Raw genomic sequence first — 143,957 nt, 5'->3', positions numbered from 1 at the left:
AAAAAGCGAAACTTTATTATATTATTCATTAATCCAAACAAGCAATTCAAAATCTAAAACGATCTAATCACTTCTAAAGAAGCTATTCTAAAAGCTAGAGATCTCATAATTCTAGCTTCCACTCTCTCTCAATCATGTAACGAATAATCTAAGCTATTAGATCTTTTAGAAATCTTTAGAGAATACACTGAAAAAGGAAATCTCACTATAGCTTCCAAAATCATTATATCCCAAATCAATCATTTGGAAACAGCTACACAGAAAATCGAATCTCAAACTAAAGTTTTAATCAAATCGGCTTCTATCAGTATTATAATATCAATATCAAAACCTTTTTACGCTAATATTACAAAAGAAGGGGAATGGAATCTAGTTACTAAAGGAAAAAGTAATAAATCTATTTTAATAGAGAAAAAGACTAGTATTATCCAAAAACGATTACTCTTAATCAAATCAGAAATCCCTAACTCCAAAACCTTCTTGTCCTTAACAATTCAAAACAAGATTAATGAAGTCTTCCAGGAAATTGGAATCAAAGGACTAGTAGTTGCTACAGTAATACTCTCTTTCAATAACAATATCATTATTATTATTAATGATCTCTTTACAATACAATTCCTAATTGAAAAAAAAGTCATCTGGAAAAATGTTATTAAATTCGAAAGGATTCAAAAAGATTAAGAATGATATAGGGTTATTATTCACAATATCCCTATAAAAGAGTTCTCTGGGCCCAAAGGAATGGATTTGATTATAATTGAAATCAAAACCTTCAATACAGATTTCAAGTCAATAGGAACTCCCTTCTGGCTCACTCCAATAGCCAAAAGAGTTTATCAAAAAGACGGCGTTATCGTTATAGCTTTTACCTCAAAATCAGAAGTTGAACTAGTTATTCGAAAGCGGTTGTATATTGTAAGCACTAATGTCAGAGTAAAACAATTCTACGAATCCAAACCTACTATACAATACTAAAAATGCTAGGGCTTTGGGCATCAAAGCTTGTATTGCAAAAAAGACTCTTTTTGCGGATTGTGTGGAGGCAAATATATTATAGCAATACATCTTTGTATAGTCTGCAACTTAAAAGGAAAACTCTATTTTCATATTATCACCAAATGCTCTAATTGTCAAGGAAATCATACAGCTAGCTCTAAAAACTATGAAATCTTCAAAGCTATTCAACAAAAAAGCCAACAGCACTAATCAATGTATTACAATAATATTAGATTTCTTCAAATAAACCTTAACAAAAGCTCCCAAGCCACAGAGAACGTTTTATAGCTTGTTCTTAAGCTCAATATTGATTTGATTTTAATTTAGGAACCTTAGATTCAAAAAAATGGAATTAATTTCTCTAATTGCAGATCGACTATACACTCCAATTTTATACAAATTCTCCCCAACTTCAACCCCGATCTCAAACCCCGAACCCTTCTATATATTTCCAAAGACCTCCGAGCTACAGTTAATCTAGCCCCTCATTCGCCAATAGACCCGGATATACAGATAATAAACTGCCAAAATGAAAGCGAAACCTTCCAAATTATCAATATATATAACGAAGCAGATCAAGCACAGGAAAAAGGATATACAATTGATCGGTCCCTTTACAATCTATTGATTAATCAACAAACAATAATATTAGGCGACTTCAACTCCCATCATCCATTATGGAATCCCTTTTCAAACAAAAGCGCTAATGCCGATCAACTAGCAGAGTGGATTGAAGATCAAAATCTAAGTCTATTGAATGAGCCTGGAGCTACTACTTTCTTTCGAACTAATCTGACAAATCCAAGTATACTCGACCTCACACTAGCTTCTCAAAGCATCTCTTCAAGGATACAAGATTGGCAAACACTTTCTAATATTGGATCCGATCATTCAGGGATTCTATTTGAATTAAAAGGAAAAGAGATTTCAAATACCCCTCTTCAAGAGCCAATAATCAGATATCATACAAAGCTAGCCAATTGGGAGCTATTCGAATCTATTCTACAATTCAAAGCCAAACATTTGCTCACTTTAGCCGAACTAAGTATATTTACAATAACTATACAAGATTCGATTGATTTCCTTTAAGAAAACGATATATATCATTCCAAATTGGATCAAGCTGTTAGCGAACTTACAAGGATTATTTAAAAGGCAATGGAAAGCTGTACTCCGAAGGTTATAACAAATAAAAGAGCTAAGCTATGGTGGTCTTCTGAATTGAAAGCCCTTTGAAAAGAATTAGGAAAAGCAAAACAACAAGTTGAATCCAATCTCGAAAATATTAGTTCAAAAGAAGCTTATCGAATTATCAGAAACAAATACTTTCAAGCTATTAAAACAGCAAAGAAGAATCATTGGAACGATTTCCTAGAAAAAGAGAACACTCAAACTATTTTCAAAGCAATGGCCTATACAAAGGATTATCAAAATCAAAGGATCCCTGATATTACTTCAGAAACCTCTTTTGAAGGAAAATGCTCTGCTTTTCGAACTACTCTGTTCCCTCAACCTCCTATTACAGCCGAACCTGAATGGGAAGGATATCAACAATCCAACGAATGGGAATGGCCTGATCTCTCTAAAAATGAACTAAAGAACGCCTGTTCGGCTAAAATTCAAGGGAAAACTCCTGGTCCAGATGGTATTACTCAAGAAATCATTACAAGAGCGTATAAAGCTATTCCACAAACCTTCTTTATTTTATATAGCAAGCTTCTCAATATTGGATACCACCCACAATGCTGGAAACAAGCCACTGGAGCAATCCTAAAAAAAGCTTCGAAACCAGATTATTCGATACCAAAAGCGTATAGGATTATTGCACTTCTCAATTGCTTAGGAAAAGTAAGCGAAAGGATTCTAGCTCAACGATTAGGATATCTAGCGGAAACTACCCATCTCTTACATTATAGCTAAATGGAAGGACGATAAAAGAAATCGGTAATCGATACAGCTCTCCTTTTGAATACAGAGATTGAAAGCAACAAGCGAGCTAATAGTAAGACTTCGGTTTTATTTATGGATATAAAAGGAGCATTCGATTATGTTTCAAAAAATCGATTATTGGATATTTGCAAGAAGCTGAGATTACCAACCAATCTTATCTTTTGGATAGCTTCATTTCTTCAATAAAGACAACTAAAACTATCTTTTAATAATCAAATCGAATCTTTTAAGCCAATTTCGACTGGAATATCACAAGGCAGCCCTATCTCGCCAATCCTCTTCTTGATTTATATTAGAGATCTTTTCCAAAACAATTCAATCAAATTCCTTTCATATATTGACGATATCGCTTTTATCACTAAGTCATCTACTTGGAGAAAGAATGTTAATTCGTTAGAAAGAGCTACAAAACAATTATACGAACTCAGTTTAAAGAATGTAATCCAATTCGATTTAGCTAAAACAGAGCTAATGTATTTTTCCTTTTCCAAATTAATAGCTCAATATTCTATTACTTTATTTAATTCGGAAACAGTAATACCCTAATCTCTAATTAGATGGCTTGGTATCTGGTTTGATCCGAATCTCAAATTCGATCAATACGTCAATATCAGAGCAGCACAAGCGAAAAGAGCCTTTCAACGAATGGCTCGCTTAGCTAATACAGAAAAAGGCCTTAGTCCTAAGGCTATGAGATAACTATATATAGCTTATATAACTAGTATTACTGACTACAGATCGGAAGTTTAGTGGAAAGGCTAGATCAAATTCAAGGACACGCTTTAATCACTTCAAAATCTAGCTCTTCGAAAGATACTTGGAATCTTCAAAACCGTTTCAATCCTTCTAATGGAAATCGAAGCAAAACTAAAGCCAGCAAAAATCTGTTTAGATTCAAATATAAAACGATATGCCTTTCGATTAGTGAAACTATTATCAAATCATCTAATCAATATCGAAAAAGAAGTGCTATCTCAATACAAATCGGATCTAGAAGCAATGGCTACCCCTCGAAGGAAACGTTACAAGCCACTTCAATTAGATAAAATAAGAGAATTTATAGAACAAGATTTCAATCCATTTACTTTCGAAAAGATTACCCATTTCAACTTCCTTTCCTGGAAAAGAGATACACTTTATAAAGTCAATATTAGTAAAGCCTCGAAAGAAGATACAGCTACTCTTCACAATATTATATTTAAACACAGAGATCAAAATACAATTTATATATATACTGATGCATTTTCTATTAAAAAAGGAATTGGAATAGGAATAGGGATAGTTGTAATACAATCAAATGGATCAATCTCTTATCGAAAACGTTCGAATATTAGTATCAATCAATTAGTATACAATAGAGAATTATTGGGAATTACAAAAGCTATCGAATATACTAGCACTGTAGCATATGAAGGACAGAAATTCAAGATCTATTCGAACAACCAAGCTGGACTCTATCGTCTAAAAACCCCCTCCGATCACCCCAGGCAAGCCTACCAAATACAAGCAATCAAGACAGCAAAGGATATTAGAGCAAAAGGAGCTGAAGTTTCTTTAAATTGGATTCCAAGTCACACTTCGATACAAGGAAATAAAATGGCTGATAAATTAGCGAAAGAAGCAACTTCAATACGGGCCACTTCAAGCGAAACCAGTATAGGACTATTTGGTATAATAGTAAAAAAACACAACTCCAATCAATGGCTAAAGACTCTCAATCAATACAAATCCAGATCAAATCAATCAAATACAACCTATTCGAAACTCTTCCCATAGAAAATCAGCTCCAAAATCAAGCTACCAGAAGGTACTAAGCGAAATACTGCTAGCACCTTCTTTCAACTCAAAATCGGCCACAGTTATATTAAGTCTTATTTACATCGATTCAAACTTTCAAACAATAAGTATATCTGCAACAATATCGAAACAACTGCACACCTCCTTATTGGTTGCCCAATATATAAAAAAGAAAGAAAGGAAATCTTCAAAGAAATACCAATCTCGAAAATCAATCTACAATTTCTGCTACATACAAAAATAGATATCGAACTAGCAATCAAATTCATCAATACTACCAAAATCGCTACTCGAACTTGGCACCTATCAAAAGCCAAGATACAAAACGAAATTGTGGAAGAAGAAAAAACAATAAGAGAAGGAGAAAGAGCCATTTTGGAAATGAAAAAAGAAAAAGGAGAATAAAAGAAAAGATAGAAAAGAAAGAATTTAACCCTCTCTACTCTATATCTTACTATACACACTTCGTATAATAAGCGGGAACGAGTCCCCAATATTAGTTTTCACTTACCCTATTATTAAAATTCCTAATTTTGTACTTTAAAAGTTATCCGCTAGACCATTTGGCCTAGCCGTCCTATATAGTCATAGACTGAAGGTGGACGTTAATTAAATCAATCAATCAATCAATCCCTAACTTCAACCCCGATCTCAAACCCCGAACCTTCCTATATATTTCCAAAGACCTCCGAGCTACAGTTAATCTAGCTCCTTATTTGCTAATAGACCCGGATATACAGATAATAAACTGCTAAAATGAAAGCGAAACCTTTCAAATTATCAATATATATAACGAAGCAGATTAAGCACAGGAAAAAGGATATATAATTAATTGGTTTCTTTATAATCTATTGATTAATCAACAAACAATAATATTAGGCGACTTCAACTCCCATCATCTATTATAGAATCCCTTTTCAAATAAAAGCGCTAATACCGATTAACTAGCAGAGTGGATTGAAGATCAAAATTTAAGTCTATTGAATGAGCCTGGAGCTATTACTTTCTTTTGAATTAATCTGACAAATCCAAGTATACTCGATCTCATACTAGCTTTTCAAAGCATCTCTTCAAGGATACAAGATTGGCAAACACTTTCTAATATTGGATTCGATCATTCAGGGATTCTATTTGAATTAAAAGGAAAAGAGATTTCAAATATCCCTTTTCAAGAGCCAATAATCAGATATCATATAAAGCTAGCCAATTGGGAGCTATTCGAATCTATTCTACAATTCAAAGCCAAACACTTGTTCACTTTAGTCGAACTAAGTATGTTTACAATAACTATACAAGATTCGATTGATTTTCTTTAAGAAAACGATATATATTGTTTCAAATTGGATTAAGCTGCTAGCGAACTTATTAAGGATTATTCAAAAGGTAATGGAAAGTTATACTCCGAAGATTATAACAAACAAAAGAGCTAAGCTATAGTAATCTCCTGAATTGAAAGCCTTTCGAAAAGAATTAGGAAAAGCAAAACAACAAGTTGAATCCAATCTCGAAAATATTAGTTCAAAAGAAACTTATTGAATTATTAGAAACAAATACTTTCAAATTATTAAAATAGTAAAGAAGAATTATTGAAACGATTTTTTAGAAAAGAAAATACTCAAATTATTTTTAAAGTAATAGTCTATATAAAGAATTATCAAAATCAAAGGATTCCTGATATTGCTTCAGAAACCTTTTTTGAAGGAAAATGCTTTGCTTTTCGAATTATTCTATTCCCTCAACCTCCTATTACAGCCGAACCTGAATGGAAAGGATATCAATAATCCAACGAATGGGAATGGTCTGATCTCTTTAAAAATGAACTAAAGAATGCTTGTTCGGCTAAAATTCAAGGGAAAACTCCTAGTCCAGATAGTATTATTCAAGAAATCATTATAAGAGTGTATAAAGCTATTCCACAAACCTTCTTTATTTTATATAGCAAGCTTCTCAATATTGGATATCACTTACAATGCTGGAAACAAGTCACTGGAGCAATCCTAAAAAAAGCTTCGAAATTAGATTATTCGATACCAAAAGCGTATAGGGTTATTGTACTTCTCAATTGTTTAGGAAAAGTAAGCGAAAGGATTCTAGTTCAACAATTAGGATATCTAGCGGAAAACTATTTATTTCTTATATTATAGTTAAATGGGAGGACGATAAAAGAAATCAGCAATCGATACAGCTTTCCTTTTGAATATAGAGATTGAAAGCAATAAGCAAGCTAATAGTAAAACTTCGGTTTTATTTATAGATATAAAAGGAGTATTCGATTATGTTTCAAAAAATCGATTATTGGATATCTGTAAGAAGCTGAGATTATTAATTAATCTTATCTCCTGGATAGCTTTATTTCTTTAACAAAAACAATTAAAACTATCTTTTAATAATCAAATCGAATCTTTCAAGTCAATTTCGACTGGAATATCACAAGGCAGCCCTATCTCGCCAATCCTTTTCTTGATTTATATTAGAGATCTTTTCCAAAACAATTCAATCAAATTCCTTTATATATTGACGATATCGCTTTTATCACTAATCATCTACTTGGAAAAAGAATGTTAATTCGTTAGAAAGAGTTACAAAACAATTATATAAACTCAGCTTAAAGAATGCAATCCAATTCGATTTAGCTAAAACAAAACTAATACATTTTTCCTCTTCCAAATTAATAGTTCAATATCCTATTACTTTTACCCAATTCGGAAATAATAATACCCCAATCTCTAATTAGATGGCTTGGTATCTGTTTCGATCCGAATCTCAAATTCGATTAATACGTCAATATTAGAGCAGCACAAGCGAAAAAAGCCTTTTAACGAATGGCTTGCTTAGCTAATACAGAAAAAGGCCTTAGTTCTAAAGCTATAAGACAACTATACATAGCTTGTATAACTAGTATGCTGACTACGGATCAGAAGTTTGATAAAAAGGCCAGATCAAATTCAAGGATACACTTCAATCATTTCAAAATCTAGCTTTTCGAAAAATACTTGGAGTTTTCAAAACCGCTTTAATCCTTCTAATAGAAATCGAAGTAGAACTAAAGCCAGCAAAAATCTGTTTAGACTCAAACATAAAACAATATACCTTTTGATTAATAAAACTATCACCAAATCATTTAATCAATATCGAAAAAGAAGTACTATCTCAACACAAATCGGATCTAGAAACAATAACTACCCCTCGAAGGAAATGTTACAAGCTATTTCAATTAGATAAAATAAGAGAATCTATAGAACAAGATTTCAATCCATTTACTCTCGAAAAGATTACCCATTTCAACTTTCCTTTTTGGAAAAGAGATACACCTTACAAAGTCAATATTAGTAAAGCTCGAAAGAAGATACAGCTACTCTTTACAATATTATATTTAAACACAAAGATCAAAATACAGTTTATATATATACTGATACATCTTCTACCAAAAAAGGAATTGGAATAGGAATAGGGATAGTTGCAATACAATCAAATGGATCAATTTCTTATCGAAAACGTTCGAATATTGGTATTAATCAATTAGTATATAATGGAGAATTATTGGGAGTTACAAAAGCTATCGAATATGCTATCACTATAGCATATAAAGGATAGAAATTCAAGATTTATTCGGATAATCAAGCTAGACTTTATTGTCTAAAAACCCCCTCCGATCACCCCGGGCAAGTCTATTAAATACGAGCAATCAAGGCAGTAGAGGATATTAGAATAAAAGAAGCTAAAGTCTTTTTAAATTGGATTCCAGGTTACACTTCGATATAAGGAAATGAAATGGCTGATAAATTAGTGAAAGAAGCAACTTCAATACGGGTTATTTTAAGCGAAACCAGTATAGGGCTACTTAGTATGATAGTAAAGAAACACGACTCCGATTAATAGCTAGAGATTCTCAATCAATACGAATCCAGATCAAATCAATCAGATACAACCTATTCGAAACTCTTCTTATGGAAAATCAGCTCCAAAATCAAGTTACCAAAAGGTATTAAGCGAAATATTGCTAGCACCTTTTTTCAATTCAAATCGGTTATGGTTATATTAAGTTTTATTTATATCGATTCAAACTTTCAAACAATAAGTGTATTTGTAACAATATCGAAATAGTTGTACATCTTCTTATTGGTTACCCAATATATAAAAAAGAAAAAAAGGAAATCTTCAAAGAAATATCAATCTCGAAAATCAATCTACAATTTCTACTATATACAAAAATAGATATCGAATTAGCAATCAAATTCATCAATACTATCAAAATCACTATTCGAATTTGGTATTTATTAAGAGTCGAGATATAAAACGAAATTGTAAAAGAAAAAGAGATAATAAGAAAAGGAGAAAGAGTTATTTCGGAAATGGAAAGAGAAAGAGAAGGATAAAAGAAAAGATAGAAAAGAAAGGGTTTAATCTTCTTTATTTTATATCTTATTATATGCACTTTGTATAATAAACGGGAACAAATCCCTAGTATTAGTTTTCACTTATCTTATTATTAAAATTCCTAATTTTGTACTTTAAAAGTTATCCGCTAGATCATTTGGCCTAGCCGTCCTATATAGTCATAGACTGAAGGTGGACGTTAATTAAATCAATCAATCAATCAACCCTGGTTAAGCCTATCAAATTCAAGCAATCAAAGCAGCCAAAGCTATTATAACTAAAGGAGCGGAAATATCCTTGAATTAAATATCAGGACATACTTTAGTAAAAGGAAATGAACTAGCAGATAAGCTAGTAAAGGAAGCAACTACAATACAATCTACTTCGAATAAAAACTAGTTTCGGATTATTAGGAATAATAATCAAAGAATCCTCCTTTAATCAATAAAGCTCGACTTTCAATCAATATAAACTTAGATCAAATTAAACAGTATTAATCTATTCGAAACTATTTCCATGAAAAATTGGATCGAAAATCAAGCTATCAATTGAAACAAGGCGAAATACAGCTAGCACTTTCTTTTAATTGAAACTAGGTTATGATTATATTAAATCATACTTATATTGTTTAATTATTTCAATAATAGATGTATATATAGTAATATTGAGGTACCTCAATACCTTTTGATTAGTTGCTCAGTATACAAAGCGGAAAGAAAAGAGATATTCCAGAATATACCACTTTCTAAAATCACTCTACAATTCCTACTTTATATGAAAATAGGAATCGAATTAACTATCAAATTCATTAATATAACTAAAATTGCTATAAGAGCCTGGCATTTATTAAGGGCTCAAATGGAAGAAGAAAGAGAAAAAGAGAAAGAGATTGAAGAAAGAGGAAGAGAGGAAGAATACTCTATAGAATAGATTTCCTTATTGTCTTACTATATGTTATACGTATAGTAAGTGGGCTTAGGTCCCTAATGTTCGTTTGCACTTCCCCAAATTGTTTATTCCTATTATTGTAAATAAAAAGTTATCTACTAGGCCCTTAAGGCCTAGTCGTCCTATATAGTCTTAGACTGAAGGTGGACGTAAATTCAATCAATCAATCAATCAATCAATCAACACTACAAAACCCCCAAATAAATAGATCATCATATTTCACATCCACGACATGAACTACAGTCTCAAATTCAATTCTTCCTTTCTTCATTCTTCGCAACTCACAATATATCCATCTAACACAACAAATATAACATCATCATTCCTTCCAATATCCTACTATATCGGATATCCATCACCTTCTCGCCTATTAATAAAAAACATATCATTGAATAAGCTACCCGGAGTGGTAAAAATACTATTAGGGTGTGCATTACTAAGAAAGAAATATAACGTATAAACCGCTCAAACATCTATGAAAGCATATCCCATCCATCCATCTCCTTCCAAATCCAATCCAAATCCAAATTCAAAATCCCAATATCAAGAAATGAACTCAATACGCGGGAATTTTATCTTTTTGTTTTATCCTCGCACTGGCTGGCTGGCTACCTTCTCTTCTCACATTCATCATCTTCTCTCACAATTACCCTATTCATGATACTACCTAGTACTCACCCACTCACCCCCTCCATCCAACAAGCGAAAAGAACCCCTCGCGAAAAGGAATATAGAAATTATATCTCTACCCATTCTATCCCGATCTCATAATCTCACCATCTCCTGCTGCACTTCCATCCCCTCATCCTCATCTCCCTCCTCCTCTTTACCGTGATCTTCAACTTTCCGTTTCAACCTTCCGTTTCAACCTTCCGTTTCAACCTTCCGCTTCATCTAAACTCATCTGACATCTGATATCTTACTAACCCCCCCTCCCCTTCCTCCCCTCCCTCGTCTCCCCTCCCCCTCCCCTCCCAAACCAATCACATCTTCCCACAAACCCATTTCCTGTAAATAAATTGTTCGCCTAAATATATCAATTAACATATTTATACCAACACCTATCTCTATAAAAAACGTTTTCAGAAATTCCTCACACACACACACACACACAATCACACAAATACTCTCTCTCTCTCTCTCTCTCTACGTGTACAAATCCATTTCAATAGTTTACATCCATCATCTATTAAAAATCAATATCAACACCACTAACACATTATTTATTCAAAGTCTCTCCTCTCCCTCTCCCTCTCCCGCCCCTAAATCACACTTCCCACTTCCCTCCAGCCCTCTACTCCCCCAATCCAACAAATTCAACTGACCAATCTCACAATCTCCCAATCTCTCAATCTCCCAATCTGATACATACATACATACATACATACATACATACATACCCATCCATCTACCCATCCATCGACCCATCCACCACCAACTCCTCATTAATCAACCAATCCTTCTTCCACCACCAACTCCAACTCCCCACTAACTCCTCACTAATCAACCAATCAACCATTCCAATCCATTTACCACTACCACTACCACCACCACTACCACTACCACCACCGCCACCAACAAATAGCCAATCAACTCAAAAACAATCATACCCTATCGCGAAAATCGCCAGTGTAAAACAGGCAAGAAATAAAGCCCACCATTTACTCTTACTAACAGGTCAGGAAACACACACGATCTTTGATCTGAATATGAAACAGATTATTATGCTGAACAGTATTTACTTATCTAGGCTAGGTACCTACTATATACCTTGCACCTGCATTCGTATTCGCAATTACGAAAGCGAAAGCGAAAGCGATAATTTCATACATCTCACATCTCACACACCACACATCACACATCACACAAAGCCAAATGCCTAACAAAATTTCCAAATTATCTCTCGTATTTACTTCCCAGAAATGATTGACTGCCTACACACTGACTCTGCTCTGCCAAATCACTCACGCCCATCTTTCATCTTCCACCACCCCTCCTTATATAGACTGTAACCTTCATTCCCTCCCAATAGCGCGCCTCTTATACTCTCAGGCCATCAATTCACCATGATGAAAACCCGCCCAAGCCTAACTATCCGCCCATTCATCCATTTGTCTATACAACACCGTCAAATCCATCCTATTCCATCCCAGCCCATCCGTCTAGCAACCAACCAACAAAATAGATATCCCATAGCCATCACCTCTACTTCCCATTCTCCTTTCCATTTAACCTTGGATGAGGTTAGAACTTTTCCTACTTCCTCATCAATTTCACCATTTTAGAATTTGTCTGACACATGGCGCCAAGCAGAGTTCCTCCCACCATAACTAGCCGGTAAGTGAAGTAGTGAAACAAGAAAGGAAAATCCTTTGTCTGTCATATACCAAAGATCCCTATCCGTTGCTCCCACCAATAAATAGTCCACTTATGAAGAAGGATAGACGAGATAAAATACTGTTCAGTCACTCACTCGCATGAGCTGTCCCAGAGCAACTGTGGAAAAATGGAGTATAGAAATTATATGCAGACATCAAGACGCCACCCCAAATGCAATATTACCAGAAAAGAAAAACAAAACTTGTGCGCGATGCATCTCGCCATGCACATGTGTATGTACCCGTTCCTCCTCAAGTGGAGGACGTAAAAAACGACAATGCTTCCTCATTCAAGCCCCACCAAAATCTAATTGTGTATTTCATCATTATTTCCCCCACGAGAGAGGCGTTCCCGAATTTTCAAGACGTACGGAAGTGGTCGAAGCCATTAAAGCGAAGTTCGAAGAAAAGTATAAGGTGTATATGCAGATGAAGGAGGCAAAGGCCATCGATCAGAAAAAATTCGTCGCCGAAAAAGTAAATCGAAATGCGTACCATTATCATCAAGAGACGAATGTGACAAATATCGAGAAACGTTTAGCTGTATCTTTGAACCTACCTCACCCCCATGGGGGGACGCGGCCCGAGACTACTTTGACTGCTGTTTGCAGATGGCTCTGAGTCGAGGTTGGCGCTTGCGCCGCTGTCACCACTACCTGCGCTAGCGCTAGCACTGCCGGTCAGACTTCGCACGTTCATAGGACCTTTTGGTGGATGGAGGGCGCTCACCCCAGCATATTGCTCAACCTGTTGCGGTGCAACCATATTCTCCTGTCCCGGCGGGTGCCGAGGTGCAGGCTGTCCCATACCCCCTGGAGGCGACGGTCTGCCATTCATAGACCCTGCCATATACCCATTCGGTGGCGAAGGTCTTCCATTTGCTCTCTGTGCTTGTGGACTATACGGATTTCCTGGCGATTGACTTGCTCTCCTTGCAGTTGGATATGGACCACCTTGCCCATGAAGTGGTGGACCGGATGACCCATACTGTAACTCGTCCAGCCGAGCGGCTGTCAAAGAACTCGTCCTCGATTCCATACCCATTGCTCGTCTATCCACAGTACCATATCGATCGGATGAATAACCCATCAAGGGATCATCCATCAAATTGTCGTGTAAGCCGGGAACTTGACTTATTAATCTGGCGCTGGATCGATTTCGGGGAATGTTGCCACGCATAAATCCACCGCCTCGACGAGGAGGAGGGGGGCCGTTATCGAATTCTGGATTAGCACGCATTTGTTGTTTGGTTGGCCCCGGCTTTGCACGGTTTCGACGTGATGTCACGCTCATCATATCAAAGTTGTCGGGGTCGATCAGAGGAACAGGTGGTGCATCTGCAGGATCAACATAGAAGTCATCGTCGTCATCGTCATCGTCAAAGCCGCCCCCGTTTCGCACTGAAGGTGTAGATGGACCTCGACGAGATCTAGGAGGGGGACCTGCACCTTGACGCATGCGCATCTCCTGCTCCCGAAGAGCAATTTCACGTTGCCTGAGCATTAATTCTCGCTCTCTTAGGGCAATCTCACCACCACTACCACCCCCACCACCGCCAGCTGCAGCAGGATAGGGTGCTTCTCCACCTTCAGGAATATCATCATACAAAACCAAGTGACTGAACTCTTCGAGATCATTACCTTCCAAAGAACCCCGCCTCGACTGATTTCGCGATTGGGGAGCTCCGTTTGATGGAGGTCGGCCAAAACCGTTCGGTGGCCCACCTGGTCCGCGCCGCATACCCGGTGGAGGACCCATAGGCGGTCCACGCCCTCTACCTCTCCCAGGTGGTCCTCCATTCATCATAGGTCTAGTAGGGGGTGCAGATGACATTCTCATGGGGGGAGCCATAGGAGACGGTATTGGTGCGAGGTTGGTCTCTTTTCTTTGCTGGTTGACAATGTTGAGATTATGGAGGATTGGGTAGAGAGTCTCTATCCGAGGCACCTTAACGCCAACAAGCTGAGCAAGCTTTATAGGGGATCCAAGATAAGTCTCAACCTCCATCGGTCGCTTGGCGGCATAGTCTTGATACATAATGCTATTGACGTCGGAAGGCTTTGTCATATCCTCCATGATCTTTTCTTTGAAGTTTGCGGGAAATTCACAATGTTGTGCTTGGGCAAGGTTGACTAATTCGTCAAATAATTCAGATATCATTGACTTTACGCCAACTTTCTCCAGTAACGCAGCGTGCGACGGTGTTTCGAAGATTACACTCAGTGGATGAAATGCTATGGGTCTGGAAATAAGGATTAGCAAGCAACTCAACCTGGAAGACACTTTAATGATAGTTTACCCAATCATCCTCTCAAACTGCTGTTGCATTATGTTTGGGGAAACATGACACTCAACTTGCCCACCACTCAAAGTCATCGCCAATGCCTCAGCCATATCTCCTTGTATAGTGCTAGGCATCGAAGGGTTCTTTGTCGCCGGTCCAACCCATATCTCGGTGGAACCTTTGTGCTCAAATTCGCTTGCTCCCAATTGCACTATCTCAGCACCCGAGACGAGTGATAACACGACATTGCTTGGAAACCTCGATTCCAGGTGGGCCTCGACGCCGAGTGTATTTGTAGTGTTGACTAATATGCATGTGTGTTGTGGTGTGACGACCGACTCGATTACTGCCGCGAGATCGTATACATCTGGTAGGGCTTTTACGCAAAGCAGGACGTAATCGAAGGGGCCCTCTTTGTTACTTGCAGCTTCTTCTGGTGTGCGGACGACTAGAGATCATACATCAGTATTCGCTTGTTTTTCTCAGCTGGAATTCGACCATGAAAATCATACCATGTCGTGGTTTGAATCGTTCGTTGCCAAAAGATGTAGATCTGTGGAAGGGTCAGTCGATTGCTGCAGGTATATTTGCCGTCTGCACATACTTGAATGATATCCCGTATTGGTGTACAGCGTCAAACCCAGATTTCCACACCAATGTCACATCGCAAGCGTTGGTGGCTTGAAGCCTCCATGACAGGAAAGCAGAGACAGCATTTCCACCAACTGTACACACACTGATTAGTTCATTGCCTCCCATTTTGACGACGACGACGATATGAACAAATCTACGAAATCGCACACGGTGAACCACAACAACATAAGAAAAATGAAGATATTGGCGGGAGATGGGTGTTCAGCTAGCGTGGTATAAAAGTGGAGTGGGAAATAAAGGACATTTGCATTAGACAAACCTGATAGAATTCTTAATCGGGGAGGAGTGGGTGCCATCTTGAGTCTTGACCAATGCTGGTCTAGTATTTGACCAAGTTTGAGATTAAGCAGCTCACTCTGCCGTCCCTCGTTCGATTTGAGGTACCGAGTCAAACTGGGTAGGCAAAACTAGTCGTAAAATTGGATTTGCTTTTTGCAGCTGTATTATTGTATTTCCCCTGTCTTGGTGCCAAAACCGAGGCGGCCTGGGTGGGGATGCGAGGAACTTCTAGTTCTGATCGTCCTAATTTTGTTTGGTAAAACGAGCGTGAAGGCCTGAAGAGACCCTTTGTCTTTCTTTAGGTTACGGGACGAGTCTTTTTTTATTGTTCGATGGACCTGGATTGGGTGGTGGAATGAATTCAGGACCGTGAATAATTGGACCTGTCTGCTCCAACCGCAGAGGGAAAAAAGAGTGTGGATTTTATTGATTGATTATGGTGGATGCAGATGTGGATTGTTCAGGAATCCGAAATCCAGATGGGGTTTGAACTTTCTTCGGAGGTTGCGAATTTGCGAGGAATTAAACAAAAAACAGGGCGTAGCAGAAAAGGCGTTGGCGTTGTTTGTGATTTATCTGCGGAGAGTAATCAATATGAATTAGAGGTCTAACTTTAATAATAAACTTCATGTGCTAGGTATATAACAGACGTGTCGGATTGGTCAACAGCTTACGGAACGTACGCAGTAGGTATTTGGGGTGGATGCGTTCAATGGCTTCCTTGACTTCCTTGACTTCCTTGACCGAATAATCCTTGGAATACGTACGTGGATCATGGAGCATTAAGAAAAAGAGACGCACGCACAATGGATATATGTACTGCGAGAGTCTGTCTGTCTCTGATAGAGAACGTACCGGCAGAACCGTAGGAGAGCGAGGTAGTGAGAGACAGCGAGAGAGACAGAGAGGCAGAAAATCAGAGAGAGAGAGAGAGAGAGAGAGAGAGAGAGAGAGAGAGAGACAGAGAGACACGGAGAGAGAGGCTGTTGACAAGAATGAAGGAAAATCCAAGGATTAAAAATTCAATAAATGAAATGGAAAGTTTCCGACGCTGGTTTTGATTGCGCTGACAGAGGAGAATGACTTGAACGAATGCGGTTGAAAATTGTTTGGTTTGTGTATTTATTTTTTTCCCTTTCCCTTCCCTTGCTGAAACCTTGAAGAAGGACTTTCGTTCCTGCTGGATTGTTGTTCCCTTTTTCTATCCTTCTGGCCTGTTTCTCTCCCTTGATAAAAAAAAGATGAATGTGCTGATGCCAAGATGTGTGGTGGATGAACTTGTGTGAGAGGTAGATGGAAGGCTGTTTATTTTCGCAACGCCATGGAGATATGGTTCTCCGTGTTATCCAGGTGGCTGATGAACTTATATCACGGCAATTTATTGATCACTGCAGTCAACTACGAGGGAGGCAGGGAGGGGGAGAGAGAGAGGTATTTACACGGTAAGAAAAGCTAGAGAAGCAAAAGCAAGTTTTAAGTTCTAAATTCTAATCAGTTGTAATTATACCTTTTATTGCAATATTTGAGAGTTATCTAGGTAGTATCTATCGAGCTGCCTCCTAGGTACGTTTATTGGTACAGTGCACGATGCAGACAGGTACCCGGACAATATCAAGTAGATCAACCATATATATACACTTTTCCCAAGGCAAATGTCAAAGATTGCTTTGACAATATAATACAAAATGAAAAATCATAATAAAAAGGAGGTGTTATGCTTCAACAGGTACAGAGTAGGCAAATTATCTCGTATCCTGTACCGAGTTATCTCAGAGTTTAATATCAAAGTTGTGAATGTTTCAGTGAAGAAAGTCGATGAGACGGTGATGATGGCGGCAATGGTCAAGACTTGGGTAGTAGATGGTGGGTGACCTGTCCACTGCATGTATATATATATATTATATATATACACATATACACATATACACATATACACATATTTACACTTTGAGAAGTTCTCGAGATACTTACAGGTACCTACCCACCAGTACCAGATATGTTACAATGAATACCACCTGAGAAGTTGATACAACAGGATCCTTCCCGCCGCTACTCTTTTGCTAGGAAGTAACAATTTTGGCGGATGCGGAGAGAAAGACCCTGAGAAGGTCGGTCGGTACCTACCTAAGTATCAACCACCTAGTACTGATGATAGTTGTGATTGTACTATTGTGCTCTTGTGCTATTGAAAAAGGAAAGAACGACTGCATGCGAACCAAAGGATCAATCGATCTATTTGCGATTTGCATTGATAATCATTGATATCTACCAAAGTAATTCAAGATTTCCTTTTCGATATCAACTAAGTACGGGAGCCGGCGTGAAAGAAACCACCAGAATTGGCTCTACCTGACTCTACTTTACTACTTTACTCTATTGGGTATCCCTCGAACCGTCCCTCCTACCATCTTGTCCAGGTCAGAGCTACCCGCAAACTATGAATATAGCCGGCACTTCAAGCCGACTTTATGATAATTATCTATCTAGGGATCCAGTAGTAGTACACGTTAGTTTATCTCCTCCAGCCGCGAAAATGAGTAACATAGCTGATGGTCGGCTCTTCCAATGGCCGACTAGTTGAAGAGCCGGCCATTATTAGACGAATGGAATCAAATGCGTTGGAAGTATGAGCCCTTCTAGAACTGGAACCGGAACCTTATATCACACAAACCTCAGGTACCGACCGACCTAGTACTAGATGTATCTCAAAGTTGTCTCTCCAAAACTCAAAGTACCTACGTACAGCAAGGTTGGTAGAATCTAGATAGATTATCGTGTAAGCGCCCATAACAAATGCAGTAGAGCCCCTAACTCGAAACATAGGCGGTGCTTGGGTTCTGAAGAGGCGCAATATCAGGAAGAAATACTTTATAGGCTGAGAGTAAAGCATACATCTTCTGGAGGCTGGATGAGATGACAATTGTCAGACTTATTACCTAGGTAGGGGAAGACGCTCCACGTCCGAAAGGCTGTGCAAATAGATACCAAATTGCGATTGCAGGGGGGGCACTCAACTACGACGTCGAATAGCAACAGCCCAAATCCTCCCAAAGAGTTGGTCTCTCATGATCAATCTCATCCATTCACACAAAGTCCAAAAGGGAAATCGCATACGGAATACGGAATACGGAATACGCACCCTATAGGACGAGAGGACCGAGGTATTCACTCTCCCAAGATTTAACAACACCCCACGATAATCAAAAATTGATGTCACAAAAACAATCTTCAATACCCGCAATATATGGCCCGCCCGCCTGCTCGCACACGTTCACGTTCCTTGTCAAATCCTTCCTTCGTAAGGCCGCCAGACCAAATCGTCTATCATGCGTTGGCTCCCCTCACCACTCACGTACTATATCTCAACAAGAGACTGACCACGATATTTCGCGTGGACATCCGAATATATAATGACCAGTTGTACCGAAGATCAGAAATCCTTCAAAGTTCACTCTCAATCTCTCGATATTGCTTTCTACCTTGCAACCAACAATGACAGCATTTGTCTCAGGCCCTACAAGGCTCACAGCAATTTATCAAAAGTTGGAATCTCTGGGTCAATAATTTATATATTGATGGTAGGGGGGCATTGATGATGATTGATGATGAGATGATTGTCTGTGCGATGAAAAGAGCTACGAGGATACTAATAGAGAGCACAGTGGGAAAAAAAAATCTATCGCAATCCTGGTCAACCTGAACATGCAGGTATAATGAATGCAGCACGACAAGGTTCCATGGAAAGCCGGTATTCTCGTTGATAACAAGTCCGCATTGGTTTGACACGCGTATTTTCTATCGACTATCATAGAGGAGCGAAAACTTCGGATGTCCTGGATAGTTGGTCAAATTTCTGCACCATGCACAATTCAGTGTTGTATCTTGATACCTACCCAATCGTACTATAACGATACCACAGATATGTATACAGAGTCGGCTGTAAAACTAATGTCTCGTCTTAGCAGAAGCAATCGAATGGTCCCCACAGGCTCCACGACAACAATCTTCCAAAAAAAGAATCATATCTCAGTACGAGACTGTGTTTAATGCAGCCAGCTCGAAATGATCGGTTCATAGAAAAAAAGGAGGCTCCATAATACCCATAGTTCAGGAGAAGGGACTTTGAGGGAGAAGAAGATCAGAACTTAGAAGCATGTGTATCTCTACTCTAGAACCTTTATTCTCCATATATTTGACGCGTTCCGAAGCTATCACCAAGTCAAAGTTCGACTCAAGCCACTATAAACAAGCTTTCGAGATAAAAAGTGGAATGATTCCTTCGGCAACCCAGGAAGACTGCCCATCCACGCTCCCACCATGTATCGTTCTCCTTTTTATTTCTACGGATACGCATGGATTATTGTGGATAGATGTGTCGATCTGACTGACAGTCAGTCACTGATTGCTCGTCTAGGGCTGCCACAATTTTGATGTCAACAGTTATGGGATTTTTATTCCTAAGCTAACCCAATCTTGCTGTCGCTTTACATGCACCTCTGAGGCTCGAAGTCAATATAAGATATCGAAACCATGGTTGACAAAATAGGCAACAAGAAACAAATCAGCACAGGTCTTGCCTATTGGTCTCATACTAGGCATTTTCGTCTCAATTGGGTTCCAATTCATGTGCCAGTCTTTAATTTTGCAGATGTATATCCCATCACCTAATTCTAGGGTCAGAAAATCTTGAATGCCTCGAGTCTTTTAAATACACCCGGCCAATAAAACCCTTCAATATACGATCAATCTGACATGAACAGCCATCAGTTTCAAGGTCCATACGAGATGGAATTTTAAATAAAGTCACTGATATTCCATCAAAGTAACTTTCTTGTGCGGAATGTTCTTTACAAATCAACTCGAAAGAAACGAAATGAGGCACATGTTCTAGCTTCCCAGGTACAACGGAAGGTTATCATGGAATAAAATAATATCCTATTTATCTGGCCAAGGCAATGTTGCCAAGATTATTCCAAAGCGGAGGCAATTTCATGTCGAAGTTTTCCATTGGAGATCAAGAACAAACCCTCCGAAATTACCGTTACCTCGGACTCAGACTCGGATTTGGACTTATAATGTGTTTTGGGTAGGTCTGCATAGTGAGAAATAAGGTACCATCATGTTTTCGTTGGCTTATATTGAAAATTGCTATGCTGCTCGCAATCTTATACTTATCTTATCTTGACGCTGATATCACTCACTGAAATGTCATTCATACTGTAGTACAGTATTTACTAGGAATTATGGAAGCAAGGTTCCTCACTCTGACGGAGGATTTTCAATCTCAATGTGAGATTCGGATCCCGTTCGTTCTCATAATGCTTGCAAGGCAGGAATACTACATCGCGGAAATCTTTCTTACCCGGAAGAATGACAGAGCATTGATACAATGGTGCATTTCACGTGCGTGCGTGCATGCAAATTCACCGTATATATGTAGTATCTTGTCGTTTTAGCGTTTTAGCGTTTCGAAATACCCGCCCTGTCTCAGCTGTCTCAGCCAGTCGATTCAATGGTAGTATCCCGCCAGTCCACGAAAACAAAATGCTTTGTCAGGTACAAATTACAAGATCCTTTGAAAAAAAACAGGAAATTTCGATCTATCTGTTTTCCCTGCCCACGAGCGAATTAAATCTCCGAGCGGATAATCTATCGTGCTGTAAGATAACTACCCATTGCCACAGCAGTCAGAACGTTAGACGATGAAGGATGCGGAACGTATGGCTGTCGGTGGTTTTGACGGGTTGCTTCAATGTAACGCTGAGTAGTGTAGGCGGGGGCGCTTGAAAGGTAGGCAAGCCACCTCCTCTTTGTTTATGCTGTGGCGCGCTTGAGGAAATGATTTTATTGGTTGTGCGACGACATGGTATATTTTTTTTACATTTCTGGGTTGGGGTTTTCGGTCGTTACTGTAACGATTTCATTTCTCGAAGCGAGACTTGGATGGAAGTCTATGGGATATTGTGTGGAAAATAAGCATTCAAGATCAAAGAGTAAGATTGGATTGTCTAATACTTTCTCCTTCACAATCAATACGTACCTTGGACTCAGCTTTTCCGATAGCTCGGACTGTAGCCCGACACTTAGAAGCTTTCACTTTCTCGATCGGATTAGAATATTCAATCGATTTGAGGTACCAATTTCAACTATCAATTCGCATATAGATCTGTTCTTCGGATAGTGAAAGCTCACATCTACTCTAACTCTCTGGACTCACCGGCATCCTGCTTTGAATTCTTGAACTCAAGGTCTTCAATGTTAGGTGGAGAGAGATGCAGTCTTGTTTTATTGAAAAATTAATTGTTTCGGCCTACAGATATTGACCTGCATCATTTCCCCTTTCTCTTCAATCTTTGAGCGTCTGCTTCCAGGTGACATGTACCAGTAGTTACTTTGTTCGCTTGAGGGATAGATAAAGAAGTGAACGTCGATGTAGAGGAGAGAAGAAGAAAAAGAAGGAGAAGGAGACGCAATAAAGGGATGAGAGGGAAAGTGTGTAAATTCATCAAGTATAGGGTAAAGATGAAGTAAAGAGAGAAGACATAACGACGTAAACACAACGTGTACGAACAGACGAGAGAAATTAAATATGAGGGAAAAATCAACAGAAGAAGGGATTGGAAAGAATAGAATATAAACGAGAAAGCTTTCGAATATCTACAGTCACAGAGGTGAAAAGAATACATGTAGATTTCAGATGAGAATATTGAGGGAGAGGTTATCATTCATATAGGTACTCTCCGGTGTTAAGAATCATATAGTTTTGGAGCTAGGTTACTCCTTATATATATCACCAGTACTGTCTTTTAACTTTAAAATCTATCCTTTAAGTACCCTTACATACATATATATCACCCTCACACTCCCCTCAACCCAACCCAACCCATCCCCCATCCTACCACCAAGCACCTATCCAAACAACACGAGTAATTCAAATCCACACATGTAACTTACCTCCCAAACCTCTCCTCAGATATCAAGTATCAAATCACACGTCGTATAATCGATAGATAGTAATATCATATAATATAATATAACATTAACATTAACATTAACACGCCTCTCTCTCTCTCCTGCTCTGCGAAATTACGAAATTACTCTACTCTACTCTACTCTGCTTGTTTTTATTGAATCTAAATTATCTAATATGGTGGTTTGGAGGAAGAGTGGGTGGGGTGGGGTGGAGTGGGATGGTATGATTACTTGAGTGCAGCTTGGACTTGGAAAATTACCTATCTACAGAGTCAGTCGATGTATATCGGATCATGCGATGGGTTGGGTTGGGTATTGAGTAGCCTGTTTGTTTGTGAGGTTTGTGGAGGGTTGTGAAGGGTTGGTAGGTTTGATGATGTATGTAGTTTGTTGTTTGTGTGTGTGTGTGTGTGTGTGTTTGTTGCAGGGAATTTGAAGTTGAAGTTGAAGTTGAAGTTGAAGTTGAATTTGAATTTGAATTTGAATTTGAATTTGAATTTGAATTTGAATTTGAATTTGTACTTCTTCTTCTTCTTCTTTCGGTTTAGGTGGTGTGTGTATGGATGTATGTGTGTATCAGTATCGGCTTGGAGATAGGAGTTTTTTCTGAATAGATAGCTAGCTGGTAGTTTTATATTTGTATGAGATTCATACATATATGTATGTAGTTTCCTGTGATGAAATGGGGTTGTGTAGGCGAATGATAAGAGATGTATCTTGGTTGAGGAGGGAGATTATGGGGGTTTAGTGGTCGTTTCTTGTTTTGGTTGTTGTTTTAGAAGGTGGATGGTTGATGGGGATAGTGCTGGGATATCAATTTGGTACCAAGGCATATATAGTCGGGATGCGCTGATGAAGCGGTTTGTAAAGGATAGGAGGGATGGGAGGGATGTTGAAGCTGGTGATGGTAGTGGTGATGGTACCTATATAGAGTAGGTAAGTTGAGGAGCGTCAGGACAATGCTATTCTTTCCACTCTCCATGAACCGGTTACTGCGACTGATTCTTCAGATTTTACAAAATGGAATATTGGTGATTACGCGTCTAATATTGAGCTCTGAGCTATGTGGAGAGGAAATGTTCTGGAATTTGATTTCGGCATGACTCCTTTTTTATCATTTCCACTAGGTATATTCTTCATAAATGACCACAGTTGAGCCACGGCTCATAGTAAAATCTCAAGTAGTCTACTCTGTAATAGAATACTTCAGATCAGCTTGTAGATAGATACACCACAGATCAAAGCCACACCCAATCCGCCTCGCAACGAGGGGTTAAAGACAAGCAGAGTGATACTAACTAGCTCACTAACGTTCGCAGTAGCAAATGTGTTCAGGATAACCACGAACTAGCGCTAAAATATATACATGTATGTATGTGATAAAACGAATTTTGGGATTGGTGCAGTATCTCATATGTCTACGAAGTAATGGATCTTGATAATCCTGGGCGAATGCGCTCGACGCGAGCAGCTGGCTTGGTAATTGTGGGAAATAGAAGCGTTTTGGCGTCCGGGTCTGGGACTTGGTGTTTTTGGGATGTGCTGTGTGGGTGATGAATAGCTCTGGAAGATCTAGGGAACCCCAGAGAGAATTAGATAGAGATGACCGTGTAATATAATCAGAGATGAGATCCACGTATTGAATGACGGTGATGGTTGTACTGATGAGTGCCCTGAAGACGCAACGTGGTTGTTTGATGCGAAGAGTGTTGTATCCTGGCTAAATTTCTTAAGCAGTGTAAACCCGAGAGAAAAGTTAGTGTGCTCGAGAAGATAGCATTGAGAAATACCTTGTGGATTATATTGGCAATCTTGGGGATAATGATAATCTGCCATAGCAAACCAGAAGGGGAAAGTGGAAAAAGTGTACAAAGATGCCGATGAGCAGGGGAATAGGTAACAGTTTATTCATCGGGCTTATTGGTATTCAGATCAGATCCCGGAGCTCATTCCAGCTGCATAGGACTTGCAAGGTGATGGTAGATAATGCGCCTACGACTGCGCCTAAGAGATATGCTGGACCTTTTCTGGAAGCTAGTCTGTAGAGACTTTTATCAATGGCTAATATTGTGTCGATTTCTCTTCGACAACGTCACTCTCATTATCAAGTTGAGGTTCAGAACTGCTTCTTCAAAACTTCTTGGTCCTTGTCTCGGTTTGATGAATTCAGCACTGCTGTTCGGATAACGGCCGAGAGAAAACGAGTATAGTCGTCGATTGATCGAGAGTGGTTAAAATACCGTCGGAGATTAGAATCGGTGTTCGGGAATAGATGGCGCGAGTCAAGGCATGGATTCTGAGAGTTCATTAGCATTGGAATTAAGTTTCGTTGTAAGATTTCAGTTACTCACAACTCTCTGCTTCTGGTCGCCACTCAGTAAGCCCCCGTTATCATTGCCCGGCTTCGCCCAATCGGTTATCTTGCCAATGTCTATATTGAAAGCAGACGCTTTAAGAACCTCTTTATGTCATTCGTGACTATACTCGTTGGTGCCAATAACCGCTTGTCGAATGGTGTAGTTGGGAATTCAAGCATTCTGGTGATAGAAAGCCATATTGTATATTTTTATATAGATGGTTCCACTAGAGAAAATAGTTTCGCCTAACAGTATAAAGCAAAGTAGACTTGTCGCAACCGACCGGGCTGATGATGATGTTGAGTGACGCAGTAGTGATGTTACAGCTGACATTATCTAAGACGCTTACTTGGTTTTTGATTGCTAGTGCTAATACTGATAGATATTGACCCATATTTGAACGCTCTCAGTTGTCGACAGCTTCTTCTCCAATAGTTCTGAAGAACTCCTAGCGGTTTCTCTTTCTTCTATATCAAGGGAAATTGTACCAATGCGATTGAAAAGTTGAAGAGGTTCCTTGCGCTCGCTGTGCAGGAGAAATTCTTGAATATGAAGGAATTTGAAGAACCCAACGCTCAATATTGGTGAGTTGAGAATGAGAGCCATTAGCCGCCTTCGAAACAAAACAGCTAGCAATAAATACGTATAAAGTGATGAAGCGTCGAGGCCGCTTTTTCAAGTGGTCCAGAAGACCCCTCCAACAGAATTTACTCTCATTGTCCACATCGTTTCGATGCTGTGATTTGGTTGAGAGATCATTCGAATTCATCCAATTTGAGGGGAAAATCGACTGAATTCCAAGGTTGTTACGACCAGGACCGAGTTTGCGGCCAGAGTGAACATAATTTTGTGGAATTTTGCATAAAATGTGTAGGCAGCGGGTTCTTCCAGCTAATTAGAAGTGTGCAGCTGAGGCTCGTGAGGAGGAACATCAAAGACAACAAGAGCGAAAGAACTGTAGACTGCGGTTGATTAAGATTAAGACAATTAGGTGTTGGTACTAGAAACCCGGGAATATCAGCCAGCATTAGTCGAGTTGGAAGAGGGGCAAATGCGGCTGATTGGGAGGCACGTTGATTGGTCTTGATGCTGCAATCGAAAGTTTGTAGCAAAAGACTCTGGTTAGTTGGAACGAGGTTATAAGACACCGACATCGTAAGACTATGTACTGACTAGGTGCCTCGTAGTGTCTTCTTCTAGTACCGATGAGCGTAATAAACATATCTTAAGCATAATAATCTATAACGTCTATTACGAACATACGTGTGTATTGTAGCAGGAAATCTTTCAGATCACTAAAGATTTGAGATAGCTAGCTGGGAGAAAAACAAACACGTCTAAGCAATATGAGTGAATATAGAGATGATCATGGTGATGCTAGCTCTACAGAGCATATTGAAGACCGTTCAAGTGATGGGATTTTCTCAAAGTTTGATTGAGATGATGTGAGTGCTCTGATCCTTCTGAGCTATTTGAAGGCCGTTATTTGCATGTCCATTGCTCAATTTTTGAAATTGAGGAAGTGTAACTATTGGATTGCGCGCGTCGAACAGAGCATTAGGCTCTTTCATAGTATCATAGTGAATTAGACTGCAGCCTACGATACCCAAGTCATCGGGCCCACACCTAGTTTCCTTTCTTGTAGCCATTTTATCATATTGATTTGAAATCCTGTTCGTAGAATGAAAACGACTCAATGATACTGAGCAATTGTGATTATAGAGCTTGGAAATTGGAGCTACTAGATGATGGATTTAATCTATTTTATTTACGGGATACTTCAAGAGATTTACAGGATTTTGGGACAGTGTGGAAGGGCGAGGATGGAAAGAGAGTCAGAAAGTTTAGAGTGAATTATTTGAGAGTGATGAAAACTGAGATGGAAGCTAAATGTTAGAGGCTTTCGAGGATGATAGAGCGGGGAAGTAGACGATGTAGAGAAATAGAGATTCAGAATCGAGAGCCGAGAGTCATAACAGAAGTATTTTGATGTTGTGACTGGGGTTTGTACTGGTAAATGTGAGCTTTAGTAAAGATTTGGGGGTTGATAATTGGAAGATGGAAATTGAGATATTAGGATGGCTAGTCTGAGAAGCAAGGAAGGATTTAAAAGATAATATTTTGGGTAGAGAATCCAAGGGTTCAAATTAAGGCGTATCTAAAAAGCAAATTATTTCAATGAAAATCCAGATGTTGTGTAAATATACCTAATATGCGAATTTCAGATACAAAACCTATTCTTGGAAAGTGTAGGCAACTAGTGTGATTTAGGTAATTTTACACTTTACCAAGTAATTTTACATGATCATCATAGTAAGAATAGTTTTCCTATGAACAAGTTTTGAGAAAAAATCTTTATACTATTTCTCTTTCTAAGTTTTTTGTGCACTTGTCATCACCAGGAATTCGAATTGATTGGATATTTCAACAATCAAATTCTCAACTTGCTCTCCTGAAAATTACGCGAAGACACTAAAACAAATCGCAAATCGACACAGCAACCAACTTGCAACCAAATTTTTCTCCCAGAATCTTGAATCCCAGAATAAACAATACAACAGATACAGTTTGTGTGTTATCAGTTACAACAACATTTATAACAATGGATGCCAAGCTTAACATCACAAGCATTTCACAAACACCATCAGCTATTGTTGAAGCCAGCACAATGGAGAACAATAACATGACAAGCACACCACAAGAATCATCAGCCATTACAACTGTAGCAATGGAGAACGAAGATCAAACTGCGACTACATCTTGCAACTACCACACTCCCCCCACAAGCACAACGATGAGCAACATCACTCTTACAACTTCTACCACTGCAAACATCGCACCACCAACTCCCTCCGCAATTACAATGATGAGCAACATCACTCCTGTAGTTGCCGTCGCTGCAACTTTCCCATCACCAGGTCTCATGGCCACATTCCCACTTGAGCTTCGGATTTCAATTTACAAGATATGCCTCTGCATGACCGTTGCCGGCCTCCTTCCGCCCATTCTTCTCGCGTTTCACGGTACTTCTGATTATCCCCTCCTCCAATACCTATACAAAACCATCAACTTTGTCCTCTCCGATGCCACATTGCCTCTTTTCTCAACCATTAAGAAGCTTGGAAACAAATTGAAGAAGCTTTTCTATTTACACATACGCTCTGACAACTTCGCGTTCGTATAATTATTTCCTACACTTCTCAAATTCACAGCCAGTACATTACTGATATTATGATAAAAACAGATTCTACAGACTCGACTCTACTACCCGCAATCTTCTCGTCCACCACAACTGTAAACTTGAAAACTGGTTCCGTAAGATAACTTTTACTGCCATCCAGCCGACTCGCACCCCACAAACCACCGACTCAGAATTGTCCGAAGCCAACGGTAACATTGATTCTATTATATATCAACTTTGCTACATTGTGGGCGCAAGCGTTGAAGCGCCTGAATTTCGTGTCAAGTTTCTGGGTTATAATAATGGAAATTTGACCGACCAGAGGAAATTGGATGGATATGTTGATTTCGTAAGTCATCAACTGACATTTTCAGGTCGACGTTGGACTCCGACAAGACAGCTGGTCGGGGACGATGGTTTGGTTCATAATGGAATTGTTTGGATTTGGAAGCTCGTCTAGGGAATAGAGAGGGAGGGGCTACGGATGAATTTCTTGATAACTAACAAGGTCGATGCAGAGGAATATCATAGATTTGGGTGGGCACTTATGCCAGCTCAGGCATTCACAGAGGTTCAGATATCCAGAGAGACTCAGAAGATTGGATAGGCTCAAGCATTCAACCTAGCCTAGAGACGGATATGATTCCAAGTGCTAATACTTCAGATCTATGTGACAGTCGGGGCGGTTGGAAAAAGAAGCTTCTCAAGGATATCATCAAGACTACCTCTTTCAATAATACTAGTTTTATGTCACTTAAGGGAACATAGCCACAGATCACAAATACATATCAAAGAAAAAAACTTTTCGGTTGCACCTAATATCTTTGCTAACTTGCTTTCCTTCCCACAGTGTGAGATTTAACCACAACCATCATTCCATTGCTACCCTCTAGCCACAAACATCCAGGCACAATTTATCTCATAATCCCAATGATCAGGGGACAACCCCCCAAATAAACAAATGGCGAAGGAAAATTTTTCCATGAAAACAATCATAATTTTCTTGCATCGCGATGATTTCTCAAAATGACACAACTTAGATGAACAATCGGTGCCGTGATCGCCGAAATGTGAAAAAGAGAGATTTCGTTTGATCAGCATAAAAGGTATCGAGCATTTAGTCAGTCTTGGTGTAGGCGGCGGAATCGACACCTCCCTCGGGGTACTCTCTGTTATAGATTGTTAGTATTGGAAACGAAACGCGAAGTGAGATTTGGGGGCTGCTACGGAAGTGCAACTTCGAATCTCTTTTCAACAGCCTTCAAAACCTCTTGATCTGCCTCATTGCTAACGAATGAGATAGCAAGACCCTTGGTTCCGAAACGACCAGCACGTCCAACACGATGAAGGTATGAGTCTGCATCAGGTGGGAGATCGTAGTTGATGGCCAAGTTAATCTTGTTGACATCAATACCACGACCGAATACGTCCGTAGCAACACAGATACGCTTGTTAAAATCCTTGAAGTCGTTGAAACGTTTGATACTATTCACGTGTCAGTAATGCAGAAAAACCGGTGAAGCTATAAGACGTACCGTTCCTCTTGGCTGACACCAGAGTGGATTGCAACTGATGGGAAGTTACACTCGCGCAAGAGCTTGTCAAGTTCAGTGGCTCTGACTGTGCTCTTGACGAAAATGATGACTTGATTGAATGAAAGCTCATCTAGCAATTCATTGAGACGTCTATTCTTTTCTCTCTCCTCTAATTTGATGTAATATTGTTGAAGACCATAGAGGGTGAGCTTTGTCTCATTATCAATATAAATTTCAAGAGGGTTCTGCATGAACTTCTTGCAGATAGGTCGAACCTCTTGAGAAAGAGTAGCACTGAACATCATGACTTGCTTTTGTGGTGGTGTGGCTCTGAAAATTTCCTGAACATCGCGACGCATATCTAAAACAATATCAACAGTGTGCACCTAGAAGGACTGCAATTAAACTTACCAATTTGATCCAACATCTTGTCACACTCGTCAAGAACAAAAACCTTAACGCTGTTGAGGCGCAAGTATTTGTCTCTAACAAGGGCGTTCAATCGACCTGGGGTACCGACGATGATGTGTGGGTGGGTCTCAGGATTCTTCAATACCTCACATCCTTGCTATAGGAACTCCACCGTAGAAAACACCAATTTTGACATCTGGCATGAAGTGACAGAAGCGTTGATACTCATTTCGAATTTGGTAAGCCAGTTCACGAGTGTGGCACATCACAAGTACGGATGTTTCACCGGCGACTACCTCGACTTGTTGTAGAGTTGTGAGGACGAAAACGGCGGTTTTACCGAGACCAGATTTGGCCTGGCATAGGACATCTGTACCAAGGATCGCTTGGGGAATACAGACTTGCTGAACTGTAGTGATCGGACCGAAGTTAGATTAAGTGTCCAAATTTATAATCAGGTGCAAGAGATCGCAAGTCCGCCCATCTACGCAAAATACATCCACAACACAACACCCAGAATGCACAGATCGAAGTAGAGGCCCGATATTTGCCTTGGAAGGCGCAAATCGTCAACTTTACACAAACGCAACAAAGGCGTCGGTTGGAGTCGATCCTGGAAGTCTCTAGGCATGCACTTTAAACGTATCTCCTACAATTTTGCCAGCAATTATATCGCCGCTTTCTTTCGAGATTCTCGCCTAACGCATATGTTTGCCATCCCTCCGAATCTTGTATCGGACCGGTAGAGACATTCCAGGATCGCTCGTAACTTGCTGAAGTTTTGACCAGAGAGTATTCATTTTTTGCTTGCGAGATGGACGGACGCGCTGCGAGAAGGACAATGATGGAGTTTAGGGATGAAAGTTATGACTAACCCTCCGAAGGATGTTCGAATCCGCACCAGGAAATGGCTCGTAGAAGCTCCGGCTTCAATAAAAATTCGCGGAAACCAGTCGAATGGATACCAACATAACTGCCCTTCTTGGCCGCAGCTGCATTTCCAGACACGGTCAAATTTCCTGAATCACCCTTGACTCCTCCGTTTGCGCCAGCAGCTGGTGCTGGTGCCTCTGTTGTTGCGAGCTCCTCATCAGAGTAATCGATCAAATCTTCTTCGGCGGCAGACATTTTGATGATATTTGTTTAGTTAAAAGGTTAGGTTCGTTGTTGTTGAAAGGTAAAGTCGATCGCAAAGGTCAATCTTAGTAGTCGTTATTCTTGCTGAAAATTGTTAGGAGTAAATGAGGAATGACAAGAAGAAACGAATCAATTAAGAGATAGATCGTGATGATCGAAGTCGGGGAAGAAGTACTGAGATGGATGGAGGTAGAGGTGGTGAAAGAAAGATGGGTGAGCGCGACTAAGGGATGCTTTGTCGGCGCGGCTTCAATTCGCCGCTAAGCATTGTATCACGTGTAATCTTGGCTCAGCTTACGGAGTACATAGTAGGGTTTGTTCTGCGCCAATTATGTTGAAGGAGAAAAAGCTTTGACTGATTATTACTTGGCATCATTTACATTAGTCAGCATCTAAAAGTTGCAATCATCATAGTTGAAACGTAAATTCAACTACCACTCCTCATCTCATACGTATTATTGAATTTCAAAACTCTGATATATGATTCCACAAACTTTTTTACTTTACTGCATACCTAGTTACATCAAGGTCAACAACCTCTTAAGCTCCAGAAAACTTGCCAAAGCAGCTTTGAGCTTTTCAGCATTCCTCTTGGCAACGTATCCGATATCAAATCTGGATTCCTAAGCACAATGGCAAAGTCACAGGCTACTAAAGGAGTATCCAAAGTACCGAACAAAGTCTTGTACAGTAGAATGTCATATCTATATCAAGCAGCAACCTATCTGGCTGTACAAGACAAGCAAAGTCAAGAACAGTCGGGCAAGGGAATCGCCCTAGACTCATCAATGGAGGACGTCATGAAGGATGAGCCAAAGGCTGTAGCAAATGCCATAGAGGGATCATATCAAGCGCTCTCCCGTAGATTAATCACGGACCTACGCTCAGTCTCATTGAAAGGAATGATGCGAATGTCTCCTGAGATGAAGCATTCTATCTGTAAGAATTGTCAAACCTTGTTGCTGGAAGGGACCACATGTACTGCTAAAGTTGAAAACCAAAGCAAGGGGGGAAAGAAACCCTGGGCTGATGTCTTGGTTCGAAAGTGTGATACTTGTGGGCTGGAAAAAAGGTTCCCGCTGGCAACAGACAGGCAACCAAGGAGACCAAGAAGATCCACCAAAGAATCTAAAACCAGCGCAGCTTAAACATGAACGCACGGATTTAGTGGCGATCGAGAACCCATCACCCAAAAAAATTCTTGCGTTCGAAAGCTTCATTGTTTGTAAAATTTTGGATGCTATGTTGAACGATAACTTCACCATCATTCAGCCCCTATGACTCGGCGCCTTACAAGCTTGCCTTATACCACAGAGTCATAAAAATCATCCATTTCGACGCGATGATTATAGCAATTGCGGTGAAGAGTTTGTTTAAGACTTCGGCACTGGAGTATATATCGGTATTCGACAAGCGAGACTATTGTAAGCAGATGATATACTCCTCATTCGCATCATTCAACTCTAACATGGTAATATGTAGCCATTCTAGAATTAGCTGGTGACATAACGGAGCTGAAACTCCGTGTAAAAAGCTTATGATGTTCGGGTTCTTCTCTTTGAGGGGTGAAATACCTTTGCCCACACACCAAAATGAAAGATACTCTACCTTCTTCAGATCTTCTTCTATCTAAGCTCGAGTATACGACGCGAGATCCTTATTCACAAATGGTATTTCAAATCTTCGCCGTGCGTTATTACGGAATCCAGCAATTACTATTCAAGAGGGCACTCTTCCAATTGCACCGCAATCTGGAAACTCGGAATGTCACTTCTTTCTTTCCAGCATTCTTCATCAAATCCGGTGCTGTTCAATCACTCTGTGAACTCTATCAGGCTAGGTTTGAATACTAGTGTTAAGTGAATCGGAGGAAAAGTTTCTCAATGCTACTTTACATCAAACATCGACTTTCGTGAACTAAGAGCAAATCCCTATCGTTGGCTCTGTTCTTCCGCGTTCATTGTTGATATGAGTAAATATACCTAGGTAGCGGAGGAATAGACCTTTGGCTGGCTACTTCAACTTCGATGCATGAATATCTGGACCAGAATTGCGTGGCAATCAACACGGCCGTACGTTTCGAAGAGGTGATTGTTTGAGATTGAAGTAGTCAACAAGGTACGATTTTTGGAATTGAGTTGGCCAATGAAGTACGATTGCTTGAGGTTGGGTCGAAGAATGGAGGATGGCGGTTTGGCATTAGGTTGAGCAATAGGGGCCGAACTGAGAAAGCGGAGAGATGGTATCACTTTAAAGGCCCACGTAAGCTTGGGAAGCTTGGGAAGCTTGGGAACTCGGTGGATCAAGTAGTGAGAATTCAATCGAGAGCATGAAATTCCATCTAGATACAATACTCTATGGTTACCAATTCGTTCCATTGTCTGGTGACCTGCGTAAACATTTCAACTAGAGCCTACACACAAATCTCGCAGGAGACCTACCCTTTAGTTTATCTGTCCAATCGAATCTGAGTCCACATTTCAGCTGACAAGTACATGGTAGTATTGCTACCCGTGGACCTTAACAGTTTAAGATAATCCAGCATTTCGGCCAACAATGCCTCCCAGCTGCCCAGCCACTACCACTTAACTTTCATATTGATAACACCATAATGACACCAAAGAAACTTCCAGTGAATATCACAACACGACTCCTAATCCAAAATACAACATTGGAAACTCTACATTTCGAAATCACCAGTCTCAGAAATATATCAGCATATTTTCTGGAGATCGAGATCGAACGGTCATTCGCATCAAAAATATACTCTTTATGTCCGCATTTTCATGAAAGTCTACTGATGAATTTATAGGGACCATAGAAAACACTTCAAAGTTCTATCAATTTGTTCTTATATCTTGACTCCTGGACACTCACTTTGAATTAATCGCTCCAATCCTCCACATTCCCGCTTTACACTCTTAGCGCACATTTTACACGCGAAATATGATCTTTCATATAAACCATCATGTAAATTCTATGGTACACAAACTTCAACTCTCTACAAGACCAAAACACATGCGTACTCGCGTGCCACGAGTCCCCACCGGCTCGATAACCATAGCTCGACATCTAGAACAAAATCATATAAGCTATCTTCTTCGTCTTAGTTTCTAGACGTCATATTTCTGCAGTCCGTAGTACTCACGTGCAATTTGTTGAAGGATCTTCGAGCTTGGTAGAATCTCGAGTTGTAGAATATCATTGGGATAACTAAGCGATTGGAAGCTACCTGTCTTGTTACATGCCTCATCTTCATTATCTTTGATTTGCTAGGATTTCTGTGAAAATTCACACAGATTTTAGTCTTTTACATGTTATCTGCAGGTGGAGTGATTGAAATAACATTTGATAGACATCCTGGAAGAGAGTGATTTTCGAAATTCCGTTTGGCTTTTAAGAAATTCGAAAGGGGGGAAATGGTGGAAGGAAGTTTCAAAGGACTGAATTAAATTTATGAATTCATATGTAATCATTAACAGCTTGCATCTCAACCATCAATACCCTCTATATGATAGGAACATTTTTAGCTCTGTAATCATACCACAACGGACTCGTTCTCTTTTGTTGAAAGCCCACTAAACTTTGCTGTAGATCCTCAATCGCACTCGCATACTTAACCAAACTTGCCTCGCTCCAAGCTGTCCCCATTAATGCCAACCCAAATGGCATTCCGTCCACTGGGCTCACGCCTGCTGGTAAAGTAACCATTGGATACCCTGCTTGGGCCGCAATTTGATAAGTTTGACCCACATCGGGCGGTACCAATAATGCGGTGAGTTGAGTACCATTGTTGTGAAGGGCTGCGTCTATTCCATCTTCACGGGTAGTACGATGACAGAAATTGAGGGCTTCCCAATACGTTTCGTTCATGATACCGCCAGTAGCGAGAGAAGCTAGGAACCCATCTTGTCCTGATTTAAAGGCAGGATGAACGCCTGGAAGACCACCTTCGGATCCAACATTGTCGATATTGTACTGGACAATATTTTCAACGGTGCGAATATCTGTATTATTGAGATCTGCGAGATATTTTACAATGTCGTTGTAAAAGTCAACTGCTACATATGTGTACTCGGATTCGTTGGGATATCCACGAGTAGTACCATAGTCCCAGTCCCAGCCATCTTGAGAAATAATGGTCTGCCAGTAAGGTAATTCAGTGCCATTAATGATCGTAGCACCGGCGGCTTCTATCTCGGAAACAAGATTGAGAAGTTGGGACTGTTGATCCGAATCAGCAAATTTCCAAAAGCTGAGCCAGGGCAGCCCAAAAACAGCGCCCTGGAGAGCGGTCTTGTTGCTGAGATATTGAGAGTAGCCACCGGCTGGCGCATCTTGCACAAGCGTGTAGTTGTCACGGACGTCGGGGCCGTAAATTCCGTCAAGGCAGTAGGTAGCATCTCGGACAGATTTAGCAAAGCATCCGACGGTGTCTTGATTATGAGATTCAGGAATGACACTAAGAAAGCTGTCAGTATGATACATGGCTATGAAAATAGTGTACTAAGAGTCTTTGATAGTCGGAACTGCAGTCTGGCTCAAGGACGATCTTGTCATTTGCACATGTTGGATGTTCAAAACATGCTTTCAGATCAAGAAACTCTCATTGTCGGACTGCAGAACTATCAAACAACGCTGACAGCAAAGAAAACTTACCCGTCACGTGAAGTAAGGCCAACAGTTGGTTTGAAACCGACGACACCATTTCGCTCGGCGGGATTGATTACGCTTCCATCGGTCTCAGTACCAAGTGCAAATGTAATAAGATTTGCGCCAACAGCCGAAGCACTGCCCGACGAGCTTCCTCCAGGAGTAGTAGTTAGATTGTATGGTGATCGACACTGACCACCCCGGGCCGAATAACCTTCGGAATATGAGTTCGAGCGCATGTCGGCCCATTCACTGAGAGTGCTATGTCCCATTAGAATGGCCCCAGATTCGCGAAGCCGTTTCACGACATGAGCATCACGAGGAACGATGGAACCAAGCAACATCCAAGAACCAGCAGTAGTTTCTAATTTGTCCTTGGTAGCAATATTCTGGCACCCGTCAGTAGGGGCTATGAAAGGATCCACTGCTTGCAACTCACATCTTTCACTAGAAATGGTATGCCATGTAATGGTCCGCGAATTTTACCCAATTTACGTTCATGGTCGAGCGCAGAAGCTATCTGGATGAATTCAGGATTGATTTGCATTACAGTTCTATCTACAATGTCAACCATTGGTGCATGGAGCATGACGCTGGAAATTGATGCATATGTTACTCACCTGATATATTCGTCTGTTTGATAAATCCTCTCCAAATAACACATGACGATTTGCACTGACGTCAATGTCCCATTTGACAAGGCCGATTGCAATTGGTCAATAGAAGCTTCCTCTAACTTAAATCCATTGCATAACGGCATAGGAAATTGACCACTTTCCGCTAGACTGCCGTTTTGGAGAATAGGAAAGTCATATGGTGAAGGGTCCTCCAATAGCTGGGTTTCAACAAAGTCGGTGATATTAGAGACAGGCTTCGGGTACTTCGAACTTGGACTGCCAATTGTCGAGGCAATCAATGTAGTCGCTGTGACCAATGCTTTGATGAGCGCCATGGTGCAGACAAAATTTAGAGAGCTTGAAGAAATGCAAGAAAAGAGAAAGTAAGACTTAGAGAATGAAAAACATTATGTACTGACGACTATCAGCTATACCGATAAGGGATGCGTATGCTCTCCCATTAAGAGGGGAAATATCACCCACCTTTGGAGTTGCAGATACACCTGCATATCTCCATCTCAGCACTCATGCAAGCCAAGACATGGGTAGCAGATCATTTCTGCTGGGTATAACCATCAAATATTCATCATATACCAGTATCATCCACTCCATTACCGGTGAAGTGGTCGGACGTTGCCGATTCACTTTAGATAAAGAACGTCGGTGTAAGTTCGTTGTTTATACTTTGAAAGCAAGAGTGGGAAGAAGATAAGAAAATGCGAAAGAGATTCGTCTGTAGAGAGCTTATTATGCGATTGACAAATGGAAACTTGCAACTGGTCTGGTCTGGCCTGGCCACCGGGAGACGAAAGTCACGTGTCACGGAGAAACCTTTTAAGGTTACCGATCCCGTGTCTATTCGTAGGAGAAAAAAGAGGCGGAATTTGATTATTTCTATAATATTTTTATAAGTCGATTATTTTTCTTTAATATTATATAAAATAATTTTTTTAGATATCGTTTGAATAATAATAAGTTAATATCTCTTTTACTTTAATTGAATCTATATAAAACATTTGTGATTGATTTTTAATTCAATTAATTCAGAAAATTTCAATGAGGATTTGAATAATCAAATCCCACCTGTTTTTTCTTCTATGAATAGCGTGTGTCGAGTCCCATAATGTGTCTACATCGTGTTGAACGAGTATGGATTCAACAAATTTGTTGTTCTTGTATGAAGAATGAACGTGGACAAGAAAGGGAAAAGGGTTCGTATATCAAAATAGGACAATTGCAAATCTATCTACAATTGAATCTTATATCGATGCTGTTCTTACTGATTAGTAAATCGTGTTGTCTGGAAATGTGTCAGCCAACTTGATACTGATATCGGAGGTTCTTTATCATACGAGCCATGATGACATTGTTGATTGGCTCCCCACGAACAGCCACAATATCAACATCGGACTCATTGTTCTTCACAATTTTGACATTCGACATTTCAAAGCAGCATCTTCCTGCCTACCACTCACTCAAGTTCTTCCAATAGTCTTCAACAGGAATTGATATATAGTTTGAGTCACTATGAAGGCGGCAATCGCTATTCCGGTCACTCTGGCTATGGTATATAGAGCTGGATCGCACAAAAGTTTAACTCCAGCAGGTATTGTTGCAGCTGTCCTCACAGCTGCCGCACACGCTTTACATCCATGGAATTTACCTTTTGCGCTTTTGATCATATTCTATCTCATTGGCACAAGAGTTACCAAGGTTCGTTACTTCTTTGTAACCTCATCCATCTGCCGTTCTGATGAATATAGGTCAAACACGATGTCAAGGCTAAGCTAACGGTGCAATCTACCGGGTCTGCCGGTGGTGAAGGAGCTCGTACTCATATGCAAGGTACGAAATTGCCTCTTCCATTTCAATGTAAAACTAACACGTATAGTTATTTCGAATTCTGCCGTGGCCTCCGTTCTCACTCTTATGCACGCATATCAACTACACAAACGAGGAATCGAGCCAGAATCGTCTAACGACGCATGTTACACATGGGGTGGTGATCTTCTTGTTGTGGGAATAATAGCAAATTACGCAGTTGTTGCGGCGGATACCTTTAGCTCGGAACTTGGAATCCTATCTTCAGCCCATCCACGACTTATTACATCCCCGACTCTGCGGAAAGTACCACCAGGAACAAACGGAGGCGTTACAGTTTGGGGTCTCGTGGCAGGCCTGCTAGGTTCTCTCATTATAGTTACTGTTTCGATGGCTCTGGTTCCATTCTGTAGCCCTCAGGAATTTGCGGAAAATGGATGGTCCTTCTTACAGCGACAACGATTTACCTATGCGTTAACCATATGGGGAGCTCTTGGCAGTGTTGTGGATAGCTTCTTAGGCGGTTGGTTCCAAATGAGTGTTGTGGACACAAGGACTGGACGTATCGTCGAGGGACAAGGTGGAAAACGCGTACTAGTCGTTGCGAGTGATCCTATCGGTCTGCACCAGGAAAAGACCACCCAGTCCGATGCTTCCAATACTCCACTTAAGTCCAGTCTCAAGCCTGGCCATCCAAGTCGAATCATCGAGAACGGATATTTAAACATTCTTGATAACAATGAGGTCAATTTTCTTATGGCATTGACTATGAGCTTGGGAGCTATGGGTATTGCAAGTTGGGTATGGAATGTCCCATTTTCAAGCATTTATACTTTTTAAAGGGCGGTGTGCCCACGGTTTATGATCATACCCAGCTGTTGTAATAATGTACGCATAGATTCTAGATAAATGATATTTATACATAATTTTTTCAATGCTTCATAGCAAGTTGTGGCAATAGAGGTATCCACAAGTGTGGTTAAAGTATGAGCGTGCTCTAAGTTAACTATATAACAATTAAATGTACAGAACAATTACGATCCACCGTTTCCATTGAGGTATACCTACTCCTTGGAAAGAAAAGAAAACTAGAGATATATCAACCCCCCCCCCCCCCCCCCCCCCCCGGTACGATCCTGTACCGACACTATTGAGCATCACCTTTCAACGTTAAATTTTCAGCAATTACCTGCTCGCAAAAGAGTTTTAGGTCTTCGATCTGTTTATCTCTCCTTTCCACTCGACCTGTCAAACTTGCTACAATAGCGCCTGCAGGTTCGAGTTCTCTGACACGTCTTCCACTTTCAGCCAGTTGAGCAACAAGGTACTGGATATGCAGAGCTGCATCTGTAGTAGGCCGACTCATGCGACTGGGTGGCCCTTCTGGAACACCTTGGGCGGCTGGAACAGAGGCGGCAGAGGAAGCGCCGCTTGAAGCTGGCCTTTGAGGTTTTCCTGGTGGCCTTTGAGAACCAGGAGGTGGACCAGGAGGTGGAGGAGGTGCTTCTGCACCAGAATCAGAACCACCAGGTGGTAATGGTGGGAGTCCGAAGTGTGGACGAGGAGTTGGCAGGGGTGAAAGCTCACTGGAAGGTCCGGCTGCTCGATCAACTACTGGTCGGCGAGCTGGGAGGAATGAAGCCTCACTAGAAGGTCCGGCTGCTCGGTGGACTACTGGTCGTCGAGGGCTTTCAGGCTCAGAGTCTATTGGGAAAAATGAAAATAATTTTTGCTGCTCGGTATTTAGATGATTGTAATCGAAATCACTAAAATCAATAGTATCCCAAATTTGTTGTTGTCTCGGCGATAAGATACCGACGTATAAATCGGGCCTGTGTATACCACGACGTTTAGGCACTGAAGCTCTTCTTGGTTTCGTCCCTGTCTTGGATTTTTTCGCTGCCCTCTTCTCTGCCTTCTTCGCTTTCTTTGCTTCCTTCTTTGCTTTCTTAGCTTCCTTCTTGGCTTTCTTGGCTTCTTCGTCTTTGGGAAGTTTCGGAGGAACCCGAAGAGATAGTGGCACAGGTCCGAGTCCTAGAGCTTCTCTATACCCGCTCCTTCCCTCTGGGCAATCAGTCCCCTTCTCACATTGCGCAATCCATTGTTTCACGAGATCTTTCTTCGAATCATACCAATCCTTGGAATCCTTGATGGCATTGAAACTTGCGAGAGCTTTAGGTGTATCACCGTCATAGTATACAGCAATAGCGGCCAAGTACGATACTTCTACAATCAACTTCTCATCACCAACTGCTTCCGCCTGAAGTCTAGCTTGATCCACTGCTGCCAACACTCTTTCCATATCACCATTGACCTTACCGTTCAAGGCTCGTTGAAGAATCATGAAACCCATCAACATATGAATTGTTTGAACACTGGCATGTGCTTGTTGTTGGTTGAGTTGATGCTTTTCCTTTTCTGCATCCGTGTGGGTTCCAGCAAGGCTCTTTCGTATCTTCTCAATTTCTTTCTTGAGATCAACAACTTGTTTGGAGAGTGCGCTGTTTTGGTCCGTAAGTTCTTTGATTTTCTCAGCATGAATCCGCTCACGTTCAGCAGCATCGGCAGGTGCTTCACCCCCACCCGCAGTATCAATTGGCTTCGTGGTTGCGGCTGCCAGTTCGGCCTTAATTTTATCCAAGGCTACCTGAAGATCCTCTTGCTCCACTGTCATATCATCGATTATAGCATCACTCTGTTCCGTCATTTCTGTCAACTCCTTAACTTTAGCCTCGAGTTCTTCTTTTTCAAGGTGCCATTGGTGTTCCTGCTCTTGGTAATGAATAACCTTCATTCTATTAAATTCCAATGCTTTCTGGTCTGGGTGAACTTGTACTTGTGGTCTCAGGCTCCTCAAACGACCGATTTCGAACTGGTGTGCTTCATTTTCCTCATTTAGATGACGAATCATTTCGGTATCTTCCTTTTTCTCATCTTTTAAGCGACTGATCTCGCTCGTGGCTTTTTTCAACTCTTCCTTAATAGTTTGAATCGATTTGGTACCAGCCGTGTTATCTGTCTGCAGTCGAGTGATTTCATCTTCGGCCTTCCTTTTATCTTGCGTCAACTCTTGAATATCTTCCTTAGCCTTCTTTAACTCTTGCTTTAGACGTTCAATCTCGCTCGCATTTGCTCCGTCACCGAGTTTTGTCTTTCGGACCTCTTCGAGCTCCTGCAATAACTTCTCTACTCGTTCTTGAACAACAGCGTATTCTTTTTGACTAGCTTCTAACTGTCTTTGACTAGCTTCCAATTGCTTCTTGAGTTCTTCTGTGTCCTCTGCACCTAGATTCTTTTGCATGTCTTCCAGCTGTTTCTTGAGCTCCGTATTCTCCTTAAATATGGCCTGATTCTGCATGGCCAATTCTCCATGGCTTGCACCCGGCGTCCCAATCCTAATTTTCAATGCCTGCTCTCCAATTGTCTTTTTCTGGGCTCCAATTTCTGACTCTTGTTGAGAAATTTTGACGTCTCGTTCTTTCAATTGGCTTTTTAGTATCTCAACTTGCTCTTCAGCGCCTGCAATATCCCGGCGCAGTGTTTCAGCCGAGCCATCTATTACTTTGTGTAAGGCCTCTATTTTAACCTGATCCGCAGTGATTTTCTCCTTAGATTGATTGAGTTCCTCATTCAATTGATTAATTTTGGTTTTTTGCTGAACAGCTTGAGCACCAAGAGTTTGTATGTCGAGATTCAAAAGGGACTCTCTTTCGATTTGTGATTTTTCTTCTTTCTCATATTGCTCGACCCGTTTTTTTAACGCGACAACATCAATACTCAGATTGTCCCTCTCTTTTACTGCCCGCTCTTCACCTTCTATAGCGTCATCTAGGAGTTTCAAATTTGAGACCTCCAATCTCCGATATTTTTCTTGCAAGTCATTGATCACATCTCCCAATTTCGCTGCTTCCTCCTTGAGTTGGTTTTTCTCGTGCTCTAGACGCTTGATTGTGGCTTTAAGTTCATCATCCCCGTGATATCCGGCCTCTTCCAAGTCATTTTTATGTTTCTCCTCTTCCAAGTCTTTCTCCAACTTCTTGATTTTCTCGTCCTTCTCGAGAGCCTGTTTTTTGCAGAAGTTCGGCCCTCTTATCTTGTCTTTGTCTTTGGCGGCAGCCTTTTCTCTTTCTTTTTTCTCGGCCTCTGCACGTTTAGACAAGGCGTCGAGGTTTTGTTCGAATACCCGAATCTTGTCGTCTTTTTCACGCAAGGCCTTTGCATGTTTTTCGGCTTCTGCTTTCCTCTTCTCGTCCTCCTTTCTTTTGTCTTCCTGATCCTGTTTGGCGCGCTTTTCTCGTGCGGCCTCTATGCCTTGAGACAAAGCATCGACTTGCAATTTAAGTGCCCGATATCTGTCATCTTTCTCACGCAAGGCCTTTTCATGCTTTACAGCTTCTGCTTTCCTCTTCTCATCCTCTTTTCCTTTTTCCTCCTGATCCTTTTTGTCGCGCTTTTCTTGTGCGGCTTTATCAACTTTAGCCATAGCCTCTTTCCTTTCTTTCTCGAGTTTTGCATTGCGGGTTTCCATCTCCAGATTTGCGACCTCCGACCGCCTTAATTGGTCTTGGAGCGCCATCAATTGAGCCACGTACTTGTCGCCTTCTGCTCCCTTGTTCTTTAGTTCAGCCTCGAGTTTTGCGGCCTTCTCTTCCCATTGCGCTATGGTCATTTCTCCGGGTGCTTTTTTATATGGTAATTTCATTTTTATAGCCTATTGATATAATCAGTACTGGTCTTCCATTCATATTCTACCGGGGCGCTCAGAAATTGCATGAAATAGAAATAGCACTTGAACTTACACCGGCCTCCATCAATTTTCTAATTTCATCAACTTGTTCAGCTGTGAATTTCCCCCTTTCCAAATCAGCTCTCATCATCCTCTCCGCCTCGGCCCAGCTCGCAAAGTATTCGGCCGTGGTTTCTTGTTCAGGTCTCTCAGCCAAGTTTGGCCCAGGTTGATTGACAGTGGCCGTACCTCGTATGGTCTCTGCTTTCTTCGAGGGCACTGTTTTATCGTCATCTTTGGATTCGGTCGTTTTTTTATCTTCTCCTTCTGCGGACTGGATAGGTAACTCAAACCCCGGAGCCCACCGATCATCCTAAATCAATCAATTAGATGGGTCTTTGGAAGTTGTGGATATGGGTATGGGTAATACTTACGTCGCCTGGTGGTGGCACCGCTGCCATTGTGACTGAGTTCAATAGTAGCTACTTTCTTGAATGGGTACAGTAAGGTCAGCTAGGGTTTTCACAGACCAGTATATCTAAACTTGTGGTTGATGTCGAGTATAGAAACACATCATGAATCTAAATCATGGATCAATACATAAAATGCTCTTTATGGAAAACTCGGTTCATTGTTTTTTGACGCATCCGGCAAAATAACTATTTTTTGTAGTCCCAATCACAAAGAGATGTCGCTAGTCTGTCAATTCAATTGGTGTCTTATTGAAAGAAAACATGCTGTAGCTTCTGAAGAAACAGAACAATAGGCGTAGAGTTCTTAACACACTTCCGCTTCGAGCCTCGCTTGAGGTCTTGCACTATTACATTCTCAGATCTCAATGTCAAATGAATCTCAGCAATGCCCAGTAAGCTGTGCACAATGAATCTAGATCATAGGAGAAAGATTTACTATGTAACAGTGGTATCATGATTCCGCCCTAGCCACAAACTCACAAGCTCGCAACAAAAATCACCCCTGTCCATTCTCAAGCACCCACCTTCTCCCCTACTTCCTCTTCCTCTCCTCATCAATCCTCATCTGAGCCTCCCTCATCAACCCCTCCACCTTTCCACCCCATCCCCTAACATTAACCCACCTCACCAACGCAACCCTCGCCTCCTTCCACCTTTGCATCCCCATAAAACACAATCCTCGATACAAATAACATTTACTAATCTCATAGAAAAATTCTGTTCCTCTGCAAGAAATGAAGCATTTTCCACGTGACCTAAAGCTCGTTCGTACTCGGAGGTTGTGAGGAGTGCACAACATCGGATGAGTTCGGTATTGATGTATCCTTTGAAGATTCGGTTGTTTATTTTGAGTGATTCTCTGGCACGTTGAGCTGCTGCGGATTCTTGTTGGTGGCGAGAAGGTATGGAGCCGTGAGTTGTTCCTGGAGGTTGGGGATAGGGTATTCTTTGCTGGGAAGCTTTGATTCTGCGTTTAGTGGCTCCATTTGATTTCTGGAAGAGTTAGAGAGAAAAGTGAATAGCAAGAATGACTGTGGGATTCATGTAGGCTTTGATCAACCTGCATGAGGCTCATATCAACCATTTTGATGATACAAACCACTCAGCGCATGGAAGTATAACGTACCTAAACCGTCGATCTATCCACGAAAGCCTCGCACACCAATTATCTTCCACTCCTACTCAAAATCCTTCTTGCGCCCTCAAGCTCTAACAACGGAGCCGGCGAAGAGTACAAAGGCCCCGCAATTTCGAACTAGCCAGCTAAAATCTCCGTCTTTGACTTTTCCCAATCAATCGTCGCGCGCATGATCTTCTAGCACAGTTTCCTGTCCCAAAACAGTTTTGAAAAAACTTTAGTTTGATAATGAAAAGTGTTGTCTTGTCGTATTTTGCTGGGAATCTATCACATGTGTAGTCAAAGAAGAGATAATCCTGGCTGAGACAAGTAATCGCGAACAAAGAAAAGCGAAATGAAGTGCTACCGCCAGAAATGCATTGGTGTAACTGGGATAAAGAGCTGAAGGCGAGTTGCTTCGATCTTGTCTGAGATGAAAGAAGTTCATAGAAGGATTTTGGAATATTGTAGATAGCTGATTTGGAAAGGTGAACTTCTCTTGGTGGTAGGTACACTGATTCAGTTTAAGCATTGGAACCGAATCGATGTACCAACTTCTTTGTCATCAAATTTAATTGATACACTGAATTTTTATACCATTTGCCTATTCATATTCGAGATGCCCTAAAACGAATGAGACTCATTGGACCAAGAAATGATAATAAAGTCCTTGTTCAGTTGTATCAATGGGCTACCTGGGTAATGTACCTAGTTGGTCTCTATGCATTCAATAAGTTCCATTTTGCAACGACTCACTTCAACATTGCTACAGATATTAAGATGGAGTCACCAGTGATATATTGCTGACACCCAGCGAGAATTTTGCGAAGAGTTTTGTTCCGTGAGTAATGATCTGTCATAGATATCAATTTGAGACACAGAGCCCACAAGACCTCTTTGCCTACGAGACATAGGCAGTCATAATATGTAAGTCCTTAGTCACGAGCATAAATTGACAAGAAAATTTCCATTTCGATTACCATATACACTTAACCTTCCTCAGGGTCGACTGCTCCAGCCTGAATAAGCATTTCCAGCATCTTCTGGTTTCCCTTCTTTACAGCCTCCCGAACTGCAATTTCCGGATTACGATTACCCCGAGAATAAATTGTCGATGAATCCACAGCCGAAGCATTGACATCAACACCGAGGTCGATCAACTGTTTGACCATATACTCATTACCATTTCTTACAGCTTCCTGTAAAGGCGTGCCACAATTTTTGCTAGCTGGGACTTTGACATTAGCTCCAGCTAGTAGCAATATATCCACAATCGTTTGATTTCGTCTTTTCACAGCTTCTTGAATTGCAACACCAGGATTAGGGAGCCAATCTGGTCCTGGGGTTCCTGGAGCGTTGACATCAGCACCAAGTTGGATCAACTGTGTGATAATCCATTCATTCCCTCTCTTAACAGCCTCTTGAAGTGCTGTACCAGAACGATCATTAGCGGGAGCGTTAATCTCAGCTCCCTTTTCGATCAACAAGTGAACTATTGCTTCATCTCCTTTCTTAACAGCCTCTTGAAGTGCTGTCCCAGAATAATAACTACCAGGAGTATTGATCTTCGCTCCATTTTCGATCAACAATTCAATTATTTCCTTATCTCCCTTCTTAACAGCCTCTTGAAGTGCTGTACCAGAACGATCATTGGCGGAAGCGTTGACTTCCGCTCCCTTTTCGATCAACAATTCAATTATTTCTTTATCTCCTTTCTTAGCAGCCTCTTGAAGAGCTGTGCCAGAATAACTATTAGCAGAGGCATTGATCTCCGCTCCCTTTTCGATCAACAATTCAATTATTTCCTTATCTCCTTTCTTAGCAGCCTCTTGAAGTACTGTACATCGATACTTGACGGAAACATTGACGTTAGCTCCAGCTTCAACCAATAAAGCGACAACTTCTTTATTTCCTCGGCTGCTTATGGCCATGGAAAGCGCTGTACCCTTGGAACTCAGGAGATCCACGTGAGCCCCCGCTTCAAGTAGCGCAGTAACGATTGTCAATTTGCCACGGCTAGAAGCTGTGCATAGAGGTGTCATTCGGTATCTACTAGATTGGTAATTTATATTCGCCCCTTTTCCAATGAGAAATCGAACTAGATCATCATTGTCACTAGTAGCTACCCGCAGAAGCAGGTAATTGAGTACTCCCATGTCAGCTCCGAATGCCTCCTCAACCAATGTGTCCATGATGGGGATATCTCTGTGTGTAGCAGCAAGCTTAAGTGCGCGGAAACAGACCCCCAGAGGCAATCGATCTTTTTGCTGGAGGATTGAGAAAACAAGCTGACAGTCACCCATAATTGTAGCTTTCTGAAGAGCATATGCCAGATATTCCTGGTTGCTGTCTGAATGTTGGAACAGAATAACCTCGGTTATAGCACGGTGTCCATTTTCAATCGCCAGTTTAAGGCATTTTCGCAGACCGACGGATTTAACCCAATTAAGGTACTTGTGGGATGTTGATTGTGTGACTGACGGAGTAGAAGTCAATGGCGAGTCATATCTTGACCTGAGCTGCGTTTGCATTTCGAGTATTTCTTGCACGAGATATCGATGCCCGTTGCGGCACGCTTCACACAGTGGATCTTCATCATTGTTGTTTCTATCAAATAGATTCAATCCCGCATCAATGAGCTCTCGGAAGATTTGAGAGTGTCCGCCTCTAGCAGCATCATGAAGTGCAGATCTTCCAGTCGAGTCCTTCGCGCTGTGCTCAATATTCGTGTTGAGAAGGAGTTTGACAATTTTCAAATGGCCATTAAAGGCAGCTACGTGCAGTGCGGTTTTTCCTGTGTCAGTGGTCTCCATAACATTTCCTCCTTCGCGCAGCAGCAACTCGAGCGAAGTAATATTACCACCTTGCACGAGCTTCAGGATAGTGAGGCTTTTCTCAGAATCCTTCTGATTTTGAACGGCGTCATCGTAAGCATCCCGTAAGATAGTGGCATTGCAAGTGTCTTTTTCGCTAGTGGTAACTACTTCTGAGTGCACATTTCTCATATGCCTCAGCAAATTGTCTTTCCGCGCGGATCCTCTGAAGTCACATTTAGGCCACTTGCACATGTATTGTGGATCCACACTTCCATGCTTGCCTTCGTGGCGTCGTAAATCGCTGCGCAAAGCAAAACCACTTTGGCATATATCACACTTGTATGGTCGTATGTGAGTGTTCCGATGACGACTAGAACCAATAATTAGCTACATTAAGCTCTTACTATAGAGAAGATAGAGAGCATGGCCTCACTTCAAAGACCCTTTAGTAGGCAGGGCTTTTGGACAGAATTCGCACCTAAACATGCCTGGAGCCCGAAAACTGGCGGTGCTAGATGCCATCGTAACGTCGCTGAACATGCAAAAGAGGAAGGACCTGATTTCTAGTTCGACAATCACAGATCATAGAAAGAATAATGAAAGAGGCGCAAAGGCTAAGAGCATGTACTCGGGGTGAATGTATCAAATTTGAGATTTGAAAATTACCGGGATTGTATGCACGAACTCGGTGGGTGGAAGTTGAATCTGTAGTGTGGGTAAGATCTTACTTTCCTACCGACGAAATACTTATAGAGCGTTGTTCCCCTCTCTGAATTTTTGAATTTCGTCAAGAATCCGACCAATCAAGTCTCAGAATTCTAGTGCAGCGTGTTTTGCTCGCCTCATCATACCGCCCTACATCGCCCTATCATTCTATTGGCCGCCCGAAGCCTACCTGCAGTACTACGCAAATATGTCGACCAAGCCCAACATGAAGCGGTAAGTTTTTTTTTTCAAACTAACGCAAGTATGCCTCCTCCAGTGTCGTGTCAGGGATGGATGGAAAGTTCGGATCGCAATTCGAACCCAGCCCCAGCGATGTCTCCATTGGTGATTTTGGCACTTCTTTGGATTATTCCGCTGCAAGTCATCTTCCCTTCGCACATCCTACCGAAAATGTACCTTACGACAATGTCGAAACTCCCGACATTTTTAATTGGAACAACAATGTGAGAGCCGATCAGACAACGTTACTTCCTACTGAGTTCAACCACGCAAATGATCCGAATTGGAATTACAACCCAACAGGCAATATAGCAACCGCTTCCTTGGATCCGTTCATGAACTTTCAGAATTTTACGTCATTTGAGCCAAACACGATTTCAAGTGATGATAGGTATCTTCAGGGTCTCTGGGATGGAATCCATGCGGCCATCAATTTACACGGCCAGGAAACGGATTTCTTCGTGTCAGCACCGAACACAACTACGGAACAAGGATTGATTTCCGGAGAGGTTGATACCAACACTGCTCTTATTGGGCAACAAGCTACGCCTCCAGCTCCCCTCATTGGATCCTTCGCGAATCATGTCGCCCCCGCCCCTCGTTTTGCTTGCAACTCCATTGGTTGTGGTAAGACTTTTGGACGCCAAAGTGACTGCAATCGTCACATGAAGAAGCATGAAGCTCCAGAGTATTCTTGCCCCGAACCCGGATGTGGCAGGGAATTTTATCGTCGTGACAAAGTGAAGGATCATGCTCAACGAATTCATCGATTGCAGTTGTGACTCAGCAGGAATCTTTTCCATGGAGTCAAAGCCACAGATATGATCCGCGTAGCGGGATACTGGAGGGTTTCAATCTATTGCTTGTTCATTTCGATTGATTTGGTATTGTGTTCAGTCTGGATTAATGTTGTCGAAAAGGTTGAATTTTCTGGAGAGAGCGACTGACGGGGGTCGCAACGTTCGTTTACTTTATTTTGTTCCTTTTATACTTTTTTGATTCAAGGAGGATATTTCGCATAGTCAGTCGTTATCGCAACTGTTTTTAATTTCCTTGATCTCCCCTTAGGCAGTTAGACATATCAAAATTCGTGGACTTGGAAACAATCTTTGCTAATCACGTGACATATTTCTGTCTTTTTATGGCGTTTGCCTAGTGTTGTAGCTACCTGGTAAGGTTGAAATTGAAGCTGAGCATATCGCAAACTTGATAGTAGACATGTTCTAATGAGGTTCTTGAATTTTCCACGTTAGCACGTGATTCTCGGACCTGAAGATTATTTCCAACCGAGCTTCTGCACGACCACCAAGAATCCGAGCAAGCTACCGAAGTTTCGTGTAATATGAGCCCAAATTTTTGATCTTTCCACCAACGTCGAGTGACCAATCACAGATTGACGATACATTCTGTGGCTGAGAGGGTTTCCAGCATGGCATGATATACATAAGTGAGTGTGTTGGTAGTGAGCAGGGCAGGTAGGGCAAGGAGGGCAAGTACCTAGGGCGAGTTAGGGCGTCAAATCACGAGCAGTATGTGAACCAATATTATTGATGGCTTGTGCAGGCATCACAGTTATCACAAACATCGCTGGCAATTCAATTGCCTCTCCGGAACCAGAGAAGATAAATGGTTCCTTTTGCTAAAAATAACTCAAAGGTTCGTCTCATAGGTACATTTCATCTCTTCTTCATGTTGGTAGGGCGGTAGGTATTCGAGATCAAGAGCGTCAAAAGCATCCCAAACATTCGTCCAATCAGCACGACACACCAAAGGCGCGTACCATTCTTAGGATGAATTTCCACTTCCACACCCTGCACTTCCTGTTGAATAGTCGCGGACAGTAGAAATTCTCCACTATCCCAGAAATCAGGGGCAACAGGGTGGCTTCATATCAAGCAAGTAATTCCGAGATCATTTCTACTAATCGATATTCAATGTTTTTCGATAAAGACACTGGGGCAAGGTCTTCAAAGCTCCACATTTCTAATATATTCACACAATTTTCATCTCCACGTAACCAATTCATCCAGAACACCCGGCGTTATGTCCAGATCTGCTCAGAAAGAGGGACTCTACCCTTGATCCGTCCTTAGAATCTTAGATAAAGTGATCTCGAATCTTCAACCCCAGTCATTTTGGCTTGTTTCATCATTATCATATCGGGTTTAGGGACTATTGACCTCCACTTTAGAACAGGCCCTCATATAAGGAAAATGGCTTCAACGTCTCGAAATGTCTTTTTGAGCCCCTCAGTTATCAAAGTTGGTACTGGATAGGTTGTGACTTTGCGAAAAAGGAACTCGTAGTACCTTGTTCAAAAGGTTGTTGTCGCCCACAACAATACATTCTTTTCTCATTTATTGCTTAAGACATACTCTCATCATTCTTTCTGAGAGAAAGTCATTCATCTTCTTTTCAATTCCTCGACGTTATTACGTCCAGTCACTCATTATTTTTCTTCTTCATTTAATTTCTTAATTATGATTCAGCGAATCGTTTCCACTGCCACTTTGGCGCTTGCTTTCATTGGTGAAGTTTCCGCGACGAACAAGTATACGTTGGTCGATGATTATGCAGGAACCAATTTTTTTGATATGTTCGATTTTTATACGGTACGTACAGTATCCTGTCGATAATTAGATGGAAGTAAAGAGACGGGGCGACAATTGGAACGGCTTGTCATCGGACGAATTATACATGTTGAACGGAAGTATTGGGAAACGAATTTGTCTGATATATTGATCATAGGGAGCCGACCCAACAACCGGATTCGTTTCATATACCTCTAAAGAAGTAGCCGGAAATGCCAACAGCGAGCTTGGTGTAGCCTTGACAAAGGTCGAGAATGGACAAGCTTATATGGGTGTCGACTACGTTAATGTGGTCACCACTGGCCGGCCCAGTGTTAGGATACAAAGTAAAGAGACCTATACTCATGGCTTGATTATTGCCGACCTTGCGCATATGCCGGCTAGTGTTTGTGGTACCTGGCCAGCATTCTGGACAGTCAATACTACTAATTACCCACAATACGGAGAGATAGGTATTCTTGAAAATTTCAACGAGAGGACTGTCAGCTTGCAAACACTTCATACCGAAGAAGGATGCTATATTTCCGGTAACCAATATTCAACTCAATTAAAAGATAACGTCACAACATACAACTGTGATGATTCTGCTACGTCAAGCATATTTGGGGCCCAAGATGCTTGCTCTGCATGCTCTGGTACCAACTCCGACCCGAATTCATACGGAACGACATTCAACAACAACGGGGGTGGTGTATATGCTATGCAATGGACTAGTGATGTCATCAGAATGTGGAACTTTGGACCTGATGCGATTCCAGCCGATATAACTGCTGGTACACCAGATCCATCCACCTGGGATCTTCCTGCCTTTACTACTGAAGGAGGCGTTTGCAACATTGATGGATTGTTCGCTAACCACAAGATTATTTTCGATACAACATTTTGTGGAGTATATGCTGGAAAAACTGGATTCTGGCAAGAGACAACTTGTTATGACGCAGAAAAATATCCTACTTGTGATAGCTATGTTGGAGCAAACCCAGAAGCATACAAGGAAGCTTATTGGCTCATCAACAGTGTTAAAGTTTACCAAAATGATACCTTGGCCGCTACTAGCGCTGCTGCGTAAGTATTCAGAGACCTGGAGAAGTATTGGTATACTAATCATGAATAGTTGCTTCATCTACATCAGCCGCTATCGTTGCTTCTTCAACCAAAATCTCAACTACTGCTAGCCCAGTAATTAGCTCGACTGCTCGAGCCGAATCTCTTTTGGGTGTCGCCACATCCGAAGCCGCATCGATCGTCTCCGTTGTCGCCTCTAGTTCATTATCCTCTGCAGCATGTGTCTCCACGGGTGCCCTCCTTTCTGGCCAAACCGCTTGCCCGGAATCTCCTGTAAAGGCATCTTCTACCGCAAGCATCATTGCTTCAGTATCATCTGTTGCTACAATCATTCCACAACAGCTCCAGTAGAGGCATCTTCCACATCAATAGTATTGCCTCGGTATCTCCTGTTCAGAGTTCCTCCGCTGCTACCATTTTAACCTTCAGCATCTTCTATTGAGCAAATCCTCAGTCGACGGCGTTCTTACCACTACTTCAGTTCCATACCCCAACAACCACCTCTACATTTACGGAACAAATACACGCACTGACGAGCTTGGATCTGTTGTAACCGAAACTGTTATTCTTTCGACTACTATTTGCCCAATCACTGCTGCCGAAGGAGAAGCCACCCCTTCACCATCCAACGCAAATGTCGATTCGACCACAACCATTCAAAGTACTATCACAAGTGTTAAATCCGCCGCTACAATCTACAGCACTGTTACACTTCCAGGTGAAGTTTCCTCTGCTATTATTGTAGCCTCTAGCGAAATTGCACAAATAACTGTCCCAGCTGCTCAACCTTCATCTACCGAGATCGCTGTGGCCAGCAGTCCTATTATTAGTTCGACTTCCGTTTCGGGAGTTGCCTTTAGCAGTCCGATTGTAGAAAACACCAGCAGTGCTGTTGTTGTTCTCCAAACAGCTACCGTCATCCCAGAAGCTTACACAACTCAAGTATCTGAGGCCGCATATGCTTGGAGCACTGTCACTACCGAGGGAACCAGCACTGTCGTTCCTGTTGGTTCAAGCCCAAGTATTCCAGCATCTGCTGAGAGTGATAGTTCTGTACCAACTGCTTCAGCTGGAGCTAGCTCGGGTGAGACCACCAGCGTATCCTCCCCAGCATGCGTACCCGCTGGTGGTGCTCTTTTATCTGGTCAAACAGCTTGCCCAGAGACACCCGCCGCCTCCACTAGTGCTCTCTCAGGTGAGATCACCAGCATTGTTTCTTCGGTCGCTATCCCTACCCCAGCCATATCTTCTGCAGCATGTGTCGCTTCCGGAGCTCTTCTTTCCGGTGAAACAGCTTGCCCAGAAACTCCAGTCAAGGCTGTAAGCTCGAGCGTGGCCACTTCAACTCAACCATCCACTACATCAGTAAACAACACTCCAATTCCAAGTGACGCCTCGGTAGTCCTCTCCACCGCAACCGTGGTCCCCATGCAATCTGCCCCTGCTCCAGCCGCCACATCTGCCGAAGGCATCGCCGTCCCTCAATCATCCAGCGTAGTCGCCCAAGCTGGAACCACCAGCCCAATAATCTTTACCCCAACCTACGCAACCACCTCCTTCATCACAAAACCTACATCTGCATCCGCCAACGCTAACTCTACCCAAACCATTACCTCAAGTAGCGTATCGATAACCGGTACTGGTATCCTTATCGACACCTCTACACTTGGAAGTACCGAAACTTTCATATTCGCCATGCCAAGCGCCTATAGCGCGACTGGAACAAGCGATGCTAGTGCTGTCACTGCTTATCCTTATTTGGACTCTGGAGTCTCAAAGGTCAGTGTTCGAGGAAGTATTATGGCTGCTATGGGGGTCATGGCTTTGTTATTGGTGGTTTAGATTTTGGAGTCTGAGATTCTTTGATACCTATGGGGATGATGTGGTTTGGTGTAATTTTGGCGGGCATTTTGTATATAATTTGAGATCAATATTTAGATACAGAGATAGAGTGTATATTTATATAGGACAATGAGAAGAAATCTCTTGCTATTTTGTTATTTTTTGACTTGACTTGATTTGATTCTCTGGCTTTAACAATCATGACTTTGGGACATATTGGCATAATTCTAGGTAAGTACCTAATCGAAGTTGCTTCGAAATTTCAATCATTGTCCTTTCCCAATTCGAACAATAAGCTCTCACTATCCCTACTCCGATCTAGACAATAAGCATTCAAAGTTCCAATTCCAAGCAAACAAACCGCCCTGCATTATCCCCCCTCCACATAAACAATAAACCATCAATATCCCAATCCCAAATATACAATCACTCACGAATCTCCCATCTCAACCCGAACACCAAGAATTGAAATAAAAACAAGAACTACCTCATTCTCCATTCCCCATCCAACCAACCATCTCCTATCCATCGATTCATCTAGCACAACATCGATATCAATCAATAAAGTCTCACTCCCAAACGACCCGTTTCACAAAAAGTAAAAAAGGTATTAATCATTTATTACGAGGTCATGTTTTTATTGAATGCCGGGCCCGTGCACAAAGCACCTTTTCACACCCAAAATTCATTTACTTTGAAATTCAATATCAAATCAATCAATATTATTATATATTTGAAATTCTACAAATGGTATATTTTTATTTAAAATCTAATAATCTAATTTTTTTTACTTAAAAAAAAACCAATCAATCAAATCAAATATATATCGAACTTTGATGAGGAAATTCGCTTAAATTTCAGTCTGGCATTCTTCAAAAACACGCCCTCGTAGAGTTTGAAATTTTACGATGATCGGCGCTAGCTAGGATGCTGAGCTATAGCTGAGCCACAATTTTTGATGTGGTTTTTGGATGTGCCCAGGTGCAGGTGGTTCCCGAGGTCCTTGCGGATAAAAGTACGCGTGGGTTGGGTTGGGCACGGATGTTTGGGGTTTATTGGTGGGGTGGAGCTGAGGGTTTTTATGCTTTGGGATTTCTGGGTTGGGGGTTTGGTTTGGTTTGGTTATTGCAGGTGTGAATTGATGGGTTTGGGGATATGGAGGGGATTGTGGAGGAGGAGGATGGGGTGCTGGGGGTGTTTTTTGATGTTGTTTTTGTGTTTGCTAAATGGTGTGCTGGAGTGAGTTCTTGTGCTAGCTTTCGAGTGAACGGCTTGGCAGTCAGTTATAAGTATAAATGGACTGAGAAATTTTGACATGTGCCTAGTGGTATCAAGATATGTCATCTAAAATAAAATGCATGCGAATTCTACGTAAATCAACACTCTGGTAGTCTCCATGTTGAGGCGTAGGATTTGAAATTTGCGGTAGAACATTGTGTGCGGTTGTTGAACATAAGGGGGATTGTTCGTTGTGTATGGATGAATGAATATTTCACAGATGGGAAAGCACTGGTTCTGCTGATTCAAATGCTTTATATGCTGTAAGTACGCCTCATTTTTTGAAAGTCGTTTCCTACCTAGTATGGTGATTTCAGGAGACGAAACTTACCGTTTTAGTGATCCAAACTATCGCGCGCATTACGTTTCCTTTTCTGTGTGATGAATAAGGAGCCCGCGTTGTTTGAATTCAAGAGGAAAATTATGCTTTGATGTGCTGCTTTGATTAATGCAGTAAGCTCGCATTTTCAAAAATTCAGTTAGCTGTTCTATTTCTATTTTATTGGCTTGAGAACTCGTTTGAAAATTTGTGGTATCTTATGGGATTCTATGATTTATTAGGTACCTACCAAATATCATTTCCACCACCCATTTTTTCGCTTATTCGGACGGCATGCCCTACAAAAGTCCACTAATACTTTTTTCCATAGGACAACTTTCGATCTAAGATAGCTTTGCGTCTCCTGAATCTCTTTGCACCATTTAGCTCCTTCCGTTGTCCCTCTAGTCGGCTACCTTTTCAAGTAAGTTCTGACGTGATTGTTCTCGTGAATAGCCGGCGTCTTCATCGATTTCCTGTCAAAATAAAGATCACTCACAACCTGCAAAACTCCTCCTACCAACAATAGAGAGGCATATTCACCTTTCCTCTGTATTATCTCACTTGTACGGGTTAATTTCATATCATCGAGAGCAGTTGAATCAACAACATTGAAATGAAATGGGGTTGACAATGAATGACCTCATTGGCCGCCTGATCCAAACTCCTCTGCCGTTCAGACCATCTGGGTATCTTGCTTATTGTTCCAGCCACATGTGAACACTGTTCAGTCTGTCACTTACATAGAAACAGCCGGTCAGCTTTGACGCTTGAAATTTCCAGCTTTTTATCCTTGTCATGTTCTCGTTCATGGTCTCTTAACAACATCATAGCCCGGTACTAATGCTCTCGCACTCGCGAGTCTACGTCGTTCCCACAGTCCTTGAAAGCCACTTCGCTTCACAGGAACAGCACTTCCCGCAGCACTTCCCGCAGCACTCCCCGCAGCGCTTCCCGTAGCAGCGCCCCCAGAGACAGTGCCTCCAGCAATAGTGCCTCCAGCGACAGCGTCGCCGGTGTTTGTTGATTCCTGAGGATTGGGTTCGACTCCGGATCCATCTTCCCAGGGACCGTCAGAATCCCAGCCTTGGATTTCTCTACTGACTTGTTAGCATCTCGATACCTCGCAGATCTCGAGCAGGGTTAGTCATTTACTCGGAACAGACTGGGCAGCTGTCGGTATTGTTCCACTTGAGGTGACATTCGCGGAACGTGCGCTTCTTACAGTTCAGCTTCTCTCGGTCTATCTTTTCTGAAAGTTTCATTTGTTCAGATACTTCAGGACAAGGCTCAAAGTATTCGGCTGTCTTATGTGGTCCTTCGTCCGCTTGGCACTTCCGATATGTGGTCTTGATGTAATAACACATGATTGACACCTTGTGGGTTGTGATGGGGGAAAGCCCTGATATGGATGGAATGATCCCCTAGTAGGAGTACATGATGATGTCCTTCCATAATTGGGATGATATACTAATTATTCACAAAGAATGTGCTCCTGTCAGTAGTCAAAAGATAGATGAAAGATAAATGTATACATATTTGAAGAAAGCTTATCATGCATTTCAAGCAAGAAGGCCATCATAAAGAATCATGATACCTCATTGTAAGCGTGAAACATTCAAGAATGTAAACTCTTTTTTTGGATAAGGATTTTGCCTTCAAACAAAGGGCAAGGTTTCATCTGAAAAGTTTGCAATGAAAATTAGTCACACGCTTAGTTATGCTATAGCATGACGTCTGGGCTCCTTTTGGAAACCTTCGGAGCAGTCTTTCTCTATTATGAAATTAGTATTGAGAGGATGCCATTTGAGAAATGGTTGTTGAAAGTATTCGTTCTTTTCTGTAAGGGCTATGGAGACAATGAAACATGGCGGGAAGATCATAAACGTCACTTGGCTAAATTAGTCCCTCGAAAGAATCAGTGCCAAAATATGTTGTGAAATTCCCCTTATCAGCATCGCTTCTTTCCTTATGATGCAAGATAAAGCTTAGGAAACTCCTGGCGTCTCCATTGTATATTCGATGCTCGAATTCATATACAGCTTTGCTATTAGTTGTAGACTGTGCAAGAAACATTGGAAGAACTTTGGCATCCAAACTGTCACTGTTGAATCTAACTCATAGTGGAATTTGCTCACGATAAAGAAAGCAGGCCAATGGAATGGATGGAACTTTGAATAAACTACATGTTCCACCATTCTACTCGACAAATTTTGTGATCAACTCATACAATTCACGAGTTGTCTTTCTGCTCAAAGCTGTGGAGTTTAAAAGCGCTTTATTCTAAATATCATAATAACTTGTAACTTTCAGAGAATATTTACTTTCAAGGTATGAGAACAAGCAATGTTCATGTCAAATTTATTGTTGTTTGCTCTGCTTCAAGAAAGGCTTTTGTATCTTCTCGTACATCAAAGATCCCTACTCGACGGAAACGGTTCGTATCCAGGCTACTGCGTTCAATCAGTAAAGTACTGAACCACGTTGAAGTATTGCCATCTAGGTCCTCTAACATCGTTCCTACAAAGAGGCAGTATATTGGGATACTCTCAGTGACATGTGGCTCAACAGTACTTGGAAGTGTATCCAGAGTGAGAAAGTTTCCAGAATAGTAAATCCCAGGATCCCGGGCGAAGCTGAGTCTTGGAGCATTTGTTTTTCCTTCTTGGTCAGCGTCAAGATATGAAATCTTTGCCAAAACTAACAACCCCTGAAGCTCGAGGAATGCAGACTCCATGTTCTTTGAAGAATCGGTGGCTAGCCATGGGACGTTAGTACTGACTAATGAGAAACACTGGTGTGGAGCGAAAGTACCATCGTTCATCGCGGGAAAATTTATCGTATCGCCATCTACCAGAATTGGCGATGCCCATGACCAGGTAGGTGCACAGTGGCCATCAACTCTCGGATTTCGTACACTATCTTTGTAAATTTTTTCCCGATTGACCTTTTTCTCTCAAATACCCCACAAAAGACTCCTGGCTAAATCTGCTTCCCAAATACCAGCTAGATAGGCGGTTTTCAAGCGATCTTGAAAGATTATCGCTATCCCAGATAGAGCGACTAACCTGTCTGTTGAATAACTGAGTGACAAAGCTGTGTATTCTTTGACAACCCTAAACCATTGGTCCAAAACTTCCCAGTCCTCAGATCTGTATAGACCTAAAAGTTCTTTATTGGTATTGGCACGTAACTTATCAAGTCCTGTGCATTCACATCGCAGAGCACTTTTGCATTCCATAATCATTTCCGCAGGGTGGAAATGGAGAGTACGAGATGCTAGCTGCCTTTCTTGAAAGACCCATGCACGCGAAAGTAGGGGAGTCCTGATTGAGTCACCAATTTTGGATTGCTCATTTGGCAAATGATATCTTTGGTGTATTTTTTCGAATGAAACTCGAACAAACACAACGCCAGACCCCGCGTGGTTGGTTTTTTTGCTAGCCATGTAAGACTTCAGCGGTAGAGTTGTGGACCCATAATGCATCTTACGGGAATAGAAGCACCCTCCTCTACTATCGCGAGATCCGGTAGCTGCTATGTTCAGATAGCTGTTCGAGTAGACGCTAGCCATACGAATTGCTTCTTTATCCCAGTCATCACTATTGCCTTGAATGATACACAAACTATCAATCCAAATGTACCGAATTTCAAGCGCTCGAGCTATCATAATGGCATCCTGGAATGTCTTTGGTAGATTTCCCAATGGTATTTCCTCCTTGTGGGCAGCGAAGTTGTCTCGTGTAGTAGTCAGTGGCTGAGTTTTACCCCAACAATGGCTGAGAGTAATATATGGGAGATTTTTCTCGGATTCCAGTTTCATTTCGTCACTTTCTACTAAGAAAACTGATCCTCTGTTCAAGGCTTTCCCCACAACGTCAAGTACTCGAGTTGGAACTCGCGATGCTTTCCTACTTCCAGCGCAGGCTCCGTGCTCATTGTCGCAATGCGATATCCACTTGCGTATCATGAGCATGCTTCTTTCGATTGGACTTTCGCTTGGTATCTCTTCGGCAGTTCCAATAATCATGCGGGGACCGAAATCACTGCATGGCATAAGATCTTCAGTATCTACCGATCGTTAAAAACGGATATATATGTATATATATGAAGCGCTTGGAGAGCTCAGACTTGGAAGTTTGTAAAATTCTAGGCCAATCAGGTCGTCCATCGTTGAACCTCTGATTTCAACCTGTAGCGCACAACCTGTGCGGGATATGATATGACCTCGGTATGGCTTTGCGCTATCAAAAACATCCATTTCCTTGCTTATGATATTCAACCCATCAATTAGTAACAAGCAGTTGGCACAACCGGAACTAGCCGCCCGTTGGAGCTGGCGGGATGTGAAAAATAGTCGGTATTCGTCAGACAGATCTCCGGGGTTAATACGCATTTTCCATTTTCCAGCCTGAGGGCTGAAACTATCTCTTGGACGCATGTCTAAATGACAACAGAGTTCTCAGCCTTGAGAATCCATGATGGGCTGGAGTAGTTCTGGTAGTTGATATAGCTCCGGAATATGATTTCAACTTAAACGTCTAGCAGCACCATTCGCAGATCAATTGTTTCGGGTATGATCACTATCGCATGACATTAGATCTTAAAGAGAGTCTAAATATTTCAAGAGAGGTGCAAATGAGAGATATGAGCTGGTTTTATTTCAAGTGATACTGCATAAGAGCGAATCGTGAGTAATTGTCGAGGAAGGCTGTGTGCTAAATACACAAGCACATGCATGTGCTACCTCTCTGTACTTTTGTATTAACACAACTTAAAGTCATGGTAGCTCACTCAATCATGGTGGAACAGGGAAATGAAACATGCGATGCAAGGCTGGTAGTAAAGTATCTGAGATTTCAAGAACTAACAAATTGAAATTACACACTCTAGGCCGAACAAGCTCCTTTCTGTGGGAAGTCCATATCGGTATATTGTTCTTGGAGTATCCTATTTCAATTCAATCTGGTCTACATTGCGGAATTTCGCTAAGAGCAATTCTAGTTGGTAATCAAAAGGGGGGCTGTCGAAGTGCAAGAAAGCTTAAGCTGCCGCCAGCTGCAAATGATACTAGAATGCAACTTTCGTTTATCCAATTCATATGTAGCCCGGAATTCATATTCCGGAATATACGCTGGAGATTATCTCAGGAATAAATTACCCGTCATTTAATACTGCATACTTCTTTTGAGCAAAACTCGTATTTGTTATAATGCAGAACTTCGCTTTCTAATTGAACTCTCAAGGTTTGTGGAATAAGCTTTTTCTATGATAATATTTTTACCCTGATCTTTGAATTATCCAAACCACTAATCCTTTCTAAAATTTGAAAGGTTTCTAAGCAACACAACACTGCAAGTCAAGGTTTTCAAGACAGTAATTTCTGACCTTTGATGCTTCACAGAAAGTTCTGGAAGCAGTGGCACATCTTCGATTGACATGCATTATTCAAAGTTCACTTTCTTTACTCTGGGGATGACCTTTGTCCGGTAATATGATATAAGTTCACAGCATCTCAATATTTCATGAAGTCTATTCACCATACTTCTAGCACCAATCCGAGAACACAATGTGCTATTATTTAGGAAACATTTGGGCATCCTGCCCTGATGGCTATCGTGAGTGTCGCTGCGTGTCTCCTTGCACTTACGGCACTATAATGCATCCTTGCGGAGTCTCTTCCCGCCAGTTCGTCTACACACAAACGATGGCCGAGTGTCCTTGTCCAAACTGCAGGTTTCGGAGGTAAGACATAAGCGATGAGGTTTTCAACGACGGCTAGATTAATTGGTAAGTAGTTACCAGAGGACCCGTTCTGCCAGTAGCCCAGGTGATCTGAACGAAGATTCTGGATCAAGTGAAACTGAGGCTGGAAGTGAAAGATGCGATTGTGCAGATGGACGGGGTGGAGGCTGTGCATGTAGAAGTGGGGTTTTGGGGGTGCAGAACGCAGAGGCGCTGGTCGTAGGGGAGGAACTGAAAGGCGTGGAGTTGGAAGAGGTGGAATTGGAAGGGGTAGAGGCCGTGCAGGCAGACTCTCGTCCAATCAAACCAGACAGAATCGCGAAAATTCTGACTGACACAACGATGACAATGGGGGACAGACCAGTGGATCCCACGCAGCTCACATGGTCCAGTGTCCAAGCAGGCAAACCAACGGAACTCAAAGCAGATGGAGTACTAGGGGCTTATTCAATTTGTAATCATAGCCAAGTCACTGGTCAGATACACAGGGCAAAGACACTGGGATACATAATTGAGGGAGGTAGTTGATTGGATGATCGATCCTACACAGCTGGCCCGGGCCTTACAGGTCCTGCAAGAAAAACATGCTTGAGTAAGTGAATTTACAACATGTGAACTTTGTTCAGCAGTGGTCAGAAACAGTTAATCATAACTGACAGGTTAGTATGAAGTTTTGCGTTTTAGAAAATCGAGAACGGGATTTTGAATTGATGCTGTATGAACTTCTAGTGATCCCACCATGAATTGTATACAACGACCCACGTAGATATTAAAGTCAAAGTTACATAGCTGCACAACGTGAAATATGTAGCTAAAAAAACATGTTTTGGCTAGGATGTGAAATTCGGACACTTTTCCTCTAATCATAAGACGGCACTGGAAGATGCTGGTTCTTCAGACGGCACGGTATTCAAAGCAGTGTCCCAAAACTTGCTGGTAAATTCTCGTGCTTGGTACTTTTGTATAATCAAACACTCATCCTCAATTTGTGGATCTAGATTGTAGAGGAACTAGCCATGTAGCCTCTTTCATAACACCGTCTTTCATCACGAATCGAATGATATAGGACGGGTTACCACAATATCATATTTGTGAGAATCACCAGACAGAAATCTCTATTCCATGAAATGTGTTGGGGATTCAAGGACGTATTCACTGGTTGCCCTGCCGAATGCTCGATATGGAAGACCACTGAGAAGCATCCTGCCTATGGAGAAATTTGCTCTTACTTCGCAGTTACGAGACAGCATTGCAAAAAACTAACTCAGGTCATCCTTGCAGAAAAAGCAGAAAAGTGTCCGGGTCATCGGCCTTTCGGCTGTTACTGGAATCCGCAACATAAAAATTCTAGTTCGCAGGTACAAGCTTCAGGCATGAATCCGGATCCTGGGGGGCCTACAGAAACCCCGAACTCGAACAGTAACCAGCTTCAGATTAGATCACACAAGAACCCTCATTCTGCTCACCAACCCGCAATGCAGACGGGTTTTCGAGGTGGATTGCCGTCTAATCTGTCGCTTCGACAGCAACGGGGTATCTGGCACAATCAAGCTTCGAATTTGATATATCCAGATAATAATGGAGTCGCACCCTTGGGGACATATGATCGTTCCTTCCTGTCACTTGAACCGCCGGACCTGGTAGTAGTCTCGTCCTCAACAGGCCAGCAGACGAATCATCCACCGCAAATTCCAGGGCATGCGGAGGGTACGTTTACAAGCCACTGGTCAACATCTAATCATCCAAATCAAGGACGTTCAAGTCAGGAAAATGTGAGTAAATTTCAACATAATCCCTTCTACTTCGAGTAGATATCTGACAGACAAGTAGCGTCGAAATTCAGAGCCGTGGAAGGATGTTTCAAAGAATTGAGGCAGAAAATCTTGATTCTATGATTGGTTGGGGAGTTGCGCATGATGTTTACCAATGAAGATGGTGAATACTTTCACACTGTCCAAGGATAACCTCAAATGATATTTTCTGAAAATCTACAAGAGAATAAAATGTGCACTGATGTTCACGTGAGTAGAGACGGCGAATGACCAATGTGTTTTTATTCGAAGATAGTCTTGAATTGCGAATTTCAATTCAATATCCAGTGCTCTTGACCAAGGAATGATAATTGCCCCTTCATTGCTCTCGTTTCCTCTGAATTGGGTCCGTGCACGACTACCAAAAGTAGCAACGATTCCGCAAATGAATCCAGATATCTTAACCCACCAAGCCCATCTTTCTTCAAGCACTCAAGCCTCCGAACCCCGAGTATCATCCAGATATGGAAATTCGGACGTTTGCCAAAAGAACTGACAAGCAATGTGGCGTTCAAACCATTTACAAGTCTATCTCGTAGCACACGCTTCGAACAGGTTACTTCCAACTCCACGTTTAGTTTCGACCAACAAGGAGTCTACCCACTTTGGAAGGTATCGCGTGGGTCGGAAGTATCAAAGAGCGGAGGTGGGGCGGATAGGAGCGACGGCAAAGGTTTCGTCCGTAGTTATGCCTCAAGCCCAACCAATCAGAATTCAGCCCTGGGTCAGGAATCCGGGGTAGCCTACCTCGGTGATCGACGAATACCTAGGTAGCTTTACCGACGAAAAGCATTATATTGTAACTTGTTGGGGGATTCTGTTTGACATTCTTCCGCCTTTCCAAGTTTTATCCTTTTTTATTGACACTTCACAGATTGTTGTTGCTTTTTGCAGTTCTTGATATTCCCAAATACCAATTTTTTGTATAGTAACAGCGTTTGATTCCAATCATTATGGCGCTCGGTAAGCACATCCTATCACTAAACCCCGCATTCTACTCCGTCAAGCCACGGTTAGACACAGCCCATTTCCGGCTCCATTACATGAATTGGAAAACAAATGTCACTCTCAACAACCGGCGACTTTAGACAGCTTCATTTTTGATCTCCAAACAGCATACTGATCAAAATGAATAGCAACAGCAGTTGTAGCAGGCACATCTGCTGCTGCAATGTACCTCGATGGCAAATATTCGATATTGAAAGATTTGAATGAGAAATTGAAAATGAGGCGAACCACGAAATGGTACGCCGAAGCTGGTAAGACGCCTTCCCAAACCATATTGCTCTTACTGAAACAACCCATCTTAGAGAAAAACAAAAAATTATGTCTTTATTATCTGTTCGAGGAAAGCGTGCATCGTCATCCAAACACAGAATGTATCTGGTCACGAGAGGGCTGTTACACTTGGAAACAATCATATGATCTCGTGAATCAATACGGTCAATGGTATCTCTCCCAGGGCGTGAAGCCTGGCGATTTAGTAGCATTTTACCTTCAAAATTCTCCGGACTTTTTGTTTGCTTGGCTGGGATTATGGTCGATAGGAGCTGCTCCGGCAATGATCAACTATAATCTGGCTGGGAAAGCATTAATCCACTGCGTTAAGGTTCCAAAAGCCAAACTCATTTTGGTGGATGATAATGCGGAGTTGAGAGAGAGGATTGAGGCTGAGAAAGAGGAGTTGGAGGGGAATTTGGGGATAAGAATTGTATTCATGGATAGCTCTACGCTATCGGAAATACGTAGTGGAAACGCTGAAAGACCAGAAGATATTTATAGGGAGGGAGTCAAAGGAAACTCGCCTTTGGGTTTGTTGTATACCAGGTTAGTGCTCTTTCCGGGCTATAAAAATCCGATGGCTAATCGATCATCAAGCGGAACTACAGGGTTGCCGAAAGGATGTACTTTTGAGGTTGCTAGAGGCTTCGCGGTGGGAGTTGGGGTAAGGCCTAGATCAAGATATGATTACCGCGAAGATTGCTGATAATTTCCGTAGAGAGCAGCTGGCAAGTCCCCTGTAAAGGACGATGATCGATGGTACAACTGCATGCCCTTGTATCATGGAACCGGTGGTATTACCGCTATATCAAACCTGATGAGCGGAATCACCAATTGCGTCGGTAAGAAATTCAGCACTTCGAAATTCTGGGGAGATATACGAGACTCGAAAGCAACATGGTTCACATATGTTGGAGAGACAGCTCGCTACCTGCTCGCTGCGCCTCCTTCTCCTCAGGATAAAGATCATTGCGTTCGAGTCATGTATGGAAATGGTATGCGTCCAGATGTGTGGAACAAATTCAAAGATCGATTCGGGGTCCCCGAAGTTGTTGAGTTTTTTAACAGTACAGAAGGGGTGTTTGCACTCACCAATCATGCACGTGGAGATTGGCTGGCTACTTGCGTGGGACATCATGGACTTATCGCCAGATGGCAATTTAACGATCTTTATGTTCCTGTCAAGATAGACGATGTTTCTGGGGCCATTGCACGAGACCCTAAAACTGGATTTGCAACTCGGGAACCATTTGAGAAAGGTGGAGAGATCATCGTTGCGATTCCGAATACAGCTGCATTCGCGGGTTACTTCGACAATCCAGAGGCGACGAGTAAGAAGTTTGAGAGCAATGTTTTCAAGAAAGGAGATCTGTATTACAGAACTGGCGATGCTCTACGTCGAGATAATGACGGGCGATGGTTTTTCCTTGATCGATTAGGCGATACTTTCCGTTGGAAAGGAGAAAACGTCAGCACAGCAGAAGTTGCAGAGGTACTAGGGAAATACGACGGAGTTGTGGAGGCTATCGTTTATGGTGTTCAATTACCCTCCCATGATGGTAGAGCTGGATGTGCTGCTGTGTTCATCGATCCAAGCATTAACAACTTCGACTTTGCTGGGCTATTGAAGTAAGTTGTCTCGAGGGGTTCCTCTTGATTCGATGTACTCAAAACTAACAAATCACAGACACACACGCAAACATCTCCCTAAATACGCAGTCCCGGTATTCCTCCGGATCGTCAAGGAAATGGTACCAATCCATAACAATAAACAGAACAAAACACCACTTCGTGAACAGGGCGTTGATCACGATAAAGTCAAAGCGGATGATAAATTGTTGTGGATAGAGGACAAGGGTAAAGGCAATACATATGTAGAGTTCCACCGAGATCATTGGGCAGATTTAGAGCTTGGAAAAGCAAGATTGTAGAAATTTGGTACTTAGATAATTAAGATGGCGGTTGTATCTGAGGTATATTTACGGATAGTTCAGTGTACTCGAGAAACGAGTAGAATTACAGACATAAAGTTGTATTCAGTACTTATGACATGAGTCCTCGAAATACTGGTGCCATATTTTCTAGCCTCTAGTGCCACTCTCTATACTCACATTCTACGTACCACACCACCTGGAAGCGCTACCCTTTTCAAGAATCATCAAGATATGTTATGTACCAATAGCTTATAATTGAGTTGTGACTCTTGAAAATCAATGTGGCGGTTCGCTCAATTAGTTTTTACGAAGCATTACTCGTCTTTCAAATGGTTGCCTATCATCGAGTACTTCAGAATTATTTTTGACGACATACATGCCTTTGACAAGAGCAAATGAATTACTTAGCGCAACCGATTTCACCGTTTGCTTTAGTTACAAAGATGTTAATGCTAGCCGATGTTCGTGAGAAAGATCGCAAGGTCAAATATGTAGTCCCCATGGTGTCTGGTATACCTTCTAAGATGATGTCAAGATCATGGAACACTATGCAGTCAAACGAATTAGCCATCACGATAACATTATTATCAATTACATCATTTTCACTAGCCTTACAAGGCATCGCCATGAGCTGATCATATTGTATAACGTGCTACGCCAGAGAATTTAACCAAGGATTGTCAAATCATGCTGTTCACTAGTTTTGTATCGTCGTCGTGCAGCATCTTTGGCTGAGGGGTTTCGAAATCGGAAGCGAGAACAATAGGAGCCTCTAATGCTATAATAGCTTCACAGTATTCACCCGGCATGGTTTCAAGTTAGGCTGGATGAAATTTCACCATAATCTATTCGTATAGATCAAACTGGACATGGTAAAGGTTCCTCGTCTGTTGATGACATGAAATATCGAGCAATCTAATCTAATGAAGACTCTGATAGAGCTGTGAGGTAAATCAACAGTGCTTGTAATTTAGTTCAGGATGTTGAAAATCGGCATCAAATATCCGGAAACTTTTAGCTACTGTTCACCTCAAACTTCGGTGTTGAGTCTTAATTCATGAATTAATAATGTTCATGAGGATTCACAGGGATGATAATGATCATGAGGATCTATGAGAATAATAATGATCACAAGAATGACATTTATCGTAAGAATAATCATAATCATAATCATAACTATAACAATAATCATGAGGATACCATTAATGACATCAGAACGGAAAGAGAAGATGAAGTCGAGAGATGGGTGCTGGACACAGATGCCGGTACAACACACGCGGTGAATCGAAAGCTTGTAGCATTAGGAGACCGTGAAAATCACTTTGGAGATGAGTCTCAGAATATCTCGGAATGCAAAGAATACAGCGGAATGAAGCCCATCTCAGGAGATTCAAGAAACGAAAGAACGGAACAAACGTAGCAAACTGCACAGACGAATATCAGCTTGTAATGAGGCCATCTTAGCTCTATAAAGGTGCTATTTTGGGATATTCTAATTGCTTTTTTGTATTGAGTGTTCTGCGGGGTACGAGTGAACATGAATCACCGTTTCACTTAGATTAACTTTATGAGATGAAGCTGATTCACTGTCTTGTACGCCCTTTACGGTTGGAAGTCAGCCCTTTTTGAGGCAACGCATCCAAGAAAGAGCTCATTATCAAATCCGTTGATGGAATTAAGAATGTTCATCAGTAGTGCACACTTGTGGAAATAGAAGCAGACAGCTCTTCAACAAGAGATGCATAGTTTTCCTAGCACTGGTTTGGATCTCTACAACATGCAGCTCTTCTTAATGCTAACTATGAAATCTTTGCGGGAAAAAAAGCCTAAACTCATCAATGAGCTCTTTGAACTTACAAAAGTGGTCGATTCTGAAACAACAATGCAGAGACGAAGTAGTATTTCTGCGCAAACGTTTCTACTTCGATCGAGACTTGGAGGAGGCAGCAGCTGTCAATAGACCTCAAGAACTTCGAGGACTTCGGGAGTGTCATGAAAGATAATGGAATACGTTTGTGGATACTATCAGCAAGAGCAAATCTATCATGAATGCACCCAAAGTAGGGATGGGGACTTGATATAATGGTCAAGTCAATTGCTTGATATCAAAATGTTCTTTAATACTATACCATCTTAAATACAATAACTGATACTACGAAATGTAGTTGATTGAAATGAACTAGTAATGCAATATGATCTGATGGTTATTTCACAACCCTAATCCAAAGTCGTAACCCAACTCGACAAACACCACTCTTTCTTTCACTCACAGTACTTGGCACAGAATAGAAACAAAAGCTCGGCTTCTACACCAACCTAAGTAACCATCAAAAGGTCAGCGTAAAGAATGGCACTGAGAAATATTGTTTGTTTCTTGGTGGCACCGAATATCGCAATTTGCCATGGGTGATTTTCGTTTGTTTAGTACCTATATAATCATACTCTCACAAGAGATTGCCAATGTTTGGGTGCATGTGATGCTCGTTATGATAGCGGACTTTTTGAGAATAGTACAAAGGAGACGTTGAGATTGGTATGAAGTCAGATTGCGGTCCACGAATTTGTCATTATCTTGTCATCATGATTGATCAGATTGACATGTTATATGGAGAGGATTCTTCGTTTGGCGGAGCTGATGCGGAGTTGATGATAGATGTGAGGAGCAGATGTGAGTTGGAATATCTTCAGATTGTAACTTATGAAATGAAATGCTAGGACTGCCTGATGACAAATTATCGATATGGATCACAGGTACACAGTGTGATGATTCTGCCATATAAGGACACACCGAGCTACGAGAAGGAGACAGAACGTCAACAGGTCGACGCTGTTGTCGCGAACGAGATGAATTGTGCACGTAAACAATAGATCGTATCCAGTAGGGTATAGCAGAGAAAGATGTACATTAGTCAGTCATGTGAAGTGAAGGTGTAAAGTAGTAAATATAATTTGATTATCTCCAAGGTACCAATCTATCTAATGATGCCTCCATCGACATCCCAAGCATCTGCATAGCCATGACTGATTGTGACTTCTGTCAAGATCCCAACCGCCTGGGAGAGTCCGGCGATGCCTCGAAAGGTATTTGGCACAATCCATTGATATCCTTCATGTGTGTTGTAAAGTTCGTCCTGGGCTTTGAGATGATTAGCAAGAGATTCTAGAAGTCAAGCAACTAGTAGTAAGAACGGAAGTTTGTTGTGCTCATAGATCTTGGTTAAGTTGAATTTTCATGACTCCGAAGAGTTCAGTATTTTCAGTGCATTTTTCTTAATCATAGTAGGATAGGGAGGGTGCTGTGCGAAGAAGAATTGGAGCATACCATGTGAGGTGAACGTCGAGATCAACGTTGTGATCTATGTTAGTTGGCGGGGTGAAATGTGTAGCAAGTTGGTCATGGTAAAATGATCAATGAAGGCACTTCCTAAAACTTCGAACTGTTAGCAAAGGTTCGACCAAAATGATAACAAGATATGAATGATCATAATGTAAAGGAAATCAGAATATGTAAGAATGAATTTCATCCACTCGCATGATATAGCGACCCCGGCGAGGGTGCCATCGAAGTGAGGTCAATCGCAAATTATCTCATCATTTAGGTAGAGAAAGAAGAGGTTGAAGAAATGTTGATGTACGAACCTTATACCTGTAGGTGTGCAGGAAATCGCTCAAGAAGAGACATATTGCAGCAAGAATAAATCAATTCAAGCCATAAAGTACTCCAGTACTTGTTGTGTTTTTGTTGTGGTTGTTGGTTATGAGATGGAAGAAAGATGAAGAAATTGATTGGGAGAATTTTTTTATAAGTTTTTGAAGTTCCATCATTGGAAAAGCTTTGAACCCATCGAAAAGAACGCTAAGTCGATCTGGTTCTAGCCTTATCCCACAAGTCCAAAAATGCGGCCGACTAATCACATGATTTGTAAATCTCTAGGGCCATTTCGCTTAGATCTCATGCCGCACTTTTTCGATTTTCGGATTTTTTGAAAGTAATCGACAACTAAACATCGACAAATCCTCGCCAACGACGCCCCGTACGTTTTCCTTAATTATCTACTCGATTCATTGAACTTCTAGAAATCAATCAACTAATACACTCTTTTCAGAAGATTTCACAATGGGTGACGCAGATATCAAAGCATCTTCCTGGAGACTGGTTGAGGTCGGCCGTGTCGTCCTCGTAACTGGTGGACCACACGATGGCAAGCTTGCCGCGATCGTTGAGATCATCGACCACAAGCGCGTACGTACAATTGGTGAAGGTTGGAGGGAAAGAGGAAGAAAACTGACATGCAAAAAATAGGCTCTTATCGATGGCCCAGCAACCGACAAACTCGCAGCTGTCCCAAGACAAGCCATTTCCCTCGCCAATGTCGTCCTCACACCTCTCGTCCTCAAGGGTCTCCCAAGAGCCTCGCGCACTGGTGTTGTTCAAAAGGAGTGGGAGAAGGCCGGTATCGAGAAGTTGTGGCAACAAAGCCCATGGGCCCAGAAGCGTGAGAAGCAAGCCAAGAGAGCTGCTTTGACAGATTTCGAGCGATTTAAGGTTATGAGATTGAGGAAGAGAGCTGGATTCCAAGTCAAGGTTGCCAGGGCTAAGATCGCCGCGGCATAGATTTGGTAATGGAATATTTGGGAGCGCAAGCAAAACTACATAAGGGTTGATGGGTTCCTTTGCTCTTAACTGAGCTTTGTATCCTGCGTCAATTTGACCGGCGTAATGAGCATATGGACTTCAAAAATACCTCCAAACCAATTTTCTCCAAGATCTGAATACTGGGCGTTATTTTGATTGTGATTTTGGTTCTGGAACTTTGAAATATTCTCGACATGAGAGATGCGGAACCTATACCTGCACAATGAATTAGGAGCCATTTTACTGCTTTATCGGACAATTCCAGATATTGATACTAATAATTCCACAACCATAAATGATATTGAATGCACCTTGACCCAGTCTGACGTCGTTACAACAATTTGTACCCCCAGAATTGCCCCAGCCCAATCTCAGCCAGATGGAGTAGATACATTGATTACCTAATACTTAGCGAACTCTCACAACCCTAATTAATTGCAATGGTGACAACCTCAATATTTGATCCTCTAAGCCAATATCTAATATCATCGTCTTCTTGTAAAGTCAGGTTAGTGAATACCATTATGTTCACAATGTTCATCAGCCTTGTTGTGGTGGAGTTTTCCGCCGTACAAGGAAACTGCCCCCCAATTTCTTTAGCGCACGCACAAAATTTCGGAAAACCAAAACAACGACAATATCATCAAAATTTCTAACAACCCTTTGTACAGCCATAACCACCACCCAACATGTCGAACCCACGTATCGAAGAACTCCCAGATAACGAGGAGCCAACCAAGCAACAAGTTACCGCAGAGGATGAGGGATCCGACAGCTCTGACTCCGAGGCAGAGGGAGAGGAGGTAGCTGGTATCCCAGCAGGTTCCCAAGTCGCTTTCTCCCGCAACGAGAAGAAGGCACGCAAGTCAATTGCTAAGCTCGGTCTTACAAGAGTACCTGGTATTACCAGAGTCACTTTGAGACGACCAAAGAACGTAAGCAACTTTTAGTTGGTTTGTCAGTTCACGATTTATGAAGGAAGCTCTCGCGACCAAGGGCTGGTGTTTTGCAGCTGCTTCAAAGACGCGGGGTAGCTTTGACAATATTTGAGGATAACCTTAAGACTTCTTACTGATCAAATCTCGGGTTATAGATCCTCTTTGTTATCAACCAGCCAGAGGTTTACAAGTCCCCAACCAGCAACACCTACATGTAAGGAACTTCTACCCCGCACTCCAAAAATACATTTTGGATTAATAATTTCTCCAGTGTTTTCGGTGAGGCCAAGATTGAGGACCTTAACTCCCAAGCTCAAGCTTCTGCTGCCGCACAATTGGCTGCTCAAGAATCCCACGATCACGCCGGCCACGATCACTCTAGCCACGACCACTCCCACGATCACGGAAAGGGCAAGGCTGTTGACACCGAGGAGAAGAAGGAAGAGGAAGAGGATGACACAGAGGAGGTCGACGCCACTGGACTCGAGGACAAGGATATTGAATTAGTCATGACTCAAGCCAGTGTTTCGCGCAACAAGGCTGTAAAGGCATTGAAGGAGAATGACAACGATATAGTCAATTCCATCATGGCTCTAAGCATATAGGTCTAAGCTTGCTTAGCTGGATCTTTGTGTACTGCTATTCTGGGTCGACTTCTATGAATGCGTGGCAACGGTATTACGTGGGCATACAGTCACACATCCCGATGAATTTGGGAGTGCTAAATAGTAAAACTCCAATTTAAACCATGTCACCTTTATATACATAGACATCTACTTATACTCACCGATTTGAAATGTGACTTCGCGACAATGTGAAATCTCTTCAAAATTGTTACCATCTAAACAAACGTCTGATACATATACGAGTTCAGGAAAATAACAATAACAATTATAATGGAAAACAAAATCGAGATTCTGTTTAATACTGGTAAATTAGGAGATCTTTCACCAGGCTGAAAGTTGTGGTAGCATCACGTGATATTGTATTTTCTAGCTCGAACCGAGACTTGCAGCTTTTTGACGACGAATTCAACACATCTTAGTTCTCCACTCCCTAATCATATCAACACCTTCACAATGGCAGCCGGAGTAAGTCAATTTCCTTAATTGAAGTCATATAGCCGCCAGCAGAACTTTATCCCCCAGACCTCGCTGTCGTGCAGACTTTGCACCCCTCCGAAGAATTCCGAAGACTTCTGCCCTGACTTCCACCCCCTCGCCCTTAATGAGTCCGGATAATCACTAACCATTCTACCTTCACAGCGCAGCGCAGCCCTCAAACTCGACTGGGCCAAAGTTTCCCAATCCCTCGGACTCAAGGGAGCCACCGCGACCTCCCTCCAAGCCTTCAAGAAGCGCAACGAAGATGCCCGTCGCCGCGTTCAAGCTCTCTCTGAGCAACCTACCAAAGTAGATTTCGCACACTACAAGTCGATCCTCAAGAACACCGCCATTGTCGACGAAATTGAGAAGCACTTCTCTACATTCAAGCCAGCCACATATGATGTAGCCAGACAAATCAAGGCAATCGAGACTTTCGAAGCCCAAGCTATCAAGAATGCAGAGGAGACCAAGGGCAGAGTTGACTTGGAGTTGAAGGATTTGGAGAAGACATTGAAGAACATCGAGGAGGCTAGACCATTTGAGGATTTGACTGTGGTATGTATCAGCTCTAGGAAAGAATGCGGAAAGTCAAAGGAAAGAAATGGGGTTGGCTAATGTGTGATGTGTGCCTATAGGATGAAGTTGCTGCTGCTCGCCCAGACATCGATGAGAAGACTGCTCAACTCGTTTCCAAGGGTCGCTGGGGTGTTCCAGGTTACAAGGTACGTTTGAAATTACACAGTTCTGATTTTTTTTTTTTTAGAATGATACGGCTGCTAATATGTCTATAGGAGAAATTCGGCGATCTTTCTATGCTTTAGATGGAATAAATTCGACTTTCCCTTTTCTTTGTTACCCGCACTATTGTAGATAGGGACCGGTGATTGAAGAAGCAAGATCATGGTGGTTAATCGTTTAAGTGCCAAGTTGGCCAATCATGAAACTGTTTCCTCAATCTCTTGAAGATCTGATGAATTTCATTGTTTTGATTGAATGTTGTTACAAAAAGTCGTCAAAGTAAACCTGTAAGGTGTTGGAACTGCATGTATATCATGTTCATCACTCCTGGAGTCATGAGAAATGAAAATTGGAAAAGCAAAGTATCAGTGTCATTCAATGTACGAGCGTTTCATAACCGAGTTAAATTATCCACGAATATTGAGATACCCTATTCAAACCTTCTCCTCACAGATTGGCCTCCTCACTCCATTCCACCCAAAATTTCTGTCCCTGGACTTCTTTGGGCTCAGCTCCCCCCGGTCTATCCAGAACCCACTTCGCCCCTTTAATCAGTTCCTTTTCGGTCTTCTGAGCTTCTTCTAATACCATCCCCTTCAACCAAAACGTATGGGGCCACCCAAATTCTACTCGGATCTTCACACTATGTCCTCTCCCCTTCAACCCAAGCGCAAGACATACCCCGTCAGAATAATATATATCGTTAGTACAAAGCTGTATGAACCATTTTGTATTGACGTCTTCTTGGCCGCTTCCAACAGGCTCGGGTGTCTTGGTAAGCTTCGGCATCTCCGCCAACAACTCCAAAGGCATCTTGTACCCCTTGACTCTATTTTCTCTTGTCACAGCCGGCTTGTTTAATATCCCTGTATAAAACTCCTCATTCATACTCGTGTGTATACTTTTCCATTCCTCTGGAATACTTGTCCCGTTATCAGTAGCATCGCATGCTACTGGACATCTCAAGATAACTCCTAGTATCCGCTTTCCTTCTTCTTTCTCAATCCCATCTCCCTTTTGAATGAAAGTCAAAGCGACGGTAGCAGCCAGTTGTCCCCCACTCGAACTTCCCACAAGGACGAATTTTCGGGAAGGGAATTGAGTGCAGAGATGGGTGAAAGTGGACAGTGCATCGGAGACAGCATCGTCGGCAGTGAAAGCGGGGAGTAGGCGGTAGGATATTGAGAGGAGTGGGAGGGAAAGGGAAAGGGACAATTGACGACATGTTAGATCTTCGGAATCAAGATCGCCAACGTAAAGACCGCCGCCGTGGAAATAGATGATCAGCGGTTGAGAATCTGAATTGGGAACAGAGGCGGAGTTGGTGGTGGAAGTGGGAGTGTAGAGGCGAGTAGGGATCTCGTGGCCGGATGGTGAAGGGATGGAAGCAGAGGTTATGAGGAGGTTCTGAGTAAGGTGAACAAGAGAAGTGCGGAGAAGACTGGTGTTTTGATTGATGCAATTTTGACTGTATACAGATCTGCGGACATCAGGGGAGGTGGAGGTACTAGGCGCTGGGAGATGAGGGATATGTGATTCCCAGGCTGGATTGAGTGGGGGAGGATGGGTTAGGATGAGGGGGTGAGAGCTGGGATCAGGATTGGAAGACATTGGGGACTCTTTCTTTGACCTGATGGTTCGATTGTTTGTTTGCTGCTTGGTGGTATCGTCTAAAGTAACGATTTTAAGTTAAGGGAATCTTCGACCCAACAAATGGGGTGCGGATTGGTGGTTATTTAAGCTTAGTTTAGTATTCGGAATTGATCATTGAAAGAATGGTTGCGGAAGAACTGTCAACCTCGCTTGAAGATTAATGATCAAGTTAATACAAAGATGATTCTACAAACTACAATATTTTGAAAGCCAGATATTTTTCCGGTGGATGAGTGGTAGGGTGCACAAGGCGTGCGAGGTGTGATAGCGTTCTGCACGATGTAGACTATCGGGCACTTATGTATGCAGGGACTTTAGCGTAACTTTCCCGACCTCGGGCGGGGTATTTTGTGCTCGTACTAAGAACTTAAACATACTAGGTAGTTTTAGCAACGTGCTTTTCCAGTGTGGAAATTGCTACTGGAGATGATACTTGAGCTTCGCTTTCCATATTCTATCGTATCTTGTTCTAGTTGTCTAATGACCGAGCAACAGTTCTTCCAATATCGACATCATGATTGTTCTAGGCTAGTCCGGAGACAATGAATGTCCTTGAAGTCGTCCCAGTTCCGGGACGATGGTATAAGGAGTAGTTAGATCTATGATGACGATGGATAGTTCGTCCCCTTTAACCTTCTGTCGCCAAAATCACTATTGACATGCCATTTATACCGTCCTTCAGAAGATGTTCATCACTCTCATCTCAAGCCATTATATTTGACTCTCACCGCTATCGACAAACCGGCATAATGAAAGCGGTGAGCTGCAAAATAAAAAATGATTGGTCTCGTCTTTCATTCACTACCTACCTAGTATGTAGATTGCGATTGCATTACTTTATGCTTTTATGATTTAGTGAATCTTGTTGTGTGTATTTCCTGCTGGACTATAGATATGTGCCGATGATACACCATTGCAACTAACTCGGGATTTTCTATCCTTTATGTTGGACTATATGGAGTATCAGTGCATATCATCAAATCATGGCTGGAACACCGATCAAGGTTCCGGGAAAGAATACTCGTGACTCCAGCAAATCTGCTGTTCTGGCCAGAAAGATCATGGTATGGACTTTCATAATAAAATCAAATAAACTGAACCAGCTTAACTAACTTTGGATTCTAGAAACGACCACCTGGGAGGCCTCTCAAGAAAAAATCCTCAAAGGTCGCATCACAAACGTCAAAGTCTTTCACTTCTATTCTTCGGGAGTCAAAAGTCCGCACTTTGAAGAACATCAAATCGAGACGTAAGATGTCGGAACTTGAGAAATTGCCAACGGAGATTCTCGAGCAGATTTTCTTCGGCTGTTGGAACTTGAGTTTGCCAGCATGTAGTCCAGTCATAGGAGGAAAACTAAGTAGTGTCGCTGTCTACAACAAGATTATTATTGCTGCTTTTGGTCCAGTTTGGGATAAATGGTATGGGCAACTGTTAGATCCAAGCTTGGACTTGGACTATAGTGGCAATAGCAACCTACAGGTAAGCCTAGATATCAAAGTTGGACCAGGACTTTACTGACGATATGGACTTAGTCTACTATCTTGAAATTTCGCTGGGCAAAATTGCAGATGCTTCTCCAAGGGCAAGACTTATGGGTTCAGAAATACGCACTAGAACGTCCATTTCCGCTTGCTCTTGGGATGATTGCGTTTCACCATGGGGACGATTTAGAAGGTATTGACCCTAAGAATGCCTCGGCGGCTGAATTACTTGACAATGATTTTGCCAAGTATTGCAATGCCTTTCAGAGAATGGATGTCTCTCATACAACGGGTGCCTCTGAAACAATGGGTTTAACATTGTCAAGTTTGGTTGAGAAAAGAGAACAAATTTTTGACCTAGGTATACGCAATTATGCAAATGTTGCTAGAGGTACTGAGATACCTCATACACTATTAATGGGCCCATGGGATGAGGAAGCCGTCAAATTCTTATTTTGGTTAGTTATGGGAGGAGCACGTATTGATTGGCTCGCGTCAACGAGCGGAGAGGTATTACTCCCCTGAAAACGATCTGTGTCAAGGTAATGGCTAATAGGAATCTAGGCAGCTATCATCGGTTATAAGAATGCCGTTCGAGAGTGTAGAATCGAGGTCATACATCTCTTACTGTATGCTGGCGTCAATCATAAACTCGATGAAGACATTTTCCAATATACTCTCGAGAACGCAGACCCAAACAGGCATTTTATGACCATACTTCTGATGATCTACCTTCCTTATCAAGACCCTTACCCTTGGATCATCGGAGAGATTTTCCGCTTCAGAAGTGGTCATGAGCATGAGAATGATAACAGGAAGGTTAGGTTGGTAGAGGATTTCCTTACGGTATTCAATGTTTGATTGCTTTAGACGTTAAGTTGAGATTCGATAGTCAAATGTTTTCCAATACCCAGATTTATATGCGACTCTCAAAAGCTTTATGATGCAGACGCAAATTCGAAAATCAAGAAGTAGCACAGAAAAATAACAATGCACGTGACAATGGTAATACTTAGATCTGGATATTTGAATAGTCCAAGCTTTTTTTTTGATAGAAATATATTTACGCCATCAACAGTTCAAAACAAGGCACATGAAGCAGCAAGTGACTCGTAAACGGTCGGATTAGCTCTTTTCAGCTGCTATGCGGTCAAATATACACAACCATGTACCATCAGCATCTTTATTGAGATTTCTGCGTGCACAATCTGAGGGCGTTTGTTTTTTCAGTTCCAACCCAAGACAAGGTTATTCTTTGGATCATGCCCCTCATGTTCCAGCTTCTAGCCTAGGATATAATTATCCTTCGAGGTCATGCCGGAGACCACTTTCAACTTCACTACAGCGTAGAGCGACCGTTGGAGCTGGGTTCCAAAATCCGAAATTCTTAGGATCGCGATTGGCCACCTCGAATTCTTCTTCAAACGATTCTCAACCCAAACGAGCAACTCTATCGAGCAAGACACCTGCGACTCAGAATCGCTCACAGTCAAGTCGCGGACTCTTCACGAGTGCAAGAAAATGGCCATTCAAGCTTTGGTCTTCGAAAAGGGACGGAAAACCATTACAACCGGACGATTTACCACATCTCAGTGAGGATGGAAGAGAACTAGACGTGTTCAGTCTGGGACGATCTGTATCTGTAAAGGCTGCCAGTGAGCCTCGGCTACGATGTACAGAGTTAGATGAGAATGGAAATGTGGTTCTTGTGAATGGGGAGTTCAAGAAGAGCGAGCTTATTGCTAAGGTGGGACAGGACATCTTCCCTCGCAGACATTCTGAGTGTGTCAATACTGATTTGCATATAGTATGGACTGCTTCCTCGAGATCTTCGAAAAATCGACTCGAGTACACTTCCGCATATCCTCGTTCGTCCTTCAGCTATCCTCATCAACCTCCTCCATCTTCGAGTCCTCATAAAGTCAAATAGAGTCTTGATTTTCGACGCTTATGGCTCTACTGATACCTACACACAATCGCTTTTCATGTATGATTTAGAAGGAAAGCTCAGCCAAAAGCAAACTTCTGCATCTGCCGGTGCCCTTCCATACGAATTTCGCGCCCTCGAAGCTGTCCTCATATCGGTTACATCTGGCTTGGAAAAGGAATTTGAAACGGTTCGAGAACCAGTTGTCAGGGTTTTGAAGGAGTTAGAAGAGGATATCGACCGAGACAAGCTCCGCTACCTCCTTATTTATTCCAAGAAACTCGGTACATTCGAACAGAAGGCGAAATTGGTCAGGGACTCGATAGATGAGTTATTGGAGGCAGATGACGACCTAGCTGCTATGTATCTTACCGAGAAAGACCATGATCTGAAGAGAGGGGAGGATGATCATACAGAAGTCGAAATGTTGTTGGAATCTTACCACAAACTTTGCGACGAAATTGTTCAAGAGTCTGGAAATTTAGTTTCTAACATCAGGAACACTGAAGAAATGTATGATTATAGAACGCCCATTCCCCTCCCACCACACAAGTACTAATCCACATATCTACAGTGTCAAAGCCATCCTCGATGCAAATCGCAACTCCCTCATGCTTCTCGAGCTCAAAATATCCATTGGAACGCTTGGTATGGGTTCCGGCGCATTCATTGCTGCTCTATACGGCATGAATTTAAAGAACCATATCGAAGAATCCGACCTTGGTTTCTTGGGCGTATCAGGCTGGTGTGGAATATTCGCCGCCATCGTGTGGTTCTACGGAATCTCCAAACTCAAGAAAGTTCAACGCGTCAGTATGTGGGGAGAAAGTGGAATGCGCGGTCGCAACTGGAGAGTTGCAGAAGATGAGACGAAGGCTTTGGAAATGGACAAGGGAAGGAGAGATAGGGGAAGAAGATTGAAAGAGGAGAGGGGAAGTGCTATGGAAGAGGTTAGGGCGAAGGTGATGGAACAGAGGAAATCTATTCATGAGAGTGCACAGGCTGCTGGGAATGCGGAAAAGAGGGCAAGGGAGATGGCGGCTAGAAGTGTCGGACACGGGCATGGTCATGGACATGGACATGCGAAAAGGGGATTAGACACCGCTACTGATACTTAGATATAGGATTCCTCCAGAGGATAGGTGGGAGAGCGAGAGTATATTTTGGTATGGCGTCATGGATATGTGTGTACGAATATGAATGAGTATATGTATGAAAAAAAGGAGTCGGGCGTTTCTCACTAGCAAAAGTCTTACAAGAGTGTGGCGAGGAGCTTTTGGTAATGGTCTAGCTGTACTTTACTGAGATAGATGGGTGAGATTTGAGATTTGGATGAGGACTCCTCTCTCGGAAAGATTTGATTGGGATGTTTATTAATGAGATACCTCACTTCTCTTTCTTTATCTACTTTAAGTTCTTTCTTACTTTCGTTTAGTTGGTTGATTGATTAGATGGTGATTTGTGTGAGGTGTGAAACTAGTCAATGTAGACTTGGATGGAATGGGAGATAGATAATATGAAGGCATGTGTATGTGCGATGTGAAAAGGTTATCAAGGATAGGGAAAATGGTTTATCAACAATCATGAATCAACCTCGCAGCAGACTCACTACCTCATTCAAGCACATTATTCGCCTGGCATTCATGAATTCAGCGGCTGATATTGACTTGATGAGTTTAATTATTAGAATACAGTAGGATGAATCTTGTTTATGAATTCGATTCTTCCTCAGGTTAACTAACTTTCTTCCTGAGATCGCTCTGAGGAAAAGCTCTCTCCATCCACGCTGTCTCATGTGTTAATGTATTTAATTCTTTCCGGAGGTAGGCCTCCAATTCTTCCTGTTGGTATCAACTTAGCTAATGAGTGTAAAGTACTTTAGTCTATCATGATTTAATTCGTTCTTGATCATTATAACCTATGGGAAGCTAACACTTTATGTAAGGGCGTGCTAGCGCCTCGCTAGCTAATACAGTGCCCTCTATGATCACATGGTCGATGTCCCGACACTTCCTTTTTGCCATCCAATTAAAATGCTTATTTTTCGAGGTGGTCTCTCCTGCCGAGGATCTCGGCTCTCGCTATTCATCCCGCTTACGATTTTGCTGTTCGCCTATTTGATATAACTTGGTTTTGGTATTATAGTATTGAATTTACGCACCTCGTTAGAGGAGCCCATCTTTGCTGGTTGATAACCCCAGTTCAAGTTTTCCCGATATGATTGGTAAGGTGTTGAAGATCCTTGGTTATGGACTTGTCGATTCGACGATAAGTTTTGTACTTGATGATATAAATTTGCGTTTAGCTGTGGCCAAGTGGCCTAGTATGTTCTGAGGCTGGAATCTGGGATCTGGGGACCTCATTTGTGATGGAGGAGATACATGCGGCCTCGCCTCAATGATGTTAGTCTATTGATTTGCTGGGTGAGTTCTAGAAGTTGTCGAGTAAACTCCTGCCTACTCTGTAATTTATGCAATTAGAATCTTTAAAAGTAATCTTTTGAATATATAAATCTACGCTGATGTGGATAGCTGTTTCTGGTGAACAGGGCATCTTCCCTGTATAAGTTGTTCTGGGCCTTTGCTTGTAATCCGGGCATATTGGAAAAGATGCGTTTGATCGATATCCATTACTAAAGCATTATGTCCTGTACTCGACACATCTCGGATGACAATCGGGGAATCTGTGTACAGATATATGGCACATTTTGTTTTCCGAGTAACAATGCTGTGTTGGAACAGCTTAGAGCATGTTTTCCTCTCGGCTAACATTTCTTCCCCGCTCAACTCTACTATACGAAATTTTTCAATTGCCTAGTTGTCAAGAAATTATACGACTTCTAAGCTCAACTTGCCCGAAGGAATACAGCGTCCTAGACACAACCTATATTTTAGCTGTCTCTATAGAAGCTCTGTGACTTCAGAGGGGTATAGTTGATTGCTTGGAGTGACTTTAGAGTTAGTAGACTAGCCCCAGAACACCGACAAACAAGACTTGGCTTGAAAATTATATAAGAGATTGAGATTTAGACGGATAGTCTAAGCGATTAGAGACGATAAAGACGTGCGACAAGGGAGGTGTCACGGTGTGGATACACGTAACCGATAAGCGATAAGCTAGGCCCTGTTAGACTAGCTTATAAGTGAAAATTCTATATATCTTCATATTGGAAGATTCTGTATTGTAACTCTTCAAGCTATATCTTAATCTACACCCTATACTTATTATTCTTAGTATCATCAAATATAGATTCCTGATCCCATCTACCTGCCCTATAACACTATATAGCTCCTATTAATATCATTACAATAGCAATATCAGCTCCGCATTTGCCCAGTCACTTGGAGAATACCTTCGAGCTTAGTATAGCTATGGCAAAGAATCCTCAAGCTTGGTATCAATACCTTCAGTTGGTAGTCATGTATATTATCGGATTGGAAAAAGCCAACCTGTCCTTCAAATATAAAGTTCGAAAAGCGTTTATTAAAAAACATATTGAGGCTTCCCTATACAAACAGATTGTTGTGCAGAATATCCGTTTGTTCAATTGCCTTGCCAAATCTGTACCTATTCCCATTATGCCTTTTGAAATAATATCTACTAAATCTGCCTTTGAATTATTTAATATTATTATATTCGTTCTATCCACTATTGTTTATCTGAATAAATGTATTCTCGATCTTAAAGAATTTGATGGTTTCCAATTCGATCTATAAAGATTCGTTCAATAGATATATATAAAGATGAGTTCGAACTCCAATTATTTCTTTACTATTTCTGTTCGCCTAACTTATATCGCTGGAAGACTTATTGAAAAAGCTTATAAACTGATCTTTTTTAAAATTATTCGCGGTATCTTGTAATTTACCAATTATAGTTTGCTTTTGGAATATTTAAAAAACACTTTTGAGAATCCTGATTGCAAATAAAATACCCAAAACCAATTGTATCTGCTCAAACAAAAACATTTCGATTTCAATATCTATTTTGCCAAATTCCAGAAACTAGCTCTGGAAGGTGAGATACCTGATAATACCTTGACCCTGTTGCTATTCCAAGAAATCTTTCGAGAACTACAAGATATACTGTTTTACAACTTGCCTCCGTTTTATGATTTCCAGAAATACTTTGCTCATCTGTAATAACTCGATAATTGATTCTATCAGCACTAATAACAAATCTCTCGGAACCGTTTTATTACTTCTATCTCCATTAAAAGAAAGATTCCCACTCTATTATCCGAATCTATTTGTAACCCTATAATCCAATCTTTCTATATAAGTAAGACTGCTTTTCCACTTGTTTAGAAAAGAGATTCTATGAATCTCAGCTCCCAATGTTGTATTACTAATAATAGTTTATTCTAAAAGGAATAAGAAGAATGTTACTATTATAGCTTTGTCAATTACTTAATTCGAGACTACCCGTATTCTGATATCTGTTCTGTTTAGTTCAGAATTGGGATTTTCAGTTTATTCAGATACAATTCCGTTTTGAAAAGCCTATTAAGAAGCAGAATATTCATTCAATCCCTGCTTTGCTTTTTGTTATAATTATTGCCTCGCTTTTCGGCCAGTTTGTTCGGATTGGGAAATGGGACTCGCCTAATTTAAATTGCTACCAGAACGACCCTCCGTATAAACTCCATCTATCTGCTGTTACCACCCAAGGATTGTTCTTGGAAGATGAATTGAATAATTGTATAGATCTAATAATCCTACCTGTTATCTTACTCCTAAGAAAAGAGATTTTTCCAATCTACACCATAGTGGATAATGATTATAAAGGAATTGTCTTTACTAATCGAAATTGGATACTGTTTTAAAAGATTCTTGAATACAAACTATCTGCTGTCTTTGAAGTTATTGAATTCGATGGCAAAATTCTATCTGGAAATCGGATTATATTCTATATCCGTATTAGATTTAGGATTAATGACTATATTGAGAAGAGAGTTACTCTATATGTGACTAAACTAGTCTATTACTCTGTGGTATTGGGTGTAATTTGGCTTAAGAAGCATAACCCCTGTATCGACTTTGCAACAAACTCCTTCCAATTCGATAGCCTGTATTACTATGAATTCTGCAATACTCCATTCCGCCCATCCCGAATAAAAACTCTTTTCAATATTTCCCTAAAAGCTTAATCTGTACATTTATTCGATTACCCTAAAGGCCTTAAGGATCGAGATATAACCGCAATCTCCCTAAGAGCCTATTTTGTATATACCCGCTAGAAGTATGAAATGTTTCAGATTTCCATTAAATAGATTAATAATATTTTGAAAAAGAAAAAAAAATTCGATTCGAATAATCTCCTACCCAAGTTTCGAAATTAGAAAAATATATTTTCCCTATAGAATATTAACAAACTGTTATTGTACTGATTATATAATCATAAAATCCGATTTTAAGAAGGATCTATATTGTTCTTTGAAGCTTTATATACTATATCCCAAATCAAACTCGAAATTCTAAAAGAATAATTAAAGAAAAACCTAAAGAAAGGATTTATTTATCCCAACTCCTCTTCTACCACATCCCCTATATTATTTGTTAAGAAAACTAATAGAGGTTTCCATTTCTGTATCAACTACAAAGCTTTAAATAACCTGTTTGTGAAGAATCAATATCTATTACCACTGATTAAAGAATCTCTGAATAATTTGAAAAGAATAAAATATTTTAGTAAGATCGATATTATTTTTGCCTTTAATAATATTAGAATTAAGGAAGGATAAGAATATCTGATTACATTCCGTACCCGATTCAGCCTATTCGAATTTTTAGTTATGCTATTTGGACTGACAAAAACACCTACCACATTCCAGAGATTCATTAACAACTTTCTACATGGATATTTGGATATATTCTATACTATATATCTGAATAATATATTAATATATAATCGTATTCGAAAGGAATATATTCATTATATTCAAAAAGTCCTACAAGTATTGAAAGAAGCCAGTCTGTTTGCAAAATTCGAAAAATACAAATTTCTGAAATCTGAAATTACTTTTCTTGGTTTAATTGTGGGGAAGAATAATATTCGAATGGATTCAGAGAAAATATAGATTATTATAAACTGAAAACTATCTGAAACCGTAATCGATATACAAGTATTCATTAGGTTTGTGAACTTTTATTGTCAATTTATTAAAAACTTTTTGAAGATAATCAGTTTGATGGTGAAATTGATTAAAAAGAATATCCCGTTTCTATAGAATAATATCTATTAAAACACTTTTGATTAATTAAAGAAAATGTTTATTGAAGTTTTTATTCTAATTTTCTTTGATTAGGAAAAGAAGATAATCCTGGAAATCGATATATTGAATTATATTTCTGTGGGAGTCCTCTCTCAATATAATAAAGAGGGGATTCTAAGATCTATTATATTTTTTTCAAAAAAACACTCCGCTATTAAGTATAATTATAAGATCTACAATAAAGAACTCCTGATTATTATTTGTTATTTTGAAGAATAATATTCTAAACTTGAAGGTACATTATCTTTGATTCAGATAATCATAGATTACAAGAATCTGGAATACTTTATAACAATAAAACTGCTAAACCACTATTAAGTTCGCTAATTCGAATTTCTATTCCGATTTAACTTCCGAATCACCTATTGCTTCAGAAAGCTAGATGTTAAACCTAATACTTTAACCAGGAGATTAGAGGATCTCTCTAAAGAAGGGAATGAACACTTTCTATACCAAAGCTGAGTTGTTTTGAAAAAAGAAAACTTAGACCCTGATCTGTTCCCCAATATCGATATACCGAAAAAAGCCAAGATCGCTAAGAAAATACGATTTGCTATTATTACACGAAGCCAGAGAAACTCTGATGCTATTAATCCTCCTAATTCTGTTGCATTCAAACCTGAACTTCTACCCGCTATACCAGAACCCAACCCTATAATACCTCTAAAAAACCGAGAAACACCTCTAGACCTATCTGTTAATCTGTTATCCCTGTTCTAAGAAGACTACCAAGTCAACCCTATTCCCGAATCCATTCTGAAATCCTTACAAAAGGGATCCCCGAAACACCCAAGAATCACTTTTGCCGAATACTTCGAAAACAATAGCTTGCTATACTACCGAGGGAAACTGTATATTCCCGATTATAATCCCCTGAAATCTCATCTGCTCTGTTTGTATTACGAATCCCCTGTCACTGATCATCTGCACCGTATTCGAACTTTCGAACTATTGTTTTGAGATTACTATTGGTCTGGCTATTATAATTATATCACACAGTAGATTTGCAATTGTTATAATTACTATTATACTGCCCTCAATTGTAAAGGCCAGAAAGAAGTTCTCCACTCGCTCCCGATCCCACAAAGAGCCTGGCAAGATATCTCTATAGATTTCATTATACACCTGCCCGAAAATACTAACTTTGATGTCATTATAATAATAGTTAATCGCCTAATCAAGATAAAGCACTTCCTGCCCTGCTATAATACCTGTAACTCTGAAGAAATCGCCCACCTATTCTAAAAGAATATCTGAAAGCTTTACAGCTTACCTCTAACAATTATTTCTGATTGTAAAGCTTAATTCGTATTCGAATTCTAGAAATATATCTATAAACATTTAGAAATATCCGCTAGACTCTTTATTGCTTATTATCCTGAAACTAATAGACAAATTGAAAAAGCCAATATAATACTAGAATAATATTTTAGATCATATATAGTTTACCTATAAAATGATTGGATAGAGTGGCTTTTACTTGCCAAGTTCTTTATCAATAATACCTGATCCGAGAATATTCGAATAACCCCATTCTTCTCTAATTACAGTTTTCATTCCTATTTGAGCTTTGAGTTCGCTTTATCTAAAAGCAACTGTCCTGCTATAAGAGATACCAAGGAATTCGTTTCCAAGATAGAAACAATCTTCTCGTATCTAAAAACAGAATTGATTACTAGCCAAACCCAATATTTGAAGAATATTGATTCTTGTTGTTTTTCTGCTCGTTAATATGCTCCCGATGACCTGGTTTAACTAAATACTAGAAACATTAAAACCCTATGCTCTCAAAAGAAGCTTGATTAGAAGAACCTTAGCTCATTTAAGATCCTAAGCCTGATAAACCCCTATGCCTATAAACTAGAACTTTTTGTTTTTATAAGAATTTATTTTATTTTTTATATTAATCTGCTATACTCTATATATAATAATCCCATCCCTAGATAATATAACCCACCACCACCACCCGTAGAAATCAATGGCTTGGAGTATTTCGAAACCGCCAAAATCCTGAATTCCCACTAAAAAAGAAGAGGTTGTGGAGGATTTCGCTTGAAGTATACTGTTCACTGGGTTGGCTATAATAAACCAATTGAAAAACCCACTAGCTACTTGAAAGATATATAAAAACTGATTTGCAACTTTCATTATAGATATCCTAATAAGCCTGAACCTGCCTGATCTGAATTGCCCGCCTATAAGATTGTAAATCAATGTGCTGCTTTGTTAAAACTTGGTTTGAAGAAGGGGGGTAATATTACAATATGGATATATATAATCGATAAGCAATAAGCTAAGCCCTGTTAGGCTAATTTATAAGTAAAAATTCTGTATATCTTTATATTGAAAGATCCTATATCATAGCTCTTCGAGCTACGTCTTAATCTACACCTTGTATCTACTGTTCTTAGCACCGTCGAATATAGATTCCTGATCCCGCCTGCCTGCCCCGTGACAGGAGGTTGGTTTTAATCGGCTGATCATCGCTATAACGCGTTATACGGACATTTTTGCTCAGATCGATTTCTTTCGTTTGATATCCTATTATCTAATTTCAACATTAATCTGATATATATATTATTCAATCTTATTTTCATCTAAAAAAATATCATAATACTATTTAATATTTTCTAGTCGGATATTTTCTAATGTAAGTTTTCTAATCAAATTTCACTTACTTTTCTTTTCATATTTTGTAATCAATTTTTGTATTCAATCTCATATATTATTTTTATTATTAAAATCTTTTCAACTTAACTTCTTTCTAATTTACTTCTTAATAATTTGAATTTAAAATTTAAATTTATTTTAGAATAATGTAATTAGATCATTTTATTATAAATCATGAGCTGTCCTTTGAAATTCACTAGAAGCTTTATTAAGTGAATCATAGTAATATAGTCATAGCGAAATCAAGATATAATATCTAGAAGTTAAATTTTTGTATTGAATTTTAGCTGTATGAGGCTATAAACATTAGAGTCTATAGTATTCTTAGAAGCATGTTGATTTTCAGTCTCGAAAATCGGATTTTTTTTAACTATTTACTTCTAATTTTATTAGAAAATAAAAATCAGAATATCCAAAGATTAATATATTAGTGTCACGGCGCCAACTACATGATCTGTAGTTGCCTTCATATCTCAGGCACAGCATACTAGCACGCCCTATTTCCTATAAATAGGGCTTCACTTTTCTATAGCTCTTCTATCCTTATAGTACAATATAAGTCTTTACCTATACCTTAACAGTTTATACTATCTTCAAATAAACTATTATAGCTTTATTTCTTATTTTATTTCCAAAGCCTCATTGATGCCTTGTTCCGATTGTGCTGATCGCATTTATTGTTGATTTATTGTATACCCTGCCGCTGATATTTTGAGCTTCAAAAAGTGCTAAAGATAGGTGAATAAGCATCTGTATTAGAAGTGCCTGCATCTGGCTTACCTTTATAGTTCCTTTTTTTAAACTATATTCTCAACTCTATTGAAGCCGATATCTCTTCCTTTATAAACCTATTCAATAATTCAAACACTGTACATTTCACTATTGTTCAAGCTGTATTTGAATCAATCGAATCGATTACAGGTTTATTATAAATCTAAGCTGCTATTGCTCAGGCTTAAGTCACTGATGTTCAATTAAAGATTATTGAATTGAAAAACATAATTGAGATATTGAAGATTGCTATTTACAATAATTCACAAGCTTCACCTCGTTACAAATATCTCGCTGCTCTTAAAAAGTTTAATGGTAATGAGTAAGATATTATAAAGTGCTAAGATTAGTATACGACTTTTCGTAATGCAGTCAATCACTACTTAATTGCAAATTACAAAAATAAATCAAAGTTTCAGAAAATCACATTTCTTGTTAGCCTACTTTCTAACCCTGTTTATACAAATAATCAGATATACTTTGATATAATCATAAACAATATATATAATTCCAACCTTTAGCCTTTTAAATAGTACATTGTAATAAGCATCTAATATGAATTAAACAAACAATACCAGACTCTAGATCTCTTATATAAAGCTTTTATAAATTATAATAAATGTAAAATGAAGAAAACCCCATTTAATAACTTTATTATCAAATTCAAATAGTTTGTTATTAAATGCAAAAAGACTGTCAAACAACAAATTGCTAATCTTAAATTCAAAATCTTATAAGAACTAATCAATACTTCAGTTAATTGCCCCAATAAACCTTCTATTACTGATATCGATGTATAGATAGTCTGATAATAAGATATCTATAATGATTTAGAGGAAAAGATTTATCTTGATAATTAATATAAGAATTAAGGCATCAATTTTAGTAATCAGAAAAAACCTAATAAAAAAAAGCCTACTATTGTTGTTGTAATATTTATGCCTGATCTCTCTGGAGATTCTATGTAACTAAATACTGCTCGCTAAGACTAGCGACCCTTATTATATTATAATAAAAAATAATATCTAGATCTTGGCCTTTATCTTTATTGCAAAAAGCCTGGTTATATCAAATTCAATTGTAAAGAAAAGCAATGTAATGATACAAAATATAATACCAATTCAGAAATTATACAATATTGTTAGAAAAGGTGCTTATACCGCATATCACGCTATGCTGTATCGGCATTAGCCTGCATGTGATTCCGTCGAGTCCACACATATATATCGTATCTCTATGTAGAACTTAATAATATTAAGGCTTTTCCACCAACTCATATATGATCTTCTAACAGGTTATGAGCCCGGGTTCGCGTGGCGCTAGGATTAGTCTTCTGGAGTCACTTGATTAAAGTTACGACAGATAGTAGCTACTCTGTCAAATCCGGAGACTGTTGTCTTCGTAAATATGGTTCAATCCTAAAAACATCCAGGTGGCATTTGGCCCAATACGATTGAGCAATTGGAGGAGCGCGGCTCCGCTCGGTGAATGAATTTGGCTTCAATACTATCATAAGATTCTGGTATTCTGTGTAATATTGTAAAGTGCGCGGTGTTATTACAATAGAGACTGTAATGAATACTCAGGTGCACAACATTAAAGCAATCCAGCCTGCAAGATTGAAGACAGTGGAGATCGTAATAAATACTCAGATGTGCGGTACTACAGCAATCCAATCTACAGGGTTGAAGACAGTGGAAACCATACGAAATACTCAGGTGCGCAGCATTACAATAATCCAACCTACAGGGTTAAAGATGGTGAAGACTATACAAAATACTCAGATATATAGTACTATAGTGATCCAATCTACAGAATTAAAAAGGATAATAAAGCTCTAGCAAATAATTGTTATTCACTCTTATCTTCTTTTGATAATTCGAGAATTTCAATTACAATATAATTCCCTCAATTCATTTTTGATTCTTTTCTTTTCGATTCTCATAAGCTTTATATTAATAATAATAATACAATATAAGCAATTGGCAGTATTTTATAAATCAATCAAACTTTATACAATTAAGAGTTATTTATAGAAAACCTTGAAATTGAGAATACTTTGAATATAGTTTATAAAAAAGCTACAAAATCTATCTGATTTAATAAAGTTTTTTCTTTATCTCAGAAATTTTCTTACTATTCTCTTTTTATTTCTTTAATAGTTTTCTGATTATCTATATCTATAATTTAATAAATATAATAATCATTAGATTATTGTTTTTATTTAACACTAGTTTTTATAGAATTTAATTTGTTTCGCTTACTAATTCTACCATTTTACAATATCTCAGTTTTAATCTTATTTCCTTTCAATTTCGATATTCTTTCATTTATCTATAATTCATATAATATATTCTGTTCTGATAGATTAATATATATTACTAAATACAAATTGATTATCTTTCTTTTCAATCACTATCTTTATATAATTTCGACCTCGATCTTCTTTATCAATAATAGTTATACTAATAATCAAAAGAGAGGAAAAGTATATAGGGAGCCAGAGGGTTTATAGGGACCCAAAAATATTAAGTATAGAAAACCGGAGATTCTAAAGGAAACTAAAGATAATCTAAAACTATATATAAAAAAAAAGCGGATAACTATAATAATAGAAGAACATATATTATTATACTTAGGGGAACACTCTAGTATTCCATTATATAGGAGATAATGGAATTATCTCCTATACTCCTTATAATAGAGATTAGTAAGATTAAGATAATTAAAAATATTATTATCAGTCTTGTATTCCCTCTTAAATATATTCAAAAAGGAGAGAAAGAGTTATAGAATACATTTTATAAGGAAGCGCCCTGGTATTCCACTATATAGAAAAAGTGTACAACATCTCCTATACCCTTATAAAGAAGAGTAAGGATCAAGGGATCCTATATGATCAAGATAATTATATAGGAGACTGTATCCCAACTTCTCTATTAAAAGAAAAGAGCTGTAGAGATATAGGCTCTATAGATTAGTGGGTATTGTACTACTAATATAATCCCTACGCTCTTAGAAAAGCATCTACACTAGATATTAGATAGTCCTAGAGAAAACGATTTTCTTTAAAAATTAGTGAAAACATTGATATTTGGAAAAGATATTATCAATAATCAACACCTTCATTATCAATCACTTACTGATCCCAGAATGCTTCCTGACAGCTTCTGAGATCTGACTTATTGATCTTAGAGTGTTTTTTAAAGATTATTGAGATTAATATTATAATCTCAAAGCGCTTTCCAATATACTCTGAAATCAACTCGCTAGCTTTAGAGTATTTATTAGTGTTTTTCGAAACTTACCGAATGAAAGCGATCAAATACTATATATATATCTTTACAATATAAATCATATTATTTAGTTTGATTGAAATCAATTATAGCACCAATTTACAATATAGCTTTTATAACCTTTCTATAGCTTTTGATAGGCTATATAGCTTCAGATATATAATACCAGTATAGGAGAGTATTAGAAAAGATGTTTATACTATATATCACACTATACTATATCGGCATTAGCCTGCATATAACTCCGTTGAGTCCACACATATATATCGTATCTCTATATAGAACTTAATAATATTAAGGCTTTTCCACCAACTCATATATGATCTTCTAACAAATATCCCAATTATCCCCCTGCCACAAATCAATACACTTCGAATATCCACCGTTTTCCTATTACCAATCACCATTACAACCCTGGACCCTATCACAATGCTTATAACTCTATTTATCAGAATACATTTCTGCCTACTAATTGTTTCTCAATTGTTGTAGTACTATTTCGATATACTTCTTTAGTCTCCACTAGTAGTAAAAATCTGAACGGATTTGTTAAAGGTTTTATATATTCGAATGATAGCAGAAATTCAATTCTTTAATTAAATATATTAAAAAATTAATTTCGATTTATAATCACGAATTGAGATTCTTTATAGAAAATTTGTTTTTGTAGATTAAGAGATTGATTATATCTAAGGATTCTTTATATCTTAAAACAATAAATAGCAAATCTTTTAAAATCTTAATAGAAATTTTCCTTATACCTAATATGATTATTCTATTTATTGGTTTAGTAGATAGTGGAGCCGCGGAATATGGGTTTATAGATAGAACTCTTATATTCAAGCTTGATATCTTTATATATCCCTTTCCTACTATTCGCAATCTATTACTTGCAAATGAAAGGATTTCTGATATTCTATCTTAGTATACACTATTAGATCTATGGATTAATAATTATAAAGAAATTGGCTTATTCTATATTACCAATCTTTCTGATACAGATCCTATAATCCTCAGTCTTCTATGGCTTCAGCGCCATAATCCTATTATTAATTGAGCAACAATAATTCTTAAATTCACATCTATATACTACTCCAGATATTACTGCCCAGTTAACTCTACTATAACTATCATTCCTGATTATAACAATATACCAATCTCAGTAAATATAGTATTCAATTTAATATTATATATATCTATTAGGAAATCTATTTTGAAATTTACTTCAAAGAAATCTACCTCAACCCTATATCATACTTTTGCCAAAAAAGTTATTGATGAAAATCTCCAGACTTTCTTTTCTTATTCCAAAACTAATCAATACTTTTGGAATATAATCCTTTGACTTTAATTGTAAAAAGGAATACTAATAAAAACCTTTATAATATAAATCCTATTAATCTAATACCACCCAATTCAAATCGCTACTATACTTACCGAATCAACAAAAAAACAAAAACCTATACCAAGATGATATCAAACCGGTCGATCCTGAAACCAGCCCCAATACAAATTATTACAAACTCTAGGATATACAAAAAATCATTATGAAATTAAAACGTTTTATCTCTATTAAATCCCTTATTGCTATAGAAGCCCTTTAAGAAACTAATTGATACCTTACAAAATATTTAATAGAAAATGAATAATATAAAGTTTCTTACAGCTAATAGCTTTATTCAATTCTATAAAAATCAAAAAGCTTATATTACAAAAATAATTTGGGATGAATTAAATAAAGCTTGTGAGTTATACCATATAATAACAAACGATTCTATTCAATTATATTACAGTATTATAGAAAGCAATATCAAAAAGTTTATGGAAAAGATTGATTGACTTATACTATTTACAATAGAGATTTAGAGTAAACTACTACCCTGATTTCACAATTTATTTACTGGATTTTTATTCTTTTTTATTAATAAACTTCTATTACAATATTTTTGGGATTACAAAATCAAAATTATGCCAGGCAAAAAATTCCCGTATAATAAAGATTGCCCAATATCTCCAATCAAGCTCCAAGTTGTTTGTAAATAGCTTGATAATAATCTAAATAAAGGATTTATTCGCAAATCCTGTTTTCAATTGGCTGCCCCATTCCTTTTAGTTGTAAAGCCCGGGGGGAGCATTCGAATTTGCTAGGATTATTGTGAATTGAATAATATTATTATTAAGAATCGTTATTTATTGCTACTAATTAAAGAAACCCTTGATACCTTATACTATACTAAAGTTTATACTAAATTGAATATTATTGCTGTCACGGAATTCACCGTATAGTGTAACCCTACGGTGTTAATCCTAGTACTCCTCCGGAGTACTCATTCCCATGATTACTAAAACTATTTCACTCAGTTCATTTGTGTACCCTATATACCTAATTAGGCGACTCCATCGCCTGATCAGGGTATATAAAGCAGGTATGATCCTTATGATCACACCTCAAGTCAATCTAGTTTATTATCACTCTATATACCTATCTCCTGATCAAAGTGACCATTAGACATAGCTATTACCTCCGTGATAGTTATGAGCCCGGTTGGCACTCATACTGCGCCCTCATTATTCATATACGTCTTTTGATCACTCTGATTCATATATACTCTCTCCTATTCATCTTTACAAACTCGTCATGTCTAAATCCAATTCCTCAGAAGTCACCAGACTCGTTACCCGTGGACACTGATCAAGATGGTTCCTGAATCTACAACACCTCTGTATATCGAAAGGTATCTGGAAGGACGTCAAACCATCTGATTCCAAGACCATTCCGATCACTCCGATCAGTTCCGGAGAATCCTCGGAAGATGGAAAAACTCTTCACCAGTTGATCCCCACCGACGAAGAAGACTGGCTCACCAAGGACCCACCTGAGCTCATTACGATCATCGATCTCATGAGAAAATACGATTTGAACAATAATGCAAAGTACCTCGCTGATCTCGATGCTTATGAACAATCTCAACAGAAGGACTCAGAAGGAGACACTAAGATGACTCCATCACAATCCTCTAAAGAGCCAATGCTTAAGCCTGTGAGGCCTAAAGCAAGTACCTTTCAAGATATCTCAGCAGAACACTCCGCACTTCAAGGAGAGTACCGCTACCAGAGGGACAAGTACAATATCATGCATAAATCGTATCAGGATGTCTACGAATGGATTACGGAAACAGTGGACTCATCCCACCTTATGGAACTTACTCTTGACAACAGTGATGGAAAAGCTTTACCACTCAAAACGATCATTCAGAAGCTACAGGATAAGCTCGCACCTACCATCACAACAGCAAAATCTGCTATTGCTCAAGAATATCGAAACGTTCTTCAGCAAGCAACCGTAGGTCGAACTGATCCGATCAAGTGGCATAACGAATGGACTAAAGCTTATACTACCGCAAAATCATATCATGTCGAAGTAGAGGATGACTTAGCAATCATCAACTTCCTACAGGCTGTGGGAGCACGTATGCTCCCCACTTGGGCAAGCACCATGCTCATTCAGATCGAGACCAACAATCAACTTGGAATTCCCAATTACTCTTTGAAGCAATTCGGAGATATCTTTGGTGGCTTAGTCTATCAGGACTCTCTAGCACCCAAGGGCAAGGGTATATTCTCGACAATCAACTCTGAACCTAAGCATAACCCTGGTAATCCGCAAGGAAAGCAAGGCAATGCTCGGAGAGGAGGCCCCAAAAAGGCAACTGGTCGATATGAATGCCCTTGTAAGTCGGAATCTGATTGGAAGAATGGAAAGGCAGGTGGTAGTCACTATCCCAAGACATGCTGGTTAGTTGAGTTCGCACTCACCGGAAAATGCGACTCCCGGAATTCAATCTCATTGACAGAGAAGGAATGCAATGACATACGAGGAAGGATCAAGGAAGATCGATGGTCGAATATACGCAAAGCCTGGGAGCAGAAGGGATGGATCAACTCAAGAGGTAGTACCTCTCAATCATATGATTCAAGAGACCCTGGATCAAGAACAGTTGCCTGTCTTATCCAAGGCTCTACGAGTCATGGGATTTATACTACTACTTCTGATCCACTCCATCAACTCTCTGACAGTACTATACTTGACAGCGGTGGCGCCATGCACCTCGTTAACAATATCGATCTTCTTGACGGACATGAATATACACCTTCACCAGCATCAGATTACGTTGAGGCAGGAACAACAAAAATTCAGGTCGTCGGACGAGGCACTCGCACGATCAAGAATATCCTCCAAAGACCTCAAGGTTCAAAAGGTGATCTGGTTCTCTCAAATGTCGCATATATTCCTGGATTTCACGTCAATATCGTCTCGGAAACAAAGCTCTTAGGTGCAGGAATATGGTTTTTAGGGATGGACTCTACATTACGGAAGGGCAATCTTGAGAACAGTCATATTGTCGCTCATTGTACTCGTAAAGATAACCTCTTGTTCCTAGAATACAAACCACTTTCCTCCTGCTTGATCAACCTAAGCACGATACCTGTGAATCCAAACCTTCTGATGTGTCCCACGATCAATACCAACGTCAAACGACCATTTCGCCGATCGAGGGACCCACCTAAACCTCGAGAGGATTCCGCAGAACTCTGGCATGAACGATCAGGACATTTGGGTAAAGAAGCACTCGAACATCTCGTCTTCTCAGCAAGGAACGTGAGGATAAAAGGACTCACTAGGATTGAGTGTATTGATTGCTCACGCACACATGCTAAGCAAATAATATCACGAGCTCCTAGTGAATCCCGATCACCACGTCCTTTCTACAAAATTCAATGGGATTTATTCGACTTTCCACGCGCATATACCGGAGCATCCTGGCTCCTGGTAATCAAGGACATGTTTAGTGGAAAGATCTTTAGCTTTCCATTATACCAAAAGACTCATTTCGAAGTATTTGACACAATCCAGAACTTCCTCGCTTGGGTGCTCAGAAAGTACAGTCTATCAGTAGTCTGTATCAAGCAGGATAACGACACTTCAGTCATTGGTATTATGGGAAACACCGTATTCGAAAATTGGATCAAAACCGAAGGTATTGAACTTGAGTTATCTCCACCAAATACGCACGAATCAAATGGAGGATCGGAACGAGCAGGACAAGAGATAATCACCAAACAGATCAAGATGCGGATCTCCGCAGGCATACCTGATCTTTTATGGGTTGAAGCAGTGCAAGCTGCTACCTACCTATATAACATTAGTCCTCTTAAAGCTCGATCGTTCAAATCCCCAAATGAGGTGCTGGATACTTGGTTTCATGAATACCTACGATCATCTGCCCCAGCGGTCGCGGATCACTTAACTGTCGATCTCCGCCCAAACTGGAGTAGAATATATCGATACGGGTGTAGGGCATACCCTCTGGATAAGGAAAGAGAACTAGGTATAAACAAGAGAATTTACAAAACTAACCCTAGAGCAAATATTGGATATCTCGTCGGATACGTACCAGGTTCTCCAATCTACCGTATCTGGATACCCAAGCTCAAGCGGGTCATCGTCACTCGAAACGTTACTTTCTTTGAGGAAAGAACATACAAAATGGATCAAACAGATAAAACCATCGATATACACACGGATCAAGAGCTACAGCAATTTGCACTAGCTCTCGATATTCAGCAAATAATCGATATCGATGGTACTATTGTTGATCAAGGTGACGATGTGATGGCTTCGACACACACTACTACTGGTTCTGTTGACACCACCATGCGCACTTCAGATACACCTCAAGACGAGCAGGACTCGGGGGTGTCTCTGGGGGGTGGGAGCTCACACATGAATACCGAAAGTAGTAGTACGCACAAGGTTCTGCACTCTGAAGAGGCCCTAGAGGCAGAAGACCGAATTCAAGAACGAACCACCACTGATCAGGCACAGGAGTCTACAAGTTCTACTCCGACATCACCGAGCAACCATAGTAATCAACCAGAAAGTATGGATTATGAGCACACTGGTAGTGCTACCCAAGTCATACGCGGGGAGTACGAGAGCGATCCAGACACTCATCCTACTGATACTATGGACGCCTACGTCGTAGAGGAAGTAACATCACCGGAAAGATTACCTCCTCCGACACGCACAATCGATCAATTCAAGGAAGATCAACTTTCATTTCTTCCTGATCGAGAACCCAAAAGACAAAGGATCATGAGGATCGAAATTCCTCGCCCAACTCTCAATCCATCTGAGTATCAATCCTTTGATTTTGATGATACAACTCCTGATATCAACACATCTACGGATCACCACCATCAAACTCGACAACAAAAGAGACTGCAAAACAATCCGTCAACAAGCGACCACACGCTTATAGGCACTCTTATTGCGAACTTGTCGCTCGAAGGTGATTCCCGTATCGAAGATTTCCATTCAACATTTTGGCCTAGCCACCCAAATATGAATATACAGGGGGAAGAACACTCATTTGTTACCGTACACAGCGTGATCGCCTCCGCCGTACGAACAAAACCTAGCCCTCCTAAAGCACCTGAAAATGGAGCCTTAGAGGAGCTACCCAACTTGCATCTATCAGGATTGCCCAAACCACCTCAGCGTTACCACCAACTCAAGGATCACTTCTTGGGGAAATGGTTTAAACGCGAGTGTGAGATTGAGATCAACAATCTGAAGGATCGCAAAACATGGCATGAAATCAATGCACAAGACGCACCAATTGCCCCTATACCATTGCAATGGGTATTCACATACAAATGCAATGAACAGGGATTCTTAACGCGATGTCGAGCTAGGCTGGTTGTTCGTGGTGATCTTCAAGCTAAAGACACGATCGAATCAACCTACGCCGCGACACTCGCCGGAAGATCATTTAGGATCGTAATGGCGCTGATAGCAAAATACGATCTGGAAACAAAGCAATTTGATGTCGTCAATGCATTTGTCAATGCTCATAGGGATCCATCAGGTGTACCTGTAGTTTGCTACTTACCGGATGGATTCAAGGAACCAAATAAGTGCGTAGTTCTTGATCGCGCACTATATGGTCTCCGAGATTCCCCTGCATTATGGTTCAAGGACTTTAGCAAGACACTAAAGAATCTAGGTCTAAACCAATGCAAGGAGGAACCCTGTCTTTTCACAAACCCAGATCAGACTGTTTTGGTACTATTCTTTGTGGACGATATACAGATCGTGTATCATCGCAAGCATGTATCAACAGCTGATAGTATCATCTCTGGTATCAAGGCGGCCTATGAATTGAGAGATCTAGGCGATACAGAGTGGTTTTTGGGTATCCGGATCATTCGCGATCGGAAAATGGGAAAACTTTGGTTAGCACATGATACCTACATTGAGAAGATTGCACAGAAGTTTAATCTCAATAATGGCAACGCATGCACACCGTTACCAATCATGGAATTCGTGAAATATGATGGAACTGCTACTATCACATTCATACGAATCTATCAAGAAAAGGTAGGATCAGTGCTATATACCGCAATCACAGTTAGAGCAGATGTCGCATTCGCAGCATCGCAACTCAGTCACTTTCTAACTAACCCATCTCCGGATCACATGAAAGCAGTTGATCACTGTATTCGGTATCTCTGGAACACGAGATACTACTCAATTGGATACTGTCGAGAACAGATCCCACAGCTTTTGTCATTTTCAGACGCCTCATTCGCCGACGACAAGGAATCACGAAGATCATCTCAAGGTTTCGTGATCTCATTGTTCGGTGGACCAGTAGTATGGAAAGCTTCAAGACAAGATACCATCACTACTTCCACCACCGAAGCCGAATTACTTGGTGTCGAGCGCACATCAAAAGAGACACTAGCTACCCTTCGATTTCTCAAAGAGATCAATCTTGTAGTCAAGCAACCAGTCACGATCTTCTGCGACAACCAGCAAACGATCAGATTAGTAGTAGGTGAGAACGAAAGGATCACTACTAAGCTGAGACACGTCGATATACAGAACATGTGGCTACGTCAGGAATATTCAAAAGGGAGTTTCCATCTCACATATTTGCCCACAGCAGAGATGACAGCAGATGGATTAACTAAGAACTTATCACGACAAAAGTTCAATCACTTTATATCCCTCCTAAACCTACAAGACGTGAGCACCAGGATCAACAAGATCAAACGACATATTTTCCTTCAAGAGCACGCTTCTTTGTAGCGAATTCAATCTCGAGCTGCATCAATTCAAGCTTCCGCTTCTTCTCAGCAAGCTCGTCACCAGAGTCAACCACGTCCCCTTCACCAACAGCATTATACTCGTCATCAAGATCACTATCATCATACATATCAAACTCAACCTTCTTCTCTTTACCCTTCGAAGCAGCACGAGCAGGCTGTGACCGAGTCTTAGGACTTGCCGCAGGAGCCCTCGTATTAACCTTCGAACGCTTTACCGCAGGAGATTGAGGAGCAGGAGAGGATCTCCGTTTCCTAGTCGGAGAGGGAGGTAATGATCTCGTGGCGGGGGAAGGACGAACGGATGATCGCGACGATCGAGCAGGGGGAGGAGACATAACCTGTGTTGGTGATGAGAGAGAGTCAAGATCGATGAACTCGCTATCCTCTTTAGTCATCGCCAACATAACCGTCATCGCAATACGGGCCGATTTCTGGTTCGGGACAGTCCTCTAAAGAGTATGTCAGCAGATCACAACGAGATAAAAAAGATCAGAACATACCTTTCCAGGAAGTACCACGAACTCAGGATCGCAAAGCTCCAACAGTCGAACACCCAAAGGTCTCAAATACACCGGGAGAGGTGTACAAGTGTGCGTGGTGCACTTCCAGCACCGAAGAGAAGACGCATTTCTCCGCTTGAAACACTTGCCATGTTCCTCATGACGACCAGAGAGAAGAGAACGAACACACTCCGTACAGGGAACAGCGTTTTGCGCACCCTTATTCCTAAGATCACGCTTTGGGCCCTTCCGCTTGCGCTCATCACGAGCTTTGCGAGTAGGTGTCCGGCTCTTACTTGACCTAGGAGCGGGGGTGGGATTGGTGGAAGAAGAGAAAGGTGACTCCAATGAGGAACTCTCGCCGTCGGGAGGAAGGTCAGGAAGATGATATTCTTCCTCGCTATCGACAAAAGGATTACCACGATCCGCGGGAGTTATCACTGTACGACCTTTGTTTGCATCAGCCCGGCGATCTCGAACAGCTTCAACCTTCTTCAGAAAGCTATCATCGAGATCTTGGTGATGTTCACCAAAGGATGGTCTTGTCCGTGAAAACTGTTTGTTGGAGGGCGATCGAACCTCAGCTGCAGGCAATAACTGACCAGGAGAACGCTGAGCATTAGATCCACCAGATTGAATGTCACCCTTCGGTGAGGTATGCGGGGAGGCGGTTGTATATCGATCAACAAGATCAATAAAGGCCGGGGACTCTCTGACAGGAGAAGGCATGATGAAAGAACGTATTGGAATTATCGAATATGAATCTAAGGAAGGGGAACTGTCTCCCTCTTATAATCATATCGATCCACTAAGTTCTCTCAAAATCCATCGAATTCCACTCAATTCCATCTCCGCCACAGAGCGTCGTATGCGCGGATCGATCGAATCAATTGATACAAACACTCAACCGCATAACAATCAAAATGACTCAAGCCTCCTGATATGCAACAATCCGAAGGATTAATTCCCTCACTCGAATATCGTCACTTTCTCACAGGCTTTCCTGATCAACGATACAACTCACTCTTTTCTTTTCTTGAAAAATCATACGCTTTATACGCCTCACGCTCCTTTATCTGATGAATAAGCCTGCCCGGCAGGTAAAATCACAGCAACTACCCGAACAAGGCGCTCACCAACGCTTACGCCGCTCACGGCCAGAAAAAATTTTCCTTTGTTTGCTATGCAGATCCCTCAGTGTAACCATCAAAGCACCGAGCGATCTGGGGGGTGTGTCACGGAATTCACCGTATAGTGTAACCCTACGGTGTTAATCCTAGTACTCCTCCGGAGTACTCATTCCCATGATTACTAAAACTATTTCACTCAGTTCATTTGTGTACCCTATATACCTAATTAGGCGACTCCATCGCCTGATCAGGGTATATAAAGCAGGTATGATCCTTATGATCACACCTCAAGTCAATCTAGTTTATTATCACTCTATATACCTATCTCCTGATCAAAGTGACCATTAGACATAGCTATTACCTCCGTGATAATTATAGTAAACGAATATATTGCTATATCAAATAAAGAAAAGGCCGAGCTACTATACTTAGAGATTTTGTAATACTTCAAAGCCATTAACGATCTTCCAGACTTTGAATACAATCAAAGTGAGGAAAAACTATTTTGGGGGGAGCCTATCTTTATAAAGAAAGTGGAATGTAACACTATAAGGATCTCGAATATATCCCTAAGGACAGATCGGATTATAATGAGATTACTAAAGGCTATCTAAACGAAAATAGGCTTAATTCTATATACCATTTTCAATAAATATCTATAGCTCAATCACTTCCCTACAATATAAAAACAAGCAGAAGTAGTTATACTATTAAAAGTAGGAAAGACAAATTGAACATCCCTATGATTATAACGGCCTATTGCCCTCCTTTCTTGTATTGAGAAGGGTCTTGAAAGGATTATAGTAAGATGTTTAGTGTGGATAATCTTAATATAAGAAATATTCAGCTTACAATATTGCGGTACTCTTTTGAAATAATTGGTTATAGACTTAATAGTATTGTTTATTTACAATACAGAAATAGTGCTTAATAAAGATTATGAGATTATAATGATTACACTGGATATACAAGAAGTATTCGATACTTTATTTAAAAACAGACTTCTGAAACAAATAAGGGGATAAGGGTTCCTATAAAATCTAATCGCTCTGATTGATTCCTTTTTAATCTAAAGGTAATTCAGAATTAGACTTAACAAAGCAATAACTAACTATAGTATAATGGAATACGATATTCTATAAAATTTACCCCTCTCGCCAATCCTGTATATACTTTATCTCGCAGAACTACTTTAGCAAGACCCTAAACTCCGATTCGGGTATGCAGATAATATCTATCTATACCAATCATTAGTAAATGTTTAATAAAACATTGTAATATTAGCAAAAGATATAAAAAGCATATTCCATTGGGAAGCTAGAAACAAAATAATCTTTACACCCGAAAAAATGGAGATGATCCATATAATATAATATATTTATTTATTTTATTTATTTATATTAATTAACATCTGTTTTGAACCTCCCTAAGAATATTTAGACATACTAAAATAAGGAACTATTTGAGTGGCATGATCGTTACAATCGAATTTAGCAATTTAACTTCAATACCAAAAGCTATTCGTTTTTCTGTAGATACAATCCGCTTCTATTTCCAAAAGGGAATATCTGATCCAGATTATTATTAAAGTAAAGCTTGATTTTCAAGTAGATAGGCTTATTATAAGCTTCAATTCTTATAATAAAAAAAAAAGCGAAAATGAATTACTATTTGTTTAGCCGAATAGCAGGACTCTTATATTATATATTGGATTTACAGTTTTTAGAGATATAATATATTCGAGTGATCAGTTGAGTAATGAGTTTATAAGGGATGGGCAGTAAGCTTTATTAAAAAGATTATCACTTTCTAAGAATCTTTTAGTAGTTAGAACAAATTTGAATATAGAATTCTGAGTCGGTAATCAGTTGAGTGAGCTTGTTAGGTATATATAAGAGTTTCTTGATATATATGATTACCTGTTTATTAAATTACATTTCTACAAAAACAAGGGGCTAGTCTGAATACTTTAGATTGTTTATAATATATTTAAAAAAATAATATAATTCCTTAATACTATTATATAAATAATCCAACTTATTGTTTTAATAATCAAATCGCTAATAATAAGTGGCATAATCACTATGACCTGTTTTTATAACTATTAATTAATATAAAACTATTCTTAATAAAGTTAATTCCTTTAATTCCTTTATATTATATCTAAAAAACCATTCCTTATAGTCAACAGAAAAAGAGGAGTTCATTTCTTCCCACCAAATAGATTCTGCATATAAGCACTTCTAACAAACGATTATTCGGACCCCACTAATTGTTAATAACTTATCAATTGCCTGATCTATAAGCCCAATTGCACCTACATTTGTTAAGTAATCTACTTCCTTATTACCTTTAATCTCTATATATCTAAATAATCACTTTATCCTGATATTGAATTGTTTTATTACTTTATAATACTTGTGGAAGACCCATTACATTATAAGCAATACATTTCCACATATACCCCAGATAACCAATATATTATCAATATACATTCAGATCCGGCTATTTAAGGAATCTTTAAACATAATAATTAAATACTTCAATCCACACCATACTCCTATCACTTCTATATCGAATATATATAAGTCACTTCAGATCTACTTAAATCCAGAGACTATTTGAATACCATTATAATATATTATATATCCATAACCAACACAATATTTGCAATCAATAATTTATTCTGATCCATCAAAGAAAATCATATAATCTTCAGATAAGAATTGTCACCACTACTCTTTGAAGACTTAAACTACTTCTTCTTTAGTTAATCCTTCTATTGGATCCATTCTACAACCAATCAAAAAGTACAAACAAAATAACTTCAAGCATTACATCTCTAGGATAAAACAGCTAAGCCACTGGATTCTTATAAGAAACCCTCTTACTATACCTACTCCTCATCCACATTTTCGTATTACTGATTTCAAACGATTTACTAGCAAATATTAATTATCGATTGTTTTTAACCAGAATACAAATCATAATTTAATATATTCTAACACAACTATCCCCGATAGCAGGCCTGCTTCTTTAATAAGAGCTATGATCAGTATTATCTTGTATATTGGAATCGCTTCTTTTACAACAATATTGATCACTCTATTAATACAATAAAGATAACCTTTTATACCTATACTTATACTTAAATCACTTTGGCTTAGACCAGATTTATATTTACCAGTATATCATACTTTTGTGCCGAATAGTACTACTGGGAGAATACAGATAATCACTACTTTTCTTAAAAAGGAAGCTAGTGGCCCATGTATAATGCAGGTAATCGATTTGATATATAAAACTACTTTTATAGCTTTCGCTATATATATTTTGATATATTATAAGAATGAGAGCCAGCGATCGAAGAAGACACCTAGTCACCTCAAAGTAGGCTGAACGCTTCTATTTATTATAATCAATACTAGAATAATTATTAGATTTAGATTTACTATCAAAGATAAATTAATAATATTATATTATCTAATAATATAAAGTAATTCGAATTTCTCAAAGGCAAATAGGATTTTATTCTCCTTGTTCTATCTAATAATCTGCTATATTTATTGTTACAGGATTCTAATATTTATAAAGAAATACTTAGAAGAATAATAGATTATAATATTATTTGTATAACTAAAACGGAATTTTGTATCTCGATTGAGAAACTTAGCAAGATAGAGTATATAAAGTATAGATAATAGTGGGGATCCCTGAGGGATACCGTATATTACTAGATACTCTTTAATTGTAATGTTTTCAAATCTCACTCTGACTTTTCTGTTTGTAAGGAATAAGTTTATCAATTTGAGCAGTAAAGTTAACCATCTTTGTTTGATTATTCGGCTTAAGAGTCAATGTTTTAAGAAAGTATTAAAAGCTTTTTATATATTTATAATAACAATCAAAATCATATTGCTAATTGTTAATATAAGCTCTGCATTGTGAGTAAAAGCAGCTGCTAGATCTATCCCTGATCTTCTGGGGAGCGCTCCGCAGTATTGTAAGCTGATTACTTTATGTCTCAAAGCTATCCAAAATATTTAACTAGCTATATACCGTTCAAGACCCTTTCCGATGTAGGAGATTAGAGCTATTGATCGCCACAACCGTAATAACGTTTTGTCTTTCTTACCTATCTTGGGAATCATTACTACCTCCGCTAGCTTTCATCCTTCTGGGTAGTAGTTTAGAGCTAGGCATGATGCAAATATCTCCCGGATCAGTGACTTGACGCTCGGCCAGCATGCCTTAAGGCAGAAATGAATTATATTATAACTACTTTCTAGAATATCTTATAATATAAAGTAGGTTCGCTATACCTACAAACGTTTTCCCGGTTCACTTGTGATAAAACTATTAGTATTAGGTCTCTATAGAATCTTCTGATTATATTAAACTATTTATTATATAATTATCTTTAGAAGTTCTAGTTAGGATCAAAACCATTCCTTTACGTCTTCATTCCTATTTGTTTTTTAAGTTTATCTGATATTTCTATTATACTTTTTGCCTTATAATATTCGATTATAGATTAATATATATATCTATCCTCTTAAGTTATATAAATAGTATTGCTATCACTATCATTATATATTATATCTTATGGCTAGTAGCCGTTTCGCATTATTTTACCGGATTTCTTTTATATAACAAGGCCGACTATATCTTATAGATTTGTTATTTCAGACTTCTAGTTAGATAGTCTTTCTATAGTATTTCCAATTCACTAACCAAAGCTCTATTTATAAAATCTATTCCCCTAATATATAATTTGTAATTGAAAATAGAGTACTAAAAGTATATTACATATATATATTGTAGAATTGATCTCTGCCTGAGATTCTTTATTATTATAATACTAATTGAGTATTATCGAGTATAACTTGCTAAAAGTATCCTTCCTATATCGGAATTCCTTTGCTGTTATACTGCTTTCGCATACTTGAAAATAAGATACTAAAAATATTCCTTTTCCTATTTTATATATACTTCTGCCAGCTCTAATAGATATTATTCTAGTCTTTATATACTTCCTATTATTTCTTTTATTATTTATAAATATCTGATTTAATATATCCACAGATTATATATATTATTGAATTATGAAAACTCTATACACTAACACTCTAGAGGTATTCTGTCGATTTTCGTTTATCAAGTTGAGAATATTAGTTTTATTCTTAATATAGGCTTTAGTCAGATTTAGCTATATTATAGAAACTTCATTATCTATTATTTCAAGGGCTAGTTTCGCTTCACAAATACTCTGCTGCAATATACTCTGGCTCTGCTTCTTATACAGATTTGTAAAGATATAGTTCCGCATCAATCCCGCTTTTATCTCTCTTTTATTATTGAATGGTTTTCATTTTTGTTATACTAATAGTTCTCTGTTCCAAATATCTTTATAATCATTTTCTAGTAATCAATTATACATATCTTTACTTCTAATACAGCCTTTGATTAATATACAATCATCACTTGGCTTCAGCTGATTCTATTTAGCTCTCCGATCGCATGATCAAAGGTTTGTAGGATACACCATGTACAGATGAGAGTCATCGTATCCCTATAATATAATATAAGCACTCCATCAATCCGGTATACGAAATAAATCGCGATTATATTATTTTTCCGATCACACCAGAATCGGCTTTACAATAATTAGGCATATAGTTTGATTACAAACTTATATTCAAACAGTATATCGAAATATAAGTAGCCAAAAACCGGAAATTGGCTTATTACATCTAAGGGCTAGTTCAGATTACAAACAGACCTCTAGTAGTAGCCTTATGGAAAGTAGTGATTACTTACTTATACCCAGTTTTATTTTATGGGGTAAAGATATAATACATAAAACAGATAAAAACCATTGAACAATATCGAGATGGGATATTAATAGTAATAAGCACCCAATTAGAAGAAGCGATTTTAGTTATTAATAAGATCCTTCGAATAGCAATTAGAGAAGTCCTTTTAGTCTGGCGAACGACCCCGAATACAGTAATAATGAGGAACAGCGCTCTCCTACCAGTAGAAGTAGTATTAGAACAAATAAAATGGAGAGCAGCCCTCTGTACTTAAACTATTGATTCAAAACATTTTTTTTATTACCGAGAGATAAGAGCCATCTACTCTTCTGGTAGCAGGGAAGGCTAATTGTAGCCAGCCAGAATAAAGGTCCAGGTGATTAGTTAGTGTCTTTCCCGAATCAAGGAGACGACTTTAGTAGAGTCTTATTATATATTAGGGTGTTAAACGGATTTTATTAAAAATCTTACAAAAGAGATAGTAGCAGAGTAGTTTTAGGAATAGTGGAATAAGTGTATATACAATTAGATTATCATATTCTCTGATGGATTGGAATAGACTGATAAGGATAATAGGCGAATAGGATATGGATATGTTATATATAGAGGACAGATGGTAGTATGCAAAGGAAACGGTGGATTGCATTATAACTCTTATATATTCGATGCGGAAGCGATTGGGGCATACCGAGGTCTTCAAGTAGTAATCAGAAATATCACTAGTATAAAACAAATGGAAATCTGTATGTGTATTGATAGCATATTGGTGATATAGGGAATGAGAGGTATAGTCTTTATTATATTATAATGGGCTTTTTTTAAATGTTATAAATTGATATAAACACACTTAATTCAGATCAAATGGTTGTCAGGTTATATAGGGATTGAAGGGAATGAGTATATGGATACATTTGCTAATAAAGGGATAAGAAAATCAGCCTTAGGGTATATAAATCAATCTACAGCAAGTAGTATCTGCTTTATAGCAAAAACTGTTATGGAATTGGCAGTACAGGCGTAGTGGATCAAATAGAAACCAATGCTTTCCAAATAGTATTAGAAATGGAATTCAAGGAGCACAAATAAATGCTTTAATGAACTAGAACTCTTATAAGCTACTCTCTATTGTATGTTAGCGATCTGCTCAGTATATAGTGATTTCGAAAGCTATTATTAATGATTTAAATACAAGAAAGCAATAATTCATTATTTATATAATATATACAAATCCCTTAAGCACATTATATATTACTATAAAGTCCTTATAATCTATAAAACCTGACCCCCAGATATCAGGCCTAAATATCCACCCTGTAACCAAGCAGTTCAAAAACGACTACTAAAACAGCTAATGTACACACCAGCTAAGTTCATTGAATTTATTATTATAACAGACTTTTATAGAAGTATATACCCTAAAACACTATCAGAAGAATAGAAAAAGGAAATGGAAATAGATTAACCAATCTGAATGAATACAATATAGAATAGAAGGCGATCAATATAGTAAGATTATAAAGAATAAAATCGATATATACAATACACTATACTACACTAAAATATATATAAAAGCTATCCTTATAGGATAAAGCAGCTTTTAATCAAAACATTATATAAAAGATTGGAAAGCGTATATGAAGGTGTTTAGAGGATCGGAGACAAAAGCGTAAGTGCACTAGCTATTGCTTGGAAGGCTATTAAAGGTATTGAGACCCTGTGACGATCCTGTCATATTAGTGGATCGGCTAGGTCCTCACGTGATCCACAATCCTGTATATTACCACTTCCTTTCGAAGAGCTCTTCTAGCTCTTCACCTTAGTATTCTAAATGATACAATTGTCACATTATACTAAGGTCATATAAATTTTTTAAGCTTTTGATTACTCCTGCAAAGCTTCCTATTGCTAGCCCGCTCGCTGAATACCTATTGCCTTCCACGCCCGTTCCTTTAATATAACTATTTGTACAACCTCCGATCAAGATCTCTCCCTAGTTCCGCTCCTGCGGATCTTACTTACCGACAAGCTGATACCTCATTATCATATCATTTAGAGTCTCCTTGCTTTATCAACAATAGATCCGAAAATCCTAAACCTAGTACGCAAACTGCAGGAACTGATCAATTCAAAGTATCAATATGCTTGTATGATCAATACCACAACAAAGCAGCTTATTCAATTGATCTGCTAAACCAATTTGCATTCCACCAACACTTCCGTTACTTTATCGGCATTATCGACAAGAGATGCATTTCAAATGGATCTCCTTTCTTTCGCTTATTTTATCTTTCAACAACTCTCGAAACCTCCTCCTATTGATTTCGAAGCCTCTCTCGCAAAAGCGATAAAACCGCAAAACGCATACTTCCGCAAAGCGATCGACAACGCTACGAATTATATTATAGGCAACATTGGAACTAGTATTGGAACTATAGACCAGATATTAGTGGTAGTAGAGAATATAGATCATAATATAGTTGGATTGGAGAACCGTATTTAGAATACTATTAGTACGCTCGAGGGCGAGCTTTTCAGAAGGGGGGGGTAGTGTAACGATCCTATCATATTAGTGGATCGGCTAGGTCCTCACGTGATCCACAATCCTGTATATTACCACTTCCTTCCGAAGAGCTCTTCTAGCTCTTCACCTTAGTATTCTAAATGATGCAATCGTCACAGACCCTACTTTTAGGAGAGGGGGATCATGTAAATTAGAGATTATCCCGCAGTTAGCCCAACCGTAATGCCCCCTGGGAGGTTCGCCTATACGGCCCGGTTGAAAATTACTAATAATAATAATAATAATAATAATCCTTCTAGTATACTATACATCGATCTCAAAATTTACATTAAGATCCTCATCCCTCTCGATCTCGATGATATCGTCAACTCCAGAGAGTACAAACTTATAATATCAATCTCTCTCTCTCTCCCAAAATCAAGAATTCAAGTTCCCCTCCTCTTATTCTTTATTACTCATTCTGAAGATCTTTAGAATAGATATACATATATACCTAGAAACCAGATAGATACATTTATATCACGGTGCAAGGGATAGGTACTAGATTGGATATATGATATTCTACAAAGAGGTTGAAAGTGGTACAATGTAACTTTGCCATATAATGGCAAAGATGACTAAGCATCCACTACGCTAATATACTACACTAGTGAACTTGTAACAGTACCCCCCCCTTTAAGACTTGCTTATCCCAAGCAAGCTGAGAGAAAGTATACTATACAAACCGCACTTTCTTTTGTCGTAATGAATACCTTCGCTCCCCAAGTTCTTTTATAGCTTCTTATTCAGAAATCAAAATTGCCTTAGTCTTCGGGTTTTCCAGTATCCATTTCGATGGATCTGGTTTCTTTGGGTGTAAATGATAATAATGAACTATAATCTTTTCATTATTCTTAAGATTTAAGACTGGTTATTAAATTAGAATATAATGTTTTTATTTAACTAAATAGTGATATCCATTCTCATTATAATTATCTAAAATGTCTTCGAATATCCATTTCTGGATTGGCTTCTTTTTACTATCTTCCCTTTCAAGGACTCTATTCTGTATAATAATAGTTTCTGCTTCATTGATCTGGGATTGTATTAGAAATCGTTTATTGTTATATACTGATAGGAATAAAGAGTAATGAAAGATAGGGAAGATTTGTATATTCTTTAATAATTGAATAAAACAAGATTATAAGTAAACTTTAATGATTTTGTAAGATTCGATTTATTTATTATTTAGTTTCTTTACCTTTCGAAAGGTTTTTATATTCTTTATATTAACGAATATCTTTTGTCCTATATAATATTAAAGCGAATCGGTTCGATATCGATTTGTATACTCCTTATATGTATCTATAGCTTACCTAGCGAATACTTGAAGTTGATCCAGAATCCTCTTCATTCTATTCGCTGTTTTATTGCCCTTAAAGAATTCATGTTTTTGAGCTAGTATCATTTCTGGTAGGCAGGGTTTGCTTGGCTTTATATCAATGCTTGGATTAAAACTGTAATTAGTAAAGAATAGAGAATATCCTATAGTTTCCGAAACTATATTGTTAGAGACAAACTCTGCCAATAATAGTTATTCTATTCAATCATCTTGATGGAAGTTGACAAAAGCGTGTAGGTATTACTCGAGAATTGAGTTGATATGCTCTGTCTGCCTATCTGTCTGCAGGTGAAAGACTGAAGAGTATTTTAAAGTCACTACTAGTCTTTCTAACAACTACACCCAGAATCCTGATACAAACTATATACTTCGATTTGAGATAATATTATCTAATGTGTTATGTAGAGTATATATCCAACTAATAAATATACTAACCAGTTCTTTTATAATCAAGATTCTTACACTAATGAAATGATATATTTTTGTTAATCTATATACTACTATCAGAATGTGCTTATATATCGAGTTGTAGTGTTTACTTTTTAGAAGAGATATAATATAGTCGATTGATATATCAGATCATACTCGAAATGGGATTGGGAGAGGTTTTAAGAACCCCGGTAAAACTGACTTTGATAATTTAGTATAAGTATATAATGTATATGCTTGTATATATATATCGATCTTCTGGTGTATATTTGGTTACCAATAAGTTCGGGAGATAATGTTGATAGTCTTGATATATTCAGGATGATTAATCAGACCGGAAAAGTGTATCCTATAGATAATTTGTACTTTCAGCTTATTATCAGGTGGTATTCAAAGCTTGTCATGATAATATATCCTATTATTAAATATTTCATAATCCTGCATAGCGATTCTTATAGTCTTTTGGAATTCTACTAGCCATTTTCGTACATACGGATCTCTAATTGCTGCTAACAATTGTTGTGCTATATCGAATTTTGTATAGATATTATTAATCAATTTATTGATAGACTTGTCTCCCATAGGTATTATCAAATCCATAAGTGCCAGCATTATTTCCCCTGTTAATTCTTTATATAGATTAATATCGAACCTTTATACTAGTAAGACTATTCTTTTTCTATTCTTTAGCTACTTGTTATTAGGATTCGAAAGATCTAATCTGTCTTCCTATTTACAGTTCAAGGTATTCGAACAAATAGTTTTAGTATTTAGTCTATATACAATACAGAAATTGTATTAGAATAAAAATTCGAATCATCTAACTTGTTATTGATTAGGGCTTTTGTTATAATAAAATATTCTAAGTTCTTGTAATTTGTAAGAATCTTGAACTTTTGTTATGAGCCCTGAAGTTCAGGTTGTTATTCTTTTATTGATTTGATTATTACTAGAAGCTCTTTATTGTAAATTTCGTAATTACATTCTATTATTAAATACTTTAATAAGAAATAGACTATTAGTTACAAAACATTCTCATTATTGTATTGAGAAAGCACTTCCTTAAAGACTCAATCCAAAGTATTAGTTTCTAAAACCATACATTTGTTATAATCAAAATACACAAGGACAAATATGGTTATGAAAGTCTGTTTTAGTGTTTCGAAAGCATCCTTATGTGTTTGATCCTATACCCAGGAGATATCCTTGTATAACAAATCATTCAAAGAACAATAAATCTTCGAGAAGTCTTTTATGAATTGTTGGTAGAAATTAGCAAATCCCTAGAAAACGCTGTAGGTTCTTTATTAAGAGGGATTGCTTTTAAGATATAATCGCTTTGACTTTATTGGTATCCATTTTGATATTGTTTGTGATGATAATCAAATCTAGATATTATGTAGATGTTGTTTCGAATTTGTATTTACTAATATCAATCTGTAGATTTGTATTAATAAGTTTTTGGATAATTGTTTATATATGCTCTCTGTATTCTGTTTTATTATTAAAATAAATAAGAATATCATCAAGATATACTATACAGTATTTGTCGAGTTCATTGAAAAGCGTATGGTTGATATAATGCTGGAAAGATGCTGGCACATTGTATAACCTAAAGGGCATAATAAGGGATTTAAATAACCCAAAACGTATAATAAAAGCTGTTTTCCATTCATCCCCTTTTGTGATATGCAGTTTGTTAAAGACAGCGATAATATCCAGTTTAGTGTCACGGTCAATCCGCGTAAGGGCTGGCGAGGACACGTGAGTAGCCCTGCGGGCCTACCCCGGGCCGACGCCAACCCGTGCACAATTATAAATTGTAGAATTTTCATAGTTAGAGAAATTAATGAAAAGTCTTTATGCTACATTACGCCTAGTTGATTTATTGCTATTATTTATTTTAATAATTCTTTTTATTCTATATATAAAGCAATCCGTCGGGAATATAGTTTCCAAATGACATTCAAATAAGCACCGGCAGATATACATATATAAATATTCAACGGATACTAGCTATATTATAACAAATTATATTGAAGGAATCTTACAATACCATGATATCATCAATGTGTGGTCGTAAGCAACCTGTTATATTGCTAAGCGTGTTAGATCGCAACTTAATCACTTTAATAACGATAATAACAACTATATTAACAACTGAAGTGAATGGAGATAGTGATATACGGTCTATCTACAAAGCAATAATTAATCAATTCTATAAGAAAAATAGAAAGCAATAAGTAACCCTAAAGATTATGAGTATAATCGATATGTGTATTAAAACCCTAAGCAAGATAAAATTGAGCTATATTGATGTACTAAGATCTGTATGTATCAATAGTATAATCAAGATTATAAGATAAGCCGGATCTATATAGAGAACCCCTATACTAATCACAAAAATAACTTTAAAAGAAATTGCTAAATTCTATATTGATATATTTAAGACTGAGGGGGCACCTTAAGTATCGAAGAGCGCCAAGACGAGTATGCCCAAAAACGATGAAGATAATATAAGAATGTGAATGATAGAAGCGAAACAGTCATACAATCCTTATAAAGATGGGAAGTGGGTAAACAAATGATTATCAATAATCTCTTTGAATTGCAACTGAAGATTATAAAAACAATTCCTAGATTAAGACTCAAACTGATCCCCTTGTTTATTACAATAGAATAGGGTGGACTCTAAGATACAAAACACCAAAGGAATACAAAAAACCTTTTGTAAAACGAAAATCGCATACAATTGATTATTACACTTAATGTAAATAATACTCAAACCGCGGAGATCTAGTATAACTATATTATGCCTCAAATCCTTTACAATATACTAGCATGTTTACAACATTTCTAGATATAATTATTCAAGAAGAGATTAAAATACAAGTAGGAGAGAAATCAATACAATATAGAGTCTTTAAGTACAAAATGAATCTTTTCATAAAGAGGGCTAATTAAATTATTAGTTTCAAAAAGATAGTAAAACCATTCCGGTTATTTAATATTAATAAATATTTGAAGCCCCTTGATAAATCGCGATATTCTTAACCACAATAGTACTCCAATAAATACTAGTTATACTGTAACCTGTATATATATTATCGCCTAGCTTATTGCTCTAGATGTAGCAAACTAACTGTTAAATATATTAATAGAAAGATTTATAAGCAATACCAAAACAAATACTCAATATACGGGATACCTAGAATTCTTTCGATCTATGTACAATAACTATTCAGTAGTATTATAATTAATTAATAAAAAACTAATCAGGCTTATCTACTGACAAATGAGAGAAGTCAGGATTGCTAACTGAAGAAAGATTCAGAAAACATATAAGGGAAAGGTACTTATTCTAATACCAGCCAAATAATTTTAAGTAGTTATTTCTAGACCCCCTGTACTAAAGGCCTGTATCACTACTACAAAAACGAATGGCAACTAGTGAATCGATCACCCAAACAGGTTTGATCAGGGAAGGGCTTCTTCATAGTTCGATTTATATTCTGGGCTGTAATCTTTTGTATTATATTAATAAGGAGTAAACTATAATATAGCAGCTATAACTGAAAAAGCCTTCTCACCTCCCAATCTGAAATGAGTAAAGGGAATAAGTCAAACATTAACGAAACTGTTATTATTTCTGTATAAGTTATATAATCAGTATAAATTTAATAGAAAAAAGGAGGTTCACAATTATATAAGCGAATATAGGGTATAAACACTTCAATCATATTATTTTTTTATAAATCGCTAGAAAGACTAATATAAATATTATCTATATCCAAGAATCCCAACTATACAATAACTCGGTAATCCAAAATCATATCGCATATAATCAATATCAACTAATCGATATTTAAGAAGCAATTGATAGTCTTGAGTATAAACTATAAGTGATTATCTATATACAAAAAGGAGGCAATTTGAAAGTCAGATAATGAAACAGATCGGAAACAGGATCTATTTGGGATCAATATTAACAAATACTCGATTCTCAATGCCTATTGCATTTTACTTGATTTGCTGATAATAGAATATATATTTGAATTAGAGATTGCCCTAGAAAATAATATAGTTATTAGAGATTAACTTTAATATTAAGTATAATCTGTAAGAACCCGGAGTAACAATTATCAACCAAGATGATATACTTATAATAAGCTGCTAAACAGAGAATAAGTATATCGGGACTCCTGATGCCCCTATGTATATAAGGGGATACATTCTGAATCTAATCTTTTCCAATCTAATTATTACTATAATAATGATCAATAATAATCTGTATAGCAATTTCGATTATGCTATTCAAATTACTACTATCTCGAACAAAGGAATCTCTAAATACAAGCAAATATATATCCGGATATACAATTCAGATTTACTTTATCTGGTAGGTATAATAACCAATTACTTAGCAAACCTTCAGAATCTGGATTTTCAATCTACTTATAATATTGATAGACTGATTACTAGACTTATAAGTGTATTGAGTGTTTTTATAGTAATTATAGAGCAGAAAGGCTGTAAATCCTATTGATTATTTCTGTAATGGATTGATAAGTGTAAGGAGGTATACCGAATATATATACAAGCTAGGAGAACTGGAACTGCTGATAGAATAGTAATTGCTCAGTAGAATCTATAGAGGGTTTGCGAGTATCGAAACAAGTCTATTGGATTAAGCGCTTGGATAATATACAGGACAATCAGAAACTATACAAAGTTATGAATTGGCATAAGCTGATCCTAAAAGCAAGCCTCAAGGCCCTTCCTCTGGTAAATCGAAGGCTAGAAGATCACTGATATTAGGGAAAAAGCCGAAGCACTCTTTACAACAGTACTCGATCACTTCAAAGTATTGGATGATTTATAATATAACCCTTTATAGGAATAGGATTGCTAAATGACTTTATTATGGAAAAGAACAATTACTATAAAGAAAGTGGAAAAATATATAATAGAAGTCAGAAACACATTACCCAGAGTCGATCAAACAACCGTTTGTCTCCTCAAGGTATATTGACCTAATACAAAGAGTATAATACATAAGATTTTCGCGGTTTGCCTCAGGCTCAACTACTATCCTAATAAATGGAAACTCGCTGAAATAATTATATTGTTTAAGGTTGATAAGAAGAATAGAACATCCCCAAGATTGTGAAGGCTGATTGTATTGATATTGTATATTGGAAAAGAACTAGAAAGGTACATTGTCAGTCAAATTGCATGGATGGCTATGAGATATAATATTATCAGCTCTCAGTATTACAAAGTATTGTTGAAAAGAGCCGATATTGATCTCATAGCTGCCTTCACCCATAATGCCGAGCTTGCTTTAGCAACTGGCAAAGTGGTTATATTAGTAATAATGGATGTATAAGATATCTATAATGTATTCCTTAAAAGATAGCTTTCTACAATATATAAAGAAGCAGGATTGGCCTATAATACTCTTGTAATTCGTTGATTTATTCCTGACTGAAAGATATGTGCGTGTAAGGCTTAAAGGAATCACAATACAAGATTTCCTGGTTGCATGCGGTACCCTTTAGGAATCACTACTCTCCTCTATCCTGTATACCCTCTATCTTGCTGAGCTTTTCAATCAAGATAGAGCACAGCACTTTGGATATACTGACAATATAGCTATATATTATATATCTAAGAATCTATCTACGAATACATGTATGCCTCTATCGAACCGTTCGATATATCCTATAATAGGGAGATCAGAATAAAATCTTTTTCACTCGGAAAAAGTTTGAGCTATTTATATATAAGGAAATATGAAATTATAAATCCGGTTATAAGAATAAGTCAGAATCTAATTATTATACTGATCTCTCTAAAGCTTATCAATGAAATATAACTGATCTTATACTGACTTAATATCTTTTTTGATTAATACTTAATATTTCTATAATATATTAAAATGTATATTGCGAAAACTATATGTGTTGTATTCTATATCCGATTAATAGTTTATACAGCTTATAGACCATCTGCAGTCTATCTGCGAAAAGCAATCATTATTTATATACTCCCTGTTTGCCCTTTTTGGCTTCAAAGTATAATTCAATAGGCTATACAAACAATACCCAAATGCAGGCCATATTCCGATCGACACCGGGATCAAGAAATATATCGACCTAGTCAGTAAGACGATTTATAATGCAATACGGGGAGCTTTACTTGTTTACAAGATAACCCCAATGATTACATTCCTTATAGAAGCTGATCTCCTAGCTGGAATTGTTGCACTAAAGTAAGCCAGACTGAGGTTTGTGTTCGGCTTTAGATAGTAGATGTACAATATCTACTTGTAAACCGATTGAAGTTGTATATCAAAAAGAAAGAATAAAATACAGATACTCTGAAAAGTCCCAATACAAAACTATAAAGAATGGAACGAGTAATCCCTGCCACCGAACACCCCAGACTCTTACAGCCTCACTTCTCTCTTGAGTATTACACCAATCCAACAAATAGTATAGACAAAAAGGATACCACAAAAATATTTAAGGAATAATAGGATTTAATTTCTCAAAAAGACTATTTTGTATTTTCAGACAGGTTTGAATAATATAACAAACACAGTCACTATGTGGGATATAGCTTTGAATAATATAACAAACACAGTCACTATGTGGGATATAGCTTTGCAATCTATTGTAGCAAGCAACAGATCGATAGCGGCTATAGTTGTATATACGAACAATCGCATATTTTTGACACTAAGGCGATCGGCGTGTAGCAGGGATTAGAACATCTTCTGAGCATTATTGATTGTTCCTACCAGGGATGAATATGGTTATATATTGATAGCATATTAGTAATCTGGGGAATATAAGGAAGCGCCGCTGCCTTTTTTCAATGGGCATATCACAAATGCCATCAAGCAATACAATATTACAATATTGTAATCAAGTGGTCCCCTAAGCATACTGAGATTGAGGACAACAAAGCAGTCGATCGCCTTACTAATTAGGGTACAGCTGGACTGCTTAACCCTGGCCTATTCTGTCTCTCTACAGTCAGTAGCTTCCGCTCTATCCTATATGCCAAATATCAGCACTCCGAGAATAGATAGTGGAAGGAAAAAAGAGGTCTAATCTCCGAAATATACAATACATGGAAATCGATATATAATATTTTAAAGCCGGAAAGCCTCAAGCTCCTTTGCAGGGTACTACACAGACTTATAGCGATACGGATCGGACACAGTGACTTTGCAGCTTATTACATCAGATTCAATCATGAAAATAGCACAAAGACCTGTATATATAGGATTGAGAAAAGCCTATTACACTTCTTTTAATGTTCAATCAATAATCAGATATACAGCGATTAGCCACTTGTATCAAATCGATTTTGATCCGAATGGGACACAATAGTATATATCAACCACATCCTGCAAACACAACATAGCTTTATTGATCTTTTCACTAGATCCAGATTCTATACTAGGATATGCTCAAACTACACGAAGCTATGCAAATTCCAATCTGCTCCAATACCCCGAGAATAAGCTCTCCACCCTAATCAACCTAAGACCTGCACCGACTAGCCATAAGCGCTCTGAGCGTTCTCCCAATCGATAACAATCGATCTGATCATTCGCCAACACCCGGATAGCATACAAAACAAGGCCCTCTAAAACAGGACTACAAATCCTTAGACAGAACAGCCGCAGGATCGCCATGAGCAGTACTGAGCGGGGGAATACCAGAGGCAACAAGCCCCTGATTAGCTAACATTACACTACTATGAGCGGCTGGAACACTAGCGGCCTGTAGGCCCGCTCCTTAATACATCTAGAATACCCCTTGGGAGGTCAGATATTAGATGTTAATCACTATAAATAAAATAAATAAATAAAGCAATCCGTTAACTATTTCTTAATCGAGTAACTATCGGTATCATTATAGTTTCAACAAGAAGAACACCTGTCCTAAGAGGAGAGCGGGATATTTGTAATGCGATTCAAAACTAATCCAGTGAAATTGTTAATCAATTTCTGCAGGGTATCGATAACGACATCTATTCGATTCTATTATGCCCTTTTAATAACAGCGAGGATACATTATTGACTCAACAACTTCGAGAAATAAAAGAAGAAATGACAGCTATAAGAGAAGCTTACAGAGTGGCTATAAACTGCATCTTATATACAACCATTCTAATCGAGTATAACCGACCCGTAGTTATACCGAATGCAACCCATCAGATTGCTAACCTCAATTCGGGAAAACCATTAAAGTTATAGAGATTAAAATAATATAAAGAAAAGAATATCGAGAAAACTAAGAACTTCTTTTTTCAGATAGAAATTATATTTCAAAGTGATAATGAATATTATTTCCCTATCGATATAAAGAAGATAGAATATATTATCTAATACTTTGAAAGATAGCCTCTAGCGATTTAGTGTTGATATATAAGCGAGTCGAGTTACAAAAAGATAAACTGGGAAAACTTTAGGGAGTATATGTATAACGCTATTATGAATAAAGGGATTAGATAGTAATAAGTAATTCAAAAGATTATATATATGAGATAAAGAAAAGGAGAAATTATAAATGTATTTGTAATCTACTTAGAAGGCTTTAAAGAAAATATTGAGCAGAAAGCAAAGAGTATTTGGGTCGAGAGGCTTTTAGCAGGTCTATTATTCAATATAGCCAGAAAAATCTCGGAATCTTTATAACAATCTGAATCGTGTAATGAGTTTATAAAATAAGTTTGTAGATTGGAAAATGTAGAGAAATTATTCTGAGAAAAAGATATAGAGGAGCTATAGTAACCCCGCAAATACAATTAATCATCTTTTCGATATCAAAACCCTTTTAAACACTCTTATCTAGAAAACAATCCAACCCTAACTGCTAAATCAAAGGCCTAAAAATCCAATTAACCCTTTCGAGGGGAACCCCTTAAGGCTCTGAAATATTTCGTTGAGATATTATATACAAATTGTATTCGGAATGTTATATATTATAGATACTAATAAAAGAGGCATTACGCTATAACCTGTTGGAATAATATTGTATATAAATATTATAAAGGGAGATATAGAGAATCTGATTGTCAAAGTAATTTATCTAAGATTATTTATATGAAAAACATCTAGACTTAGCAATTATAATAAGTATTCTATTAATACTAGATCTATACAAGGAAAGGCGGACAATCTTCACAATCATAGCAATCTTTAATAATAACAGCAAATCGATAGCATTTTGGTGTTTTATCAATTTAGAAGCACAAGCCAATATTATATAGCAAAGCAAGTGTATTGAATGGAACTGGATTCCTATTAAGAAAAGCATTTTCCTTGTATTAGCAAATGGTACTGCAATTGTATTATATAGGGATCACGAATTCCTTGTCGAAATAAAAGATGAAAAAAGGGAAAGGAGAATCTATACCTATAGTTTCATATCAGTGGTACTGAACCTATTACGGATAAATATTATTCTAGATCTTCCATAATTATAAATAATCAATCCCGATATCGATTGAAAGTCAATATTACTTTGATACTACTACACCTTGAGCAAACTTGAAATCATTTCTGTAAAAGAATTTTATCGGGAAATAAAAAAAGCAAAGTGGTCTTTACAATCTTCTTGGATAAGATAGTATTATGTCTAAAGATAAAAGGGGGCTGCCTGGTACTTGTATTAACCTTATATGAGATATTAGAGGAATTCCAAGAATACAAGAAAGCTTTCTTTGAAGAAGAAAGTAGCCTTTTGCCTGAATATTATTCTATGGAGTATTGCATTGATCTCAAACCTGATTTAATTTCTTTATGGGGTTTAATCTATTTCTTATCAAAAGAAGAGTTAGCAATACTACGAGACTATTTAGATGAGTATCAAAAGAAAGGGTGGATAAAAAGATCTATCAGTTTGGCAGGAGCTTCTATTATATTTATTTCAAAGAAAGGGGGAGGCTATCAATTATATATCAATTATCGAGAGCTTAATCAGATTACAAAAAAGGATCGAACTCCCTTATCTCTTATTAGTGAATCCCTAGACCGACTCCGACAAGGTGCTATATTCACTAAATTAGATCTGAGAGATACGTATTATCGTATCTGTATAAGAATAGGCAACAAGTGGAAGACGGCGTTTCGCATGTGATACAGCCAATATGAGTATAAGGTAATGCCTTTCAGTCTTACTAATACCCCTGCAACATTTCAGATATATATCAATCAAGCGCTAGCAGGGTTAGCGGATAATATATGTATAGTGTACCTCGACGATATTCTAATTTATTCCAAAGATAGAACTATACATATAGCGAATATCCAATAGGTGCTCGTATGTCTTATTGAATATAAGCTCTTTGCGAAATTAAAGAAATATGTCTTTTATATCAACGAAGTCGAATTCCTAGAATTCGTTATCTCAGCTGAGGGGGTTACAATAGAATCCGGGTATATTCAAACTATTACAAAATAGCTAACACCTAGTAGTCTGAGGGATGTACAAGTGTTTTTTGGCTTCGCAAACTTTTATCAATAGTTTATTAGAGCCTATTCGGTGGTGGCTTATGATATAACCACATTGATAAAAGGAATGCAGAAAGAAAAAACGGTAGTCGAGTTCAAGTAGACTAACAAAGTATAAAAGGTATTCGAAATATTGAAGAGAGCTTTCATATCAGCATCTATTCTCTGGCATTTCGATCTCTTATTTTGTATAATAATCGAAATCGATGCTTCGATCTTTGTATTGGATTGTGTATTGTCACAGCTTTTCTCGGAAGGGACTAAAGATGCATCAGTCCAACAGTAATATTCTATCGTATTCTATTCGAGGAAGCTAAACCTAGCGGAGTAGTGATATTTCACTCATAATCAAGAATTATTAGCGATATATACTACTTTTGTACAATAATGCTACTATGCGATAAAGAATCAATATACTGTTGTAATTAAATCGAATCACAACAGCCTCCAGTACTTCATAACAAAGAAAAGCCTGAATAATCGATAAACAAGATGAGCGAAGGTTTTGGCCGTATACGATTTCGAGATAGTATACAAAGTAGGAAAATTGAATTCCGCAAATAAGCCGTTGCACTGCCCCGATTACACTATCGATATAAAGAGTATTAATAATATATTTCTAACTCTTTAGAATAAATTGAAAAATAGATCAATAATTATGAAATTGTTTTAAAGTTTTTCTGTTAAAAAACAAAGCCTTTATATAATATTATAAACCTTTTACAAAGAAAAAGATATGGTTTACTATTCTATAAACAATCGAGTTCACTAATTAAAGCTAATTGTAAATAGTCAATACTATATTGAATAGCTTATGTTTTAGTAAAAGACAAAACAGCATTTAAGCTAATATCGGAAATAATGAGAAATGCTTTATTACAATTCCAAGCAGATAATGATTTTATAAAGAATAAAGAGTATCTGAATTAAAGACTACACTTCACTAGAATCGCCTTACCTTGATAAATAAACGCCGATGGGCTTCTTAGATATAATGGGAATGCCTACATACCATCAGATTCTGTTTTGAGAGTAGAGATCCTGGAAGCTTATCACAATAATCCTACAAAGGGATATTGGGGTATTTCTAAAACTTTAGAAATCTTGAGATCTAAATATTTCTAGTTTTCAATAAGGAAAGATATGAAAACACATATTAAAATATATATAATATATTAGCGGACTGCTATTAAAAGATATAAACCCTATAACGAGTTGCAAACCCTCCTTATACCCTATAGACCTTGGAAAGAGATAACTATAGATTTTATTATAGATCTATCCCCATCGAAATTAGATAAGAACATTTACAATACAGTTCTAATAATTATTAATAGATTTACGAAAATTACCTGATATATACCCGTTAATAAAGCGATCACTTTACCGGAACTTGCACAAATACTAATATAAAATGTATTCAAAGACTTCGAAGTACTAGAAAGTATTGTTTTGGATAGGGGATTACAATTCACAAGCAAGTTCTGAAATAGCTTCCTATTTTACTTCAGAATACAACGCAAGCTCTCTACTACATTCTACCCTCAGACCAACGGGCAAACAGAACGGCAAAACCAGAATCTGATTCACTATATCAGTTGTTATTTTAATTACCAGCAGAACGATTGGGCTTTATTATTACTATTCGCAGAGTTCATTTATAATGCTATATAGCATAATACAATAAATACAAGTTTATTCCAAACGATATACAGATTCCTATCAACATTCCACTACATCGGCAAGAACACCGATACTATAGAAAGGATACTAGCTGCATATGAGCAAATCGCCTCCCTCAATGAAGAAAGGGATAAATTAAAAGAATTGTAGCAAACAGTTATAGATCGAAAATCGAAGAATACAAAGAGTATAGTATCCTAGCAATACAACATTGGGGATAAAGTAATATTAAGCATTCGAAATATCAAGCAACTTCGATTTAAGAAGAAGTTTTCGGATAGATTTATAGATCCCTTTCGAATAATAGGTATAAAAATCAATGATTAAGTATATGAACTCAAGTTACCATTTACCTATAAGATTCACAATATTTTCTACGTTTCCTTACTGAAACCATAACATAAACGACAGGGTACTGCTGATCCATTATCACTAGAGGAAATAGATAATCACTTGGAATACAAAGTAGAGAAAATCATAATATATAGAAAGAAGGGTAGAGATGTTTAGTATCTAGTTCAATAGAAAGGCTATCAGCCAGCAGAAGATATATAAGAAGCCTCCCGCAATCTGGATAATGGGAAAGAAATATTAAAGGAATATAATAAAAAGGGGGAACTACCAATACAGAATTCGAAATAAAAAAGGAAAAAAGCTACAAAACAATAGGGTTACACTGTATACCTATAAGCGAATCACCAGCAAATCAAAGCTGTTTATAATGTTCCTTTCTTTATTGTTTCTTATTCTGATAAAAACGAGGATGTAACCCTTTACTCGCCAGTATATCGCATGCTATTGTTAAGTGTACCAACTCATTCTGATATCTCTTGAATACTTTATACTTCAATTTATGAGTATTGTAACACTTTGCCTTAGAAGAACTGCAAGAGTAGGGTACAATTTATCCTTAGAATCTACAACTACAAAATCGAAAGCAAAGTGCTCGTAAAGTACTCCTATATACTAGCTATATACATGTAATCGTATACATACACAAGCACACACATAAGCAATTACAGCTGCGATTGGATGCGATCCGTAACACTACCCCCCCTTCGAAAAAGCTTGCCCTCAAGCTTCACAATTATCTAATTCATAAACACATCAACAATCTCAATGAGGCATTGTTATTTACATTATAGCATGGCGTAGTAAACAGGCGTGTGCACAAATTTTGCTTTTTTCGCAACGAAAAGGCGCATAGGAAATGAAGGAAACCGTCCTGTAGCCTAGCAACAGCACGAAGCCTTCGAAGTATATAAATCGTTCGAATTTCCCTTTCTCTTCCAAATCTTTTTCGATTATTTACCTTCTTTGTATCCCTCGATTAATAATCAACATACCTTCCACACCATCAAGAAAACACAGCAGCAAAAACAAGTTGTTGTTAGCATAACTGAAGCAGTGGGAGGACATACGTATAGCAGTGAGTTGTTTATTTTTCTTTTGCATTTGCTTTACTGATATACTTCTTTACAACTTACAGCGAAAAGAGTGTCTGCCTTTTCTGTTGCGCAAGACAAACATCCTGTTAAGAAAGAGGAGGAGTCGAACTGCAACGGGAATAATAATAATCCTATCGGCGAGAAGGAGGATGATGAGGAAGATAGATTGGACAACGAAGATACATATAAGTAAGGCTTTCTTTTGATATCTCCGGCTTACGATCGGCTTGTCTAACAAATACAATTACAAATGCCGAAGGCAATGTGCCTGAAGGTAGGATCGATCTTCGATATACTCATTGAATGTATTCGTTCCATCATCTTCCGAAACAAAATTCAGAGGAAGAATACGATCCCTTGATCGATCGTGTTAATGATTACAAAAAGAAGTTCGCTGACAAGTTGACTGTAGCGGTATGTTATTTTCGTGATCTCGAAAATAATGGCAAGATAGTTGAGAAAGATATCCTAAAGGCTTTGTATCAAAATCAACCTGGTCGCAAATTCGATATACCTCGTTGCAAAAGCGTTGGTTTTGTTGATATCGATAAATAAAGATCTTTAAGCAAAAGGTTATCAAAAAAAATAATACCATAACAAAAACAATACATTCAAAAGAAACAACTGGGTTTATGCTAACTATATATACAATTGTATTTCCGATAAAGGAAATAGCATCTGCTATCGACTTTCTGAACAATCGTTTGGTCAATCTTGCTATCTACTTTGTCTGGCTAGCAAGCATAAATATAAGCGCTTGCCTAACAGGAATACACACAAAATATTTCTCCAATACCGATCGGCTATTACTGAATACAACAACATAACAGAGATAAATTACAACTTTGCCAATTTTTAGCAAAATTAACTCTTGAAATAACTTGATATACAGAAAAAGTTAAAGAATCGCGTTTCGAAAGAAATACTTCCTTTTATCTTTACTCGAGAAGCCGCAAAACGTCGTATAGCGGAGGTTACAGCGCGAAAAACGAATTGAAACAGCAATACCAGTTTATTATAACTCAAATGAAAGTAGAGCTTTTAACAACTCACAAACGATTGGGTGCGATTGAGCATCAGCTTGGTCTTGTTATCGTATATATTGCAACTAAGGGTTGTTTTGTTTTCGACTTATAATTGTCTTATATATACTTGTCATTACTATTGACTAAAACTCAACTAATATTTCGGTTTAAACCATTCAATCTTTGCTATTGTACCTCGCCCGATCGTAACCATTAATAATTGTAGAGGCTTTCTTTCTAACTTGATTTAAACCTACCAAACAGGGGAAAAGACTTTCTTTATTGACATTTCATTTTTGTCCAATCGCTTTCAGCCTCTCGTATGATTAGGATTTTCTTTGTTACAATAATAAATTAAAAAGTTCTTTCTATCTTTTTCATTTATACATTAATTATTATCTATGAAATCATAATCATCCTTTTCATTCTTGTAAAGACAAATCCACTCCGATAGGTATACAGGGGGTCCTGGCAGAATGGGATTTCGTAGGTAGAAATCACAGAGATGGTGCAGAGCAGTTTTTAAGTTAAAGCAGGGTACCAGGTGAGATCGTCATCAGCATTCAATTACAATACTCTATATTTAAACTATCAGCATACTTTCTTTATAACTAGAATACACTTTACTTCCTATTCAATATTACCAGTAATATTTATTGAAAGCAATAGTTCGAGGATTTGTTCGGGAAGTAGGTCGTCTATCGCTTTGCAGAGTTTGCTAAGTGGAAATACAGGATGGACTTTATAATAGGCAATAAGTTCAATTGGAAGGAATCTCCGGTCCGATCAATAATCTTGAATCTCCCTTGAGTAGAGTAATCCAGTTTTTTGGATAATTATTGTATTGGAAAGTCCCTCATATTGAGCTATATATAGTTTCCTATATCGAAATCAATTAAGCAGTAATACGAGTTAGCCAATCGAGATATCTTTTCTTGTATATGCAAGATATTTTTTTTTGCTCGATCGAATACTAGTTTATTGTATTTAGTATATTCTCTAATATCAATTATATTCAATCGTCGACAAGCATAATGAAGTTGGATTTCCAATCCCAGGATTGCAGGGTAGATAGTTATACAAAGTCTCGTATAGGGTTTGACTGCCTAGTAATTTATAAGGAAACATGAATTAAGCATAATCCATTATTGATAGGAATTCAGATTAATTATCTTGATAATAGCTTATAAAGGATTACAAATATTATTAGAGATATTGATTATAAATCTCAGTTTAACTGTTAGTTTGCAGGTGGTAAGCGGTAGATAACTTGATTTGCATTTCTAAGATATTATTGAATTCTTATTAGAATTTGGATATGAATTGAGGATTACGATTAGAGATTATAATCTCCGGGGCATTGTAGTATTTATATATATGGTATAGGTTACAAACAGGCCTGATCTCTCGAATCGATTGATTTATGATAGGGTATCGAAATAGCTTATTTGGTCAATTGATCAATAATAATGAATACATTATCATAACTATATTTATCCTTATTGAAATTACAATAATCTATGGTAACATATTGCCATGCTCGTGTAGAGATCGGAAACAGATAGAGGAAACCAGGAATGCAATCTCTTGATACAGAACTGTACTTATATTTATAACAATTCCGTATATATTGATCGATTATATCATTTATATTCTTCCAATAGTATTGATTAACCAAAAAAGTATAGGTCTTTTTAATATTAAAGTGTGTAATGAAAAATTGAATTGTGAACTTCACAAATCAAATAGATTTACAGATTTTCGGTGTCTGGTATGTAAAGTCGATTGTTGTAAAGCAAGAGTTCTTTCTTGAATATAAAATGTTTATATGATTTGGTAATCTGAATATGCAAAGCTTTTAAACTTGAATAAAATCTATTTACTTCAATGATATGATTTATAATATCGAAAAGCAATATGATTGCATATATATCAATATTACGATTATATCCAGGTCTTGTTGTAAAGATTTGTATATAATCTTTATGTTCATCTAATCATCTTTTATAAACTACTGAAAACAATTCTTCTTCTTAATACTATTCTGTTAATCCAATTTGTTAGTGTAGCGTATAAGCATATTTACAAATAGATTGTTCTTTCCAGTATGGTATATAATGATAAAGTTATAATCAGCAAGTAATTCTGTTTAATATACTTATCAAATGTTCAGCTATTTAATTGATATAAAATACTCGAGCGTTTTATAATCGGTATACACTTTGATTTGATATAGGGATCCGGCAAGTTCGGCTTTCTAATGGCCTAGGGATTTGATAATTGCAAACATTTCTTTATCATGAACTTTGTAGTTTAGCTTGATGGCAACCATCGTTTTCAAAAAGTAAGCAACTAGTAACCATTCATTGCTATACTTCTGAAATAATATGCTAGCGACTACACTATCGGATATATCGGTTTCCAGTATATAGAGTAGTATATAATTGTAATGCTGTAGGAAAGGAATGGAAATAAATCTATCTTTAAGTATATCAAATGCAATTTGACAGATTTCGTTGAAATGGAATTTGATATTTGCTTTTATGAATTCATAAAGAGGTTTTACTATTATATTGTAATCCTTGATAAATCAACAATAAAAGTTACAAAAACCTAAGAACGATTGGATACCCTTTATGGTAATAGAATAAGTCCAAGTAGCGATTACTTCAATCTTTTCTGGATTAACTTGTATACTATCTGTAAAGATAATAAAACCTAAATACTTTGTATATTTGACATTGAATTTGCATTTCTTGAGGTCTACCTGGAGACTAGCGGACTTAAATCGTTCGAGGATATACTTGATGTGTTTTTTGTATTCATTTTCGTTTTCAGAATATATAAGAATATTATTGAGATAAGCAATATAAAAGTTATCTAAATAGTCAAATAGAATATTGTTTATATATCATTGATAAGTTGTAGGGCTATTTGTTAATCCAAAAGGTAAAACTTTGTATTTGTAGAAACCATATCGAGTACAAAAGATAATATATTCTTTGGAAACTGGATTTATACAGATACAATGGAATGCTTATCGAATATCTAATTTGGTATATACCTTTGTACCAGTAAGTCATACAAGTATTTTGTCAATGAGAGATAAAAGATATCTATCTTTATATATTAAAGAATTGAGTAATCAGAAGTCTATATAGAACCTTAAGCTTCTATTCAGCTTTCTCACAAAGAAAATCGATACTGCAAATAATACTTGGCTGGGTTCTATAAATCCTTTGGTAAGATTCTCTATAATGTATTCTTTAATAATCTCAAACTATTCGAGCAATATCTTATACAGAGAATTGTAATTTGAAAGCTTTTCATCTTTTCCTTCAAATATGATTTTATAATTATACAATCGAGAGAGAAATAAAATATCGGACTTGCATTTTGGAGAACGCTCGATAATATTGCTAGTAAGCTTCGGAAATCGGAGACTCCGTTTCGATATTTGCGATAACACAATTGAAAGTAGTGATAGTTTCTGGTTTAGAACTGTTTAAGATAGTAATTACAGTGAAATTCGATAGTTATTGTCTTGACTAGAATTGTGAATCGAAATGATATTGTCAATCTCTATACATATAACTATAAAAATCTCATAATCTTTGTTCTTTTATAGGTAAATTGAAATTGAGTCGGCTTGAATATATAGATATCGAATATATCGGAGATATAAAGTAGAAGGGATTCGTAAACAAACTGAATAGAGATTTGACTAAGAATAGGTTTCTTTTTCAGATTGACTGGACCTGAGCTTCGATTGCATTTGAGATTATTATATTAGTCTTTTGAGGAGGGATAATAAATATCTCAGATATAATCGGTGCTATAATTGGTTATCCATTATCAAATCGATGGTATATCTCTTCCAATCGGCGTTTCGATTATCAGCATCTTTTTATTTCAAGTAACTGATTTCTGGGTTGTTGAAGACTATCTCTGATTAAAAGTATATTTTTTGATAAAGGAAACAATAGAAGGATACTCGAAAGGCTATTCGAAGCATTGGTTAAAACAATCGACTTAACTCGGGTTTCTGCCAACCATTTGCAATCTAGGATTACACTATATGAACTCAAATCGGTGATGAGAAATAGCAAAATAAGATTGTTGTCAAGCATCAATCGTGAAATTAAGAAAATATAAAAATAAATAATAACTTTATCTTATATACTATTATAGCTTTTGATTTCAATTAATAATTCGAATAATATAAAGCAGGATTTGAATATAGAGAATAATAATAAAAGAAGTATTTTATTAATAAAAATAAAGCTATTTGCTTCAGAATCTATAAGAGATTGAGTATTATATAACTATCCATTCTTCGAAAATATATATGGTAGGTTTTATAGAATCATTTCCTATTAGTTTTGTCAAATCAAGGAATCTTATATCCCGGATCATATTTAGAAGGAAACTTCTATCTAAATGTATTGATTTAAATATTAGTCTTGGTAATGCAAACAAACTTGACAACTTCCACTGCACTTCTTGGTTTACATCCTCCTTGGTATTCTTTTCTATATCATAGAACTCTTCGTTTTCTCCAATCTTTTGAATCTCGATTAGTAGTACTTACATTATCTATATTATAATGTAAAACTGCAATTCACTCCCAATATAAAAGCAAGTAGTATATTACAATTGAAATTGTTTTTCTAGAGATAAAGTGTTATTTGACTTAAAGGTTTTTATATAGTCAATAGAAGTGCGAGAAGGATATTGGGTGTGAAAACTGAGTAAATGGATTCGAATTACCTAATAAACAAAGAATGCTTTTAGAAATAATCACAAATCAGTATTACTAGATAGCTTTCTAAAAAATATCTTTTTAATTATTCTATAACAATTGCATTCTCGAAGCATAACTTCGAGTTTATCGATCTCAATAAGCTTGATAACTAGATTCTCAATAATATAGCATTTATTGATATAAAGACTAATAGCTTATCAAAGGAAATCGGATATTTTTTTTTCCAGATCATAAAGGAGAGTTATCGGATTGGTGATTTCCGCCTGTATAGCTAATAATCTAAACCTGCAATATTATATTAGGAAGTTTCCTTGTTAAGTATTATTAGACATAATTCAGTATTCGTATCAATTTGTATATAATCAGCTTCGACTGGGTTCTTATAAATGGCTGTGAGCTGATTGATCAATTGCTGTCTTGTCAAATAGGGAACTTGAGTATACAACGAGAACACATATCTTATACCTCTCCTTCCATCTGATCTACTATATAAGATTGCCGTTATGCTTCCAAGATAAATAAATTTTCGTAAAGTTCGAATCACTTAGTGATTAATAGCTGCCAGAAACTTGCTTTCGGCTTTATACTATCTTTGAGTTTGAATAAAAGATTGATAGACTTCGGAATATACAGACACTTTACTACAATAATAGATAAAACGAGAATAGAATGTTCAATAAATTTGTAAATCGCTCGGCAGGGCGATCGGGTTTGAGAGGGGTTTGTTATCGATACTCAAAAGGGATCATCACGAAGACTGACTTTGCGAGCAAGAGTTTTTCTTATTCTTCCTTTTTCCGATAATAGGAAATGCCTTTTCAATAGAATCAACTGAAACATTAGGAATTCGGATTCCACGATTCGTAAAGAAATCTGTATGATATTGTTATTGATATCTTGAAGATTAAGATAAATAAGTAATATTAAGATTACACTGTAGCAATTTGTCTTTGAGTTTGCAATTTCGTTCTATATAAATCCTCAAAGTTTTAAAGGTCGACACTTATTCTTCTGTGATGGGAGAGTGTATGTCGGTATGCTATCCTCGAGAGTTAATGCCTCAATTGAGGAATCGTTTCCAGACTGTTTACTTTTTCTATGTCTATAGTATTTACATTAGAAATGTAAGGACTATAACCATTGCTCCGTTGAGATTGATTGTTGTCGGCTGGGAGCACTCAGCCAGCGAAAGGGAAAGAGTGATGGAGTCCTTTTGAGATAAATAGATCGGATATAATAGTAGTACTTGTAACTCTGTATGTTAAGGGTTTTATTATCTTTGTTAAATAGATTATTCAGAATCAACCCTCTTCTTATAAATAATATCGAACGTCCTCGATATACCCAAGAAAGTATTATGATTATAAAATATTATTTGATCGGCCACTAGATGGCTGTACGATTGTATAGTGAGTTGTAGATAATGTAATACTTTGCTTTAGAAGAACTGCAAGAACAGAGTACAATTTATCCTTAGAATCTATAACTACAGAATCGGGAGCAAAGCGCTTGTAGAGTACTCCTATATACTAGCTATGTACATGTGATCGTGCACGTGCGCAAGCGCGCCACGTGAGCGATCGCAGCTGCGATTGGGTGCGATCCGTGACAAGTATCAGAATTAATATTAACTGAATCCTTATCGATACTCGACATATGGGATTATCGCTATTCCTTTTATAAAGCCTTATTTCTTATAAAGGTATGCTTTTTGACTAATATAGGAATGCTGTTATAAAGGCATTATCATATTAATATATTGAGAGGGTTTTATAGCAAGAATTAATTCTCTCACTTTATATATCGAAAAAATCTGGTATAGAAAAAAGAGTATCAAAAATAGTATTATTTATATCATTATTGTTATACTTATCCTCCTCTATTAAAGATATATCAACTTCATCCTTGTTCTCACTTTCCTTTTCCTCTACTTCTACAAAAAGCTTTACTAAGTAATCGACCCTTTATCAACTGATTATCGGCAACCCTGCTGGTGCTTATAGGATCGAATACTTTTAGGAGAATCTGTATAGGTATCAGACTCTCTAATATAAATGTTACAATTATAAAAAGAACCTTAGACTTTTATGAAATACTATAATCCCAATATCGAGAATTAGATAGAGAATCGGTATAGCAGCTGATATTGTCTTTTACTTTAAAACTATTTAAAAGCTTTATAAAAGAGAGAATAGCTTAAGGGATCGATTTTCCGATTGCAGATCGATGGGTGGAAGCTGTCGAACCCTCAGAAACACACTTCTTTATCTAAAGGGTAATAACATCGATATTGCCTTAGGAGATATAGGGAATATTGGAGTATTGAGGGATATTGGTAATCTAATGAAGAAAAGCAGTGTTATTACTATTATCGATATCATTCTCATTATTCTTATTAGAATCGAAAAAGGAATCCTTGGGGTATCTAATTCGATCTTTTTTGTGTATCAAGAAACGAATATGGGAATGGAATAAAACAATGATTTAGTATCAGTATAAAGGGGTTGACAGCCTTTTGAATCAATTATATATTTACGATACCCAAAGCCTTATCCCCTGTGGAGTAGTAGAGGACAGGGTAGGAGTGATAAGAGTGCAAAGGTGAACACTCAGGCAAGGAACTTGCCCTTATCATTCGAATTCACTGCAAACACTAGTTTCAGAATGGAATCCGGAATAGCAATATCCAATACAAACAAATTATTCTAGAATCCAGGATATCAGTAAAAAACAATTCTATAAAGGAATAAGGGGTAATCGATAATAGCTTAATAGAAATCCACAAAACACTCTATGAGATTACCTATTCGATCTAGTTTTTTTATAATAAGTAGAGATAATACCTTCACTGATTTTAGCTTTTTAATACCACTCTATTTATTTTCCCTTTTACAAAAAGATCTTTATACTCTTAATTATAGCATTCATTCCAGCGTTTCAGTACATTTTCAGTATTCTGTTCCTCTTAACTACTAACAGGAATAATTAGCCAAAAAGCTTGAGTCTGATATATGAGATTGATATCGGGAATATATTGCGGAAATACTGGTGGCAGACTTTCTTCTGAAATGGTAATAACTATAAAGAGAATTAGAATCCTTGTTGTAGTAACAGAAATCTTTAGAAACAAAGGTTGCAATATGCTTAGAGTAATAAAGATATATGGGAATAATTAGACTAACAGGACCTGCTGCAGATCGAGCTGCAATCGCTTGGGGACTGATAGGTTAAAGAGTGGCTATGATGAACAAGGATTGGAAAGATAACAGGTAAAGAATGATCTATTGAAAGGGAAAATGCACTTGGGAAAGTAAAGGGAACTTATAGGGCCTTTAATGATCTACTAACAAAAGCAATAAACATATTGGAATATTATTTATTGATTATTTATAACTTTATGGTATTCTTATTTTCTTTTGAAATATATTCCGGATATAATCACACAATACCCTCATTTTCTTGTATTACACAAAACCGATTTCGGAAGGTAAACATATACATCTCGAAATGCAATATGCAAAATGGGAGGCTCTATCATAATCAATCCGTGTAAGGGCTGGTGAGGACATGTGAGTAGCCCTGCGGGCCTACCCCGGGCCAACGTCAACCCGCGCACAATTATAAATTGTAGAATTTTCATAGTTTAGAGAAATTAATGAAAAGTCTTTGTGCTACATTACGCCTAGTTGATTCATTGCTATTATCTACTCTAACATTTAGAGTAAACCTTAGTGTTGTATAATATATCAAGAGTTTCTTATATAATAGATAGAGGGTAGTGATTCTTTATTATAATATTATTTAATTCTCGATAATCTTAATAGATACAAACTCTGCCTTTTAGCTTTATTGTTAAAAAGAATGGTATTATATTATAAGATCTTGATTCCCAAATAAATCCTTAAGAGAGATTGTTATTAATCTATTTCTGAACTACCTCGAATTCTAATAGTAATAGTGGTCGGTTTTTGAAATAAGGTGATTCTTTACCTAGTATTAATTCGATTTTATAGTTCCAAGCTTATTATAATAATAGTACCTCAGTATTTCAAAAAAGGAAAGCTAATAATTTGTCTCGAAGTCAACTAGAGAGTGTATTTTATATCTCTTTATCACTAAGATCTAATTTTCCTATTAAGAACTTTAATACATCAACCTCAAAGATTCTTCATAGATAAACCGGTTTATAGCAATCTTAAACAAAGTCATATAAGTATAATGGCATTATAAAAAATGCTTTTATCAAACTATCATATCCCTAAAGTATATCTTTATAACTTTGCTTATTTTTAGCAAAATTGTTTATAGAAATATAATCGAGCTTATATTTAAATATTATAGCCTAATCTAACTCATCCCAGGTAACTTACATTACATAAACATTATCTTATTAATAGAAAGAAACAAAGCTTGAGGCATATAATCATTGAATATCCTTTATATTTGAGCTTGTTTCGTATTCTCAAACTATTGATAATAATACCGAAAGAGATAATAATAATTCCCTCGCTGGGTTTGGTTTTCTTTATCTTTGTTTTACGATCTTGTTTATTGCTATTAGATGTATCTTCAGCTAGTTTTGTATTATTTGTATTTATATATTCATATTCCTATTATAAGTCCTTATACAATAGTGGTTTGTATTAAAGATAAATATTGCTTTAATAAGTATATCTTATTTCGTATTAGGATCTTCAGATTCATAATCACTATTAAATTCATTATTGTCCTCTACATATAATAATTAATAATCTTTTGTTTTATAAGCTTTTTAAAAAACAATTTTCAATAATAATAATATATTTAAAACCCTTTTGATCTTTGAATCAATGTTTTGAAGAGTTGAGGTATTATCAGATTGTTACTAGATTGATTTGATTATAGATACTTGAGGGCACAAGCTCTCTTTGTAATAATATTGTGTTGCATAATATTGAAAAGTAAAAGAAAGTGTTATATTCGCTTAATCTATATATATGTTAAAAGGAATAGAAGTTACCGGTGCTAAGCACGTGTAGTGATTAGTAATACGGCTACCTAAACGGGCTAGATTAGACGAACCATAGACAGGCATATTGATCCCCTCATATAATACTATGTGGAGATCAATATGCTTACACGCGTAACTATATAGACAATCTAGAGGCCTCTTCCACCCAATCTTCTAATAATATAGATTATAGTATTGTAATTATAATAAATTAAAAATAACTAATATATCAGGGGAGAGTTGTCACGGGGTGACACTAAGCCCTTTCTGTCCTGTCCTGTCCTGCTATATATGTGAGAGTAAGGTAGAACTTCCAGTTCTACCTCCTAGTCTTTTGGGCGTTTAGCTCAGCGGTAAAGCTTCTGAATACTCCCAGAGGTGATCCCGTGACATTAGGTAGAACTACCCTTGGTTATATGTGGAGCTGTGCGGGGGGCCCACTTATAGCTTACAGGCCATTGGTCTGGGGGCTAGCATATATAGATCCTGTCTGCCTGTCTGAATGCCTGAGGCATTAGAATCCAGAATCCTGAATCCTGAATCCTCCTAGTAGGTGATGGTATGGAGACCATACCTTAAGGAGGGGGGTGGTGTCACGGGGTGACACTAAGCCCTTTCTGTCCTGTCCTGTCCTGCTATATATGTGAGAGTAAGGTAGAACTTCCAGTTCTACCTCCTAGTCTTTTGGGCGTTTAGCTCAGCGGTAAAGCTTCTGAATACTCCCAGAGGTGATCCCGTGACAAGAGTTTTGTAATAAAGAATATCCAGATTTCTAAATATAATCCTATTGCTATAAATATAGTAAAGTATTTTATGATGATATCTGCTATATTGCTATCGGCTAAGCAAAGCTATTGATAATGGGGTAAGAGTTAGATATGAATTTTATATTGGTTGATAAATGATTGGTTAGTGAATGCTTTATTAAAACATTCGCTATCAATTAGACTAATTACATTAAAGAAGAAAGTGTGCATTGGAAATATAATAGTTTAGACAAATAGAGATTTGCTATTTATAGAGCTGAATTGTAATGGCTCAGTACTATCTACAGTGTGTTTTATTCATTTCTTGTTTCTTGATAACCTTTACAGCCAACTTATTGTAAAGATAATATATTTCCCGGAAACTCATATATACTGTTGAACAGTAATAGTAATATTGTACTGTTATGTGAAGAGATATTAAAAGCACTTTCCGAAGATACTAAAGAACTATTCTTGATATAGCTATAAATTATATTAAGCTATTGTTACATATAGAGCTATTATTAATAGCCATATTCCCGAAAGTCATTCTGATTGTAATTACTATTGCTTTGGTATTGTCCATCTCGACTAAATTGTTGGTTTCCTTTTCTGGTATTGCTGCGATTGTATCCTGACACTCTTTTTGGAGGTCCTGTATTGTATCCTCTAGCCACTTGTTGTGTATCGGCTTGTTTTTTTGTATTATAATCCTAAACAAAATGATCTGGTTTCTTATAGTAATAATAAAGGCCGAGACAGTGCTCCTTTTTGTATTATTATATCTTATTTTGGAATTTGATTATATCAAGCTTTATAGGGTTACTATATAGAGCAATAGCAAGTATAAAGAGGGTTGTATTGAATCAAGATTGATTATAGTTATTTTTTGATCAACCTATATTATAATAATTATTCTTCTAGCAATTCTGACTTTAAATTGTAAATTTCTTTCTCTATTTTTCAATATTATTTAATACGCAGGGGCTTGAGTTCATATAAATTATGAGTTTTAGTTTTTCAAAGACTTTTTGCTTTAAAGTAAGAATCATCTTTCGATTAGACTTATAACATTAATTGCCTAAATATTCTAATTATATATAGAATATTGTAAAGATCTGTTTCTCCAGCATCTTGAGTTTATCGAATTGAATCGCTACTTCCCGCTTAGAATCGATTATAATATAAAGGCTATCAGCTTTTTGAAAAACAAATCGACGATTGTATAAACCAAGTTATTTTATAAAATATCATTAATATCTTTTAATCATTCTTAATATGCATATCCTCTCAATAAGAAAAGCTAGATAACAAAAGTTATCTTTTTCTCAATATCAAATACAATAGCATCCAGATATCCAGTAGATTTATAATCCTTATTTCCAAGCTAAATACTTATTCTATCATATTATTACACTAGTCTTCTCTTCTTTAAAGATTTCGGGATTTTTAAAGGTTGTTGCTAAGCGTTAGCAATGAGTTGAAAATCTAAATGATATGTTGTGTAGTAATTAGAAAAGCTGGTTTTGTAATTCACATTCAATTATATTTGGATTTGTAAGTAGATTTGTACATCAGCCAGGACTATTATATTCATTGCTCAGATCTATATCTATTCTAATCTATATTATAAAGTAACTCCCAATGAATTATTAACAATACTATATAAATAATATAAATATAATTATTCGTCCTCAAAAAAACTAAGTGCTAGATTTCGAAGATCGGGGTCGGAAATACTTGAAAGTTTATTCACAAGTTATTATTATTCAGCAAAAACAATTCGAATATTTATTCTAAGATTATCAAGTATTTGAACTTCGTTTTCTGTAAACAATAAATCAAATATATCCATTATTTTAAAGGCAAAAATAAAGATAAAAACAAAAACAAAAACAAGAATAAAGATAAAGACAAAAACAAAAATAAAAACGAAAACGAAATCTCTATCAGAATATTATTATCAAGATCGGATTGCTATTGATATATAGCAATAGGATTTTTAAAAAGATAGAATATATTATTACGATGTAAGGGATAGGTATTAGATTGAATATATGATATTCTACAAAGAGGTTGAAAGTAGTACAATGTAACTTTGCCATATAATGGCAAAGATGACTAAGCATCCACTACGCTAATATACTACGCTAGTGAACCCGTGACAATTTATATATTTAACTGAGTAGATGTTTATTAATATGAGAGTATTCCCTATTCTCTTCTCCCCTAGAGAAAATAGAATAGAACAGAACAAAACAAAACAAGTCAAATATATATAGAAAGACTACCTTCTTACCTACTCACCTAGAACTCCTAATACTAGCTCAGATCCCAGATCCCTAATTCCCAATCCCTAATCTCTAATCAATGCTTACTCAATACTCACTCAACAAACCCTCTCCGAATTTCAGAACCTCGAAATCCCAAAATCCCAAAACACTGGTTCCGTCATCTCTCACTCAGTCTCGGTCTTAGAATTCTTTAGTTCTATATCCCATTACATTTATATCCCATTGTTTTCTCATACATATATATATATATACATGTATACTCCGTTTTTCCAATCCAATCCAATCCAATCCAATTCATTACACTCCTAAGATTGAAAGTAAAATTGAGATATATATAGTAATAACAATATTAATCGAATATGAGTAATAATTGAATGCCTATATAAATCGATAAATAGAATATATATCTTAATTAATGAACTTATTAGGTATTAATCAATTTATTTACTAACTCACTTGAATAGATTGATAGATTGATTGAGTATATAAATAGATTGTATGAATTATACGAAATGAATCGCAATCGTAATCAATCACTCAATCAACTAATAATGATAGCGATAATAGATTCCCATTCATCCATCCATTCATCAGATCAGATTCATCAATCGATCAGATCCATCAACCACATCCGAAAGACCAAACCCCCCCATCCCTCTCTACTAATAGATATTACCTAGGTACCTAGATAATTAACCATCCCATCCACTAAATCCAATAACTAACCTTCACTAAATCCAATAACTAACCTTCGCTAACCTTCGCACAGTATATAAGTTATAACTCAACCCAACCCAACCCAACACACTAAATTAAATCCTACGATACTTCAGAGGAATAAATAGAAATGCGGGAGGGAGGGAGGGAGGGAGAGGGGACGGACGGCTAGGAAAAAGTTTAGGAAGTTTGTATAGCTACTAGGTAGATAGTATTTTAATAAGTTTAAATGAAGGAATGAATAGAGAGATGGATTTAGATGGAGATTTATATCTATGGATATATTTAATCACTATACCTACGAGTACCTACCTATCCATCTAATAACAACCTCCTTCGTATATAGAAATTTCCGAATAAGATGAAGTTTATGCATTTAAATCGTATATAGTACACAGTATAAGTATAGTAATCATCATACACATACATACATATATTTCCCAATTTTATCGCAATTACCTAGTACTCAGATACCTATCTATCGGTACCTCCAGCTACTCGACTATCCATCCATATCTATAAACATAAACATAATTTTCCCAACCTCTCGAATCGAAATCTAAATCGAAATCTAAATCGAAATCTACTCCCTATATATCCTATTCCCCAAACCATCTAGAAATTCTAATTCCCACACTCCCTCCTATCCTCCTTCCCACGAAAAAAAATAAAAAATAAAAAATAGAAAGAATCCTATACGGAGTACCTAATTCGTGGTTCAAGATTCCCATTCATCCATTCATCCATTCATTTCGAGTATCGAGTATTGAGTAACCAACCTACTACCTATCGTAGGTATTGTGGAGATATCTTTTCCATATCCTAGATATCCTATTCTATCTCATCTCATCTCATCCTTATCGCCACTCCATCTCATCGAATCGTCAGATTGACGGTGCGGGAACAGGCACGTACTACTTTTACTCCGTAGAGGCGGGTCCTCCTTTCCTAGGGATTTTTTGGGGATCATCATTCATCGATTTGATTTGGGTTCTTGAGGAGGAGGAGGAGGATTATGTATGGGGAATAAATAGGGTTAGTAGATATTTACTAGTAGGTAGGTATCGTAGGTAGGTTTTATTTATTTTATTTTATCCTATCCTGTGCTGTGTTGTGGGTGATTGGAGGGAGTGGGAAATACGCGTCGTGATTGTGATAGGCTAGGAGATTAATAGTATAGTGTGATTTTTCCATCGCGTTTTGAATCCGAATTGGATTCGAGGGTTGGATGTTTTGTCTGGGTACCGGTACCTAGGTCCGTATCGCTTGTTTATATACCTAGGTATACGGTGTACAGTGGAAGGAGATTTGTTTTGTTTTGTTTGTTTTGATGTGGATTGATGTTGATATTATGATGATGTTATGTTGATGTAAATAACAAACACGTCGACTGAATTGGGAAGTGAAGTAAACAAACATTCGAAGTCATTCATGCGCAAATTTCTCATCTGTGGATGAATGGAACTAATGAGTTTCAAACGATCTCTTTCTTTCCGTGCAGATTTTAATATTTATGGAAAGTAGACTTATTGTTAGCAGAGTAGAGTAGAGCATGAAAAAGACCCTCTCTGTGAAAAGTACAATAATAATCGTGATGCGTGTCGGGAGTCTAAAATATACGTGGCACGAGAAGAAGCGCGGGAGAGGGATTGGAAATTCTTTCTACAGCGTGTATGCATGGAGGGGAATAAGAGTTGAAGTATTGATAGCCTCTTGGATGGATGTCATGTTTGCTTAAGTTGGGATGGATCGGATGATGGTTTATTCTTAGAATTTTGGAGGGGGATTTCACAACAGAGTTCGAAAGGTTCGAAGGTTCGAAGGTTCGAAGGTTCGACTGGGTCGGGGTTTGTGGGAAAGTGTATTGTTGTTCAATGGTCCAGTCAAGTGTGCATTTTGATCGAGGACTGACTGCTTTGGGCTGCAGTAGTCAAATTGGTCCAAGCGACTGGGTAGTAGCGGAGTAGAGTTTGTGAATGTGAATGTGAATGTGAGTGCCCTGTGAATGCCCGGGTGGATGGATGGTGGATGGAACAAGGAAGTTCTAGTCAAGACTAGAAGCAGAAGAAGGAATTTGATTGGTGCTGATTCAACCCATCTCACGTACTGCTGCTTTAATCATTTGAATGACTGGAAGACGTGAAGATGTACCGAGATGTGATCTGTGCTTGACGCGTTTTATTGGGTAAAGTTTGTTGATAAGCAAAATAAATAAACAACACAGCAATCGGCATCGGTAAGGTGTGGTATGGATGGTATGGTATGGATGGTATGGATATCATCTGTGCAGATTGCATGCTGTACCATACCATACTAGAGAGGACGAACATGAACTTCATTTTGAAACTGGGTACCTATGTATGCTGTACAGTCAACTTGAAACGACATGAAAAGTTGGAAGACTAGGAAGAATGTTATGCTGGCGGCTCAAACCCAATAGACATGGAGAGGATGGGTGAGGTGTGTCTCCTTGCTTCTTTGGGGATGGAATTTGTAACGGTTTATACGTTGTACACCGTCGAACTGAGGTATCACTGGAACACTGACTTCCATCGTCGATAGATGGGACGAAAATGGGAAGAGCTGGCGGAGTTGAAGTGGTCCATGTTTGATGTTCTTCAACACCAGCAAGCTTGGTATCAAGTACCTAGTAGTATAAGAAAAGTGTTACCTAGATGGGTAAATATCAAGTGACCCTCGGTACTAGATAGAGGATAGCAGAAAATGGTACAGTACCTATCAACTTTTGTCTTAATACGGTCCAGGATAAGCGAAAAAACGGGTAAAAGAAGAAAAATGAAAAAAGACGCGTTCGTTGAGTAAACAACTGTTTTTTCTGCCTGGAAGACTTTCCCTTTCCTCCCCAATAGAACTCCGCCCCCATTTTGTTTCCCCCATCGTTCAATATCAAGCATCCATTCATTCATCGATCCATCGTATACACTACTACTACTACACTACTACTACACTACTACTACACTACTACTACACTACTACTACACTACTACTACACTACTACTACTATAACATCTACTATATCTTACATACCATACATACCATACCACACATACCATACCATACAATCTCACTGCTTGATATACTAATAAATCCATGATTATAATACACACATACATTTAATTCTTTCACTAATTCCCCTTCACATTCAATTAATTCCTTTCATCCCGTGAGAAATCTCGAAATTAAAATTAAACGACATTTAAAAGTCTTTCCCATTTCGAGTAATATCAACCAACGTCTTCATCTCCCTCGACATCCTCCCACATACAACACGTCAATAAGAAAGACTGGTTTTCTATTGGAAAGAGAGAAAGACAGAAAGACAGAAAGACAGAAAGACAGAAAGACAGAAAGACAGAAAGACAGAAAGACAGAAAGACAGAAGACAGAAAAAACAGAAAAACAGAAAAAACAGAAAAACAGAAAAACAGAAAACCAGAGAAACAGAAACCAGAGCAAGAAAGTAAGAAAGATACCTACCTAGGCGAAACCTTCAAATTCGACATCTACATTATTACCTAGTACCCAAAAACTAGTACTAGTAATACCTATTAGGGTAGGTACTTTTGCGACAAGTCATTACCCGCCCACCCACTCATTGATTGATCTTTAAAGTCAACCAACGCCAAATTCCGAAAACCAACAGAAACATCAAAACTCGATTGATTGCAAGTCAAGTCAAGTCAAGTCAAGTCAAGTCAAATCAAGTCAAGTCAAGTCAAGTACAGTACTTCCAGTCTACTTACGGTCTCCTTACGGTCTCCCTACCGTCTACGGTCTACGGTCCACGGTCCACAATCTACAGTCGTTTCCACTGTACATTCCATTTCGCGATATCTTCTTCAAAGGGGGAAAGAAAGAAGGACATTCAAATTATGACGTGAAGACTTCCTTCTCTTTTTCTATTTCAACAAACAACTGAATATATTTCAACGTCGCAACTACCTTCTATAATATACATCCTCCTCCTCCTCCTTCTCAACTTCACCCTTCCAACTT

At 38.2% G+C, this 143,957-nt stretch overlaps 21 protein-coding genes across 21 annotated transcripts; 12 read left to right on the top strand and 9 right to left on the bottom strand.

Annotated features, from left to right (window-relative positions):
• Positions 1-13,001: 13,001 nt before the first annotated feature.
• Positions 13,002-15,680, bottom strand: EAF02_002167 (uncharacterized protein; the record flags this gene model as incomplete). Its single annotated transcript, XM_038898215.1, has 5 exons — positions 13,002-14,688; positions 14,746-15,178; positions 15,243-15,283; positions 15,335-15,455; positions 15,644-15,680. The coding sequence occupies 5 exons, from the start codon at positions 15,678-15,680 to the stop codon at positions 13,002-13,004; spliced, it is 2,319 nt and encodes a 772-aa protein (XP_038761907.1).
• Positions 15,681-27,594: 11,914 nt separating this feature from the next.
• Positions 27,595-28,633, top strand: EAF02_002166 (uncharacterized protein; the record flags this gene model as incomplete). Its single annotated transcript, XM_038898214.1, has 2 exons — positions 27,595-28,166; positions 28,237-28,633. 2 exons carry the CDS (start codon positions 27,595-27,597, stop codon positions 28,631-28,633), a joined length of 969 nt encoding a protein of 322 aa, XP_038761906.1.
• Positions 28,634-29,290: 657 nt separating this feature from the next.
• Positions 29,291-31,247, bottom strand: EAF02_002165 (uncharacterized protein; the record flags this gene model as incomplete). Its single annotated transcript, XM_038898213.1, has 6 exons — positions 29,291-29,342; positions 29,401-29,658; positions 29,709-30,069; positions 30,120-30,169; positions 30,270-30,528; positions 30,995-31,247. The coding sequence occupies 6 exons, from the start codon at positions 31,245-31,247 to the stop codon at positions 29,291-29,293; spliced, it is 1,233 nt and encodes a 410-aa protein (XP_038761905.1).
• A 641-nt stretch (positions 31,248-31,888) lies between these two features.
• Positions 31,889-32,404, top strand: EAF02_002164 (uncharacterized protein; the record flags this gene model as incomplete). Its single annotated transcript, XM_038898212.1, has 1 exon — positions 31,889-32,404. One exon carries the CDS (start codon positions 31,889-31,891, stop codon positions 32,402-32,404), a length of 516 nt encoding a protein of 171 aa, XP_038761904.1.
• Positions 32,405-34,763: 2,359 nt separating this feature from the next.
• EAF02_002163 (uncharacterized protein) lies at positions 34,764-36,861 on the bottom strand (the record flags this gene model as incomplete). Its single annotated transcript, XM_038898211.1, has 4 exons — positions 34,764-35,718; positions 35,916-36,298; positions 36,349-36,463; positions 36,530-36,861. The coding sequence occupies 4 exons, from the start codon at positions 36,859-36,861 to the stop codon at positions 34,764-34,766; spliced, it is 1,785 nt and encodes a 594-aa protein (XP_038761903.1).
• Positions 36,862-38,053: 1,192 nt separating this feature from the next.
• EAF02_002162 (uncharacterized protein) lies at positions 38,054-39,187 on the top strand (the record flags this gene model as incomplete). Its single annotated transcript, XM_038898210.1, has 3 exons — positions 38,054-38,239; positions 38,290-38,371; positions 38,418-39,187. 3 exons carry the CDS (start codon positions 38,054-38,056, stop codon positions 39,185-39,187), a joined length of 1,038 nt encoding a protein of 345 aa, XP_038761902.1.
• A 307-nt stretch (positions 39,188-39,494) lies between these two features.
• EAF02_002161 (uncharacterized protein) lies at positions 39,495-43,534 on the bottom strand (the record flags this gene model as incomplete). Its single annotated transcript, XM_038898209.1, has 3 exons — positions 39,495-43,058; positions 43,147-43,446; positions 43,508-43,534. The coding sequence occupies 3 exons, from the start codon at positions 43,532-43,534 to the stop codon at positions 39,495-39,497; spliced, it is 3,891 nt and encodes a 1,296-aa protein (XP_038761901.1).
• Positions 43,535-44,170: 636 nt separating this feature from the next.
• Positions 44,171-44,630, bottom strand: EAF02_002160 (uncharacterized protein; the record flags this gene model as incomplete). The annotated part of the gene is made up of 2 exons (XM_038898208.1): positions 44,171-44,539; positions 44,607-44,630. 2 exons carry the CDS (start codon positions 44,628-44,630, stop codon positions 44,171-44,173), a joined length of 393 nt encoding a protein of 130 aa, XP_038761900.1.
• Positions 44,631-45,652: 1,022 nt separating this feature from the next.
• Positions 45,653-48,001, bottom strand: EAF02_002159 (uncharacterized protein; the record flags this gene model as incomplete). The annotated part of the gene is made up of 2 exons (XM_038898207.1): positions 45,653-47,849; positions 47,913-48,001. The coding sequence occupies 2 exons, from the start codon at positions 47,999-48,001 to the stop codon at positions 45,653-45,655; spliced, it is 2,286 nt and encodes a 761-aa protein (XP_038761899.1).
• Positions 48,002-48,392: 391 nt separating this feature from the next.
• On the top strand, positions 48,393-49,206 carry EAF02_002158 (uncharacterized protein; the record flags this gene model as incomplete). The annotated part of the gene is made up of 2 exons (XM_038898206.1): positions 48,393-48,418; positions 48,462-49,206. 2 exons carry the CDS (start codon positions 48,393-48,395, stop codon positions 49,204-49,206), a joined length of 771 nt encoding a protein of 256 aa, XP_038761898.1.
• Positions 49,207-50,904: 1,698 nt separating this feature from the next.
• EAF02_002157 (uncharacterized protein) lies at positions 50,905-53,922 on the top strand (the record flags this gene model as incomplete). The annotated part of the gene is made up of 4 exons (XM_038898205.1): positions 50,905-51,036; positions 51,173-52,080; positions 52,203-52,389; positions 52,453-53,922. 4 exons carry the CDS (start codon positions 50,905-50,907, stop codon positions 53,920-53,922), a joined length of 2,697 nt encoding a protein of 898 aa, XP_038761897.1.
• Positions 53,923-56,327: 2,405 nt separating this feature from the next.
• EAF02_002156 (uncharacterized protein) lies at positions 56,328-56,886 on the bottom strand (the record flags this gene model as incomplete). Its single annotated transcript, XM_038898204.1, has 2 exons — positions 56,328-56,616; positions 56,675-56,886. The coding sequence occupies 2 exons, from the start codon at positions 56,884-56,886 to the stop codon at positions 56,328-56,330; spliced, it is 501 nt and encodes a 166-aa protein (XP_038761896.1).
• A 983-nt stretch (positions 56,887-57,869) lies between these two features.
• Positions 57,870-59,960, bottom strand: EAF02_002155 (uncharacterized protein; the record flags this gene model as incomplete). Its single annotated transcript, XM_038898203.1, has 4 exons — positions 57,870-58,276; positions 58,334-58,437; positions 58,489-59,590; positions 59,651-59,960. 4 exons carry the CDS (start codon positions 59,958-59,960, stop codon positions 57,870-57,872), a joined length of 1,923 nt encoding a protein of 640 aa, XP_038761895.1.
• A 1,128-nt stretch (positions 59,961-61,088) lies between these two features.
• On the top strand, positions 61,089-61,792 carry EAF02_002154 (uncharacterized protein; the record flags this gene model as incomplete). The annotated part of the gene is made up of 2 exons (XM_038898202.1): positions 61,089-61,264; positions 61,318-61,792. The coding sequence occupies 2 exons, from the start codon at positions 61,089-61,091 to the stop codon at positions 61,790-61,792; spliced, it is 651 nt and encodes a 216-aa protein (XP_038761894.1).
• A 599-nt stretch (positions 61,793-62,391) lies between these two features.
• Positions 62,392-63,075, top strand: EAF02_002153 (uncharacterized protein; the record flags this gene model as incomplete). Its single annotated transcript, XM_038898201.1, has 1 exon — positions 62,392-63,075. The coding sequence occupies one exon, from the start codon at positions 62,392-62,394 to the stop codon at positions 63,073-63,075; it is 684 nt and encodes a 227-aa protein (XP_038761893.1).
• Positions 63,076-64,028: 953 nt separating this feature from the next.
• On the top strand, positions 64,029-66,287 carry EAF02_002152 (uncharacterized protein; the record flags this gene model as incomplete). Its single annotated transcript, XM_038898200.1, has 6 exons — positions 64,029-64,038; positions 64,212-64,334; positions 64,386-64,902; positions 64,954-65,020; positions 65,075-65,985; positions 66,044-66,287. 6 exons carry the CDS (start codon positions 64,029-64,031, stop codon positions 66,285-66,287), a joined length of 1,872 nt encoding a protein of 623 aa, XP_038761892.1.
• Positions 66,288-70,407: 4,120 nt separating this feature from the next.
• Positions 70,408-71,246, top strand: EAF02_002151 (uncharacterized protein; the record flags this gene model as incomplete). The annotated part of the gene is made up of 2 exons (XM_038898199.1): positions 70,408-70,533; positions 70,594-71,246. 2 exons carry the CDS (start codon positions 70,408-70,410, stop codon positions 70,903-70,905), a joined length of 438 nt encoding a protein of 145 aa, XP_038761891.1. The 3' UTR covers positions 70,906-71,246.
• Positions 71,247-71,615: 369 nt separating this feature from the next.
• On the top strand, positions 71,616-72,469 carry EAF02_002150 (uncharacterized protein; the record flags this gene model as incomplete). The annotated part of the gene is made up of 3 exons (XM_038898198.1): positions 71,616-71,861; positions 72,020-72,078; positions 72,136-72,469. 3 exons carry the CDS (start codon positions 71,616-71,618, stop codon positions 72,467-72,469), a joined length of 639 nt encoding a protein of 212 aa, XP_038761890.1.
• A 344-nt stretch (positions 72,470-72,813) lies between these two features.
• Positions 72,814-74,159, top strand: EAF02_002149 (uncharacterized protein). The gene is made up of 4 exons (XM_038898197.1): positions 72,814-72,955; positions 73,130-73,525; positions 73,606-73,692; positions 73,762-74,159. The coding sequence occupies exons 1-4, from the start codon at positions 72,944-72,946 to the stop codon at positions 73,789-73,791; spliced, it is 525 nt and encodes a 174-aa protein (XP_038761889.1). The 5' UTR covers positions 72,814-72,943; the 3' UTR covers positions 73,792-74,159.
• Positions 74,156-75,319, bottom strand: EAF02_002148 (uncharacterized protein; the record flags this gene model as incomplete). Its single annotated transcript, XM_038898196.1, has 1 exon — positions 74,156-75,319. One exon carries the CDS (start codon positions 75,317-75,319, stop codon positions 74,156-74,158), a length of 1,164 nt encoding a protein of 387 aa, XP_038761888.1.
• Positions 75,320-76,201: 882 nt separating this feature from the next.
• EAF02_002147 (uncharacterized protein) lies at positions 76,202-80,423 on the top strand. The gene is made up of 7 exons (XM_038898195.1): positions 76,202-76,425; positions 76,487-76,843; positions 76,897-77,355; positions 77,410-77,669; positions 78,076-78,592; positions 78,654-79,285; positions 79,347-80,423. The coding sequence occupies exons 1-7, from the start codon at positions 76,345-76,347 to the stop codon at positions 79,888-79,890; spliced, it is 2,850 nt and encodes a 949-aa protein (XP_038761887.1). The 5' UTR covers positions 76,202-76,344; the 3' UTR covers positions 79,891-80,423.
• The last annotated feature ends 63,534 nt before the right edge of the window (positions 80,424-143,957 follow it).

This window comes from Botrytis sinoallii, assembly GCF_014898435.1.
Source record: "Botrytis sinoallii strain Bc 23 chromosome Unknown BSIN_003, whole genome shotgun sequence".
Taxonomy (NCBI): domain Eukaryota; kingdom Fungi; phylum Ascomycota; class Leotiomycetes; order Helotiales; family Sclerotiniaceae; genus Botrytis; species Botrytis sinoallii.
This window is presented reverse-complemented; position numbering and strand designations above follow the sequence as displayed.

Excerpts from the sequence above, each read along its gene's own strand:
- EAF02_002149 (XM_038898197.1), top strand. Across the intron at positions 73,526-73,605 it reads CATTTGAGGATTTGACTGTG|GATGAAGTTGCTGCTGCTCG; the intron begins GTATGTATCAGC and ends GTGTGCCTATAG. Across the intron at positions 73,693-73,761 it reads GGGGTGTTCCAGGTTACAAG|GAGAAATTCGGCGATCTTTC; the intron begins GTACGTTTGAAA and ends ATATGTCTATAG.
- EAF02_002147 (XM_038898195.1), top strand. The coding sequence starts at position 76,345 with ATGGCTGGAACACCGATCAAGGTTCCGGGAAAGAATACTCGTGACTCC. Across the intron at positions 76,844-76,896 it reads GTGGCAATAGCAACCTACAG|TCTACTATCTTGAAATTTCG; the intron begins GTAAGCCTAGAT and ends ATATGGACTTAG. Across the intron at positions 78,593-78,653 it reads AGAGCGAGCTTATTGCTAAG|TATGGACTGCTTCCTCGAGA; the intron begins GTGGGACAGGAC and ends ATTTGCATATAG.